Source organism: Bubalus bubalis, chromosome 1, assembly GCF_019923935.1.
Source record: "Bubalus bubalis isolate 160015118507 breed Murrah chromosome 1, NDDB_SH_1, whole genome shotgun sequence".
Lineage (NCBI taxonomy): Eukaryota > Metazoa > Chordata > Mammalia > Artiodactyla > Bovidae > Bubalus > Bubalus bubalis.
In genome coordinates this window covers 83,861,230-84,005,408 of record NC_059157.1, presented here as the reverse complement: position 1 = coordinate 84,005,408, position 144,179 = coordinate 83,861,230, and the positions used below count along the sequence as shown (strand labels likewise).

Below are 144,179 nucleotides of genomic sequence, written 5' to 3'. Positions count from 1 at the left end.
TAACATTTTAAGACCCTTTCTTCAGAAAACTTATTTTTCTCTAATGGTGATTAGTCAAGCGCCACCCTCCAAAAGCATTAGATAAAGTTGCATTCCTACAGAGCAAAGGTGTGGTGGGCTATAACAAGAAAAAGAATTAACTCAAGAGTCCCAGGTTACAAACATTAAAGCTACTACTTACACCAATTATATTAATCAATACACTGCCAGGGACACAGCAGGTAAGGGATATGGAGACTTAGCAGCAAACATTGGCCCAACAAGTGAAAAACCCGTCACCAATACAATTTCTTATCAATCTTTTAACTACTCAAAGGAATCTGTGTTTAGACAGTTTAGAACATCTCCTGCCTCTCACAGTTGGGAGGCTCTGAACAATCACATGTGGCCGGAAAAACCTATTCAGGCAGGCTAGAGGATTTCCAAAGGAGTTTGTAGGTTGAAACACTGTCACACCCAGGAACTTTATTAACTGGAACTGTAAGCTAACTCTTTTTTCAGAGAGAGGTAATGGGGAACAGCCCCCTGTAAAGTCAGAGGTGTAGGTGAGAGCACAAAGCAGAAAGTAGGCAGACTCTGGTTTTGGGGGTAGATGCTCGAGAATTTCCAGGGGGACTCCTGAGGCTCGATCCCGCCTTTGCGTATGCCGAGCCTCCTTCCTCATGACCTTTGCCATGGGCGGAGTTCCTCACGCTGGCTCCCGGCAGTGATAGAATTCCAGTTGAGCTATTCCAGATCCTGAAAGATGATGCTGTGGAAAGTGCTGCACTCAATATGCAATATGCACTCAATATGCCGGCTCCCGGCAGGTGACTTGTTCTCACCTGTTTATATTTTGAAATCCAAAGCAATAGTTTGTGACCTAGTTTTGCTATAAATATTGACTATGAGTTTATTTTTTATTTTCTTTCCAGTTGTCAATATATTCCCAGAATTTCCCAAGCCATAATACTTTTAGATACAGTTATAGTTACAGGTGTAGATACAGATGCAAATAAAGTATAGGAAAAGATACAGTTATAGATATAAATATACACAAATATGTATAGATAAAAATACCTAGCAGAGTAAGCATTGAAATATATATTAGCAGATTGATGATGTAATGGATGACTCTGTTTTGATAACAGTTTCTTTAAGTCATATAATAAAAGGAAAACCAAGACTAGTACTTAGAGGTTTAAGAGAATTATCATCATCTGCTCAAGGATGTATGGGAATGGCCCTATTCAAGTCCCATCAGTATCTAAACCCCAGTCACATCAAATTCAATTACCTTTCTTGCTTAACATTGTTAATTATCAGAGAAATGCAGATTAAAGCCATAATCAAACAAAAATAAAACCACCTCAAACAAGTCAGAAATGACTGTCATCAAAAAGACCACAAATAACAAATGTTGATGAGGATGTGGACAAAAGGGAACCCTGGTAAACTGGCACAGCACTGTGGAAAACACAAAGGTTATTTCTCTAAAAATTAAAAATAGAACTACCTATGACCCGGCAATTCCACTCCTGGGTATATATCTGAGAAAAGTAAAACCACTAATTCAAAAATATTCATGCAACCCAATTTTATAGCAACATTATTTACAATAGCCAAGATATAGAAGCAATCTATGTGTCCATCAACAAATGAATGGATAAAAAAATATGGTATCTATAGAATGGAATACACTCAGCCATAGAAAAGAATGAAATTTTACCAAATGCAGAAGCATGGATGGACTTGGAGGGTATTATGCTAAGTGAAATAAGTCAGACAGAGAAAGATATATACTGTATGATATCACTTACATGTGGAATCTAAAAAAAAAATAAAACAAACTAGTGAATATAACAAAAAAGAAACAAACCACAGTTATACAGAGCAAATTAGTGGTTACCAGGGGGAGAGAGCAGAGGGAGGGACAAGATAGTGGTAGGGGATTAAGAGGTACAACCTACAATGTACAAAATAAGCTACAGGGATATATTATACAACACAGGGAATACAGCCAATATTTTATAAATAACTATAAATGCAGTACAACCTTTAAAAATTGTGAATAACTATGCTATATACCTGAAACTTATATATTGTACATCAACTATATCTCAGTTAAAAAAAAATTTTAATTTAAAAGTAAAAAAAATGTTTACATTATCTTTGTCATTTCAAACACTGTATATTTATGCTCTTTAGGAAATGGCTTACTGTTCATTCTTCCTGGCCTGGCAGTTTTAGATGTGGATTCCATATTTTGAATGCTCTAATCCTCTTGGTATACATTCAAGCCCAACTTCTGCTGTTCTATTACAAACCTCTTTTTGTTGGAATAATGCACAGTTATTGCTTTTCAAACATTCTTCAGCTTTTTGACTATCTCCAACAGAAAATTACAAAAGCCTACTTGGGAACTATAAAGTCAGGAGTTTTAGTCTCTTTACAGGTTCTTTCTTGTTCTTTTTTCCCTAGGGCAACAGCTCTCACATTCACACCTAGTTTAATCATGAATTGACATATACATGCTACTATATATAAAATAGATAACTAATGACCTACTATATAGCACAGGGAACTGTGCTTAATACTGTGTAATTTCTGATATGGGAAAAGAATCTAAAAAAGAATGGATGTATGTATGTGAATAACTGACTCACTTTACTGTACATCTGAAACTAACACACAACATTGCAAGTCAACTATGAAAGTGAAAGTGAAGTTGTTCAGCCGTGTCCAGCTCTTTCCCACCCCAAGAACTCTAGTCTACCAGGCTCCTTCCTTCGTGGGATTTTCCAGCAAGAATATTGGAGTGGGTTGGCACTTCCTTTCCCAGGGGATCTTCCTGATCCAGGGATCAAACCTGGGTCTCCTGCACTGCAGGCAGACACTTTACCTCTGAGCTACCATAGAAGCCCTTTGGAGTCAACTATGCAGAGACATTACTTTGCCAACAAAGGTCCGTCTAGTCAAGGCTATGGTTTTTCCTGTGGTCATGTATGGATGTGAGAGTTGGACTGTGAAGAAGGCTGAGCGCCGAAGAATTGATGCTTTTGAACTGTGGTGTTGGAGAAGACTCTTGAGAGTCCCTTGGACTGCAAGGACATCCAACCAGTCCATTCTGAAGGAGATCAGCCCTGAGATTTCTTTGGAAGGAATGATTCTAAAGCTGAAACTCCAGTACTTTGGCCACCTCATGTGAAGAGTTGACTCATTGGAAAAGACTCTGATGCTGGGAGGGATTGGGGGCAGGAGGAGAAGGGGACGACAGAGGATGAGATGGCTGGATGGCATCACTGACTCGATGGACATGAGTCTGAGTGAACTCCGGGAGTTGGTGATGGACAGGGAGGCCTGGCGTGCTGCGATTCACGGGGTTGCAAAGAGTCGGACACACTGAGCGACTGATCTGATCTGATCTGATGCTCTGATAAAGGAGAAGGCAATGGCACCCCACTCCAGTCCTCTTGCCTGGAAAATCCCATGGATGGAGGAGCCTGCTAGGCTGCAGTCCATGCGGACGCTAAGAGTTCGGCACGACTGAGCGACTTGACTTTCACTTTTCACTTTCATGCATTGGAGAAGGAAATGGCGACCCACTTCAGTGTTCTTGCCTGGAGAATCCCAGGGACGGGGGAGCCTGGTGGGCTGCCGTCTCTGGGGTCGCACAGAGTCAGACACGACTGAAGCGACTTAGCAGCAGCAGCAGCATGCTCTGATAAAAATTTGTTAAAAGACAATGATCAGGAAACCCAGAGCCAGTGCTCTGAGACAACCCAGAGGGATAGAGTAGGGAATGACGTGGGGGCGGGGGGCGGTGGTTCAGGATGGAGGGGACATATGTATACACCTTTGGCTGATTCATGTTGATGTATGGCAAAAGCATCACTTCAGTACTGTGAAGTAATTATCCTCCAACTAAAATAAATTCATTAATTTAAAAAAAGACGATGATCAAGAAGGCAAAACAAAGTGGGGTAATGTTTCATTTTCACTTCTATATACAAGGGATTGTCTTTGGATAGTGACATTACCCTTGTTTATGGGTGTTGCAATGTTGACACTAACATTTTTGTGGGCATTAGTTTACCATTTGGTTACCATCAGACCTCTTCATAATACCTTATGATCCTTATTACGGCATGTTTATACCTACCATCAATTAAACATGGCTATTGCTGGTCCCAAGGAGCAAAGGAGAGAAGAAGCAGTAACTATTGAAATAACCCTTGCATTTAACATTGTTTAAGGATAAACTGAGACATATTAAAAATCAAGTGTTTATTTGAATAAAAATTTATTTGAATCAAGTACCAACTCAGAAAGGATTAAGATCTCTCTACCAACAGGAGGTAGGGGAAAGACTTTTATAGAGAAGAGGAACTAGCTAAAAAAGGAAATTATGGGGCTGACTATAGTTTAAGTGGTTGCTTTATTTGGGAAAGCACAGTTAGCTGTTTGAGATTTATCATCCTTTAGGTTCCAATTTCTAAAACTTAAGGCATTAGAGGCTTAGGATTTGGTTTGCTTATGTAAGCTACTAAGGCCTCAAATCCACCTCAGCCTAATGGCCTCTTTGCTTAAATAATTTAACAAGGTTTCCTCCCTTTCCTGGTATTTCAAAGGGATTTCTAAAGCACAAAGTTTTCTGAAAAAAATGTCCTTTTTCCTCTTTAGGTTCACTACCCGCTCTGTCTTTCCAATAGGTTTCACCATGTGAGATAACTGGTATGCAAGCATCAGATGGGTATTTGTAGGTGGAATTCTCAGCTGGAGAGACAGCAACTGCCTTGATGCCTTCCTCTCAGCAATACTCACCACCAAGTCTCAAGGGCCACTTTATCTCAACTCTTCCAGGAATTGAAATAGTCAAGGGATACTCTATCATGATTTTATCCTGAAATTATGTTCTAATAAGTACAGCTCCTTCTTCATGGTCACCCTTCAGCAAGTTCGGCTTTTGATTAATTTCACTGTTAATGACTGATAATAAAAATCACAGAACATCAAAAGCTATTCCATGTGTACCCTTACCCAGTAGAATGAGGCTTGAAAAAAAATCTAAGATTATAAAGTCGTGTTTTAAATGGTTGCAATGGCTTATAAATAAAATGTATTCCTAAAAATAATTCTGAAGGTTTATAGATGAAGTCAATCTCAATACTGCCAAATGGAATCCTAAAGGTATTACAAAATAAATGTTTATGTGATGTGATTTTAATGTATCCCTTAATTTCTGCCAGTAGGTTTTGAAACAAGACACATCATGGAAGAAAATAAAAATAATTATATAGTCATTCATATATATATATACTGTGCTGTGCTTAGTTGCTCAGTTGTGTCTGACTCTTTGCAACCTCATGGAATGTAGCCCGCCAGGCTCCTCTGTCCATGGGGATTCTCCAGGCAAGAATCCTGGAGTGGGCTGCCATGCCCTCCTTCAGGGAATCTTCCCAACCCAGATATCAAACCCAGGTATCTCACATTGTAGGTGGATTCTTTATCATCTGAGCCTCCAGGGAACCCCATATATATACTTTATTTTAAATTCTATGTTCTGTTTAATAAGTATTTACTGAATTTCTGTCATGTGTCAATCACTAAGCTAGGGTTGGGGGTACAATGAAGTGCTCTTCAATCCAGTAGTAAAGGAGGCATCATCACCACTGTTTAAAATATCAGGAAAGAGTTATCTTTACCAAAATAACTGACAGGTAAATTGATAACACAACTGAAGCTAGGATTCACTCTGTAAGACTATAATTTCATATTATTTCATATCAGCTACTAATACTCCTATTGGATCGTTCACTCTAATAACATGACTATATAATTTTGTCATCCACAGTAAAATTAATAGTAACACTGCAGAAAAATCTAGTTTGACTTGAAACCAAATTTTCATACAGATTTTTCACTGGTATAAAAATACTTTTATATACAATCAAAACAAACACTGATTTCCAATTCTAAGTTGGCTTTTGTCTATGGTATATTTAGGTATTTTAAGGTGAAAGTAGTTGATGGAAGAGAGACTTTATCCCTGAACTGGATTTCTTAATCTAAAACTGTTCTGGTGCTTATTACCTATTCAGTGACTCACTGGCCTATCAGTCTACTGTAGAAATAAAAGCTGCATTTACTTTTCTTTCTTTAATCTCCTCATTCTTAATTGCCATATTGACAAAAAAGAAACAGTTGTTTGCTTTCCAAATTCTCTGGAGCACCAGTCAAATTAATCCTTTTAAGCGGTGTTTCTTCAACTCCAGAAACAAGTAGCATGCAAAGTAGCAAAAGGGTCCCTTAAGAGACAGCAAACACAAGATGCCTAGACATTAACCTTGACTGGCAGAGCCCTGCAGGCATTTGCTTCTTACTTTGGAAATAGCCCTTAGTGTCTAAGGAGAGGGGGAAGTAACTAGGGCTAGATTAAGGCATAGGCCTGCTGGTACTCAACCTAGCTCCCTGGAGTGTCAATCTATAAGGGGAACCTGGCAAACACTTCCTCTTAGGCCACTTTCGCTTCTTTCTTGAAAACAGAATCCCACTGTTGTTTCACAGCAATTTGTCCGGTCTGAGTGATGAATCATGATCAATGTGTACAATTCTTAATATTTCATTCCCTTTGAAAGACACTTTCATTTACAGCCTCCTTTGCAGCTACAGGTGACTGTTTGGTCTTATTCTGGCAAATACTGTAAGATAAATAAAATATTAGGGTAGTAACCCTTCTAGGAATCAGCGAACTAAAATGGACTGGAATGGGTGAATTTAACTCAGATGACCATTATATCTACTACTGCGGGCAGGAATCCCTCAGAAGAAATGGAGTAGCCTTCATGATCAACAAAAGGGTCCGAAATGCAGTGCTTGGATGCAATCTCAAAAACGACAGAATGATCTCTGTTCGTTTCCAAGGCAAACCATTCAATATCACAGTAATCCAAGTCTATGCCCCAACCAGTAACTCTGAAGAAGCTGAAGTTGAACGGTTCTATGAAGACCTATGAGACCTTTTAGAACTAACACCCAAAAAAGATGTCCTTTTCACTATAGGGGACTGGAATGCAAAAGTAGCAAGTCAAGAAACACCTGGAGTAACAGGCAAATTTGGCCTTGGAATACGGACTGAAGCAGGGCAAAGACTAATAGAGTTTTGCCAAGAAAATGCACTGATCATAACAAACACCCTCTTCCAACAACACAAGAGAACACTCTACACATGGACATCACCAGATGGTCAACACCGAAATCAGACTGATTATATTCTTTGCAGCCAAAGATGGAGAAGCTCTATACAGTCAGCAAAAACAAGACCAGGAGCTGACTGTGGCTCAGATCATGAACTCCTTATTACCAAATTCAAACTCAAATTTAAGAAAGTAGGGAAAACCACTAGACCATACAGGTATGACCTAAATCAAATCCCTTATGATTATACAGTGGAAGTGAGAAATAGATTTAAGGGCCTAGGTCTGATAGAGAGAGTGCCTGATGAACTATGGAATGAGATTCATGACATTGTACAGGAGACAGGGATCAAGACCATCCCCATGGAAAAGAAATGCAAAAAAGCAAAATGGTTGTCTGGGGAGGCCTTACAAATAGCTGTGAAAAGAAGAGAAGCGAAAAGCAAAGGAGAAAAGGAAAGATAAAAGCATCTGAATGCAGAGCTTCAAAGAATAGCAAGAAGAGATAAGAAAGCCTTCTTCAGAGATCAATGCAAAGAAATAGAGGAAAACAATAGGATGGGCAAGACTAGAGATCTCTTCAAGAAAATTAGAGATACAAAGGGAACATTTCATGCAAAGATGGGCTCGATAAAGGACAGAAATGGTATGGACCTAACAGAAGCAGAAGATATTAAGAAGAGATGGCAAGAATACACAGAAGAACTGTACAAAAAAGATCTTCACGACCCAGATAATCACGATGGTGTGATCACTGATGTAGAGCCAGACATCCTGGAATGTGAAGTCAAGTGGACCTTAGAAACCATCACTACGAACAAAGCTAGTGGAGGTGAAGGAATTCCAGTTGAGCTATTTCAAATCCTGGAAGATGATGCTGTGAAAGTGCTGCACTCAATATGCCAGCAAATTTGGAAAACTCAGCAGTGGCCACAGGACTGGAAAAGGTCAGTTTTCATTCCAATCCCAAAGAAAAGCAATGCCAAAGAATGTTCAAACTAAAAAAAAATAAAAATAAAAAAATAAAAAAAAAAAAGAATGTTCAACTACTGCACAATTGTACTCATCTCACACGCTAGTAAAGTAACGCTCAAAATTCTCCAAGCCAGGCTTCAGCAATATGTGAACCGTGAACTTCCAGATGTTCAAGCTGGTTTTAGAAAAGGCAGAGGAACCAGAGATCAAATTGCCAAGATCCACTGGATCATGGAAAAAGCAAGAGAATTCCAGAAAAACATCTATTTCTGCTTTATTGACTATGCCAAAGCCTTTGACTGTGTGGATCACAAGAAACTGGAAAATTCTGAAAAGAGATGGGAATACCAGACCACCTGATCTGCCTCTTGAGAAATCTACATGCAGGTCAGGAAGCAACAGTTAGAACTGGACATGGAACAACAGACTGGTTCCAAATAGGAAAAGGAGTTCGTCAATGCTGTATATTGTCACCCTGATTATTTAACTTATATGCAGAGTACATCATGAGAAATGCTGGACTGGAAGAAACACAAGCTGGAATCAAGATTGCTGGGAGAAATATCAATAACCTCAGATATGCAGATGACAGCACCCTTATGGCAGAAAGTGAAGAGGAACTAAAAAGCCTTTTGATGAAAGTGAAAGTGGAGAGTGAAAAAGTTGGCTTAAAGTTCAACATTCAGAAAATGAAGATCATGGCATCTAGTCCCATCACTTCATGGGAAGTAGATGGAGAAACAGTGGAAACAGTGGCTGACTTTATTTTTGGGGGCTCTAAAATCACTGCAGATGGTGACTGCAGCCATGAAATTAAAAGGCGCTTACTCCTTGGAAGGAAAGTTATGACCAACCTAGATAGCATATTCAAAAGCAGAGACATTACTTTGCCAACAAAGGTTCGTCTAGTCAAGGCTATGGTTTTTCCTGTGGTCATGTATGGATGTGAGAGTTGGACTGTGAAGAAGGCTGAGTGTCGAAGAATTGATGCTTTTGAAGTGTGGTGTTGGAGAAGACTCTTGAGAGTCCCTTGGACTGCAAGGAGATCCAACCAGTCCATTCTGAAGGAGATCAGCCCTGGGATTTCTTTGGAAGGAATGATGGCTAAAGCTGAAACTCCAGTACTTTGGCCACCTCATGTGAAGAGTTGACTCATTGGAAAAGACTCTGATGGTGGGAGGGATTGGGGGCAGGAGGAGAAGGGGACCACAGAGGATGAGATGGCTGGATGGCATCACTGACTCAATGGACGTGAGTCTGAGTGAACTCCGGGAGTTGGTAATGGACAGGGAGGCCTGGCGTGCTGTGATTCATGGGGTCACAAAGAGTCGGACACGACTGAGCGAGTGAACTGAACTGAATTGAACTGAACACTTTTTCCTTTTTGTTTGGGGCACTGCTGTGATTCTGTCCCCCAACCAAGAGGTGAGACAGAGGGCATCCAGAGGAGTGTGGACTATTAGTTGCTCAGTCATGTCTGACTCTTTGTGACCCAACAAACTATAGCTCACTAGGCTCAGCTATCCATGGAATTTTCCAGGTAACAATAATGGAATGGTAGCCATTCCCTTCTCCAGGGGATCTTCTTGACCCAGGGATCGAACCTAGATCTCCTGCATTGCAGGCAGGTTCTTTACTGTCTGAGCTACCAGGGAACTGAGACCTAAATATTAGGAATAAATGATCAGAGTAAAGAACAGGGCTCCAAGAAAAAAAGTATAAATGTATAAAAGTCCAGAGACAAGAAACAGCATAGAAACTTTAAAAAACTAAGAAATGTTGAGTGTGACCAAATTATAAAGTATGAAGCTGGGAGAGCTAAGAAATAAATTGGATAAATAGACAATGATCAATCATGAAGGACCTTGTAAACTACACTAGGGAGTTTATATTTTACATGTACACCTATGGTTGATTGATGTTGATGTGTGACAGAAAACAAAATTCTGTAAAGCAATTATCCATCAATTAAAAACTAAATATTTTTTTTTAAAAAGAAAAAAAAAAAGCAGATGAGACCTATTGAAAGCTGTTAATCACAGAAGTGACTGGATTAGATTAAGACCTTAGATGGGGAATGATTGAGACTTTATTAGGGACTAGAATAAAAATTGCTGTTGTAATAATTTTGATAAGCAATAATATGGGGCAAAGTCTGGGTAGTAAAAATGGTACTGGAGAGAACTGGATGAAACATAAAAAATATTTAGGAGCCAGATAAATAGGAGCCCATGAATGAATGAATCTAGAAGAAAAGAACAAAAATTAGGGTTACTCTCCAATTTTTGGTTCTGGCATCTATGTTGATAGGGAAAACACCAGATTCAAGAGAAATTTAATGGCTTGTGCACTTCCAAAAAGAGATAGAACTCAGACTCAGGAATGAAATTAGAATGGATACAAACATGGAGGTCAGAAAAGTTTTACTTCATTTTCAGATAATAGGAAGATTCTTGGTGTGTCTAGGGCAAAAATGTAGAAGGATCCTGAAGCAACTCATCGTTTTAAGCCAGCAAATCTAACTTTACTGTGCATAAGCTGCACGGCAAGAAGCTTGCTGCAAGGTAGATTCTTGGGCTCCATCACTAGAATATTTCTCTTTAGAAGGTCAAGACTAGGATCAAAAATCTGCTTTTTTAAATAGGAATCCTACTATAAATACTATTATGCATGCAGATGAACTAAGGATCATACTTGGAGAAGTGCAAATTTAAGGGGGAAGACAAAGACACAGAAAAACTTGGAGAACTAGGAAAAGAGTAAGGAATGGTGTGGCTGTGAGAAGAGTGAGAGCATCTCAGAAAGAAGAGGCTATCATCAGTACAAAATTAGAAGGAAGAGTTGTGTAGAATTTGACTGCCGTACTTTAGCAAGATTGAAAATACCATCAAATTCACTGAGAGAAGTCACCAAAAACAACAAAGAAAGAAAGTTCCTATTAAATAGCTAACTCTGGTTTTTCAAATGTCCTACATAGAAAGATTCTTTTATATCCTTTTTAAAGTTCTGTTGAAAATACTTCAAAATTATTTTCCCTTAAAACACACACACACACAAAGAATTAAAAATATCAAAATTAAAACAGAATGAAGAATGGCAGAAGATGCCACCAGAAAATATCTCTTGCACATAAGGATTATTTTGAGAAACAGCAGACACCTCTGAAAATACAGTAGAAGTGATCCTTTTGTAAGGAAAAATCATATTTATAAAGGAAGTCTCCATTTATGAGGGTATACCAAGAAGAAGAAGAAAACTCACTAGAAATTCCTTTCAATACAGAAGGTACCAACTTAAATTACACAACAAACCTTTCTCTTATTTTTCATTATCATACTTTTTCTGATCATCTCCCTATAACTGACCTCTTTCACATCCTTTTCCCTTTGTCGTTTGCCAAAAATTAGATTTAAGTCAATTTTAAGCCACATTTGAGAGTTACTCATTTTTTTCCTTGTTATCTCCCATGTATACATGAATTACTCATGTTAGCAAGTGTTTGTTTTCTTTTATTAATTTTTTGTTATAGAGCCTCACAGTTTGTTGTGATACACACAGTCAAAGGTTTTGGCATAGTCAGTAAGGAAAAGTAGATGTTTTTCTGGAACCCTCCTGCTTTTCTGATCATCCAGTGGATGTTGATAATTTGATCTCTGGTTCCTCTGCCTTTTCTAATCCAGCTTGAACATCTGGAAGTTCATGGTTCATGTACTGTTGAAGCCTGGCTTGGAGAATTTTGAGCATTACTTTGCTACTTTTGAGCATTACTTTGCTAGGTAATCCTAAAGAAATTGCCTTTCTTTGGGATTGGAATGAAAACTGACCTTTTCCAGCCCTGTGGCCACTGATGAGTTTTCCAGATTTGCTGGCATATTGAATGCAGCACTTTCACAGCTTCATCTTTTAGGATTTGAAATAGCTCAACTGGAATTCCATAATCTCCACTAGCTTTGTTCTTAGTGATGCTTCCTATGGGAATATCAGACCACCTGACCTGCCTCCTGAGAAACTGTATACAGGTCAAGAAGCAACAGTTAGAACTGGACATGGAAAAATAAACTGGTTCCAAATCGGGAAAGGAATACCTCAATGCTGTACATTGTCACCCTGCTTATTTAATTTATATGCAAAGTACATCATGCAAAATGCCAGGCTGGATGAAGTACAAGCTGGAATCAAAATGGCTGGAAGAAATACCAATAACCTCAGATATGCAGATGATACCACCCTTATGGCAGAAAGCAAAGAACTAAAGAGCCTCTTGATGAAAGTGAAAGAGGAGAGTGAAAAACTTGGCTTAAAACTCAGTCAGAAAACTAAGATCACAGCATCTGGTCCCATCACTTCATGGCAAATAGATGGGGAAACAATTAAAACAGTGACAGGCTTTATTTTTGGTGGATCCAAAATCACTGCAGCCATGAAATTAAAAGATGCTTGCTCCTTAGAAGAAAACCTTTGACCAATCTAGACAGCATGTTAAAAAGCAGAGACATTACTTTGTCAACAAAGATCCATCTAGTCAAAGTTATGGTTTTTCCAGTGGTCATGTATGGATGTGAGAGTTGGGACTGTAAAGAAAGCTGAGCGCCAAGGAACTGATGCTTTTAAACTGTGGTGTTGGAGAAGATTCTTGAGAATCCCTTGGACTGCAAGGAAATCCAACCTGTCAATCCTGAGGGAAATCAGTCCTGAACGTTCATTGGAGGGACAGATGCTAAAGCTGAAACTGCAATACTTCGGCCACCTGATGCAAAAAATTGACTCACTGGAAAAGACCCTGACACTGGGAAAGATTGAAGGTGGGAGGAGAAGGGGACAGTAGAGGATGAGATGGTTGGATGGTATCACCGACTCAATGGACATGAGTTTGAGTAGGTTCCAGGAGTTGGTGATGGACAGGCAAGCCTGGCACGCTGAAGTCCATGGGGTCTCAAAGAGTGAGACGCGACTGAGTGACAGAACTGACGGAATGATAGGGCCCCCAGCTGAAAACTTTAAAAGGTAGGGGGAAAATTATATTCTCCACTTAATAAGCTTGTTATTTTAGGAATAAATAGTATAAAACTATATGTTCCATTATTGAGAAAAGAATATATAATTAACATAAGGGACATACAAAATCATTATTTGATGAGTTTTGATGGAAAGAAAGATGATGTACTTTAAGTCTGGCTTCTGTTTATAAAACAAAAATATTGTTGTTAAGAGAACAAAATCGTAGATCATATAAGTATCACAAAATCAAAATATAGTCTCAATAGACTCCATATTCATGGAGTGAATCCACAAACTAGGGCATTAAGAACAGATGATATATTAAATGAGAAAAACATAGTCACAAGGAAAATTATGAAACGTTCAACTTAGAAATAAACTAAGAAAATTTATAAGAGCAGCAAATTTTTAAGAAACAAAACTTTCTGGTATCTGTCTACTGGCTTCTGAAATAAAAAAATCTGGTTAATGATGCATGAACAAAGCAGCAAAAAATAGCTGTAAAATATAATTATTTTCTTCCATAATTTAATTCATTTAAGTCAAGTATATATAGGTGTTAAATTCATGTGACTGAAACTGAAAGGTAAAAATAACATTATAAGAGCTCCCCTTGTGCAAGTGAGTAAAATAATAATAGGCTCCAGGATTTTCTCACCATAGTCAAGCAAGGAAGGAAGGAAAGAGAAGGAAAGGGAAGGGGAGAGGAAAGAAGAAAAAAAGAAGCAAAGAAGGAAAAGATGTTCTTTTAGACTGTAATCTGGAAATCTGCAGTTGCTTTTATCCAACACAAAAATTCAACTCTTAAGTTCACAAACCAGTTGTTTTTGAAAGACATCTTGTCAATTATCTTTCTATTTCACAGTGTAGCCAAGTCAGTTTGGTGACCACACTGTTCTTCCCCATTATTTTATCATGCTGTATAAACTCTGGTAAGAAACAGATTTTAATGTCATGCTTCTCACATTCTACTTCCAATTAGTGTTATGACTGTTCCTGAGTCTATCTTATAACAAATACTTACACTTTGGGTAATTTTTATTTGAATGGCAACCCACTAGAAACTTGCATTATTTGGCTGAGAAAAAGCAACAGTTTACCATGACCTGACACTCTTTGTATCATGACTCCAACATAATAGGGTCGTTCAGATCAGAATGACATTACAACAATAATTGTCCTGGTCTCTCTCTTGTTATAATCATTATCTTTGGTCGTTTTATTTAAATGCATCATTTAGTTTGACAGCAAATTGTATGACAGGATAAAAGGGACCTTGGTGAGGGGGGGAGGGGGTGAAAATACATCCATAAGTTAAACTGATTTAATATCAAATAACTTCAAGGTTAACTCTGTAAAATGTGTTGCTAGCTTGCCATATCTCCTTTACCAAGAATGCTATCATAGTTAAACGGGGCCTTTTAACCTTGAGGATTCAAGAAACAAAATAGACTGCTGAAGCCTTTTAGGACCAATGGATAGAAAATTCAATAATTATTTTTTAAAAGCTAAGTCACTTGAAAAAAATGTATTTCAAACATTAGAAAGAGTCAAGCAGTGGTTAATTTTTAACTTAAAAAAATCTTTGAAGTTACACAGACTTGAACTTAACTCCTGGTTTTGTCACTTATAGGCTACATAACCTACAGTGGGAAATGATTAAATTTATTAGTACTAATAGCTGGGAAATTGAAATATCTATTCACAGAGTTGTTTCTAGGAATTAAGTAAAATCAAAGAGTCTACTTAAAGGAAGTCAACACTGAATATTCATTGGAAGGACTGTCGCTGATGCTGAAGCTCCAGTACTTTGGCCACCTGATGCGAAGAGCCAACTCATTGGAAAAGGCCCTGATGCTGGGAAAGATTGAAGGCAAAAGGAGAAGAGGGTGGCAGAGGATGAGACAGTTAGATAGCATCACAGATGCAATGAACAGGAATTTGAGCAAAATCCAAGAGATATTGGAGGATAGAGGAGCCTGGAGTGCTGCAGTCTAGCAGGTCACAAAGAATTGGACACAATTTAGCAACTGAACAATGACAGAAGACTATAATAGTATGGTTGTTATGTCACTAATCAGAGAAATGATAACCCCTATCAATAGTAATGTTTATGTTCAATATTGAGTTTAAAAAATAAGTGATGACTTACATATTTCTTTCCACTTGGCTTAAAAATTCAGATGTCTTCAACCAACATCAATTCTTCAGTTCAGTTCAGTCACTCAGTCGTGTCCAACTCTTTGCAACCCCATGGACTGCAGCACGCCAGGTTTCTCTATCCGTCACCAACTCCCGGAGCTTACTCAAACTCATGTCCATCAAGTCAGTGATAACATCCAATCATCTCATTCTCTGTTGTCCCCTTCTCCTCCTGCCTTCAATCTTTCCCAGCATCGGTGTCTTTTCCAATGAGTCAGTTCTTTGCATCAGGTGGTCAAAGTATTGGAGTTTCATTTTCAGCATCAGTGCTTTTAATGAATATTTAGGACTGATTTCCTTTAGGATGGACTGGTTGGATCTCCTTGCAGCCCAAGGGACTCCCGAGAGTCTTCTTCAACACCACAGTTCAAAAGCATCAATTCTTCAGTACTCAGTTTTCTTTATAGTCCAGCTCTCATATCTCAAATCCTGGAAAAACCATAGCCTTGACTAGATGGACCTTTGTTGGCAAAGTAATGTCTCTGCTTTTTAATATGCTGTCTAGATTGGTCATAGCTTTTCTTCCAAGGAGCAAGCATCTTTTAACTTCATGACTGCAGTCACTATCTGCAGTGATTTTGGAGCCCCAAAAAAGTAATATCTGTCACTGTTTCCATTATTTCATTATCTATTTGCCATGAAGTGATGGGCCTGGATGCCATTATCTTAGTTTTCTGAATGTTGAGTTTTAAGCCAACTTTTTCACTCTCCTCTTTCACTTTCATCAAGATGCTCCTTAGTTCTTCACTTTCTGCCATAAGAGTGGTGTCATCTGCATATCTGAGGTTATTGACATTTCTCCTGGAAATCTTGATTTCAGCTTGTGCTTCGTCCAGCCTGGCATTTTGCATGAGATAGTCTGCATATAAGTTAAATTATCAGGGTGACAATGTACAGCCTTTCCTTTCCCGATTTGGAACAAGTCTGTTGTTCCATTTCCAGTTCTAACTGTTGCTTCTTGACCTGCATACAGATTTCTCTATAAGCTTCTTATCCTTATCCTTCAGAGGGCCAACAGAATGAAAACCACAATCACAGAAAACTAATCAAACTGATCACTTGGACTGCAGCCTTGTCTAACTCAATGAAACTAAGCCATGCCATGTGGGGCCACCCAAAATGGGTGGGTCATGGTGGAGAGTTCTGACAAAATGTGGTCCACTGGAGAAGGGAATGGCAAACCATTTCAGTATTCTTGCCTTGAGAACCTCATGAACAGCATGAAAAGGCAAAAAGATAGGACACTGAAAGATGAACTCCCCAGATCAGTAGGTGCCCAGTATGCTACTGGAGATCAGTGGAGAAATAACTCCAGAAAGAATGAAGGGATGGCGCCAAAGCAAAAACAATGACCAGTTGTGGATGTGACTGGTGATGGAAGTAAAGTTCAATGCTGTAAATAATGATACATCAATTCTTACCTCTTCCTATTTTATCTCTTTTAAAATTGCAGTGAATAAAACAAGTTTTTTTTTTTTAAAGAAAACAGCACATATGTACATGGGATTCCTTAAAAAATTGACCTGTTGTGTTAACATGGGCCCACAGCTGAATTCTGAAAGCACATAACCAAATATGATGTTCTTCCATTTGGAATTTATTCCTTTTCAATAATAAACCGTTATTTTCAAAATATCTGGGAGAGATACTCATAACTATCAGACATTTATATTTCAATGTAAACAAATGAGGTATTTCCACTGTCTTGTAGAGAATAGGACATGCAAGAATGACACGAGACATCAATAAAACAGCTTGAGTGAGGTTGATACCTTAGCAAGGAGAGAAATCGGACTCCCTTGGAAGGGGAGGAAAGAGATAAGATTTTTTTTAAAAAGCTGATTCACAGTTTTGCCTAGTGGTTTCATAAGCTTGGGTTCTAATAAAATCTTTGTGTGTTTGGTACTTGCTATAAAGTATCATCACATAAGGTGTGAGTAGGTCAAACAGGATCTACTGATGGTCTAAAGGAAATCTGTACGGAATCTATTCAGTCCATTGAGGGCACCTGTCTCTGATGCACTTCATAACTGAGGTTGCCTATTGAGCCATTTAGAAGCAAGAATTGGCATCACCTGGAATTTCTTGATAATACTAATTTTTTCTAATTAAATTTGTGTGCATGATAAGTCACTAGAGGCATATCCTACTCTTTGTGACCCCATAGCCCACCAGGCTCCTCTGTCCTTGAGATTCTTCAGGTGAAAATACTAAAGTGGGTTGCTGTGCCCTCCTCCAGGGGATCTTCATGACCCAGGGATTGAACGCAAGTCTCTTATGTCTCCTGCATTGGCAGACAGGTTCTTTACCACAAGTGCCAATTAAACTTAGTAGATTAAATAATTAAATTGCCTCTTGGGGGTTAATTCAGTCTTTTTGAGGTTATGGCTTAGTTCTTCAGATTTATCTTTCTTCTTAGTCTATTTTCTAAGATAGCATATTGCAAAGACGAGCAAAATTTTTTTGTAAATAGCTAGACAGTATTATCGGTCATACAGCCTCTACTGCAGCCACTCAACTCTGCCCTTGCAGTAGGAAATCTATATTCCAATCACACTTTAATTATGGATACTTTAAATGAAATTTGATATTCATATAATATTCACATATTATAAAATATTGGTTTATTTTTCAACCACTTAGAAATGTAAAAACCATTCTTAGCTTACAGGACATTCAAAACCAGGCAGCAGGCAGTGTTGGCCTCAGGGCTACAATTTGCTGTCCCCTGATAATTGCATACTGGGTGTGGGCAGGTTAGGCGACTTTCAGCACTGACAGAGGGAGGTTCTCTAAGCTCAAGCTAATCTTGAGGGCAAAAGTGCTAGCTGGTGATCACTTCCCAGGGCTAAACTTTTTGTTCTATGGCTGTACCCTATTATTCTAGATTTCTTAGTTTTGTCTGGTCTCTCAGTCCTCCATTTAAGCAAACTCCGGGAGATGGTGAAGGACAGGGAAACCTGGCGTGCTGCAGTTCATGGGGTTGGAAAGCGACAGAACAATAACAACTTAGCCTGCAAGCTGACATAGCTTCCCCCCTGCCCCCTGATTCTGCAGACCACTGAGTCATTGCCACACCTTTCATCTAATCCTTTGAGCTAGGTTGCTCCTGCCACACTAAGTTCTCTTGTTATGCCTTAAACCTCTATCTATACCCTCTGAAACTTGAGGATGCAGGATGTGTCATTGAGACCCTTCTCTCCACCAAACCAAACTACCCACCCCTTTTGACTATGCTGAACTCCTCTGTCCATGGGGTTCTCCAGGCAAGAATACTGGAGTGGGTTGCCATGCCCTCCTCCAGGGGATCTTCCCAACCCAGGAATCAAACCCACACCTCTTACGTCTCCCGTATTGGCAGGTGGGTTCTTTAGCATTACTGCCACCTGGGAAGCCTGCATGCTGAGCTAGTTATTATTGAATATATGTTAGCTAAAGCAGCCCTGGAGTTTCCTACTGAAGGAGCAAATGCTGAGCAAGGTTATAGCCTTTCTGCTCTTATTTTTTCTGTTTACACATGCAGTGGACTTCACCCCACTCTGGGGCTTTATAGCATTGGAAACAGATTAAAATTCTATCACTTTGCCCCAGTTTCATATACTCTTCCTTTCAGAGAGAGCATTGTCCTTCTCTCCTTCCCTGATGCCAAAACAGTGGACAATTTGCAGACAAAAATCAGTTCACGAATAGGGAAAGTAATGTTAACAAGTATTAAAAGTATTACAACTTTATTTTTTTTTATTACAACTTTAATATGTAGGGTTTCCATGAACAGAAATGAGGAAGTTCCAAATTCTAATAAAAAATCACAACACAAGCAGAGAAGAAAGCAAACAAGATTGTCAACAAAGACACAGATTTTATTTAAAAGTATAATGCTTGTTTTAAGACTTAGTCCAGAAACCATCCTAGGATAAAGAACCAATTTACAGTGAGGCAAAATAACCTTTATGTTAATTACTAGAAGAGTCTTTTCTAGACAGCATTGTAGTCAGAAAGCATATTTACTAGGAGAAAAGTGATATTTCATCAAATGTAAACTAGTTTTACCAAAGCATTTTAATAATGAGTTTTGTAATGACCTAGAGTAAAACCTGCACTGAAAAATGTTGTTACTAAGATGGATTTCTTTCACATGGCCACAAATTAATGAATCTAAAAAAGAATCTGGGAAGAGTTTAGTAAATACCAACTTATTTGCTAAATGATCATTCAACAAATATTCACTGAGTACTTACCATATGCCAAGCACTACTATAGGGCTTGTAAGGAAAGAAAGATTGTCAAGCAAGAGACAGATAATAAACAAAGTAAAATATATGTGCGAATAAATGATGTGTTCTAAGAATAAACTATAATAAAACAGGGAAAGATCCTATGATATAAGGATTATGCTTTGAAATCTTAGAGTGACCAGGGAAGTCATAGTAAAAAAATTACTTTTGAATAAAAATATGAAGCAAGTGAAGGAGCTAACGATGATGAAATAATAGGGAAAAACATTCTCAAATGTGAGAGCAGCAGCACAGAGGACTTGTTTTGAACAAATGTCTAGTATGTTCGAGAAAAGACAAGGCAGCCAGAGTTACTGGGTTCTACGAGGGAGGTGATGAAGGCTGAGAGGTCCTGTGGGGTCAGATCACTTGGAAAGAGTTATAGATAGGATTCAGGGGGTTACTCTGAATTAGCCATGGAAAAATTTGGAGCAGAGAAGTGACCTAGTCTGATTAAAATTTAAAATAATTACTGTGATCACCATGTTAATAATAGGCTGTGGGGGGACAAGGTTAGAAACAGAGGGGCCAGCCAGGAGGCTGTTACAACCATCCAGACAAGAGCAATGGAGGCTTGGACTTGTGTGGCAGCAGTAGGCATGATAAGAATGGTAAGGTTCTAGGTATATTTAAAGATAGAACCAAGAAGATTTCTGTGTGAGCTTGGATGTGAAGTTCGAGAAAAAAAGGAGTAGTCGGGAATGAAACCAGGTTTTTGGATTAGGAAACTGGAAACAGAAGATTGCCATCTACTGAGATGGCAAAAAAACTGTTGGAGGAGTTGGCTTGGGGGAGTATATCAGAAGCTCAGTTTTAGACATGTTAAATTTTAGAAGCCTATTAGACTTCTAGATGCAGAGGCAAGGGGGCAGTTGGAGCTCAGGAGAGAAAAATGAGTCAGATATATAAATGCGTGAATCATCGGCATCCAGATGGAATTTATAATCTGGAATTTGAATAAGATCAATGAAGGAGAAACCAACTCCCCAAAAACTTGAGTAGGAGTGTACAATGATGGCTTCCCAGGTGGCACAGCGGTAAAGAATCCATCTGCCAATGCAGGAAATGCAAGAGATGTGGGATCAGTCTCTGAGTGAGGAAGATCCCCTGGAGTAGGAAGATTTTCTTGGAGTAGGAAATGGCAACCCACTACAGTATTCTTGCCTAGAAAACTCCATGGACCTAGAAGCTTGGCAGGCTACAATTCACAGGGTTGCAAAGAGTCAGACAACTGAAGCCACATCCATGCAAACAGGTACACAAAGATAGGAATAAGGCTAGATGAGTTGAGTCGAGTATATTAGAAACCAAGAGAAGACAGAAGACAGTACTTCAAGAAGTAGAGTGATATCAGATATTGAGACTGGGTACCTATATACTCAAGTTTCTAGGATCTTCTGGTTTGCTGCCCTTTCACAAAGTCTTTGGATTAGCTGATGTTCAACTATAGCTGATTATGTCTGAATACTCATCGAAATGATAAAAGTACCTGAGCATTAGGCTTGATAATAGTGGATGATTGATTGGTTACCCAAGAAAATTTGCTACTAGGAATATTTTTGGATTAAACCATTCAAAACCATTGAGTAAATATAAACTTCCTTTTATTTTTGAGATCCCTGGAAATCAGAAAGATGAAAGAGATGTAAACCACTTTCACTCAGGAACTCACATTCTAATAGAATGTAATAAAGCCGACACATGAATAACTTAAATTTAAAATATAATGGATATAGATCCCATTCCATAAAGTTCAGGTGGGCAAGAAATGTAAATTTGTTTATATTTCTATACTTCAACTTAATTTTGTTTTTTGGGTCTCTATTTGATCAAACAAAAATAATATCTTAAGTTCGGACCATTTCCTTTATTCCTGGAGTTTTGTCATAAATCAAGGGTTCTTAGGTAGTACCTTAGTATTCTAAGTAATGAGGAGATAGTATTAGTCCTTACTCATTCTTGAGCTCTTCCTGTCTACATGCTCTAGGATGAGCATATTTCTATCCAATCTTCACTCACTGACCAGTGCAGGCTGCCTCTGTGTTTTCTCATGCCCTCTTCTGTAGGAATGCTCCAGGTCTCTCTCTCGCTCTGTTACTTACACAGTCTCTCAGAGGCAGAGGAAACAACCAGCTGCCCCCCCTTGCTGCTGTAGATTGTGAGAAATTCTGTGAGGCTGCTCCAGGCTCGCTCATCTTATACATGTCATCCCAGTCTGCCTTTTGCCCCTACAGAGCACTGAGAACAAGGAGAAGGTCTGGATCTTGGGACTTGTTCGGGTACTCACTTGGAAGGAGGGAACAAATCTTACTCTGAGATTTTGGGTCTGTCTATGCCTTTCCAGTTTTCGAGCAAGGGTGGAGGAACAGAACACAGAGGCCAGCCATACATGAACTTCCTTGCTTATCATCTGATTATTCCTTCTCAGTCCAAGGAGATTCTATTGAATTGCTAAGCTCAGAAAATACTGACTCCATCTACCATGTTTTCTTCTAATTCCAATGTCTGATTTAAAAAAAAAAAAAAAAAAAACTTTAAGGTTTGGAAAGTCCAAAGGCCTTTCTCCTAATAAGGAATTTCAAAAGTCTTTTCAAAAGTCCTTTCAAAAGTTTTTCTTCTTTTCTCTCTTCATTTCTCATATTGGTTATATCCATTTCCTGAAATGTTAATGTGGAATATTGTAGCTGCCTGCTCTAGAAAAAAAGGCGATGAACTATAAAGAACTGTGGTTAACATTTCAAAGTATTAACCTGCCACATTTTTCTCACTAAAAATATTTGCATCCCTGAAAAAAAAATTTATTTCAAAGAAGCTGCCATGCTAAGAAGGTAGGGCCTTACTTTAATTTGTTTCCCCAGAATCTTACCTCCTACATGCAAACAGCTAAAAATATTGTCTTCTCCAGGCCCCTTAACATTGGGTAGTTAGATTGGAAGCTCGGTGAAGTTTTTACCTTACTGTAATTGGGTACTTGTGAGGTAATATAAAATATGTATATTTATCAATAATATAAAATATATGTATTCATATCATTCCTAAATGATAAGAACACTGGGAGTATTTCTTGTTCTAATGAGGTAACACTGGGTGGGCTCCTAAAGGCTCCTGGATAGCGGCTGGGCACCAAAAAGACCACGCTGTTTTAGATGTGTGGCATTTTCAGCCCCTATCCCCTCTGCCACAACCCTGTTCTCTAGAGGGGAAAGAAAAAATGAAGTTAATGATCTGTCATTCTTCAGGGAGGAAGCCCCCATGAAAATCCCAATAAATAGCACAAGGTTCAGAGAGCTTCCGAGTTGGCATGTCCACACTGGGAGAGTGATGCAGCCTGACTCGACGTGGACAAAAGATCTGAATCTCAGGACCTTTCCAGACCTCACCCTGTGTATCTCTTTATCTAGATGTTCATCTGTATCCTCTCCCATGTGTGCATGAGTGCTAAGTTGCTTCAGTCATGTCTGATTCTTTGTAACTCCATGGACTGCAGCCCACGAGGCTCTTCTGTACATGAAATTCTCCAGGCAAGAACACTGAAGTAAGTTGTTATGACCTTTTCCAGGAGATCTTTCTGGCCCAGGGATCAAACCCACATCTTGCATCTCCTGCATTGGCAGGCAGGTTCTTTACCACCAGTGACGCCTGGGAAGCCCATCCTCTATCATATGCTTTGTGAAACTGATAAACATAAGTAAGTTTTTCCCTGAGTTCTGTGAGCCACTTGAGCAAATAAGGCAAATCCAAGAGGGAGAAGGTCATGGGAACCCCTAATTTGTAGCCAAGTTGGACAAAAGTTGTAGATAACCTAGAGACTTACTGTTTGCTCTTGTCATCTGAAATGGGGAGCAGTTTCATGAGACTGGGCCCTTGGTCTGTAGAATCAGATGCTATCTCCAGGCAGATAATATCAGAATTGAGTTAAATGGTAAGGCACCCAGCTGGGGTCACAGCATTGTTTGGTGACTGGCAATGATGGGAAATAAAATGCTCTTCATGAGTATGAGGAATGAAGAAGACACACAAGAGGCAAAGGATGGGGTAGTTTTTTCAATAAAGGTCTCTATTCATTGTCTGAGGAGCCTTTCCAGTCTTAAAAATAGTATTAATCCCTTCCACCCAGAGGAGCTGGGCCATGTCTATGTCACTTTTTTTTTTTTTAAACATTCCTGTACCCACAGGTAGCTGAGACTTTCCTCCAAGAAACCTCACTCTGGTGCAAATATGGTTCTCAACTCTCTTTGCCTTAAACCAGCAGTGACATGAACTGCCTCCCTGCCCCAATCTTTATCCATGCCTTCTTCAAATAGAGTTGTGTCCAGTACTAGAGCCTCAGCTGTTGGACACAAGAAAGAAGATGACTTCTGACTCAGTTTTTGCAGGATCATAGCTGTTTCAATGATCCTCCATCTTTGGCTTTCTCCTCAAGTCCATCTTAGCTTCCATACAAGCATTGGGGAGCAGGTTCTCTTTATAGATATAGGTCACATGCAAATTGTTTGATTTTCTTATGGGCAAGACAAAAAGAAGGGCATAGGTCAAGCTTTTAAATACTTTTCTTAGAGTGTTTCCTGTGCAGGACTGAGATTTAATCTCCCATATTTATCGGGGATTAAAGGGTCTCTATGGACTTCCCAGGTTTGATCCCTGGGTCAGGAAAATCCCCTGGAGGAGGGCATGGCAACCCACTCCAGTATTCTTGCCTGCAGAATCCCATGGACAAGAGGAGTCTGACAGGCTAGTCCAAGGGGTTGCAAAGAGTAAGACACGACTGAAGCAACTTTGCACAAAGAGCTTTTATAATTCACTAGCAGAAATTATTTTAAAGGTGAGAAGAAGCTAGTTAAATCTTTACTTCTAGAGTTGACACTCTCAAGTTTTCCATTTCTTAGCTATTTTCCCTTTTACTAAAAATAGAGCACAGCAGCTGAAAATTAAACTGGATTAAAGTGGCTAAAATAATATACTCTGAAAATCTATTTTGTTTATAGAAAATGTCTCCTGAGAAGCTGCACTGATCCTTATTTTACTTTATATGCCTAAAAGTTATTCAGTTCTAAGATTATGGAATTTGAAAATTCTTTGATTTTAATTAATCAGAACATTTTCTTTTACTTAGTCCTGGAAACCCTTAAAAAGTTATTAGCTGTCAGAAGCTTTAATGCCAGTTAATTAGAGGCCCTGACTCTGTGCCTGCTGGTACTTATTTTGAAGGCTGAAAGGTTAACAGGAATGGGCTGCTACCAACCTCCTTGCCAGGTGTTTTTCCCTGCAGTTAATGGACTTGAGCCAATAGAAATTATCACTCTGAACTAGTCACAGACACTCTTAATCTTCACATACAAACATTGGTAGGAAAGTTAGAATTTGTATTGTTTCTTTTCACCATCATCATATTTGGAACAATTAAAAACAAAGTACAGTTAATTTTCTACTTGTAAATTAAGGTGTGACAAATCCAGAAAGGAAGGAAAAAACCTTTTAAAATAATGTGCATGTATAACATGTTCCATTAAAATAATAATGGTCCTTCAGTGAAACAAAGTCTTGTAAAACTTCTTTTTTAAGGCATTGTGGTTAAGGACTACTTAGGTATTAACATGTCTACATTCTTTTAATTGCTGGGTTTATAAATCTGAACAGTTGTAATGAAATAATCAGAATCAACCAGATAGAACTGGAGCCAGCCACAGTGGGTAATTTGAAACTTGCATGCTGTTTGGGGCCACTGAATATGTACTTATCCAATCCAAACTGGAACAGATGGCGAGGCAAACAGGTAAGCACTTGTTTTATCTTCCAGATATTGTGGATCATTAATTATCTCTATTTATTTTGGGAACTTCAGAACATCTGTAAAAATCAGATAAAAGACAAACAGAGGTGACTGAGAAAGATTTGAACGAAGTGTGCAAGTCTAAAGCTTTCATGCTGTCAGATGAAGACAGAGGATTCTCACCCTCTGCCAATTCTTAGGAATCCTGGAGAATTTTAGGTACCAGCATTTGAAATTAAATACTTAGCTGAAGAAAGTACAAAGGAAGAAAATGCTCTAATTGCATATAATCCAAAATTAAACAAGCGGAAACAGAATAATGTACACAACAGTAGTGAAAATTACTCATGCTACCCTAACATCAATGTGCTCATCTAGAGCCAAGATCTTGGTTTCTGAATACCATTCTCCACATAAAGGAACTAGAGTTTCATTGGCACTGCTAAATATTCTTGTAGAGTCAGAAATCTTTTAAAAAGTACTCAGTGATTGATGGAGATCTGAAAAAAATATATACAGGCTAGCTTCAAAGAGCCAACTGGCCAAATCTGGGACAATTGGAGCATTTAAAAAAATAATAATAAACTATAATATATTACATTTAAGAAGAGTCAAATAAATGTATGGGGGGAGGAACGGAGGAAAAACTCTATGTAATAAAAGAATGCTAGCTATTAGATGGAGAAGGAATAATAAAATTAGAAAATCATCATTTTACAAATGACAGTGTAAGAATTGATTTAGGCAAGAATCATCAAATGATGCTAAAAAAGAGAGTAAAAGGATTCCTACACTCTCAAAGTTTCACTGAGTTTGCTTTTTGATTATGAAAAAAAAAAGGTATTTTTATAATAGTGATAGAATCTTAACTAAGGGATTCAAGCAAGCATCATAAATAATGGGCGGGAAAAATTAGCATTTTGTTTCTTCTGATATGATGCACCGGGAAATATAAACTAGTACCTATGACGTATTCTTGTGAAAAATACTTAAACCTGAAACTAGTCATAAGAAAGCAAGCAAGTCCAAATTGTAGAATACTTTACAAAACAACTGGCCTGGATTTGACAAACTTTTCAAGTTCTGAAATACAAAAAAGAAAAGGAAAAGCAAAGGAATGGTTATAGATTAAAAGAGACTGAGGAGACATAACAACTAAATGCAAATTGTAATCCTTGATTAGATAACAATAAATAATAAAATAAATAAATAAAAGCCACATTCACACAACTACAAATGAAATGTGGGACAACTGGAGAAATCTGAATAGAACTGCATCTCAGATATGACTCTAATGATATCCTTATTCTTATATATGAACATGATACTGTGTTCATGTAAAAGGATGTCCTATTGTGAGATACAAGTTGAAGCATTTAGAGTAAAATATCAGTATGTTTGCAACTTAATTTCAAATATTTCAGCAAAAAGGGTATAAATGAAAATGTATATATTGATAGAGCTTTTTAAGCACGTGCAGCAAAATTATAAAAATTAGAACATCTAAGGCAAAGAGTCAGACATGACTGAGTGACTGAACTGAACTGAAGGGGAAGATATGTGTACTTATTAAACTATTCTTTTAATCTTTTCATGATTTAATTTTTTAAAATTTTGAAACAATAATGCTGATCTCTAAGTGACTCAATTCAGTTTTCCAGGAAATACTAAGCACTGAAATACCAAATATGTATAAATTCTGTTTCCTGCCACATCAGCAGATCTTTTGTGATTCCCACTGCTGCACAATGCTACTTGGTCATCAAAGACCACCACCAATGGGCAAAATAGAGCTATATACAGTATGAATGATGTGGCTTCCCTGGTGGCTCAACAGTAAAGAATACTCCTGCCAATGCAGGAGACACAGGAGACTGAGGTTCAATCCTTGGGTTGGAAGATCTCCTGGAGTAGGAAATGGCAACCTACTTCAGTATTCATGCCTGGAGAATTCCATGGACAGAGGGGCCTGATGGGCTACAGTCCATAGGGTCACAAAGAGTTGGACGCAACTGAGCGACTAATGCTTTTAATTTCACACATTGTGAATGATACCAGATCTGAGTTTCATCTCAGTTCAAGTAACATCTGGCTTTCTTTGAGCAGATGACCCAAAAATCCTTATTAGGTGCAAGAAGCTGTATAAAATTTCCTGGGATTAGATGGTAATCAACTGATTGTATATACATGCTAAATCACTTCAGTTGTGTCTGACTCTTTGCTGCTGCTGCTGCTAAGTCGCTTCAGTCGTGTCCGACTCTGTGCGACCCCATAGACGGCAGCCCACCAGGCTCCCCCATCCCTGGGATTCTCCAGGTAAGAACACTGGAGTGGGTTGCCATTTCCTCTCCGATTCATGAAAGTGAAAACTGAAAGTGAAGTCGCTCAATCGTGTCCAACTCTAGCGACCCCATGGACTGCAGCCCACCAGGCTCCTCCGTCCATGGGATTTTCCAGGCAAGAGTACTGGAGTGGGGTGCCATTGCCTTCTCCGGTCTGACTCTTTGCAACCCCATAAACTATAGCCCACCAGGTTCCTCTATCCATGGGATTATCCTGGAAGGACTACTGGAGTGGGTTTCCATTTCCTTCTCCAGGGAATCTTCCCAATCCAGGGATAGAGCCTGTGTCTCTTAACAATCTCTTGCATTGGTTGGAAGACCAATCAATTGACTAAATTTCCCTTATACACAGAGCAATTTCTGAATAAAACAAAATTTTTGTTAAACAAACAAACAAAAAACTTGTTTGCACTGCTAAACCTGCTAAGAACAAATAAATCTATCATATGGCTCTATAGTTTCTTAACAATAAGTTGCCTTTCCACCAACCTGCAAAGGTGAAATTGAGGTTATTTGATGGTTTAGAAAATCATTTATTCAACAATATTGACTGACTACTCTTCTAAGTGCTGCAAGACAGAAATACACAAATATGTAGTATACTCTTGATGCATAAAATAAAAAAGTAAGCAATGTAAAGAAGAAAAGTAAAAAAGAAAAGGGGATAGAAAATGAATGATGGTATTTGGGGTAGAGTGGCCAGAGCAAGCCCTTCTGTAAAGGTGTTCCTTGAGCCAAGACCCAAGAAATGGAGCTGGAGAACCATGTGCACATTTTCATCAAGAGCACTTCAGATGGAAGAGACAAGAGCAAGTACAAAGGCCCTGGTGAGGTAGTTTGCATAGAGTACAGCAGAACCTGCAAGATGGCATGCATGGCTGAAGAGGAACAAGCAAGAGAGGAATGATGGGACCAAGGCCAGCTTTAACCTGTGAAGTATCTTTGTTCATTTTCTTAAAAGGCGTGCCACTAGTGAACATGAACTTGGTGCAAAGATAAAGGTATCTCTTCTCCAAGGAGATGCAGTTTATCCTGGACTTGGTGAAAAAGCGATTGCCCTCAGCTGTCCACCTTTTGTGGTCTTCCCAGATGGTGTGTGGGTGTAAGAGCTAGGCCATAAAGAAGGCTGAGCATCAAAAACTGATGCTTTTGAACTGTGGTATTGGAGTAGACTCGAGAGTCCCCTGGACTGCAAAGAGATCAAATCAGTCAATCCTAAAGGAAATCAGTCCTGAATATTCATTGGAAGGACTGATGCTGAAGCTGAAGCCCCAATACTTTGGCCACCTGATGCAAAGAACTGACTCACTGGAAAAGACCCTGATGCTGGGAAAGATTGAAGGCAGGAGGAGAAGGGGGCATGAGAGGACGAGATGGTTGGATGGCATCACTGACTCGATGGACATAAGTTTGAGCAAGCTCCAGGAAATGGTGAAGGACAGGGAAGCCTGGTATGCTGCAGTCCATGAGATCACAAAGAGTTGGACACAACTGAGCAACTGAACAACAAACAGGTGGCTCTGGTGGTAAAGAACCCATCTGTCAATGCAGGAGACATAAGAGATGTGGTTTTGATCCCTGGACTGGGAAGATTCCCTGGAGGAGGGCATGGCAAGCCACTCCAGTATTCTTTCCTGGAGAATACCATGGACAGAGGAGCCTGGTGGGCTATGGTCCGTAGGGTCACAAAGAGTTGGACATGACTGAAGCGACTTAGCACACATGCAGATGCACCTTTTGTAGTAGAACTTTTGTTGTAGAACTTCAAAATCATATTCAGTGATCCTGGGTAGAACACCAAGGAAGAAGTAGGAAGGAAAGCAGGTCAATTCAAAAGTACACAGGAGATGATTCATTATCCAAAGCTATAGTGGGGAAATAACATAAAAGTATACACAATAAACAGATCATTTATAAGGTTATTTTCAATTGAAACATTCTGCCTACTTAACAGTTCTTAAATTCAGCATTTTTGCCTGACCATTTTTCATTGAGTATTGGTCTGTAATACAAATATAGTATGAAGTATTTTTAAAAGATGTTGAATTTCTAGTATAATAAGCAAAATTTCATGAAGTTAATGAGAGTGACATTGGAGATTTCTTGAATCACAAGAACCATCATTGCCAAATTAGAAAATGGCAAGCCTAGACACTAATCAGTTGAAGAAAGGTCAACAAGGATGGTAACACAATTTGAAATTTAAAGGAAATATTCTGAATATCAAAGGACCTAGAGAGGCTTTGGGAAAACTAATGAATAATTTTGTAAAGTGATACTCTAAATGATGATCTGCAAAAGTTACAAATGAAATAATAATACATGACAGGCTAGTCAGGAAAATCATATTGGGAAAAACATTCCTTAAATAATTCTTTGTTCAGTTTAATAATTGGAATAGATTTGTTATTCAGATATAAATTAAATATAAGAAAAAACATATTTTCATTTCTCAAGATATAATGCCAGTAAGATATTTTAACAATTTATTATAAAAGTTTGATCTCCTTTTAAATTGAGTTGGCTTTAAATGGTCTTTCTTAAATACCAATAATTCTCTGCTAATTGAAGCTCCTATTTTCTGACTCTTGTACATTACATCTAATTCCAGTTTACACAATGCATCAATTTACCACTCCCCAATATACCCTACTTCCAGAAAGATAAGCTATTTTCCAGGCTCTCCAAGAGCTTCAAATGACAAATATAGAAATATCAGCAGCAAAAGTAAAACTTGGTATCTGTTGCAAGAGAATCACCAAGTAATAAGAAATAAAAGAATAAATCAGCTCTATTTTAAGGCATCAGTCAGTACTTCATAAAGGAGCTTGCATCCTAGAAAAATGAGTAGGATTTCCACAGAGATGAAGAATTGAATATATAGTGAATATTCAGGAAATAATTTATAGTCTAATTTAGCCCTAGATAGCATATATATGGAATAAGTTGGATTTATGGCTGACAGTAAATGTTGGGTTGGGGCTTGGAAGCCTTGAGTATCAAGCAGAATTGTGTACAATTTACACGCTGAGGAAGAAGTAAAAGTGGAATGATAAAATCTGTATTGTACTCTTTTTTTTTTTTTGAAGAATTTGATACTATGCACTAAAGTTTTATAAAGTAAATTTCTTTGAACCTCAATGAGAAAGTGACTTAATTTTTTTAACAGCCATTATTTCCATTGATTACCCTAAAGGAAAACATATAAATTTTAGTCAGTTCTCAATTATATGCACAACATGGGAACATCGGCAAGAAAAGTCCAAAATCCATGAGAAGATCACATTGTCGGATTGTGACCATGACCTGATTTCATGAAGCAAGAAAAATTGCTCTGAGGAGCAGTTTCATAAAGCTGTTCTCCTGGACAGCAAACAAATAAAGAAGTCTGTCTCTCCGGGAAATTATTCTGCTGCCATGTGAGTCTTTATATCTGCTCAGTCAGCTCAAAGCTTGGATCGTGTGCTCTTAGCACGTGTCTTGGTCAAGAGGATCAGCATAAAAACTGATAAAAGTGGTACAAAACACATTGGTGGTTTAGTTGCTGTCGTGTCCGACTCTTACGACCCCATGGACCCCACCAGGCTCTTTTGTCCATGGGATTTTCCAGGCAAGAATATTGGCATGGGTTGCCATTTCCTTCTCCAGGGATCTTTCCATCCTAGGAATTGAACCCAGGTCTCCTGCACTGCAGGCAGATTCTTTACCAACTGAGCTATCAGGGAATTCCCTTACATATTTTCAATAGAAAAAATAATGTGGAACACAGATGATCCATGTATAAATGGTCAACAATGCAACACACTGAAATTCTCCTATTTAATACCAGCAAATATCCACTCTTCAAGACTCTGAATATGATTGAAGATAATAAAGAAATAAAATTATTCTAAGTTACTCAGGTATTAGCATTTCCTCTGTATTTTATTACTGATTCATTTATTCATTCATCAGACATTCACTGGAGCACCAGCTATGCAAAAATCATTACTACGAATTGTAAGGAGCAGTGTCCATATTTCCACATGCCCAATAGGAAACTATTATAGTTCAATGTGGTTTTAAATTCAGATAGCTATACAACTGAAATTTCTCTAGCATTGTCTTATATGTTAAGACTCTGGACTCAGATCTAACTTTTCCACTTATAAGCTATGTTCTCTTGGACAAGTACATATCACTCTGGGCATCATTTTCTCACCACAAAATAAAAATAATAAGAGCACAGATTACATAAGGTTGCTGAGAAAATTAAGTGAGAACAGGCTGATGAAATATTTACAAGTCTAGCACTTAGAAATAACTCAATAAATGTTAGTTATGACTATTATTTGCAATTTTATCCTTAGAAACAGTCATGCTATTATTGAATGTATTAATATTAGAAGATCAGAATAAAGTTTTAAATATTTAAATTATTCTGAAAAACACAAAGATTCATTATGTGTTTGTCTTATAGCAAGAATGGAAAAAAATCTGTGTTACAAACTACTATATAATGTCATGTGCTTATAGCTTCAAATTACACAAAGGGATGGTTATTAATCTGAAGAGAACCACAGGGATTTGAAATGCCTAATTATCCTCTCTTTGGGATTAGTGTTGCATGCAGTCACTTTTCCTAATCATTAGAATGGACAAACTCACCCATAAGCATAGATCAAATGGAAAATGAAAGATTCACTGACAGACATCTTGAGAAATAAAATTATTCAGATATTCAGACCAGACATCTGAGGCACGGATTCACTTTATAAGCTCATCACTGTTGTATTGGAAATAAAATCTCACACCTGTTTTTATTTTCTTTTTTTTCCATTGGTGGTTGCTGTCAGATATTGCAGTGTTTAATATCTACAGGGCAAATGTTTTCACTCTGCTCAGTGAACTGTGCTGAAGCATCTCTTTCTGAAACCCTGCATGAGTGCCTTTGAAGGGATTTAGGCCTCTAGAGCATCTTTAAATTAAATATAACTTATATGGGGAAAAATTAGTCCTCATCTTTCCACCCCTGGTGACCATTCTAAACCCCCTGATAAGTATACACTATCATTTATCATTAACAAAGACAATTCTTTATACTTGCCTTTTCCTCATTTCTATAAAGCTGCTTGTTCTAGAATGTTTTAATAAGCAAAGAGAATGCTAAAGCTATTACTCAACTGTGGGGACATATTGGTCTTAGGGTGTTGTGGGTTTTGTTTCATTTTGTTAGAAGCATTTTAAAAGGCTTTAAATAAAGAATATATGGCACTCTAGTCACAAAGGATAGAACAAGTTGCTTCTAGGCAACTTTTTCTATTTAACTGTCTTTTCCAACCCCAAGCTATTCCAGACCATCAGGTAAGATAGATTAGCTATGCCAGACATCCCTGACCTTACATATATTTCCTTTTCTTCTCCTAGAACTTTATCCTAACATTGCTTACAAACAAATGGGGAAGAACTCCACTGTACATTTTCAATACCTACCTGGTTGTTATATTCTGTATACTTCTAGAATCAACATGTTAAGATGGGAAGTTAAACAATACTCTCCTAAATATAGATGATAGCTGGAAATCTGTTTTAGTGCTTGAGAGGAAATTATTTGGATTTAGACCAAAACTAGATACCAACTCCAGCCTCAAAGCTTTAGCTGAATAAACTTGAACAAGCTAGTCAACTTCCCTGACTCCATTTACCAAGCTATAAAATAGGAACAGATATCTCACAGGATTATTGTGAGGAGGGATGTGATCATTTATTTTTAAATGTGTTAGTTTTCATGATGCCTGGCATTTAGTAAGCATTCACTAATTTGTGGCTATTCAGCTGTTTTCATTTTTTCATGCTCTAATTGTAAATACAGACTGTCAAGTCAGTCAAACCGAGGTTCAAAGAATATCATGTATTTTAAGATATTTGCAATAGGTTTCACCTTCCCAAGTCTCAGTTTATTCATCTATTTTCCCAAAGGTGTTTTGAGGATTAAATGAAACAATGACCATGAAGTACCTAACCTACAGCCTAGAATTACTCTGTAAGTGGTAGTTTCTTTTCCCATTTCCATTAATATATCTCCCAGCTAATATATAAGTGTGGTCAACATATATTCATCATAAATCTAAATAATACAATTGACTAGCTAAAATCCATTCTCAACTCTACTGTCCATTGGCTTCCCGCACTGGAAAACCAGCTGGAAATATGATGGCCCTAGTTCTGACAAATAAGATATTAGATGTGCTAGGGTTTTCTTGGAAGGTTTTTGTTTTTCCTAATAAAAGGGATAGAAGAGGCTCACTCCATTCCCTCCCTATTTTTACGTGTTAACACATCTCATGATTTCTGGAGCAGCAGGACCATCTTGAGAACGGGAGAGGACAGCCAATACAACTTACAAAACCCTAACAGGATTATACATAAACCAGTGCCACAAACCGCTTACTCAGCGTTTCTTGTTAATCAATATAACTGTTTTGGAGAGGTAAGCATTGGCTGGGTTTTCTGCTACTTTTAAAGTGTGCATCTCGATAAAGATAGAAAACCTTCTCCTGTCTACAAAAGAACCCCAAGAAACCAAAAACAAAAAGTGTATGTATGTGTACATGTATGTGTATGTAATGCCTTCATTTCTGAAAAATTTTAATTAATTTTTTATTTTGCTATATATACTCCTGGCTGGAGGTTCCTTTATTTTTTATTCTAATATGCCTGAGAATGATATTATAAAATGACACATAGATAGCTGTGTATTTACTCATTCTTCCTAACACACTTAATGAATTTTCTTGTTCTTAAACTGTAGAAAGAGAGAAAGCTAGATACAAATAACATGGATAATATTGACTTGTGGAGCAACTTTATGAGGTAAATTCCATTATTTATTATCACCCCCATTTTGCAGATGAGAACATTAAGGAATTGAGAAGCTTAAATTCCCTTAATTTGTAGCAGGTGAACCCAGACAATATGGTCTCTACACTATACTGTTGGGATTTATGTTTTTCATCAGTAAAAAAAGATGGTTTGGCTAGATGACTTCTAAATTTCATCATGTATCTAATTTTTAGACTCCTTTGAGACTATGAATTGCCAGTATTTCTTAGTTCTGCTTACCTCATCACCATAATTAGACAGAAATATCAAGGGGAATACAGTTTAGCATGGACTATGGATTTAGACATTGTCTAGGTTTCAATTGTCTAGGTTTCAACAGCATTGAACCTGTTTGACCATGAAAATTTTATTTAACTTCTCTAGGCCTAGTTCCCTCATTTGTGAAATTGTATATGATACCACACAGATAGTAATATAACTTGAAGTTTTGATGAGTTCACCTGTATAAAGCTCTTAATACACAGGGCCTAGAACATAATCCTCAACAAATATCAGTCTTAACTTTTGTAACTTTTGTTGTTACTGCTGTTACATTAACCTCTGAAACTCAGTTTCAAGCTGGTGAGGATTTTCCTGTGAATTAAAATCTATTATCATGAGAAAATAATCACTAACATATTTAATAAATTTCATTAATCCTTATTCATATGATCTTAAAAATATATTTCTTGAGATACATATTCATTTTTCAGGAGGATCCTGAAAAATAAACTTGAAATTCACTTTTATTTTACTAGACCTATAGTAAAAGGAAAAAAAAAACTCCACCAATGATTATAGCAACTTTTCCTTAGTTTTCTATACCAGTCATTAACTAGATATGTGGTAAAAAAAAAAAACTGGTCAGATTCATATAAAAGATTATATTAAAAACTGGATTCCATCCAATTATCAGATCCTAACCGACTGGATGGACGTGAGTTTGAGTGATCTCCTGGAGTTGGTGATGGACAGGGAGGCCTGGCGTGCTGCGATTCATGGGGTCGCAAAGAGCCGGACACGACTGAGCGACTGAACTGAACTGAATAACACACATCCCAAGGTACTTAAGGAATTGACTAAAGCTATTACTGAGTCACTAAATATTATTTATGAGTTCTATGAGGATGCAGTGCCTTTGATAGCAATAACTCATCACCTTCCTTTTAAAAAGGGAAAGGACAATTCTAAAAGCAACGAGTCAATCACCTTGACTAGTTGACCAATGGATTTCCAACCATGCCCTTCAGAGCCTATTAAAATCTTCTTAATCTGTCACACATGCTTATCTACATTCCTCTTTTAACTTCAATTGGTGTATACATATATGTAAAATATATATTAATATATAAATGATATATTTATACAACAAAATTTATTATGTTGTATAAATTTAATTTATACAACATAAAATTGACTTTTGAGAAAGGGTTAAAGGTTTAAAAGCAAGCAGCAGGCAGGACTGCTGGTGGTCCAATGGTTAAGAGTCTTCCTTAAGTGCAAGGACAGGGGTTTGATCCCTGATCAGGGAACTGAGGGAGATCCCTGGGAACTGAACTGAGCTCCCACATGCCACTGGAGTAACTAAGCCCGCATGCTCTAACTACTGAGGGCATGTGCTCCAGACCCAGTGTGCCACAACTGGAGAATCCAAGCACTGCAAAAAAAGATCCTGCATGTTGCAACAAAGATCCTATTTGTTGCAACTAAGACCTGACACTGACAAATTAATAATCAATTAACTATTTAAAAAAACAAGCAGCAGGAAAACAGAAGTTTCAATTACTTTGACTAAAAAGACACAAAGAGAAATATCACCAAATTGTTTAAAATCAATAAAAAAAAAACATATTTTTGCTTTATAAGGTTTCTGATTTACAACCTTATGTCAAACAAAGACATAAGGTTGTACTATGTACTACCATATGTAGTAGACATATGTACTACCTGGATTTAGAGATATTGGAAGTGGAGTTTTATTCTCTGTTCTTTAATTGTGTATTCAGAGTACTAATGCTTTGCTATTACTAAAATCCACAAGCCCTAAATTGGGATTTATCTAGTTGATGAGAGTAAGCTAGCCAGCATCCCCCCCATGACCTCCAGCCTATAGCGTACGGCCACCAAAGTTTTTCAAGGACATTAGTGACCCCTCACCAAGGCGCATTGTTTTTTGTTTTTTAATGCCTTTTTGAGAAAGTGTTCCTAGTCCTCCTGATAGGATTATTAGAGGAGCATCTGAGCAGCTTATGCTATTACATGAATTTAGTATTTTCTCTCTCCCTGGGACTTTTAATTCCTTCTGTAACATGCCAAGGAAATTCCAGTATTAACACTTTTTTGATGGTAGGCCACCAATGACCATGGGGGTCAAGAAGAGTCAGACACAACTTGGAAACTGAACAACACAAGTTGATTAAAATCGCTCCCAGGTGCTTAAACCAGTACATTAAACTCTGTAATTTCTGTGGGTATGTATATATCAATCATTTTTGTCCAATTAAATAACACCCATAAAATTCACACTTATATATGCTCCTAATTGTTACTAATACAAATTGATGTTATCCAACAATCCTTTGGATGTATAAGCTACACCTTTCCAAAGTACGTTTTGTATGCCTCCATCTGATCCACATTGGGATCTAACTCTTATTATGGGCAGAGGAAACATGAAGGAGAGGGGCAGTAAGTACCAAGGAGAACTGGCACTTCTTTGTAAGATACCACACCCAGGGGAGCAGCCATTAGTTTCATTCAAGGAGGGCTTCTGGTTCCAGATGGCTGAGTAGCAGGATGTGTGCGCTTTCCTCCTGCAAGGGCACAAAAACTGCAGCTAGCTGTTGAACAACTATTGACCACTGGAACCCACCAAAAAAATATAATGCATGTCCAAAGACAAAGAAAAAGCCACAGCAAGATGGTAGGAGGAGCGCAATCACAAAAAATTCAAATCCCATACCCACCAGGTGAGTGACCCACAGACTGGAGAACGATAATACCAAAGAAGTTCTCGTACTTTTGTGAAGGTTCTGAACCTCATGTCAGGCCTTCCAGCCTGGGGATTCAACAAAGGGACTGGGAATCTCCAGGGAATCTGGTATCAATAGCCAGTGGGATTTGATTATAGGCCACAGGCGACCCACTCCAGTACTCTTGCCTGGAAAATCCTGTGGACAGAGGAGCCTGGTAGGCTGCAGTCCATGGGGTCGCTAAGAGTCGGACACAACTGAGCGACTTCACTTTCACTTTTCACTTTCACGCATTGGAGAAGGAAATGGCACCCCACTCCAGTGTTCTTGCCTGGAGAATCCCAGGGACGGGGGAGCCTGGTGGGCTGCCGTCTATGGGGTCACACAGAGTCGGACACAACTGACACGACTTAGCAGTAGCAGCAGAGGACAAAAGGAAACAGAGATTCCAGTCTTGGAGGGCACAAACTAAAATTTGCATGCACCAAGACTGAGAGCAGAGGGGCAGCGACCCCACAGGAACTGGACCTAAACTACTGGCTAGTTTTGGAGCACCTCATATGGCAGCATGGGACAGCAGGGGCTCACCACAGAGACGGGGCCCTGGAAGGTCCTCTTTGGCATAAACCCTTTTGGAGTTCACCATTAACCCTACCATAGAGCCTGTAGACCCCAGGGCTATGTCACCTCGGTCCAAACAACTAGCAGGGAGAGAGCTCAACCCCACCCATTAGCAGATAATTGGATTAAAGCTTTACTGAGTAAGGCCCTGCCCACCAGAGCAAGACCCAGTTTTTCCCATCACCAGTCCCTCCCATGAAGAACCTTACACAGGCCTCTTAACCTCATGCATCAGAGGGTAGACAGAAGAAGCAAGAAGCAGCACAGTCTCACAGTGGCTAAAACAAAAATCATATTACAGAAATCACTGCCACAGAACAGAATACAGAAAAAAGAATGAAAAAAAATGAAGACAGCCTAAAAGACCTTTCAGTTCAGTTCAGTTCAGTTCAGTCACTCAGTCGTGTCTGACGCTTTGCAACCCCATGGACTGTAGCACACCAGGATTCCCTGTCCATCACCAACTCTCAGAGCTTGCTCAAACTCATGACCATTGAGTCTGTGATGTCATCCAATAATCTCATCCTCTGTCATCCCCTTCTCCTCCTGCCTTCAATCTTTCCCAGCAACAGGGGCTTTTCAAATGAGTCAGTTCTTCGCATCAGGTGACCAAAGTATTGGAGTTTCAGCTTCAACATCACTCCTTCCAATGAATATTCAGGACTGATTTCCTTTAGGATTAACTGGTTGGATCCTCTTGCAGTCCAAGGGACTCTCAAGAGTCTTCTCTAACACCACAGTTCAAAAGCATCAGTTCTTCAGTGCTCAGCTTTCTTTATAGTCCAACTCTCACATCCATACATGACCACTGGACAAACCATAGCTTTGTCTTGATGTACCTTTGTTGGCAAAGCAATGTCTCTGCTTTTTAATATGCTGTCTAGGTTGGTCAAAACTTTTCTTCCAAGGAGCAAGTGCCTTTTAATTTCATGACTGCAGTCACCATCTGGAGTGACTTTGGAGCCCCCCAAAATAAAGTCTCTCACTGTTTCCATTGTTTCCCCATCTATCTGCCATGAAGTGATGGGACCAGATACCATGATCTTAGTTTTCTGAATGTTGAGCTTTAAGCCAACTTTTTCACTCTCCTCTTTCACTCTCATCAAGAGGCTTTTTAGTTCCTCTTCAATTTCTGCCATAAGGGTGGTGTCATCTGTGAATCTGAGGTTAATGATATTTCTCCCACCAATCTTGATTGCAGTTTGTGCTTCATTCAGCCTGACATTTCACATGATGTACTCTGTATATAAGTTAAATAAGCAGTATGACAGTACACAGCCTTGATGTACTCCTTTCCTGTTTTGGAACCAGTCTGTTGTTCCATGTCCAGAGACCTCTGGGATGCCTTAAATGCCGCTACGTTCACATTATAGGGGTACCAGAAGGACAAAAGAGAAAGAAAGGACCTGAGAAAATATTTGAAGACATAATAGCTGAAAACTTCCCTAACATGGGAGAGGAAATAGTCAACCAAGTCCAGGAAGCACAGAGAGTTCCAGGCAGGATAAACCCAAGGAGAAACACACCAGGACACATAGTAATCAAACTAACAATAATTAAAGGCAAAGATAAAATATTAAAAGCAACAGGGGAAAAACAATAAATAACATACAAGGGAGATCCCATCAGGCTATCAGCTCATTTCTTAACAGAAACTCTACAAGCCACAGTTGGAAAGCATGATATATTTAAAGTAATGAAAGAGAAGAACCTACAACCAAGAATACCCTACGCAGCAAGACTCTTCTTCAGATTTGATGGAGAAATCAAAAGCTTTCCAGACAAGCAAAAGTTAAGAGAATTTAACACCACCAAACCAGCTTTACAACAAATGCTAAAGGAACTTCTCTAGGCAGGAAACACAAGAGAAGGAAAAGACCTACAGAAAATAAAAACAAGACAATTAAGGAAAAGGTAATAGAATCATACAGATCAGTAATTACCTTAAATGTAAATGGATTACATGCACCAACCAAAACACGGGTTGGGTGGGTGAAAACATATGCATGTATGCGCTTCCACTTACCACATCACTGTGCTTGAGCCCCCCAAATTCTATGTTTATATTGTCAATCATATTACCATTATGGCTTGCAATTGTAATTATCTTTTAGTTTTTGTCTGGCTATTGATTGGTAAAACTGACAAACATATTTTACTATTGTGATTATGTAACTATTACTCAATATCACTGTATCATGATTGGTCAACAAAAAAATGACAGAATTCTATATCACCAAACTAGGATCTAATAGAAAAACCTGTAATCACTTTTTTAAAATCCAGATGCATATCAGATTTATCTTGAAATTTTCTGAAAAATATAAATGCTCAGGTATTGCTTTTTTTTCTCCAGAGCTCCAGATATATTTCTGATGAGCAATCATGTTTAAAAATAATTGGGCTACATGTTTTACTTTTTCTATTTCATATTCGGTGCTCCCATTTCATTTCAATTGGAGTTTAATAACTCCAATTTCTCCATCTTTCATTTTTTTCAATGTTCTTTCCCAAGTCTTTATCAAATGTAGTAGAAAAGCTTTTGTATACATATATATGTAAATATATTTTAGAAAACTTACAAATTTTTGCCTAACTAAAAAATTATGAAATCTTGATTCCACTTGTTTGACTTAGTATGAATAGAATGCTAGATTTCTAATTAAAAAATAAATATGCAACAAGCAACAAAGGTTTACTGTATAGCATAGGGAACTACAGTCAATATCTTATAATAACTATGATGGAAAATAATTTCAAAAATAATATATTTGCATAACTGAATCACTTTGCTGTACACCTGAAACAATATGAGTCAACTATACTTCAATAATATATTTACACATATTACAAAATGTAAAAAACATTTTTAGAGTTTCATTCAAGGAAAGTCTTATTCCTTCAGATAGGGTAGGGAGTTAAGATTCCATTATTCCAGTTGGACCGAGCCTTGAGTTAGCACTATAGCTCTGCAACCCTTACAATCAGGCCTTGGGCTTGGTACTCAGCCAAATCTGTCTTGTGACTACAGGAAATGAAAGACTTTTCAAAGATGCTGTCAAAGGTTTCTGACTTCCATCTTATACTCTGGGTTGTATTTTTATGACCTTAAACTGGTCCCTTTTACCATGTATGACCTCCAGGACTTCAGAAACAGTCCACTGATCCACAATCTTTATAGAGACTGTTGCTACTCTAAGACCATTTGCTGTAGCACTTGGTCCCCTACCCTCCTTGCTTTCTACATGCAGTTAAGCCTGTGTCAAATGAGTGAAGATTTGAGAATTAATAATGACACAGTAAGATTACCATAGATTACTAGTGTTCTATTCTTCCCTATCAAAAGAATATCTATGAGTTTCTCAAATATATGGAGTTACTCAATCCAAGAATCCATATTTTAGGATACTTCAACTACCATATATCTTATCAGTCATATACCAACAGTCAGAACCATTATTGCTCTGAGCCTGAAGGGGCAGAGAGTGATCAGTGATGATAATATGGAGTAGTTAATTGTCATCTGAACGGAGCTGGTGCAACCAGCTGCAGGGGGATAGTTGAGTGTGTAAATCCCCTGATGTCACTCTGCTCCCATCTAGAAATCTGAATCTGAAGAGGTAAGTAAAAATTATCCATCATACATAACCTTAATGGGGAAAATATTTCAATGGGGATCTTGTAGCTGAAAACTAGGAATCTGGATTTCATTTTAAGTGCCATGCAAAGCCACTTAAAATTTTTAAGATGAGAAATAGCATGGAATTAAGTGAAGATTTAAAAATAATTCTTTGGCTGTTATGTAGAAAATGAATTTGAGAGGAACAAGAGACAAAATGAGAGGATGAATTTGGAGGTTATTTCAGTGGTTCAGGCAAGAGATAATGTTCACTTGTATTAGAAATCTAGAAATAGAGATGGATATAAAGGTGTGGCCTAAAACACATTTTGGAGGTAAAATTATGAGGATTTAGCAGTGAACATAATGTGGAGAATGAGAAAGAGAATGTCAGATATGAATCTCAGTCTTCTGGACCCACTAACAAGCTAGAGCGTGGTGTAATTTACAAAGGTCTATTCAATATGAGCTAGTTGAGAATTACGTTTGGGGAAAAAAAAATCCTTACAGAGAAAAGAAAAAAACTGTTGAGTGTAAAAAGCCGTACAAGCTACACAGTTTTCTAGGAACAAAGCACATTTTATTATAGCCTATTTCAGCATTTTGAAATCTAACCACAAATAGAAAAGTCGGTTTTATGGCTGTCTTCTGTCACTGGCAAATGGGAGCTTTTAGGAATGTCTGCTCACCTCTTTGAAATAAATGGTATTCGTAACTAAAAGCAATAGTTATTTGTGACAAGTGAATAGAATATTGATCTTATTCTATTTTCCTCTGGTAATTTTAAAAGAAATATTCATAAGAGTGTAGGTTCCAGGCCTAAATGCTTGAAAATAATAATGGACTCAATTTATAGTTAACTAACCCATTTTCAGTATTTTCGGCTTCTGTGTTTATTGGGTTATAGTTTATATATCTTCCATTAGTCAAAATGTTAACTCTTTTCATGATTATACACTCCACAGAGATTCTGAGGAGTGAAACAGAATTTAAAGTTTCAATGTCTGCCATGTCCACTTCCCCAAATTTCTCAAATTTTTAACATTAACTTTCCTGATAGACAATTGGTCATACCATCTAATGATAAAATCATAAAAGACCAATGTTTCTTCTCTTTTTCATACTGATTAAAGTCACAAACTTTGGGATAGCAGAGAATGCCAAACTGTCTCAACCCTGATAGTTCAGTTGCAAAGGTGGTTCCTTTTAGTAGCATCAGGTGGGTTGTCAGTGACTTTTTCAGAGATTTTACCAGAGAATCTTGGCAATTATAGTGTCAACTGGGACAAATCTCGGTTCAAGTTCTTATCAATGATGCCCCAATAAAAATGAGTAGAGCTTGTTATAAGAAGCTGCTATAAACCACTTCAGTTAAGAAGACTAGTGCCTAGAATTTCATGGCAAAAATTTCCGGAAATTGCTATGTCCAAAAAATACATCATTTAAATAATTTTATGCTTCCTTAGAGGTTAGAATGCTCTGGAACAGTTTAAGTTTCTATGGTTAAAGTTTCTGAATTAAATAATTTATGATGCTTTGACTGCTAACCCACACCCACCAAAAATGGGGTTTTCTAAAGATGGTTGGCGTGTATGTGTGTATATATATATATATATATATACACACATACACATACATATACACAAAGATGTATATTTATGCTGGAGAAGATTCTTGAAAGTCCTTTGGACAGCAAGGAGATCAAACCAGTCAATCTTAAGGGAAATCAACCCTGAATAATTGTTGGAAGGACTGATGCTGAAACTGAAGCTCCAGTATTTTGGTCATCTGATGTGAACAGCCAACTCATTGGAAAAGTCCCTGGTGCTGGAAAAGATTGAGGGCAGAAGGAGAAGAGGGCATCAGAGGATGAGATGGCTAGTTGGCGTCACTGATGCAATGGACATGAACTTGGGCAAACTCCAGGAGATGATGAGGGACAGTGAGACCTAGCATGCTGCAGTCCATGGGGTCACAGAGAGTCAGACATGACAGGGCAATTGAACTACAACAACAATGCATAAATACATACATATATAAAAATATATACCCCATTCCACCTATTCCACACTGTCTTCTTATCATACGATACTGGCACTCCTCTATCAAGAGGCAGGGCCTATTTCACTTCCTGTTGAAACTGGGTAGATCTTTGTAACTGTCTTAACACCAAGATGGTATGTAGAAGTGGCCCTGCTTAACTTATGAAGCTAAATCATAAAACATAATATGTCTCCTGCCTGAGTCTTACTCTCTTGAAACTTTCACCTTTGGAACCCAACAACCAACCCAGGACACATGGAAAGGCTGTGTGTAAATGTTCCAGCTGAAAGCCCCAGCTAAGGTCCCAGATGACAGCCATCAATAACCAACAGATATATGAGTGAAGGAGTCTTAGATCATGCCATCTCTCAGCTTGAAGTCTTCTGGTTGAGACCTCAGACATCCTAGATCAGAGACAAGTCATCTCTACTGTGCCCTTTCCAAATTCTTAACCCACAGTATCTATGAGATTAAAATAAATCATTGTTTTATACCACTAAGTATTAGGGTTACTTGTTACATGGCATAGTAACCAGAATACTTGATGAATGGTAGTTGTTATATGATACTATTGATATTATGTCAGAACTCCTCAGTTATGATCGGATAACAGTACTATATTTAGCATCATTATCATCATCATCGTCATCATTACTATTTCATAGAGGTCCCATACATTTATGGAAATACAACATCAAGGGGAAAAGCATGTCTCAATTTATTTAAAGACTCCATAAGCTTAACTCTCTTGGAGGACGTATTCCCCTAAATGGAGAGCACCTATAGTGTTTATAATGCGTTCTTGTCACTGAAGGCCTGAGTCAGGAGAAACTTCCAGAAGTGTTTGAAAAGCTGTTTGTGTTTGAGAGCTTTATTTTAATTATAATGAACAATCAGGAGAATTGAAATAGAATGCTGTAAAGACGAGCATTTTTGCAACTTCCCAAATACGATGCATGTTTAATGTGCCTAACTTTTTACACCAGATATAGGAAGGAAAAAATGACCTAGACAAGCTCTTTCAACAGCAGAAAGGTGCTTTTTGATGGTAACTGTCAGAAAGGCAACTTTCTCTTACTTATTTATAGAGAATTAATAGAATTATATTTTAAAAGTAAACCTTTTGCTCTGAGCAGAAAAGTGAGTACAACAGTACTGTTTCATGGGTAGCAGTGCGAAAGGAGTGACAGATGCTAGTAATCTGGTTGGCTGCTGGCTGGTTCTTACTCTTCCTTGGGTTAATGAGCTTTTTATGTTTGCATTTTATCCTTCCACTTTTCACCCTCAATAGTCTTTTATTTTCACCTTCTCATTGAAACTTATAAAGAGAAAGTAAAAAGTGAAAGTCACTTAGTCATGTCTGACTCTTTGTGACCCCGTGGACTATACAGTCCGTGGAATTCTCCAGGCCAGAATACTGGAGTGGGTAGCCGTTCCCTTCTCCAGGGGATCTTCCTAACACAGGGATTGAACCCAGGTCTCCCACATTGCAGGTGGATTCTTTACTCGCTGAGCCACCAGGGAAGGCAAAATGCCTTTTTAAATATGTGAAATAGCCCTATTTTACTGAAGGAAAAGTGCTGGTGTCGAGAAGGAAAGATAAGAACCAAGGTGGAACTAGAAACCTTGAATTATGAAGAATTCAGCATAACATGGTCTCTGGTAAATTATACTTTACATATACTATTAGAGTTTGATATTAAAAGAAATTCTTACTAAATCTCAGTTTATTTATTTTGTAAATGTAAAAGTTCAAATATCATTTTTACTTAAGGTAATCAATGCCTAGACTTGGAAATAAATAGAATATAAAAATTTTAATAAAAAGATGAAAACAAGTAAAAGATAAAAAACAAAAAGTTTTATATTTCAATATGGAAAAATATTTCTCTATTTTTAGATAAAGAGGTTTTTTTTAATGTTTATAACCATAAAGAGATCTTTAAAAAGAGATTAATGGATTTAGTTTCATAAATATTTGAAACTTATGTTAATAAAATATAATTCAAATTAATTTAAAAATTAAATGGGAAAACAATTGCAACATGTGCAACAAATAATTTCATGTACATATGTAAATAGAGAGAGACAGAGAAAACAGAGACCTCTGACAAATCTAACACAGTAATAAAAAAATGTGTCAAATGTAAAGAGACAACACAGAGACAAGCAAATATCCCTGTTTTTTAAATTATATTCAAATACATATATAACAGAACACTCAAATAACAACAAAATCATAGTGAGGTACACTTTTTAATTTATTCATTGTCAGTCATTGAAAGAAAGGAATTAATATTCTCATGTACAACTCTTACATTGCTGTAAGACTAATAGGGATACCACTATTTTAAAGAGCAATTTTGCAGTATATATTAAAATTATGATGTTTTATTCATTCAACCCATCAATTTTACCTAGGGAATTTTATAAAACTGAGACATTCCCACCAGTGAATCAAGATATGTATATTATTTCCACCAGTGACTCAAGATACATATATTGTTGTTGTTTGGTCATGTCCAACTCTTTCCAACCCCATGGAATGCAGCATGCCAGGCTTCCCTGTCCTTCACTATCTCCAGGAGTTTTCTCAGACTCGTATCCTTTGAGTTGGTGATGCCATCTAACCATCTCATCCTCTGTCATCCACTCCTTCTTCTGCCCTAAATCTTTCACAGTATCAATGTCTTTTCCAATGAGTTGGCTCTTTGCATCAGGTGGCCAAAGTATTGGAGCTTCAGTTTCAGCATCAGTCCTTCCAATGAACATTCAGTGTTGATTTCCTTTAGGTTTGACTGGTTTGATCTCCTTGATGTCCAAGAGACTCTCAAGAGTCTTCTCCAGCACTACAGTTTGAAAGCATCAGTTCTTCAGTGCTCAGCCTTCTTTATAGTCCAACTCTCACAAGTGTACATGATTACTGGAAAAACCATAGCCTTGACTATACAGATATTTGTCAGCAAAGTGATGTCTCTGCTTTTGAATATGCTGTCTAGTTTCATCATAGCTGTTCTTCCAAGGAGCAAGAGTCTTTGACTTCATGGCTGCATTCACCGCCCACAGTGACTTTGGACCCCAAGAATAAAATCTGCACTGTTTCCATTATTTCCCATCTATTTGCCATGAAGTTATGGGACAGGATGCCATGATTTTAGTTTTCTGAATGTTGAGTTTTAAGTGCGTTTTTTTTTACTCTTTTTCACCTTCATCAAGAGGCTCTTTAGTTCCTCTTCACTTTCTGCCATTAGAGTGGTATCTGCATGTCTGAGGTTGTTGATAATTTTGCTGGCAATCTTGATTCCAGCTTATGCTTCTTCCAGCCTGACATTTCACATGACGTACTCTGCATAGAAGTTAAATAAACAGGGTGACAATATACAGCCTTGACATACTCCTTTTCCAATTTGGAACTAGTTCCACGTCTAGTTCTAACTGTTGCTTCTTGACCTTCATACAGGCTTTTCAGGAGGCAGGTAAGGTGGTCTGGTATTCCCATCTCTTTAATTTTCCACAGTTTGTTGTGACCTACATAGTCAGAGGCTTTAGCGTAGTCAGTGAAGCAGATGTTTTTCTGGCATTCTCTTGCTTTTTCTATGATCCAACAAATGTTGGCAATTTGACCTCTGGTTCCTCTGCCTTCTCTAAATCCACCTTGAACATCTGAAAGTTCTCAGTTCATGTACTGTTGAAGCCTAGCTTGAAGGATTTTGAGCGTTACCTTGCGCGCATGTGAAATGAGCTCAGTTGTACTGTTGTGTATAAGATATTACTTAGGAAAATGTTTGTAATAGACAAAGATTGAGGAAAAAACATCCAACAGAAGAGAATCAGGTAAACAAAGGTATACAAACACAGCCATCAGAAAGAATAAGGTTGATCTAAACAGCCACATTCAAATAGAATGTAAGTAAAAATGTGAGCTGAAAATAGTATTTATAGCATGATTTTAATTTTTATAAAATAATATTAATAAAAATAATATATAGAAAAAAACTGAAGACTGTGTGTGTGAATCAAATAGTCGATAAGAGTTATCTGTAGGGATAGGTTTATGGGAATTTTTACTTTCTTCAATCCATATCTCTATAATGATCAAAATTGTATATAATGAACATATACTATTATTTCCTAATTAAATAAATTACAATAAAATGAAGTAAAAAAGAAGATTCAAGTTTACTTGCTATGTGCAACCTACAGAAAAAAATCTATTTAAAACTCCAAAGAACTCTTTGGCCCCTTTTGCTTAGTGAATTTCTTTAATTAAGAGCTACAAAAGGAGACGTTAGAAAAAAAGTGGAATATATGGCTACCACCTTTCCTGCCTCCCATTTGGACCACACCAAATAAACAGCTACATAAAGATTAATTCCCTCTGAAATAAATGCAAGAAATAGTTACTGACTCCTACATAGCAGGCAATTGAGAACATATCCACATTTAAATGCATAGGAAAGGTGGAGACGTGTTCACATCATAAATCCCTACCTCAGCTCAGCACCTTATAACCAGTAGGGAATTACTAATGCCCAGCTTCTCCTGTGGAGAAGGCAATGGCACCCCTCTCCAGTACTCTTGCCTGGAAAATCCCATGGATGGAGGAGCCTGGTGGACTGCAGTCCATGGGATTGCTTAGAGTCGGACACGACTGAGCGACTTCACTTTCACTTGTCACTTTCATGCACTGGAGAAGGAAATGGTAACCCACTTCAGTGTTCTTGCCTGGAGAATCCCAGGGACGGGGAGCCTGGTGGGCTGCTGTCTATGGGGTCGCACAGAGTCAGACACGACTGAAGTGACTTAGCAGCAGCAGCTTCTCCCTGAGAAGCAAAGGATTTGAACTACAAATCGTGTCCCAGTTTTTATGGGCAGCACTTGAGAACTGACTTAGAAATCACGCAGCTCTGACAGACAATTAGGGCTCAGCATTAAGTACCCCAGCAGCACAGAAAATGAAGAGTTGGTTTTAAATGGGCTCATGAGCATTTCTCACAGCTGCCCTTCCTCATCCCTCACCTCACCCCCTGGCTCAGAATAGAGGGAGCAGGCAAAAACACCCAGCTCTCTCCTCCTTCCAGGGAAAGGTTTGACTACATACTTTCCCAAATGCTTCTTGAAGGTTGTGCCTCTAATCAGCCTGAATCTGGGACCTCATTGGGTTTCTCTGGGAACCTGAAAGAAAGCTTCCCACACCATATTCCCCAGGCTCATTCTGAAGAAAAAAACAATTCTCCAGCTTTTTCCTAGAAGGATCTAGTTCATGCATCTACTGCCCCAACTTCTTCACCTGCCTACTGATGGACTAGCTCCTAAGTCACCAAATTTGGGAGCTAACAGGACTTGGCATTCACAAGTTTTCCAGACCAAAGAGCACAAAGAAGAAGTTTTTTTATGTCCACAAGCAGACCTAGTGGCTATTGCTACAGGCTTAGCACAAAACAAGTAAACAAAAATGCCCAGCTCCCAGTTTCTCCATGATGGAGTCTAGACCACAAATCTAACATTCTGAGTTTCCCAGCTGCCACCTAAAAGTTGGGCTTCCAATTGGCATGCATCTGGGAGCTGACAGGGCAAACAATTAGTAGTCCTCTGGGAGTCTGAACAGACATGTAGCATTTTCTCCACCTTCTGGACACTGACAGGACTTGACACACTAATCTCCTGGGGACACTAAGAACAGAGGCAGTTTGAGCAAAGAGAAAGGTTTAAGAAGCACCCAGAATCTCAGGCCAGGCTGACTGACAAAGTTTATCTTTTACATGAGGTCAATATTTTAAGACTGGAAAAGGCAGCTATTTCATGTAATGCACAGAAATCAACACAAAGAGTCAAAGAAAATTAAGAAATTGGAGAATGTGCTTCAATCAAAAGAGCAAGATAATCTCTAGAAACCAACCCTATGAACAGGAGATAATTGATTTATCCAAGAAACAAAATCCAAAATAAAAGTCATAAATATATTCACTAAGATCAGGAACCACATGAACAAGGTGAGAATTTCAACAAAGAAACAGAAAATACAAATAGGACCAAATCAAAATCATAAAGCTGGTGAATGCAATAACTGAACTGAAATATTCAATAGAAGGTCTCAAAGCTAGTCTAGATCAAACAGAAGAAAAGATCAACAAACTTGGAGATAATTCAGTGAAAGACATCCACTCAGAGGAACAAAAAGGAAAAAAAGAATGAAATAGAGAAGGTGGCACAAGGGACTTAATGGCATACTACCACTGGAATAACATATGCAATATGGAAGTCCCAGAAGCAGGAGGGAGAGAGAAAGGGACAAAAAAATTATTCATAGAAATAATGGCTAAAAATTTCCAAATCTGAGAAAAGAAATAAACATCCAGATCCACAAAGCCCTAAAAATATCAATAAGATAAATCAAAGAGACCCACACCAAGACACATAATCAAATTGTCAAAGTTTAAAAACAGAAACAGAATTTTGAAAGCAGCCAGAGAAAAGTAGTTTGTTGCATATAAGGGAACCCCCACCATGACTTTCAGCAGAAACTTGCTAGTCAGAATAGATATATCAGGTATATTTAAAATAATGAAAGAAAAAATTTCAACCAAGAATACTTTATCCAGTTATGTTGTCTTTCATATTTGAAAGAGAGATAAAGGTATTTCCAGACAAACAAAGCTGAAGGAGTTTATCACCACTAGACATGCCTTATAAGAAAGGCTAAAGGAGTTCTTCAGCTGAAAAAAGGTATAAAACTCACTGGTAGAGGCAAATATACTGTCTAATTCAAAAAACATTGTAATGCTGCTGTAGTGCAGGGCAAGCTTTGTAATCTCATGGACTATAGCCAGGCTGGCTCCTCTGTCCATGGGATTTTCCAGGTAAGAATACTGAAGTGGATTGCCATTTCCTACTCCAAGGGATCTTCCCAACCCAGGGTACGAACTCGTGTCTCTTATGTCTCCTGCATTGGCAGGCAGATTCTTTACAGATGCACCACCTGGAAATGGCGATATGTAAACTACATTTATCTCTAGTATAAAAGTTAAACACAAACTTATTAAACATACCTATAGCTATAATAATTTGCTAGTGCATACACAATGTAAACAGATATAAATCATGACATCAAAAACAAAAAGTGGGGAGTATGAAAATGTAGAGCTTTTGTATGGATAAAATGTAGTTAAAATATCAGCTTAAAATAGACTTTTATAACTATAAAACATGTAAGCCTCATGGTAACTATAAAGTAAAATATACAAAGTAAATATACAAACGGTAAAGTGAAAGACATTAAAGCATAAAATGATTCAATCACAAAGGGAGTCAGCAATAGCCACGACACAGAAGAAGCCTAAACATTCATTGACAGATGAATGGATAAAGACAATGTGGTGCAAATATATAACGGAATATTACTCAGCCATAAAAAAGAGTTAAATAATGCCATTTGCAGCAACATGGATGGACCTAGAGATTATCATACTAAGTGATATAATAGTCTTTCTTTTCACTCAAAGACAAATGTCATATGATATCACTTGTGTATAGAATCTTAAAAAATGATACAAATAAACTTATTTACAAAACAGAAATAGACTCAGGGGAATAGGAAGGCATGTGTCTATGAAGATGCATTGCTAAGGTCCTTCCCACAAGCATCATTAGCTGCCTGGCAAACCTGCCTCTCCCTCATTTTATGATGAAGGAAGAATAATTTTCCTGTACTTGAGTGCAATAGTACTGTCTCTGAAGAACTAAGAGAGAACTTTTCTTTTCTAACAGATCTTAATTTACCTTCCAGACTTTTTTTCATTAGACTTTTTTTAACCATTTTTTTCTGTGAGTCCCATCCACCCACCACCCCAAGGAGAACACAGTTAAGCTGTTTCTGAGATGGTTACAAGGCAAGCAAACAGCCTTTCAACATATTAACATATCAGGATCTAGAATTTTACTACCTTGTTAAAACACTGTTAGTAAACAGGATGCAAAAATGAAACAGGCATATATTTCTACTTGGTAAGCTATAAATGGTGGTAGTTCATGCACAGAAATTATGCAAAGAATCTGATGCACAAAAGAGAATATAAAGTCTAGAGATTATAAAGACAAGTGGGGCTTCCCAGGTGGTGCTAGTGGCAAACAACTTGCCTGCCAATCCAGGAGACATCTTACCAAGAGACGGGTTGGTAAGGTCCCCTGGAGGAGGGCATGGCAACCCACTCCAGTATTCTTGCCTGGCGGGCTGCAGTCCACAGGGCCACAAAAGTCAAATACGACTGAAGCGACTTAGCACGTACACATGCACAAAGACAAGTGCAAGCCAGACTATTACTTGCAACTTGTCTTCAGACTCTAGTGGCAAAATCATAAAATACAAGAAATACAAAAAACAGAGAATGGAAGCAAATGAGAAAGGATAAGAAAAATTAATACTAGTAAATACTGTTGGGACTGTAACTGCAGTGTGTGCATGCTCAGTCGTGTCTGACTCTTTGCTACCCCATGAACCGTAGTCCACCAGGCTCCTCTGTCCATGGGATTTCCCAGGAAAGAATACTGGAGTGGGTTGCCATTTCCTCCTCCAGGGCATCTTCCTGATCCAGGGATCAAACCCACATCTCCTGTGTCTCCTGCAGTGGCAGGTGGAATCTTTACCACGGAGCAGCCTGGGAATGTAACTGCAGAATCAGCCCCAAACTGATCCTATCCTGTTTCTAATAAGATACTGAATTCGTCCAGAACAAAACTGCAAATCATATACCCAAATCATGTGCAGAGGAGAAAATCTGACCTCAAACAACACCTGAAACCAAAGTTTCTCCCCTCCACAGAACCAAAAGACTGGAACATGACAGACAGGAACCTGAATGCTAAACAAAGGGTCCGCTGTCCAGGAAAATGGGTGCTGAAGTCGCCTTTACCATATCTTACCAAAAATGACCAGGTCCAGGGTTCACGAGGGAGGGAACACAGGTATGCCTATGGCTGATTCACGTTGATGTGCGGCAGAAGTCATCACAATATTATAAAATAATTATCCTCCAATTAATATAATTATTAAAAAAAAAAAAAAGAAGAAATGACCAAGATCCAAAGCCCTCTAACTGAAATCTGCCCCACCAGCACTTCTGCATACCAACCCATCCTCCCCTAACTCAAGAAATTTGACCAAACTCCTGATCAAGGAAACAGAATTGAGCCCTGCCTCCTATCTCCTTACTGATCAACCTCACAATAAAGCTCTTTCTTTCCTCAAAAGCCAGTGCCATAGTATTGGCTTCTGTGTGTGCTGGGCAGTGAGCCCTTTGCTCAGTAACAGTACTTCCATTTAGTACAGATTATGATTACATTTAAGTAAGAGAACCAGCTACAATATATTTTGGATGTCAAAGTTCATTTAAAATGAATTTTGGAACTTCCCTGGTGGTCCAGTGGCTAAGACACCACATTCCCAGTACCGGGGGCCCGGGTTCAATCCCTGGTCAGGGAACTAGGTCCCACACGCAGAAACTAAGAGTGTGTATGCTGCAGCTGCAACTGCAACCGAGAGTCCACACGCGGCGACTCAAAATCCCACACGCCACAACTGAAAAGATTTTTCCTGCAGCAATGGAGATTGAAGACCCAGTGCAGCAAAATAAAGTAAATAAATAAAAATATTTGTTAATGGATGATCTTCATTATATCTTTTAAAAAATGAATTGTTTTCTTAATCCTACATTGTTCTACAGAAAAAGCTCTCAGAAGTCTAGCAACACATTTCCAATTTCTTAGGTATCTCACCTAGCAATCAAGAGTATATGCTCATTAATTTTAAATCATCGACTCCAGACTAACAATGAATCAACACACTGTATGTGCTGGAAGGTTGACAGGGAAAGAGCTTTATTCAATATTTGTTTTTATTATTATCTCCATACCATCTTACTAAATAGACTACTTATGAATATGGTAATGAATAATTTGGACTCATAGTTTGCTTTGTTAAACAAAACATCAGAATCCACCTCAGGGGAATCTCTGATTTGAATCTCAGCTTAAAATATCCCTAGCTTAACATATTCTACTAGTGAATGTGAGACTCCCAGCTCCCCCTAAGCCCTTGAACTGAAACCTCGTTGACGTTTTGTCATTTCCTTGAGAGACAAAAAGTTCGCCTCCTGAGATAACAATTGTAAATGGTTGAGCAAGTAATTGCTGCCTTATAACACAATACCATGCTTCACGATCTCAAGGCTTAGGTCTAGGAGATAACATCTGAACTGATGTATCAGCCAAAATCCATAAATTCTAGAATGGAGCATAGTATGTACCATCTATTTCCTAAAAATAAATAAGTATAAAAATAGAAATAAATATAACCTCCATCACTCTAAATATGCACCTGAGAGCCCAACTGCAGACCCCCAGAACATGCACAGGAGCCATCTTAGGCGATCTGCAGAGAAGGCAATGGCACCCCACTCCAGTACTCTTGCCTGGAAAATCCCATGGACGGAGGAGCCTGGTAGGCTGCAGTCCATGGGGTCGCTAAGAGTCGGACACAACTGAGCGCCTTCACTTTCATGCATTGGAGAAGGAAATGGCAACCCACTCCAGTGTTCTTGCCTGGAGAATCCCAGGGACAGGGGAGCCTGGTGGGCTGCTGTCTATGGGGTCGCACAGAGTCGGACACGACTGAAGTGACTTAGCATAGCATAGGCGATCTGATGCAAACAAACAGAGCCCCCTCTCCTTTGAGCAACCCCACAAGAAGGCTAGTTATCCATTTCAAACCAGAAACCACTGAACATCCCCTCCTGTACCCTTTGCTCTCCTTCTATCCCTGAGAAAAAGAGTATACGTTTTTTAATGTCTGTAAATAATGTGTTGACAATGCATTCCATCGATTTCTGGACTCCATATCAAGGGCAATATAGATTCTATTCTACTTAAGTGGAGCATCAGTTTATAGTTTGGCTCCTCCTAATCAACCTTTGGGAAATCAAGCCTGCTTTGTTTAGCTGTTTTACAGAACAGATTTTCAAGGAAAGGGGTAGGAGGCTCTACTTCCTTTGACTCTCCCTTAAGTACTTGTGACTTCTTATGCTCTATGACCAATATCACAACCTTCATCTATCGTTATTCACACTGGGTTGTATAGGAAGGTAATTCAGTGTGCTGTTTGAGAATGTGACCTCTTCAGTCTGATCTTAGCTCTAGTGCATGGTCACTGTGTAAGATTTGACAAGCTGCATTACTTCCCAGGCCTCTGTCTTCTCATCTATAAATTGGGAATAATAGTAGAACAAAACACAGGCTATGATGTTGGGAGGATCAGATGAGTTAATTTGGGTAAAATACTTAGCACAGTGACTTCCACAGGGTAATGCTCAGGAAATATGAGCTACTGCTATTGCAGAAAGATTCTCTTATAGGAAAACCACATGGCCTATAAAGCTCCTATGCATATTCAAGGTCTCCACCACATGTCCATGTCCTTCTCTAAATTCTCAAAACTGCTTTGATATCCAAAGATATTCAGAAACTAGAATATATTCATAAAAACTTTGGCCCAGATGATTTTATCTATTTATTCTTAGAAAAAAAAGCGATTTTTAATCACATACTACATCCATGCAAAAGTAATTAACCTCCAATTAAAATAAATAAATTTATATTTTAAAAAAAGACACCATAACAAAAGATATAAAAGACTTTGTCTCGAGTCTTCTAACTGAGGTGGGATTGGGGAAGATGGAAGGAGGCAAAGGAAGGTTCCCTAGTGAACTAATAACTACAAATTTTCTGCATTACCCTTCAATGTACAAATGATAATAGTCCAAATTGTTATCCTGCCCTGTGCCCTGTGTCCTAATTTGTTGTTGTTGTTTTGAACATCTCCAGTAGGTTCTAATCCACACCACATTTCATTTCTGACCACCACCAGTCATCTCTCCCTCCAGACTTGCTGCCCTGACTTCTATCATGTGAAGCTCACTCTGAGCCACTTCATTTGCTATGGTCAACTCTCTGATGTGTTTCATCTCCAAGCATGGGTAGAGGTAAAATTTAAGGGTCTAAGAAGGCAGGGACCATATCTGGGGGGTTGTACATTATTATAACCCCAGAACCTAGCAGAGTATCTGTCATGTTGCACTATATACACTATAAATATCTATGGTGCATATCTATAAATATGCAGTATAAATATCTACTTAATGAATGAATGAATATATGAAAGAATTAGTGAATGAATACATACAACAATAAAGAGGACTGATCTTTTTCTCTCTTTTTCCCCTAAGTCTGGACCCCTTAATTCATATATGGAATCAAGAAGAAGCATTTAAAAGACAGTAAGTTAATATCATATTAATTTCTTCAGTGATACCCTCTGCCCATAGGGGGAATAAAAACAAATTTGTTTTATATTATTTTACAGTATTCTAATATCAGACATCTCAACATACCTGAGCTCTCATATCACAGTCCAAATGGCTCTCCAAAGCAGTCCTTCTCAATTTAAAGGTAGCTCTCTCTTATCTCCTCAAAGGATAGGTTTTGACCAAATAATTTTATTGTAAGCCACTGAAATCTGAGGCTGTCCATTTTGAACAAAGCTGGCTAATAAAACTGAAAGATTATAAATTTAGATGTAGTGGAAGAAATATAAAAAGAAGATGCTATGAGCTCTAACAAACATATATGGCCATTAAGGAAGAGAAAGACAAAGCAAATGCATAAAGAAATCAGGGTACATAGGGAAGAAAACTTAATATATTGTTTTTAAAAAGTGAGACTGACCTTGCAGTATTCAAAGGGATGACCTGTCACTTAAAGTCCCAAAATAAGAATGAAAGGAAGAAGAAACAAAAATATAGAGCACACTTAAGCCAGTAAGGAAGATAGAGATGACTACATAGAAGATGGTCATTGCAATTGATTGGGTATATTTTCTACAAATATGACAGATGGGATCCAGGGCCCAAGAAGTGTGAATCAACATGGTTCGTGATAACTGTCTGTCAGCTATGATGCTGAGCCCACTGCTTTAAGTGGGAAAGTCCCATTACATCCTCACAACCTCACAACCATATACCTAAGTATGCCCCTACTACAGATGAGAAAGCTGAGACAAGATCTGAATACTAACAGCGATCTGGCTCCATCATCTGTGCCTCCAAACCCTCAGCAATGTTGTTTGCTTGCTGTAGGAAGGATGAGATTTTTCTTACACTGAATGAGAAAGACCTTAGATTCTGAGTATATACAGGTCATGTTATGAGTGGAGAGGAAGAGGTTAAGAACATTTTACCTGACATCACTGGTCCTCTTTGAAAGGTGAGATAGAAGAATAAGAATATTGTTGGGAATATGGGGTTGTTGATGTGCGGGCGGGGGAGGATAGAGGGAATTACCATGAAAGGATTTTAATACAAAGTTGAAGATATAGCAGTTACACCAATCTGTCCAATAATGTCACAATCTCCAAAAGTGCCTGGAAACCCAGGTATCAGAATTGTGTGTCATTGTGCCCACAACTGATGACAGGCCTGACTGAGAGTGGAGCGTCTACAGGGCAGGTGTAGGGGAAGAATCAGGACATGAAGATCCCTGAGCCTCCAGGCATAAGGGGAAAGAAAGCAGAGCATGGTCCCCAAAAGGAAAAGATATATATATATATATATGTATTCACTGCGCTTTAGACTGGACACAGAACCAACAGATAAAGGGGTCTAGTAAGTCAGTGTCAGTGCCTGGGAGCAGTGAACAGAACACAAGTTTGACTGATGTCTGACTGAGGAAGACAAAGGCTCTGCAGGCAAGATGGGCATCTTTGCGCCTGGCGTACGAAAACATGATAGTGGGGATATATAAAGCAACTCCTGAAAACACCAAGAAATAACCAAAGGCAACATTTGCAGACAGCCAAGGACTTGGGGCTCTGTGTGAGAAAACCCTGAGGAGAACTATTAAAATGGCCACATGTGGATGCACAGGCTGAAGGGAGCTTCTGGAGAAATTTGTAATACTTGAAGTATCGTGGGACATTAAATTTGGGTAATATCTCTCAAAGTAATTTAAGATATTAATGTCTAGAAAACGGGCTGTGAATGAGGTTTCTGATTTTCAAGATCAACAACTTGCCAACACCCGTGAGAGAAAGAGTGATTTCTTGCCTCTTGAGGAAACATGAACTCTGTCTCCATATCCTCTCAGGCGCGGCAACCTCTCCTGGCTGCCCCTGTCAGTCTACTAATAAAGCTGCAGTCGGTAAAGTAAGTTGGTGTCCCCCACAGTGAGGTATTTTCTTCAGTTTCTAATTGGGCCACTTGCTCATCAGCACAGCGCTCACAGGAAGGCGATGGCTGAGACTGCTGCCGTCTTTCCCATTGCGTGACTTGACACCCCACAGCAAGAAAGCCACCCGCACAGACGCCAAACAAATGCTCTCAACCTGAAAGAGACACGGGTGTTTTCGTTGGCCTCTGCAATCAGCTTGTCAAGTGGGAGGAGACAAAGAGTGGGGAAAGACAGAGGAAGATCCTTCCAGGGTAAACCCTTCCACACCTTCTTGTCAGAAGAATTGTAACCACTTTGCTTACTAACAAAGATGTTAAAGCCTTCTTTATGTCTTGGCTTCTACATTGATAATAACAGAGCAAAAAAAAAAAAGTAAAAGAAAAAAAAAACCTGGTATTATTTTTTTCTTCTTTGCCTAACAGAATATCATCAAAGAACCATGATTTATAACTGTGGAAGATGAAGGCACTGTTGACGTGGCTTGAGGAGATTTTGCTCTTGCAAATATTCCTACCTAAGAGGTGTCCTGGGCTTGTCTAGGTGTTACATGGGCCTGTTTTCAAAACACTAGTACAAAATTCTCTTTGTTAAACACAACAGATGTGGGCAGATGAGAGGATCTGGGGCTTCTCTGCTTTTGCAATACATAATAATATTGCTCTAATTTCTCTATATACTTCAACTCTGGACTCCAAACTGATTTAAAACATATTAGAGTCACAGATTCCTATATCCAGTTCTATAATGCACAAATAAGACAGACAAACATGTGTAGGGAGATTATTATTGTTTCCAAGAAATAGGATCATTAGATTTAAACATCATCACCATTATTCCACTGAGCCCTTCAAGAGTCAATGGGTTTCCAGAAACAGAAGATTCAAGTGTCATACAGTAAGTAAGTCCTCTACACACAAACAAGTTCTGTTCCAAGAATGCATTTGTAAATCCAGTTTGTTTGTAAGTCCAACAAAAGGTAGCCTAGACACCCAGATTTTACAAATAATGCTAGACACATGAACTAACTTACATGGTTGGACATGCAAATGTACGTTTGCATCTTTGAAAGCTCACAACTTGAAGGTTCATATGTAGGGGACTTACTGTATAGGATTAGTTCACCTCTACCTGTCCGACGGATAGGTTAAGAATACAGACTCCCAGACTCAGAGTGAATCAGCATTTTAATGAATGGGTTACATTTATTGTTACTTAAACAGTCCCTTGCAAAATTCACATTTAATGAACCAGATGCAATTTGCTATACCTACAGTTGGGACATTTTCAAACACCAAGATTTTATCACTAGTAGCTTCCTTCTGTTTGCTGTTTTGCACTTTTTTAATGAAATACTTACATTTGCAAGAGCTATGTGAGCTGAAAAAGACAACACTCTTGCCTTCTATAAGCTTTACAGTAGATACCTCTAGTCCAAATGATGTGTAGAAAAGCATATCTGCCCACAAACATTGAGCTCCAAGGTACTTGGTAGCCAAAATGAAATTGACAGCTGGTAGTAGAAAAAAATGAACTGTGACCTGACTTTCACTAGTGAGGAAATAATTCCTCCAAGAGGACTTCAGTGTCCTTTCCAAGGTGTTGGGGAAGAATGCTTGATAGGGTTAGCCATACAAAACCTGTGAGATGTAATGGACAAAAGGATAGGAGGCTCATAGAGGAGTCTCAAAGGTGGATGAAGGAAAAACAGCAAAAACAGCAGTTATTCACTGTACAGGGCTCTGAAAGATTCAAGAAAATATCCCACAGTGGAAAGTGATCTGACAAAGGCTCAGAAGGCTCAGATGCCACAGAGATACCAAGGGTGTGTTGAAAGAGTCTTAGTGCTCCTACCCCCAGTTTCTACCACCTCCCAGCTGCCCCAAGTGTTTTTCATAATAATGGCATCCTTCAATATGGACAGTTGACATTTCTCAACTTTAGTCACTTTTACAGTGACTAAATCATCTTTAGAAAACTGCCATTCTTATTGAATTGCAATATAAATCTAATTTTGAAAATATAAGGATTTCTCTGGTGGTCCAGTAATAAGACCTCACCTTCCGATGCAGGGTGTGTGGGTTCAATCCCTGGTCAAGGGCTAATATCTCATATGCCTTGGGACCAAGAAACCAGAACGTAAAACAGAAGCAATACTGTAATGAATTCAATTGTGAACATCAAAAAAATATACATATAATTGCTGGGCACACATGGCTTCAAGACAGACCCCTTCATTCTCTTCCCACTGGATAAGTCCACTCTAAGTGGATATATTGAGTGACCACTGCCCTTATTCTTGTCCTGGCTAAGAAAAATTTCTCCTTCTCTTTGGAACTTTCTTTCCCATTAGAAGCATTCAGGGTTAGTCCATGTGACTTTTGTGGTCATTTAGCTAAAATATTATACTTTTATTCTTTTCACGCTATAAAAATATTAGCACTCTGTTATGACCAAACCAAAACCGCGAATCATCTTGTTCTGTGCTCTTTAATTTGCCTTGAGACTCTGCTTGTTCTGATTTGATATCTTGATAGTGGCTAATCTTCTGAAGGAGGGAAAAAAATTAATTCCATAAATGGCCAGCTGGTGATCAGGGGCTCTGAAATGCTAAGCTTTATTTGTTAGTAACTCCACCCTCAGCACAAGTTGATTTTTCTCTTTGCACATACCACAAATTCCATCTGTGTTCCCATGCCAGCTCCTGGCAAACACCCACACCACCTTCACTCACTATGATCAAGTTAAAATGTGTATCAAAATAAACCCTAAACATTGTAAAGCCTAATAGAAAATTTACTCCATGTCTATTTTTATGAGTTTGCTAATGCTGTAAATTTTGTTTTCAACCAGTGGATGCCATCCTGTGGGGAAGCTTGGTAATACTGAGCTCTTGCTAACTTGCTTCTGGTCAGCTCTGATGAAGTTAGCAATAGATAAACATACATTTTACACTCCACTAGCATTGGGATTGAGCTAGAATAAACTCAGGATAGTCCCTACCAAAAACTTTGAGTCCCATTGGCAACAGCAGCCTGAATCATTTATTGAAAGGCTGCCAGCCAACTCAACAAGGGAACTGGTTTTGTTCACAGATGATTATATTTTGTACTGCAAATATAAAGCCTCATGTCTTCACAGTGTTTCCTGCAAAGTCTGCACAGAGATTTCTTTCCTTCAAAAATGAGAAAGAAAAAGAATGTGTGGCATTGTACATCTCAGTGAGGTAAGAAGTCAGTTCGGCTTTATGACTGAGCTCACTGCCCACCTCACCGAATGAATCAACCTGATTAGCTGTCGAGTACAAACTGCTGAGAGCCCGTCACAGCGCGGTCACCTTTACACTTAACAGCACAGGAAAATTACAATTTCAGAAAAAACATTTAGTCACTTACTCTAAAATAGCAAATACAGTCATTGTCATGAGTGTTGCTTAACACAATTTCATGCCCTCTCAGCCTTGCTGAGCTGCGTTTTCTCCTTGCTGTCTTTGCACAGGAGAAGGTGAATGATTAAAGCTGACATCCTTACCCCAGGCGGCTGTCGATCAACCCCCAAGGCACACAAGAAGCCTGCCACCAGAGGAAAGTGACAAGCGGGAAGTGACCCTTTAGAGCAGGCATATTTGTCCAACAGCATTTATCCCAGGAGTAGGTAAATTATAAATTATGCCTGGATTCTCTTTCATGTGTACCCAAATAGTATTCTGGTGATGCCACTATTAAATATGACAGGTATTCCCTTGTACTAGGGGCTTCCCTGATGGCTCAGCAGTAAAGAATCCGCCTGCAATGCAGGAACTGCAGGAGACATGGATTCAATCCCTGGGTTGGGAAGATCCCCTGGAGAAGGAATGGCAACCCCTCTAGTATTCTTGCCTAGAGAATCCCATGGCCAGAGAAGCCTAGTGGGCAACAGTCCATATGGGGTTGCAAAGAGTTGGACATCACTGAAACGAGTTGGCACGCATGCATGCTCTTGTACTAAAGTAATTTAAATGTTTTGTCCATTTCTACTATTAGATTGAGAGCTTCTGGAATGCAGGAAAAATTGTACACAACTTTGACTCTTTCAAAAAACAAAAAATGAGTAATGCCTTTATGACTTACTGCAAAAAAAAAGAGGAAGAAAAGCAGCGAAGGAGAGTGCAGTCATCTCTTGGTTACAGAATATTTCTTTGAATTGTCTAATTGCATCATAGAAAAAACTGTCAATTTTCAAAGTTATCAATTTCTCCCAATAACAGAGAAAAATATCAAAAGCTTAATCAAGAAGCTCTGTAATAACAGTAAACACCCAGCTCATTCAACATACACAGAGAGACAGGAAATAAAGACTGGGCAAGAGTGAAAAAGGATCAACAGCTAGACTATCAGTTTCAGTTGTACCTAAAATGGTTAGAAGAGAATTTTTCAAACTCAGCATCACTAACATTGTAGACTGGATAATTCTTTGCTGTGGGGCAGACTTGTGCACTATAGGACGCTTAACAGCATCCCCAGCCTCAACCCACTGGTTGCCAGTAACACCTTTTCCACAACTGTGACAATCAACAAGGGCTCCACATGTTGCCAAATGTTCCCTAGAAGACAAAATCATCTTGGCTGAGAATGACTGGCCTAGCGTTAACTTGTACTTCAAGGTGAGATCTTCAAAAGGAATAAATAGATTTTTACATCATGGTCATATCCTATTCAGTGAACATCTTTCCGCGTTTCACTGTTTTTTGAAATCAGATTAAGAATGGAAAGCAGAGGGTAGGTATACTGGGTTCTCAACATCACAAACTCTTAAAATCATTGAACATTCCTGAATTGGAGACAGCTGTTCTCAGCTCAGACCTCTGACTCATTGGAAACCTTGGACCGGACAGACCACCCTGCAGTGGGTGACAAACATCAGAGTAAGTCAGAGCCACTCAACAGCTAAGAGAGGCCTTTGTCACTTCAAGATTTTGAGGATCTATGGACGTTAAAAATTAAAGAAATTCCACATCAAGCTTACAGAAAAAGGTTAAGACATCTTATATAACCAATAACAGAAAATCTAATTCAACCTCCCCTTTCAAAACTGGGGATAATTGTTCATTACAAAGAAAAAATTTCCTCAGATATATCTGGCCTCTGGATTGACATGTCTATGACTGGATAAAAGAGGGAACCTGTTCTCTTTTCCCTCTCCACTCACCTGTCTACACAGTGGATCCAGCTTCTTTGTCTATCCTCTCTGCCTTCTTAAGGTGCATTGTTCTCATGGTACAAGGTACATGTTTCCTTTTTTAAATCTATTTGGAGAAGGAATCTAAAAGCTCTTTCAAAAAGAGTTCTGGAACTCAATCAGGAAGGACCACTGAAGTCGTACCCATTCCTGAGCCAGTCACTGCAGCTACAAGAATGAAACATGCTGGCTGGTTCGAGCCATCCAGGGCCATTCCTGGTTGAAGACAGAGTGAGCTGATGAGTGAGAGGTCTGGGTGATATTTGGAATGGGGGAGGGAGGAAATGAATTCCAGAAATGTTATTAATACTATTCCTTACTACAGGTAAATTTATCAGTGTTACATTAAGAAATAACACTTTTAAAACAAAAATTACAATGCAACATATTTGCTATTTGAAAGATAATTGTAGGATTAGTGTTTTGAAATAAATATCACTTCATAGTATGCTACACTGATGTTGTTTGGTAACAAACACAAGTTTGAAATATAGGATGATCATCTTTTGATCCTTTATTTTATGTATGAAACTATATTATTTCCTCATTTTGAGATTATAGCAAAAGTTGTAAATTTGGGACCCTTTCTGAATGTAAAGTGAAAGTCATTCAGTCATGTCTGACTCTTTGTGACGCCCATGGACTGTGGCCCACCAGGCTATTCTGCCCATGGAATTCTTTAGGCAAGAATACTGGAGTGGGTAGGCATTCCCTTCCCCAGGTGATCGTCCCAACGCAGAAATCAAACCCAGGTTTCCTGCACTGCAGGCAGATTCTTTACTGTCTGAGCTACCAGGGAAGCCCTTTCTGAATGTAAGGCTCTGGCCAAATGGCAGGAGGGCGAAAGGCCACCCTCACCACCACCACCAGCACCATAGGCATGGTGTCTATTCCTTTCCATTGTTTTTAGTTTTATTAGTAAACCTTTATTTTTTAATTTATTTATTTATTTTAATTGGAGGCTAATTACTTTACAATATTGTAGTGGCTTTTGCCATACATTGATATGAATAAATATTAGTAAATTTTTAAAGAGAGGCACAAAGTTAAAAATAGGTTCATATTTAAATGATGAAATACAAACATCCCTGCCTAGAGGGTATTTGGAAAAGTAAACTCCCAGTTAGGGAGAATTACTTAATGATTTCCATAAAGGTGAGTGCGCGCTGGTAAAGAGCTTTAGAGATTGAGAAAAGGCTGAAGTTAAGCTATTCTCCCTGGAGGATTGTAGAAGCAGTTTATTTTAAATATGCTAAAATGTTAGGGTATAATCTTTCTAATAAGATGAGATCAAAGAGGAATCAACAAAAAGAACTAAGAAAATAGATGCTGTTTCAGAGTTCAAAAGTTCAGTAATATGTGTCTCCCGGCTTCCTGCAGACTTCTGCTAGGGTTTCTCAGAATGTTCAAGATTTTCCAGAGCTTGGAGAGCAGCTAATAAGGATTTCTTTGATATTTCTAAACATAAAAGCACCCTCTAGCTTCCACATGGACTATGTTCTAAGAGTTCAGGTTGCTGAGTATTTATTTAGGATTCCGTTTGCATTTTCCCTAGAGACAATCAGATAGCTAGAGAGCCGAAGCAAAGTTCTGTCCTGAGAATTATCTGAAAACTAAATGCCATGCTGTGATGTATCTGTTAAAAAGCTCATTCAAGATCTCAACTTGGAATGGGAGGGATACGTTTCCTATCAGAGTAAAAGTACTTCAGTTTCAAGTCCCGGGCCAGGGGCCTGAGCTCCAAAAGGCAGAAAAGGATAAAATATGGGAATGATAGGAAGTCTAAAGGTGAAAATCTTGAGAACCAGGGAGCAGGAAATGTTCCTCTCTCCTCACACTTCACCCTTTACTTCCATAACCCTGGGTCCTTCTCCCTCTGGAGTTTGAAAGGTTTGCTGTCCTAACTAAAGCACTGTAATAAAATGCCCAACCATCCTCCCTACTTTTCTTTTATCCTGAAATAAATTCATCACCATTTTGAGATTTTGTAAAGATTTATATTTTAGGCAAAAGTACAGAGCAGCTATTAAAAAGAATATTTCCTCTTTTGCTTTTTTTTCTTTACTTTGCCTCATGTGTAGATATGTAAAATTGCCATGAATTCAAAAACTATCAGCTGGCTGTAAGAAGCATCTATCAGATTTACAGACGTGACACAGTTAAGAAATTTTCCAAAGTTGCCAAGCCTCGAAAAAGTAGTTTAAATCACAGAAGAATGTAGATTAAGAATGCATTACCTATTTCTATACTGGGTTTTTTAACCATTTACGGTTAACATTCATTTCATGTTATATAATTCAGAGCTGAAATGAAATTTTAAAACTGGATATTTGATTTAACTGCAAAGAGATATAATCAAGCAAATCCATACCCGGTTATGGCATACCTGCTACGGCATAAGAGATATTTTGCCAATGCATTAGGAAGAAACAACCAAATAAAACAAGAAATAACCCTCAGGTTAAGGAAAAAAACTGAAGAACAGATATTGCAGAGAGAAAAAGAAAAAAAATGACTAAGGATAACAATTGTTTTACAGAAAGAGGAAAAAAAGTGGCTGAAAGTAGAGTGATTCCTTTCTGTTCTCAAAACAGATGGGTAATTTGCAAGTAATGTATAGATTTCAGAAGTGTCACAACAATGAGAACAAAGCAAATGATTTAACTTGGCTCCCACCCTTGGATTAGGAGCAGGCACATTAAGGATGACGCCCGCATCACCAGCCAGCCACCCTGGGAAGTGTTTTGGTCACTCTCAAAACCCAGAGTTTGCTGCCTTAAGGGACGCAGTGGTTATATACCAACCACTGAATAGCTGTGTTTCACACTAATACGCATTAATGTTATTTTCTTGGGAAAGTATTAAGATACCTGCTTTGTATTAAAGAAATTCTCAGGAATGCTACCAAAAGGATACATGCAAGGACAGATAATCCGTGAAACTAATCTGGAAAAATCACACAAGACAGGACACTAATGCACATGATACTTATCTAATAATGTAAAGACATTTTTTTCCTCTTCCATAATCTAAAAGCATTCCCCCACATTAAGTGCACATAATTATTTTTTTTTAATTTTTAATTGGAGGATAATTGCTTTACAGTGTTGTGTTGGTTTCTGCCATACAACAACATGAATCAGCCATAAGTATACATACATCCCCTCCCTCCTGAACCTCCCTCCCACGCCCCCTACCCAATGCCACCCCTCTAGGTTGTTACAGAGCACCAGGTTAAGCTCCCTGAGTTACATAATTATTTTAAGTCTGGAAAAAAATCTTGGGGAATCTTTTCACTATAAAACAGTCATCTACTCTCTGAAATTTTCCATAACATAGAGAACTTTTTATCAAGAACACATGATCAAAGCTGGCTTTCTATAGTCAACAAGAAGCTAAAGTGAGATGGGAAAGGATTTATATGGTCCCCACTTTATTATTTGATGGAAACCACCAGATGGCACTGTGTTGGACTTTATCCTGGTAATTTTCATTATGCAGTAATGTGCTTGTGGTTGGTCCTCAGGGAAATGTAAGATCGCACTTTGGTGTAGAATCTTATAGGAAATATTTAAACATGCCAGTAAAGCTTGTTCTATTGCTCAGTTTGTGACTATGATCATTTCTTTGCTCTTTGCTACCCACAGTGAAGAAATTCTACAACCACAACACTCTGTGCTCCTAACTGCTTAACCAGAGAAGGAAAGAACCACTTTAGGTAGATGGGAGGGGAGTGTCTTGTGGTTTTTGGATTTCTGCGCTGTGGTCAGCTGATAGCGAGAAATGATCTCAGTCACAAACACAACAGTGATATGGGCATCTTGTAGTTTATCTAAATAATGTTTAGTGTTTTACACTGGGTACTTTACAGTCATTATTTCATTGATCTCCATGACATAAGGTGTAGAGATGTTGACTCTATCTATTTTAGAGAACTTTTTTACCAAGCAACAATATTTTAAGAAATCAAGTACTGACAAAACATAGATTAGAAATATAATTCTGATATTTAATTATCTGGATTATGACTTAGTGAATATTTGTAATGCAGAGCCTCTAAATGAAATTTTAAATCTTCACAATGTGATGATGTGTACAGAATCACCAAAATATTTTGACACTTTTACATAAAGGCCTGACAGATGAGTAGCTTTGTGACCTTCGGAAGGTCAAAGAACCTCTGGGCCTAAATGATTTCATCATGAAATTAAGCAGGGTTGAACTTGATCTCCATCATATCTGCAGTACAGTGAAGTTTGCAAGTACAGACTTTGAAGTCACAAACTCTCCAGTTTGAATTCCTGCTCTGCCATTCAGTTGCTGAATTTTATTACTGTTTAACTTTTCGAGCCTCAGCTTCTCTACTTCTAAGGGTAATAATAATACCTATCTAAATTTTCTTGTTTGAGAAAATTATGTGCAATAAATGTAAAATGTTCAGCATAGCTCCTGGTCTATACTAAGCATTCAATAAATATTAGTAAATATAATTCTAGGCTCAAGCTATTAAAGAGTTTATTAGACTTGACTTACTGAGTCAAGGCAATAGGTTCTGTACAGTTGATCCAGGTTCTGCCAATAGATCATGTAGCACTACTTAATTTTTAAATAAATTTAGTAAGTAATAGCTTACTTTGTTGGCCCTCCCTGTCTATCCAGTTTTGAAAAGGGGGTGAGCAGATCTAGCCAGAAAGTTCAGGCAGACATCCAGGACTCAAAGAAGAGTGACTTAATCAAAGTCACAGCTGGTATGAATATCAGAGCTTTATCTACTGTTCCAAAAGTTTTGGCTTGCAGTAATGTCCTTGGTCCAGGCTGCATCATGCCAACCCAAGTAATATTTCAAAGTTTGATTTAGGTTTGGCTGCTCAAAGCATAGATCACAATTCCAGTCTTCATGACATTTCCAGTCCAGGGCCAGATTCTACCATCCTTAAATGTTATAGCCATAAACAAAGCAGGGGTACACAGCTAAATTAAAATGAAGAAGGAAGTTTTATCCACAGGGAAGTATATTTTAGTTATTTCACCAAATTCAGATTAACCCAGGTTAATTTGGTGGTATTTCCTGATAAATCTTGGTTTATGCATGAGGGAAAAGATTCAAAATTCACCCACTATGGTCTAAGTAAGCTCTGATGAAGAGTGTAATATACAATTTCTCTAATAGTCCCACTAAAATACCTATGAGGATTCAGAAGGGAACAAATGATAAGAGTAAAGACTCAGAGCCAAAATTCAATCCAGAAGCTAACAAAAATTTTCACTTAGAGTCAGAGTAGGGGGTAGAAATAAAAATCACAATTAGCCAAAAAAAAAAAAAAGTGCAGCAAATATGTTCCAAAGATGATCATACTAATATTTTCCATCCCATGTATTCTTACAATATAACATTGATTGTCCATCAGAAGGTGGACTCTATTTCGCTGTCCCTTGAATTTAGATCTCCTTAGTATGTGCTTTTCGGAGAAGGCAATGGTACCCCACTCCAGTACTCTTGCCTGGAAAATCCCATGGATGGAGGGGCCTGGTGGGCTGCAGTCCATGGGGTCGCTAAGAGTCGGACACGATTGAGCGGCTTCACTTTCACTTTTCACTTTCATGCATTGGAGAGGGAAATGGCAACCCACTCCAGTGTTCTTGCCTGGAGAATCCCAGGGACGGGGGAGCCTGGTAAGCTGCCATCTCTGGGGTCGCACAGAGTCGGACACGACTGAAGCAACTTAGCAGCAGCAGCAGCAGTATGTGCTTTTAGCAGATAGAATATGGAGGAAGATATACTGCATGACTTCTGTTGATCAGTTAGAAAAACAATGCTGTTTCCACCTGGCTCTCTGTCTCTCTGTATCTCACCCTTTGAATTCAGCCACCATTTGTGAGGAAGCCCAGGCCACATGAAGAGGCCGCCAGTTGGTGTTCTAGCCAACAGCATCAGCTAAGGTCTAACCAACAGCCAGGATAATCAACCACTAAATACACAAATGAGTGAAACTTTTAATGATTCTGGCCCTCAGACTTCGCAATGCCCCAGCTGATACAGCATGGAGCAGAGATGAGGCACCCTAGTAGGCCTTGCCCAAATACCAAATTTCTAAGCAAACTAAATGTTACTGTTTTAGGTCACTGCATTTTGGGGTGGTTTATTCCACACCAAGAAGATAACCAAAAGACCCTGACACAGACACATAAAAGAGAGGGATCCTTCTGTTCTTATATTGGAATCAGAGATCCTGTGCTCTTCTCCCACTGGTCCTAGTGTTCAGAGAACCAGGTTCAACTGGAAAATTGGACTGCTGTTCCTCCATGAGCATAGTTACTATCTTTACAGTTCAGTAAAATACTATGATAAAGCAATTTCATGGCATTCACTAATATTTACTGAGTGATATGATGAGGCACCATGCTAATGATTTTGCCTGAAATTTCTCATTTAACACCCTCAACAATACCATGAAGCATGTAAGAGAAGTTCAGAAAATTAAAAAACTCACCCAAAATTCCCCAGCTCTAAGCAGAAGAGCAGTATATAAAACCAGTATAACCAGTATGCTGAATCACATGTTAAAAAAAAAAAAAATCCCAAACTCTTTATCAGTGAGGAAATAAAAATTTAACTGGGTGCCCTTTGGAAAATAATAACAAAGAGAATATATTAAAATAAAATAATATATCAACATTTATGGGGCGTGGCCAAAGTTGTACCCAGAAAACCAGGGTAAATTGTACTACTTAGAATAAAATTAAGGGATTTTAATGCTTTCACTTTAAACAAAGAATAAAAATAAATAAACCAAGTATTCAATTCAGTAACTTATGAAATCAATCTAAAGAAACAGAATGGATTATCATATTGGTTAAAGCATAGATTAAACAAAATAGAAATGCTCAAGGTATAAAGAAAAAATACAGAATAAATCCAAAAGCAGTATATAAAAAGACCAGAAGTTGTAACCATTGTGTGTACTAGTCAGGAAAGGCTAACTTCTAGGAAAAAAATATAAAGTTTCAGTCATTTAATAAAAGTTTATCGAATGTTTATGCCATAATCTTATGAAATGGTGATGGGAGCAGGCAGGACTTGGCTTCACAAACTTGACTCCTTTCATTTTATCTGGAGAAGGAAATGACAACCCACTCCAGTATTCTTGCCTGGAGAATCCCATGGACAGAGGAGCCTAGCAGGCTACAGTCCATGGGGTCGCAAAAAGTCAGACATGACTGAGTGACTTCACTTCACTTCATTTTATGATGTCATCATCTTAAAAAATAAACTCCAAGGAGGCCCTAAAAAAGGAAGAGAGTTATTGTTCATTGGTGATTTTATGGTCCAGATTTAAAAGCTGTATAATAATTCTGCCACATTCCTTCCATCAGAATGAGTCATATAGCTTTATCTATATAAACAGTCCAATAAGAGGAAAAACAAAGGGGTTTGTTGAACACATACCACTGTCTCTGCCACAATCCTTTTTTGTAGTCAATAGAAAATCCATTTTGCTTTCATCCCACATGTAGAACACACTCATCCACTCTCAAGGAAAATTTAACGTCCTAAGCATTCATTTTAGTCAGTTGAAAGTTCAGGAACTTCTGGTGACGCAAAGTTCTTCTTAACTTGTTGATGTTACTTCTCATGGTCTTATGACTAGTGAACCAAAAATAGAAATTATCTGCCTCCCTCTGACACTGAATAATGATGGAACCAGGAAAGTATAACTGCAGTAAATATTTATATTCAGAAAAGAATAGAAATCACAAAGCAATTATTGGTGCAAAGCAATTCTGAAGTCTACAGATAAATATTACAAATCTGATTCTGTTCTTTAGAAAGAAAATCTTCATTCCTTTTACTTTTGATCTTGCCTTCTGTGTTAGGGTAATGTGGTTTTTTCCAAGTCAAAATCTTCATGCTGCTGCTGCTGCTGCTGCTAAGTCACTTCAGTCGTATCCGACTCTGTGTGACCCCATAGTTGGCAGCCCACCAGGCTCCCCCGTCCCTGGGATTCTCCAGGCAAGAACACTGGAGTGGGTTGCCATTTCCTTCTCCAATGCATGAAAGTGAAAAGTGAAAGTGAAGTCGCTCAGTCATGTCCGCCCTCAGCGACCCCATGGACTGCAGCCCACCAGGCTCCTCCATCCATGGGATTTTCCAGGCAAGAGTTCTGGAGTGGGGTGCCATTGCCTTCTCCGCAAAATCTTCATAGCCATATTTAAATAGAGTTTGGATATTCTGCCCACTCTGGAGACAGAAAAGTTTTGGGAACTCACATTCTGCTCATGGCAGGCTTAAGTTCCAAGAGTTGAGTTTTAGCTAAACTTTAGTTTGAGTTAAAATTTAGTAAGAGAATTTCAGTCCTGGCTTATTGTTTATTTGGGTTTCTTAATTAGTCTCCAAACAGCATGATGCACAGCAAACATACCCAAGTTCTTTCACAGACATAGTTCCCAAATCTGGTGTACTTATTTGTTTGTTTGTTTTTTGCTAACAGGTCACTCCAACCATAAGGGCCACTTCCTTGAGACTATCAGGCTTGATTAGAAAGTTTATTTTCAATAGGTTTCTTTGCTCATGAGCTTTCTTGGCCATTTTGGCACCAAGTTTTTTCTCCATTATTTCAGAGCCACAGTCAAATTTTACAACTCTTCAAGCATCTTTATACTGGACTTTCTCTATTTCTCTTCATTTATGATTACTGGTTGGTCAATTTTCTCCTGAGGTCACCTTTATCTTTCAGTTCAGTTTAGTTCAGTTCAGTCACTCAGTCATGTCCGACCCTTTGTGACTCCATGAACCACAGCACACCAGGCCTCCCTGTCCATCACCAACTCCCAGAGTTCACCCAAACCCATGTCCATTGTATTGCTGATGCCATCCAACCATCTCATCCTCTCATCCCCTTCTCCTCCTGCCTTCAATCTTTCCCAGCATCAGGGTCTTTTCAAATGAGTCAGCTCTTCACATCAGGTGGCCAAAATACTGGTGTGTCAGCTTCAACATCAGGCCTTCCAATGAACACCCAGGACTGATCTCCTTTACAATGCACTGGTTGGATCTCCTTGCAGTACAAGGGACTCTCAAGAGTCTTCTCCAACACCACAGTTCAGAAGCATCAATTCTTTGGTGCTCAGCTTTCTTTATAGTCCAACTCTCACGTTCATACATGACCACTGGAAAAACCATAGCCTTGACTAGATGGACCTTTGTTGACAAAGTAATGTCTCTGCTTTTTAATATGCTGTCTACGTTGGTCATAACTTTCCTTCCAAGGAGTAAGCATCTTTTAATTTCATGGCTGCAATCACCATCTGCAGTGATTTTGGAGCCTCATAAAATAAAGTCTGACACTGTTTCCACTGTTTCCCCATCTATTTGCCATGAAGGGATGGGAGCAGATGCCATGATCTTAGTTGTCTGAATGCTGAGCTTTAAGCCAACTTTTTCACTCTCCTCTTTCACTTTCATCAAGAGGCTCTTTAGTTCTTCTTCACTTCTGCCATAAGGGTAATGTCATCTGCATATCTGAGGTTATTGATATTTCTCCTGGCAATCTTGATTCCAGCTTGTGTTTCCTCCAGCCCAGTGTTTCTCATGATGTATTCTTCATAGAAGTTAAATAAACAGGGTGACAATATACAGCCTTGACATACTCCTTTTCCTATTTGGAACCAGTCTGTTGTTCCATGTCCAGTTCTAACTGTTGCTTCCTGCCCTTTATCTTTGGCAACCATACTTACTATTAGCCAACATACTCTAATAGTTTTATTATTTCAATGCACCTTCCCTAGGACTGCAAGCTGATAAGGCATTTGGTCTGCCCCACAATATGGTAAGTTATAGTCTTACCACATGTGTTGTCAGTACATAATATGAACTGCCATATTTTCAGCCTTCAGTATCCATTTCCCTGAATTCTGTTACCAAATTATTGCCATGACCATGTACTTTCAATTTTTATGATGGCCACAGACCATTTATGAATAATTTAAAATAGGTTTGTTTCTCAAAAAGAAAGCCAAAGTCTCTGTGGCTTATCATATTCCAATGCAGATTTATAGCAGGGATTCTGCTGTATGCAGTCATTCAGCAAAGGAAACTCGTTTTAGTTCCACTCTCTTCAATATATGTTTTCACAATCAGTATAGCATCCATGAGTCAGGCATGTGCATCTGCATATACATACTTGAGCCAGAGAGAGAGAGAGAGAGAAGGAGATAGAAATAGAGAGAGATAGAGATAGAGAATGCACATCTGCTGTTAATTGGTTCAAACTGAAACTGGCATCTGACTTTTGCTTAAGTTTTATTAAGTGAACTAGTCTCAACCAAACATGAAGATCTACAAAGAACAATTTAGTTGTGGACTCCAGCAGAAGAAATGGATTGGGTAAACTCACCAAGATTTTCTAGCTGGAAAGAGCACATACATTTGTTGCTCTGAGAAAGTCTACAGCCTAGACAGCAATGATAAGGCAAGGAAAGGAAAATGCTGTATTTAGAATAGGGTGGGACTCATTACCAGTAACAAGTATCTGTGGAATAGATATTTATGACCATGATCTGGACAATGGGAAGGACTGGATTCAAGGCCTTGATACCTAGTGATAAAAACCAAAGAGAAGATGGCTCCCTCCAGAAGAATGAAAACTAGGAAACAGAACTCAAGTTCTAGAAGCCTGGATCACCATAGTCAGAGTAAAACCACAATAATCTTGTTTCAGTTTGAGGCATCTAAATTTTTAATTTTTAAGTAGGATTATTTATTACTGCTTTTCACCACATTCTTATATATGTCCTAAGATAAAGATTGGTTCTAAAGTATGAACAGCTGAATCTATCTAGGGTTAGCCTGCCATTTTTGGAAGGATGTAGAGACAGAAGCCAAAGCACCACACTAGCAGGCCAAAAAAAAAAAAAAAAAAAAAAAAAAAAACAGAGAGAATCTGAGACAGAAAGGAAGATCCATGGACAATGGGAACAGATACTCAAATTTTTCCAGTCCCTGTTTTTGAGAATTTACTGATGCTAAAGATCCAGGTGTGACCAAGAAACAGGATACTCACTTTAGAGAATAGCTTACTCTCAGTTGCAAGGCCAAGACTAATTGAGAGGGTATCATTCAACCCAGTGGGGTCAACGCATTTCATCGTCACCCTACTGGTGTTCTCCTATAAACATTTTATTCAAATCAGAGTCTAAAGTTTTGATGAGAAAACAATCTAAGAGAATTAGACAGTGTCACATTTTGAAGAACACTAACTTATTTGAGGGGAGTTTGTACTAAATATAAAACAATTTTTAATGCTTTGAATTCCTAGTTCAGCTCTGTAGAAGGAATACTTTTCTCTGCCTGGGCATCCCAGCTTTTTGCCATTAACATTTGTTTTACTAATTAAAAAAAAGAATGTGAATCAAAACTAACAATTTGCAATAAATAGGTCTATTTTATTCTGTATTTTTATGAATGATATTACATCCTCATGTGCTGTGACTTGCAATAATCATGTAATCTCTTCTGCATCAGTAAATAGTGATTTATTCTTCTGAAGCTTTAATATGATTCATTTAGCAAGTAGCTTAAGTACCCATTAGTTAATGCTTTGCTGCTGCTGACCTCGGTAGATTTTTTGATAAAGCTTTATATAGCATTTATAGGTCACAAAAATGCCAACAATGTTCATTATGGTCATTTTCCAAACTGCCTGATAGCAAAATGTTTTCCCCCAACTCATTTGTATGTATATCCCTTAATTAATTCTTCACCTCACGTCAAATTGTAGTGAAATTCCTGTCACTTTACATGCAGCATGACATTTACACAAATATCTCCTAAATTTATCATGAGCAGTGCACACAGAATTTGTATCCTGTGACTTGAAGGCAGATAAACCATAAACCTGAACCCCAATACGTGCAGACTGAAAAGCATTAGGGAAATTAGAAAAGTGAGAATCTTTGCAATAATTGAAAATGTTCCTTCTTTGCCATCCTCAAAGGCATCATGACAACTAATTGCTGTCAACAAACAAATGAAATGATAGCATTTGACTGTTCAGGACATAAGCATGCACTGAAAACATGAAAGAATTCATTGAACAGAATTCAAAATGTTTAGATCCAAACTAATTTCTAGGTTAGGAACAACAAAGTGATTAAATCAATCATTAAATTGGTTTACATGAGATGCATCTAATACAGGAATGTTATAATAGCTCCGCTTAAGTTACTAAAACAGCAAGCACATACAGTGTATGGTTTAGGCAGAGACTTTTGGACTTAGGCCATTTAGGCTTGCATCTTGGCCCTTCCAACTCACTGTGTTACTTTGGGCAACTTCTTTGTTACTTAAATGTCCTCATTTAGGAAGTGGCAGAAGCCTTATAATAATATCAAGTCTTATGAAGTTTAAACGAGTTAATATTTACATGTAAAACAGTTCTGAACAATGCCTGGCACAGAGTAACCATTCATTAAAAGTTAGCTATTACTAGTGTTTCTAACTGGCAATGAGATAAATCAGAGATGTGAAGTGACTTCCAAGGTGGACAGCTGTTTAGTGGCCAACCCTGTCCTCTGATTCCAGATCCCATTTCCTTGTCAGCCTTCTCCTGAAACTTCTCACACAAATTGAAATAAAAACAGCATGGGTTTCAGCAAGATGGTTAATTTTCAATTTTGTTCCTATTTAAATGATCACTGGATAGTCCTTTCACGTGAGTAAATTGCAGTAATTTCCTAGCCCCCAATTTTTTCCTAGCCTTTCCTTCCCTCACCACAAAATGCCTGAAAACCTTTTTAAATTGAAATACAATCAATTAGAACTCAGACAAGATCGCATTTTCCCTAGACCTTGCCAGGAATCAACACTTAGTCAGAGAAGGGCTAACCCTCAAAAGGCCCCAGTTACATGAGCTACATTTTTTTGTCACCCATTCTTAAATCACTGGATGACATGTTAGGGATTCAATCTCCAAACTCTACAACTTTCCATTGCAACCAAATGAAACCAGGACAAGATGTTAACAGACCATTTGTCCTGAAAATATCTTACCCCAAAATGTCTGACCATAAAGAAACCATACAGTGAAAAGTGGCGCAGTGTAAAATTATGCAAAAATGACAGATCTGGCTTCCACCCTTGGCTCTCCCTTCAACCAATTTACTGTCAAGTAAATGAGTTGGAGTAAGTGATACTTCGTGATATTCAAATTTAAGACTTTAATACTATTGTGAATTGTATTTTGTTTTTCTTTTGGGGGTTCTACCTGGTGATCTCTCATATCTTCCTGGACTATTTTATACACAATGGTTTTCTCTATGAAAGGAAAAAATATATGGCTCTCCAAGTACGAATTAACTTGAAAATAATCATCTTATAAAACAAACCATTTTGTAGACTACTCATTAGCTGAGGTTTTCACACAGAAATCATTAAAATGCCTACTTAGATAAAAGAGAAAATTTAATTTTGTGGATAAAGTTAGATCAATTCATCAGTTACCTATGCAATGGATATATTTCATATATGAGGGAATATCAGATAAATGATCTTAAAGAATTTCCTTTTTGAAACAGGAAGTTCTGCTCAATTTCCTTGGGAGGGGAAGGCAAGGCAGTTTTAAGATGCTTTAAAATATATTGTCTTTATAACATCAATGAAATATTTGCCATTAATCAAAATTATGATGATGAAGTCATTAACTTTCTGACAGTTTAGCACTATTCTTTTTTATGTTTTCAAAACTGATGGATGCCCTTTAGAAATGGATTTTCCCTTTGGTGGCCAGAACACATCGTGTTATGATAATTAAACAATTGTGTTTAAAACACACTCAGATGCTCCTAGAATGGTCTTTGTTGCTGACTCTGGACACATCTTTTCTGCAATGGTGCATTATTATGAGGGTAAGTCCACTGAAACCACACTCAAGAGGAAATGAGGAAAAATGAGCAGATAGTAAAATTACGCATTTTCATAGTCAAAGAATTTACATAACATACATGTATTTATAGAAGAGATCCTGCTAGAACTCAGGCAATGATGGCAAAAAATGAACAAATCCACATTGACATAAGCCTTCTGACTCACTTCAGGTAAGGGAGAAAAAGAGAGATTATGAAGAACAAAAAAAGAGAAAAAGCTAAATTCTCCATAAATATATGTTATTACAGATTAAAGGAAAATGATTAAGCCTGGGGGAGCTTGAGAGCCAGACAAGATTAAAATGTTCCAAATAAATGGTATGGAAATGCTTCTAAATATTTATAGCATGTATGCTAACAAAAATTAAACATTTGTACTGCTAAGCCCCAAGATCCATTTACATGCTAATATTTTATAAACCTGGAATAAACTTGGGAGTTAAGTATCCATTTGAGGAACTGCTCTGATATCTTAACCTGAGATACAAAGAGGACTTACCTATGTTTATACTGTTTAATTTATTCTTAAATACTTCTTAAAGGATTCAGAATGGTTATGGGCTCAGTTGCTAATGATTAACAGTATTTATGATGTGTCGGAAAAAGAGTGCATGCAGAAATATTAAGGTTTTTGTCATCCCTGCTTGGTAGACATTGAGCAGGGGATAGTTATGATGAATGATACAGAGTCACTCTTCAACATCAGCATTTAGTTATTTTCTGAGCCAAATTTTAGAATTATATCTTTTTCCTTTTTGATTTGTTACAAATTTATTTTTATCTTTAGCATTTGAACTTGCACCTTTGCTCCAGCACTTTTAAAGTAAGTTATTTCATCTTTGGCAGCCTCTGCCAGCTTTACATTGAATCCCCATTAAGTTCTTTTAAAAAAAAAATCTATTAATTCCACTAAACCATGTTGTGTTTGGTATTGCATATGACTCTTTTACTGCTATTTCTTTTTCATAATCAACAATGCCAAGTTTTGTTTTTGTTTTACAAAGTTATTGAGATGACAATAACTGATCATAGCAAACATCCTCTTCCAACAACACAAGAGAATCTACACATGGACATCACCAGATGGTCAACACCGAAATCAGATGGATTATATTCTTTGCAGCAAAAGATGGAGAAGCTATATACAGTCAGCAAAAACAAGACCAGGAACTGACTGTGGCTCAGACCATGAACTCCTTATTGCCAAATTCAGACTTAAATTGAAGAAAGTGGGGAAAACCACTAGACCATTCAGGTATGACCTAAATCAAATCCCTTATGATTATACAGTGGAAGTGAGAAATAGATTGAAGGGGCTAGATCTGATAGACAGAGTGCCTGATGAACTATGGACAGAGGTTTTTGACATCGTACAGGAGACAGGAATCAAGACCATCCCCATGGAAAAGAAAAGCAAAAAGCAAAATTGCTGTCTGAGGAGGCCTTACAAATAGCTGTGAAAAGAAGAGAAGCAAAAAGCAAAGGAGAAAAGGAAAGATATACCCATTTGAATGCAGAGTTCCAAAGCATAGCAAGGAGAGAAAAGAAAGCCTTCCTCAGTGATCAATGCAAAGAAATAGAGCAAAACAATAGAACAGGAAAGACTAGAGATCTCTTCAAGAAAATTAGAGATACCGAGGGAACATTTCATGCAAAGATGGGCTTGATAAAGGACAGAAATGGTATGGACCTAACAGAAGCAGAAAATATTAAGAAGAGGTGGCAAGAATACACAGAACTATACAAAAAAGATCTTCATGACACAGATAATCATGACAGTGTGATCACTCACCTAGAGCCAGACATCCTGAAACATGAGGTCAAGTGGGCCTTAGGAAGCATCACTATGAACAAAGCTAGTGGAGGTGATGGAATTCCAGTTGAGCTATTTCAAATCCTAAAAGATGATGCTGTGAAAGTGCTGCACTCAATATGCCAGCAAATTTGGAAAACTCAGCAGTGGCCACAGGACTGGAAAAGGTCAGTTTTCATTCCAATCCCAAAGAAAGGCAATGCCAAAGAATGCTCAAACTACCACACAATTGCACTCATCTCACCCGCTAGTAAAGTAATGCTCAAAATTCTCTAAGACATGCTTCAACAATACCTGAACCATGAGCTTCCAGATGTTCAAGCTGGTTTTACAAAAGGCAAAGGAACCAGAGATGAAATTGCCAACATTCGCTGGGTCATAAAAAGACCAAGAGAGTTCCAGAAAAACATCTATATCTGCTATATTTACTATGCCAAAGCCTTTGACTGTGTGGATCACAATAATGTGGAAAATTCTTCAAGAGATGGGAATACCAGACCACCTGTCCTGCCTCTTGAGAAATCTGTATGCAGGTCAGGAAGCAACAGTTAGAATGGGACATGGAACTACAGACTGGTTCCAAATAGGAAAAGGAGTACGTCAAGGCTGTATATTGTCACTCTGCTTATTTAACTTACATGCAGAGTACATCATGAGAAACACTGGGCTGGATGAAGCACAAGCTGGAATCAAAATTGCTGGGAGAAATGTCAATAACCTCAGATATGCAGATGACACCACTCTTATGGCAGAAAGTGAAGAAGAACTAAAGAGCCTTCTGATGAAAGTAAAAAAAGAAGAGTGAAAAATTTGGCTTAAAACTCAACATTCAGAAAACTAAGATCATGGCATCCAGTCCCATCCCTTCATGGCAAATAGATGGGGAAACAATGGAAACAGTGTCAGACTTTATTTTGGGGGGCTCCAAAATCACTGCAGATGGTGATTGCAGCCATGAAATTAAAAGACGCTTACTCCTTGGAAGGAAAGTTATGAGCAACCTAGACAGCATATTAAACAGCAGAGACATTACTTTGCCAACAAAGGTCTGTCTAGTCAAGGCTATGGTTTTTCCAGTAGTCATGTATGGATGTGAGAGTTGGACTATAAAGAAAGCTGAGCTCTGAAGAACTGATGCTTTTGAACTGTGGTGTTGGAGAAGATTCTTGAGAGTCCCTTGGACTGCAAGGAGATCCAACCAGTCCATCCTAAAGGAAATCAGGCCTGGGTGTTCATGGGAAGGACTGATGTTGAAGCTGAAACTCCAATATTTTGGCCACTTGATTTGAAGAACTGACTCATTTGAAAAGACCCTGATGTTGGGAAAGATTGAGGGCAGGAGGAGAAGGGGATGACAGAGGATGAGATGGTTAGATGGCATCATCAATTCAATGGACATGAGTTTAGGTATACTCCAGGAGTTGGTGATGGACAGGGAGGCCTGGTGTGCTACAGTTCATGCGGTAGCAAAGAGTTGGACACGACTGAGTGAGTGAACTGAACTGAACTGAGATGACAATGTCCATATTCGGCTAACTTTTTATGCACAAACTGTGATCTGATAATCCTGAAACACTTGATAGGAAAGAAAGGTCAGCAGCTTCTTCTTCTTTTTTTTTTTTTTTTTTATTTTTTCTTATAAATAAAACTGCACGTTCTACCTTATATTTTTTAATTTATTTTTTTAATTTTTTTAATTTAAATTTATTTAATTGGAGGTTAATTACTTTACAGTATTGTATTGGTTTTGCCATATATCAACATGAATCCACCACAGGTGTACACGTGCTCCCCATCCTGAACCCCCCTCCCACCTCCCTCCCTGTACCATCCTTATATTTTAAATGGAAAAAAGAAAATATACAAGCCCACATAGATACCATATTTCTATTAAGAGCAACAACAGTTCATATATTCCTGTTTGCTACTATCACAATTCAACACATGAATGCAGAATCAGCTCCATACCATGAATACTGGTGGAAGGGATGGATCAAAATTAATGAACTTTTTTTTTTAACAATAACAAAGAAATGCAACTTTCATTCAGATTCAGTATCAGTTTTCCAGGGCTCCCATAACACTGTATCACAGACTGAATGACTTAACAATAAACACTTGTTTTTTTATACTTCTGGAGACTGGGAGTTTAGAGCAAGGTGTAAGCAGACTTGCTTTCTCCTAAGGCCTCTCTCCTTGGCATGCAGATGGTGTCTTCTTGCTATGTTCTCACATGGCCTTTCCTTTGTTAGCATGCAACCTTAGGGTCTTTGTCTCTTCCATAAGGACACCAGGCATATTGTATTAGGGCCCATATGACTTCATTTAGTCTTATTTACCTCTTTAAATGCTCTATCACCAAAGACAGTCATAATCTGAGGTGTATGGAGGGTTAGAGCATCAGTATATAAATTTGGGGAAAAATATTTCAGTTCATAACAGAATCTATACTTCTATAATCACTATTTTCCTCGCTTAACCCATGTCTTCTCAAAGATGTTCAGAGAACTGAACACCCCTTTATAATGAAATTTGCTAGGGAGAGAACCAATATTCTACCCAGAAACAACAGCATGAAGGTTCATCGACTCAATGTCCCTTTGTCTTATGGGTGGTGTGTAACAGTTTTGCTTGCTCTTAAGAAAATTAAGGACTTTAAATTTCCTACTTACTTGTGATAAATTAAGTCTATCCCTAATACTAAAGCACTTGAGTTAGGCAAAGACCAGAAATAGGAAGACTGGTTAGAATACAGACAGTAGCTGAAGAAAAGGAAAAGAAAGGATAAATTCAAAAGCTATTAATAAATGTCTTGTTGGACCTGCTGAGTGCCTGCAGGTGCAGGGAAAGAAGAAGGTGGATGCCTTGGTGAGGAGCGTATAGGACTAGCCCTCCCATTTAAGGAAGACCAGATCTCAGTTTTTTTGCAGAGGGCTCCAGTGTAAGAATGAAATGTTTAAAGGAAATATTTATTAGTCAAAATAGAAATGATTCTGGACACATTCACTGGCTTTAAAATGATGTTTAATAAAGCCCTGTGGTTCCACAGAGAAAAACAAAGGGAGAAGACAATGGCACCATTCATTTCCAAGGTAGCTCTGTTCTAGTCTTCTCTAGGAATTTATGTGAAAATAGGATTTGTTCCTACTTTCCTCCCCAAGTTTTGAAAACCAGTAGACTATACAGTGTTAAAATTCTCCTTAAAAAATTTCTGAAATTGAGTCTGAAAATATATTTGAAGATCTAAACCAGAAATTTCAATGAGCTGTGTGATAGCCCTGTTCAATAAAATCCCTGTTAGTTGAATATCTATTTCAAATTGGTCAAATTTTAAATGATCATCTTTATATTCATATGGAAAATGGAAATTTAGAAAATAAATATATTTACCTAAGAGGCAGCACTATAAATAATACATTTTTTCTTATAATTATCCAATTAAGTAAAAATAATCATTGATTAACATCTTACATAGCTAAAGTTAAGTTTAGAAGAACTTGAATTTACCTGCAGGAGGAGGTGTCAGTATTGTAAAGGTAAGGGGTAGTCCAACCTCTATAATGACTGTGGAGGTTTGAAGTGGGGGTGAATACTAGAAGATAACAAGCCTTTGTGAATCAGGAGGTGTGTGTGGCTCGGAAGGGGGAAGAGAAAGCAGGTGAAGGTCTGGAAGGTTCCTCTGGAGTTGGGAAGAGGGGCTCTGTGGGGCAGATTAACGTGCTCAACAGTTGCCTCCCCAAGCTACTGCCAGACAGACAGATTCCATTTGCCCACAGCAACCCTGGACTCAGATCAATTCTTCTGGCTCACTATATGCCAAAAATCCTGAATCTCTCTCACAGGTAACAAAGAATATAACTTTTTCCTTCCTTTAACTTCCATGAAAAAAAAAGAAAAAGTTTTTAAAAGCATGGTTGTAAATGTTGGTCTCAGGTGAAATGCTCAGAACAAAAGGAAGAGAGAAGAAATGAGATATGTTACCAAAATGTTAAATAAGACCTCTTGATAGTCACACACACATACACTCACACTTTCTAAACATTAGAAACCTGGAGTACATTTCTGCCTGAGCCCTCAAGTCTAGCCACCTCCACCGAGAAAAAAATGAAAGAAAGAAAGAGAGGAAGGAGGGAGGCAGAGAGGGCGGGGGAGAGGAGAAGAAGGAGAGATGAAGGAAGGAAGAAAAACAGATTTAATAACATTTAAAAGACAAGCAGCAGCAGCAAAAGACAAGCAAGTGAAAATCCACTGTCAGGTACTGCGTGATTTCCACTTGAAAGTGGGTGTCAGAATGCTGCAAACCTAGTCCTAAAACGCTGACACTCCAAAACTGACATTTCACTGCTAATTGAGCTATCAAGACAATAGAAGATTTTTAGAGCCTAATTTCTGTTTTATGCACTTATTTTTCCCCCGGTATTTTTAACATGTCGAGATAGGGTGAAGTTAATGAGGTCAACAATACCAGCGTCTGTGATCAAACCACTGGCCAATTAGTGTTTGAACTAGAGAATGAATGTTTAAACTACATTTTCTATGTTCTCCTGACTACCAGAAACTGTCAGCCTGCGAGCAAATTTCTGTTGCCATTAGATTTTATGCCAGCTACTAATTTATCTATGAAGACTGCTAGCATGTTTTGAAGTTTATATAATTAACCCTGCACTAGGATGATACTTAGCAATATGGATCTTGAATTTATTTTGATAAATTACCGTTTAGCAGGAGAAGGGAAGATTACACTCAGCCTTGTTGAGTATGTTACTGCATTGATGAGGTTCTAGTCACAAATTGAGCCAGGTTGTCCCATTACATAAATCCATACAATTTTCTACAGTAAGCTAGGACCCTGAGGATAACTCCACTGGTAATTCTTCTCACATATAACTTTCTGAGCATTCTATCAGCTTATTTGCAAACATCGCTAAAATCTTGTGAACCTCATGTACACTTTTTTCCTGACCTCTCCCCTCTTTCTCTCACCCACATTCCTTCTGTTCAAACGGTTCTCTTAGGATAAAGAAGTCTCACAATTATAGTTAAAGGGATAGAGAAAAGCACAATACTCTGCCTCAGTGATGACAATGGGAAACTACAGGAGTCAATGTTTATCAGCCTCAGTCAGAGGCTCTTCCAGAATTTCTACATAGAACCAGTTTAGGAAAGCAGTCTGGTGGGGAAAAGGCGATGGGAAAGGAACTGGACAACTTATATTAAGGCAGTATTTGCAGTGAATACGTACTTATTTGCCCAGGCTCAGGGCCAACGCCAATGGAGATTTCAGGATCCCCTTGCTCCCACATCCACTGCCATAGTCAGCACTGTCTCCTGTGGCCAAGAACCACATGCCAGTGGGAACCCGCGGCAGACATTGCCAAATGACGGAGGAAAAGCACAGTGAAGTTAATTGTCTGTGTTAGGTGGCAACAAATGAGCAAAGCAGGAAATTGAATCAAGAATCAGAACAATCACAACTGTAAATAACTGGTACTTCCATAGAAAATCCCAGTATATACAGCAAGTATGCAGGAAGACCTAACCTAAGCTAGGAACTCAGGGTAGAATAGTCCAAGGAAGTCAAAGCTTAAGCAGTTTTTATTCATCTCTCTTTATATATAGTAAGTATACAGGAAGACCTAACCTAAGCTAGGAACTCAGGGTAGAACAGTCCAAAGAAGTTAAAGCTTAAGCAGTTTTTATTCATCTCTCTATTCCACATGCTAACCAAATGTAAAGGAGGTCATTACTGATTCAACAAAAATTTTCTTGAACCTCTACTACACGCCAGGGACTCTTCCAAGTGATAGGGATACAGCTATAAATAAGACACACAGAAAACCCTGCCTCCATGCAATTTATATTCTGAAAAAAATCGGATGAAAAATTAATCAATGAGATGTGAGGTTTGGTGGCCATCATTAAGGAGATAAGAAACTAGGAGGGAGCAGATGTATTCTATAGAATATTTTGTAACAGAAGCAATAAACCTTGCTTATTGAAACATAGATTTCTTAAAACACAGCATGGAGTATAACGAGAAAGATATAAAATGAACTCCAAAACATGATACTATAAAAGCAAATTAAGAAATACCTCTCACACATAACAACACTATCTATACGACAAGGATGTATACACATCCACCTCAAACCTTTCAGAGTGGGTGACCACAGGGGAGAGGAGAGGAAAAGAGAATCAGAAATGGAGAGGGAAGCAATAATAAAATCAAACAAAAGGCAGATTTTACAAAAACTGATGGTAAGAGTGTGCCGAAAACTTCAGAATATGCTTACCTTAATTCTTTGAATTTAAGATTCCAAGAACAAAAGAGAAAAGAGAAAATAGGCATCACTTCCCATTACATATCACATCTTCATTTCAGTTACTTTATAATAACTGTACTTTAAAAGTATACAATGTGACCACATATTTTCAGTTTGTCTTTTCGAAAAAAGTGAGAAACTGGGCAAAAATGAAATTCAAAACTACAATTGCAAAAACCAAGACTTAAACGTTCCATGCAGACAAAATAGAGGAATGCAAAATGAGTCTATTTCTTGGGGGTGGACATTACCTATTTCCACAATTAAGCTTGTTTATTGTGCAGAAATCATGTTTCAAAGTGTCCCAGGTACTTCCAAGGAGGACAGAGGCCTATCATCTACATTATTCAAAAAATGGAAGCTCATAGTCTTAATTACCTCTGTGATTCATGAAAACTGAATTTTGCGGGTCTTTCTAAATCAAAATAAACCATGCAATCAATCTTACGATGGTTGTTCAGTGTGGGTTTATCTTTTTATTGTGAACAAGAGTACAACTCAGGATATGGTTTCTGTACTGTTAGGGAAAACTAGATGTGCACACACATATTCAGCAGTGGCATCAGAAAAGGGGTTATTTTGAGTAATGTTTCCTGGCCACCATTGTTTTTCTGAGGGCTCACAGACCTACCCAAAAGGTCCTTTACTAATTTGCCAGGTTTGTACAGCTCTTAATTTGAGGTAGGAGAATTATTCTGCCCTGATTGGTTGGATGACTGGGACTCCTATTGCCTTCCTGTAAACGGGCATAAATATCTATTGCCTATTTAGCTAGTTCCTCATCCTATTTTACAGCTGATTAAAGATTCAAAAGATTAACATTGGAAAAGGCTGGTTCTGCCACCGAAAAATTCCATTTCCTCTCATTTGGTTTTAGATCTAAAAGTCTTTGAATAGCATAAAATACTCTAACAAGATTTTCCCCTCCTTTTCCTAGGGGATCTAAGTCTATGAGTTCTGAAATAAGGGAAGGGAAGCCGGCAGAAATGAAAACAAAAGGTCCTGAGCAATCTCATCTTGTCCAATATTCCAACCAGTTTTAGAAGCAGCTGTCCCAAATTAACAGTTCTCAAATCTGTTGGTCTCAGAGTCATTTCACATTCCTAAAATCATTACTGAATACGCCAAAGAGCTTTCATTTATGTAGGATATAGCTATCAGAAACTAAAGCTGATAAATTTTTAAAGCACAAGAATACAGAAGCACACATTCTATTAAGCTGATCATCAGATCAATGATGCTACCACTCATCAGTTAGCCTCTGGGAAGCTTTACTGTGCACCTATAAATATGAGGGGCAAATAATTTTCTAGCATTGTTGGGAAGATAGTTTTGACCTCAAAAATCCCAAACAGGCTTTAGGGACCTGCAGGAGTTCACAGTATTAAGATTTTAAGATTGATCCTTCTAAATGAATTAAGGCTGAGATATGTTATTATAGAAATTATACAGCTTTGCATATAGGTATGTGTTGAACATCTTTTTTTCCCCCAAAGTGATAAAGTGGGACCAGGTAGAAGCCAAAGGTGAAATCTGCTGGAGGCACAGAGAAATAAGAGAAAATATATTGATCTCTGTCCCTCGTTTCTGGTACAGAGCTCCTCAAACTCTTATAATTCTTCTCGGTAATAAGATCACTAATAACATGTTTTGCTTTGATATTTGGTCTTTTCACCCTGGTTGGATGGCATCACCGATTCAATGGACATGGGTTTGGGTGGACTCCGGGAGTTGATGATGGACAGGGAGGCCTGGCGTGCTGCGGTTCATGGGGTCGCAAAGAGTCAGACACGACTGAGCGACTGAACTGAACTGAACTGAACCCTGGTTCCTGATTCCTAACACAGAGCTCCTAAATCACTTAGAATTTCTTGAGTGATAGGAGTGTATTTTGTTCCAATGAGAAAATTTTTGGTGGGCACCTGAATAGCATCAGGATGAGGCCTGGTCACCAGAAAGACCAAGCCATGATTAGAAGCTTCGAATTTTTTCTCCTCCATCTCCCATCCCTCCAGGAAGGGAAGAAAGGATTTAGACTGAATCGCATTGGAGAAGGAAATGGCAACCCACTCCAGCGTTCTTGCCTGGAGAATCCCAGGGACGGGGGAGCCTGGTGGGCTGCCGTCTATGGGGTCGCACAGTCGGACATGACTGAAGCAACTTAGCAGCAGCAGCAGCAGCAATGACATATCATGCCTGTATAGTGATTCCATAAAAATCCCCAAAGTATGGAATTCTCAGAGCTTCAAGATTGGTGAACAAATCCAGGTGCCATGAAGGTGGTGCACCCTAACTCCATGAGCACAGAAGTCACCTGTGTGTCTGTATCTGGCTATTTATCTGTTAACTTCATCACTTCCCCGATGGCTTCCCTGGTAACTCAGATGGTAAAGAATCTGCCTGTAATGCAGGAGACCTAGGTTCAATTCCTGGGTTGGGAAGACCCCCTGGAGAAGGAAATGACAACCCACTCCAGTATTCTTGCCTGGAGAATTCCATAGACAGAGGAGTTTGGTGGGCTACATCCATAGGGTCATAAAGAGTTGAACATGACTGAGCAACTAACAAACTTTATCACATCCCTTGTTATATCATAAATTAGTCACATTTCAATGTACCTTCCTTTTCCCTATCCCCTCCCAGATCCCACCTAAAGTAATATGAGATGCCTTAAAATGCTCACTGATAGGTGGGAATAACATATATTTGCACTTTTAACTGAGAGCTGTAAACAAACAAATGAAATGACTTCAAGCTAAAGAAGCAAAATTCTATTGATAATAATTTCTAGTGCCTTATCAGAGCAGGCAATGTATCAGTCTTATATTGATAGAAATTTCTGAGGCCAGAGGTTAGCACAAATTTTCACCTGGCATGAACTTTATCTGGCCAAAAAAGACCCCAAAGTCAGGCCAATGGTAACCACTTTTTTCCAAGATATAAGAACAATCCTGACTTGAAAGATGCTTTGATGTTTTCAAATATCTGCAAATCCAGCTCAGTTCTTGGCACAAAGCAAGTCATTACTAACATTAAAGTGAATTCCACTGAACTGATCATCATTCTCTTGGTGTAAAACAGAAATATCTGAAGGCTGGTGGAATTCCTTCAAGCTATTAAGATGCAATCTATAGTATTTTCTATGTACAAAAATGCCCTTCTGGTGCATTTGCAAAGTTAAGGTAGTTTCCAAAGGTCCCAAATTTAAGAATTTAGATAAATGAACTGATTGCTTTCATTCCATTCTTCCTTCTTACTATTCTTTCTTCTATCTTTCATTTATTTTTTCAATGAATAGTTATTAGGCACTGTCCTAGTTTGGGCTACTGTAACTAAAATAACCATGGGCTGAGTGGCTCAAATAACAAACATTTCTTCCCTACAGCTTTCAAGTCTGACAGTTCAAGATCAAGGTGCCAACATATTCGGTGTCTGGTGAGAGCCCACTTCCTGGTTCATCGACAACCATATTATCATTGTGTCTTCATGTGGTAAAAAGAAGGGCCAAGCCCTCAGGGGCTTCTTCTTAAGGGCATTAATCCCCTTCATGAGAGCTCTACTTTCTTGAATTAATCACTTCCCAGAGGCCTCATCTCCTATCACAATGATGCTTAAGATGTCAACATATGAATTCTGGGGAGACACATTCAGTCTATAACAGGTACCGACTATGTACCAGTCACTGTTCTTGCTGTTTCAGACCCAGGGCTAAATAACAGATCCCTCTGCCTTGGAGGCACTTACTTTCAATGACACTGTAGCTAGCAAACATATTAAAGATGTAAATGACATGATATCAAAGTTGTTTTGTGCTGTGTTAACTTGTTGAAGCTGGAATTTTGTTGAAACTGAAATCACTTGCCATGTATAATGTTGCTTAGAGTTTTCCCAAAGCCGAATTTGTGGGAGATTAGGAAATAGATAGATAGATGTATTATAGGAAATCACTCACAGATTATGGAGGCAAAGAGGTCCCACAATCTACTGTCTCTAAAATGGAGAATTGGGAAAGCCAATAGTGTGATTCAGAGTACAAAAGGCCTGAAAATTTGAGGCTCTCAGTCCCAGTCTGAATCTGAAAGTCCCAGAACCAAGAGAGCCAATGTTTCAGGGCAAGTGAAGATGGATGTCCCAGTTCAAGTAAAGAGCATATTTGCCTTTCCTCCATCTCTTCATTCTATTCAGGCTCTCAACAGATTGGATGAGGCTAACCCACAATGGTGAGCTCAATCTTCTTTACTCAGTCTACTGATTAGAATGCGAATCTCTTCCAGAAACAACTTTGAGGCACACTGAGAAGTAATATTTGACCAGCTCTCTGGCATCCCTTAACCCAGTCAAGTAGAAAAAATTAACCATCACAACAGAAGTAAAATAGCAGCCATTACTTTCTGAGGGTCCTTCTCATTGGATGAAGTGAGAGGCAGAAATCAAGGTACTGGTGGTTCCAGCTTGTCCTCCCTGCAAACATCTAATTCACTTTCCCTTCAGGGGCTCTGCTGGCCAATAGCAACCCTGGATCTACCACCAGACACAGAGGTAACAGCCTTCCACAGATTTCTACACCAACTCCCCTTGGCAATCTCAGAGTTGTCTCTCCATTTCACAGTGAGCTTAAGCTCACATTGAACCTGCACAGGGAAGGCTAGTTGGTGACTTTGAGGTTGGCCTAGGCTAGACATAGAAATGTGAGAATCATTAACATGCAGATGATAAAGACTTTGTAAATCACTTTACTTTTGACAAAATCATTATTATTTAATTTAAACCATACACCTGTAAAGTATGCAGGACAAGTATCATGATCCCTATTTTCCAGATAAGAAAATTAAGTTTCAGAGGTCATACCAGTTTTAAAAGGTAGAACTGATACTCAACCTTCCTGCTAACTTCCAATACTCCATTTTTCAGGGCATATCTTAAGAACGAGCTGGAGAACCAAAAACTGATATTTCGAGATTATCCCTTTCTCTTGACAAGACTACTTTTAATAAGCTTATAACCAAATGAGGGCTACACCTACGGAAGTTCTCCGCTCTGCAAGCACCAATGAGCTATGTATATTTTACCACTGTTTTTGTGATGGGAAACTGGAGATTCACCAGGCAAACATCATCTCATATAATTCTATAATTCTCATTAATCTTGTGCTCTATTCCACAAAACTCCCTGGTTTTTCCACCAGTTCTTCCTCTTTCAACACCAACCCCTTACCTATCCCACCTCCTGAATCTGTACTCCAGTTTAAAAGTGTTTTCCCAAGGCTTGCTACACTCCACTTTGTTCTCCAGAGCAACTTCACATCATCCCTTCTCCTGTTATCCTGTTCCATCACACCCTTCAACTGGTGCTTCTTCAGTTCTGTGAAAAGCCAGCAGGCAAGTTTCCTCAATACCAAGACATAGAACGACCCTCTTTAGATAGTCTAGGAAATCATAAAAACATTTTCCAGCTGCAAATGTTTCCCCTGTTCTAAAGGCATCTGATTTAGAGAGAGAATGCAACATATTGTAATGAGCACAACACATAGGGGGTCAAAAACCCTGGATTCTAGTCGTGTCTCTACCACGTAATAACATTACCTTAGTTCAGGGTTTCTCACCTGGGCAATATTGACATGTTGGTCTGGGTAATTAATTGTTCTGGGGGCTGTCCTGTGCATTGTAGAAGGTTTAGCAGCATCCTCGACCTCTATCCACCAGATGCTGTTAGCACCCATCTCCCAGTTATGACAACTAGATATGTCTCCAGACATTGCCACGTGTCCCCGGGGTTGGGGGTTTGAGGTGGGGGGGGGGGTATACACTGCCCCCAATTGATAACCACTGTGTTGGTGAGATAGGTCTGCTTCCTCTTTTGTAAACTGAAGAGATCACACTATATGTCACAGTATTGTTCAGAAAACTGAGGTTATTTTAAATTGCTCTACAGATATTTATTAGTATTGACAAAATAATCATTTTTCCCTCGATTGACCCACTTGCTTAGGGGTTTTCTAACTTATCTAACCATAGACACTAATTAAACATTTCATCCAATATGTATAGTCATAATTTCATCTTTTTATTCAGGAAGTAAGGTAAATAATCTTGGTCTCTGCTCCTCTACAAGGAACAGATCACATTTGCCATTCAATTCAACAGTTACTCCTCTGGCTACAATGCAATATTTAATTCAAAAATTCATACTCTGTTTTAGAAACACTCACAGGGTAGACACCGCCACTACATTTGACAGGCCCTTTTAAATTTGAGCACCTCTTTCCCCTAATCTGCATCACAATTCAGGGAAGGATGATCTACCATAGCGAGAAATGGTCTGGACAAGTTTCTGATTAGCAGGAGGTTCCAAACAACAGTGTCTCTGCCAGACAGATGTCAGCAGTATCCAACCTCCCAGCCTTGTTGCAGCCGTGCATGGGAGCTGCCTAACCATGCTGCTTTGACATGCCCCTCATTAGTTAAGATTTCATACAAAGACTGTTCGACAATAAATCCATTTTTTTAGAGGTCAGTATGTATTGGCCCTTCCAAAACCACCCTGGCATCAATCCCAGGACATAATTTATTGCCTAATAAGCAAGCAAGCTTTTCAATTATTTCCTCTCCCCCAAATCTTACTCTCTGTGATTTGACTGTCTTGCTGCCAAATCCTAGGCACCCAAATCTAGGTGGGAGAGGGAGGGGGATTCTTAAAGAGACAGTCAATGCTACACAAAACTTTGGAAACAATGAGGAACCTCTACCTGACTTGGCTGAGCTCACTGACTGATCAGCACCATGTCATTGCAACCCCTCTTTCTAGAAGTCCGAATCTGTGTGAGAAGTTTCCTACCAACAACTGCCCTCTTATTCTTAGTCTCTATTTGCATTTCACCCAGAAAGCCCCTATTTAACTCCACCCACAGACACAAGTCTAACAACCTTGGAGAAGTTCCTGATTTAAATAGGGAGTTTCAGCTTTTCCTGACAAAGGGAAAAGGGCAGCACAGAACAAAAGTCAGTTTTGACCCCTGCATTAGGTCTCTCATCTGCTTGCTTTTCCTTCCTTCCCTCTTCATAGGTCTCCCATAAGCCTGCCTTCCAGCTCTGCAATCCTTGTTGCAGCATTAGTATCTAACTACAGCCTGCTCACCCCCAACCCTTTTCCTTCAAATGCATCCTGACAACCTGGTTCTCACCCTATGTACTCTGATTCCAGATTCAAGTTATCATCCTTGGCTTACGTCCTTTATCTAATGGCCACTTACTATCTGGCATCACAACCCCTGAGGTGGCAGGTCATGTTGAAATAGACTATATTTGACAAGATAACATAGCTTTTGAACTTTTGGACAATTATTGGCCAAAAGAATTGCATATAAGGAGAAAACATAGCTTTTATATTGATATAACTTATCTTTTCAAAAGTTAGCAGCTTTCATTATTTACAATAGTCAGGACATAGGAGCAACTTAGGTGTCTGTCAACAGATGAATGAAGAAAGAAAAATGAAATATTACTCAGCCATAAAAAAATGAAATATTGCCATTTGCAGCAACATGAATGGGCCTAGAGAATATTACACTAAGTGAAGTATGTCAGAGAGAGAAGAACAAACATATGATCGATTATATGTGGGTTCTAAAAAATAATACAAATGAATCTATTTACAAAACAGAAACAGACTCATAGGCATAGAAAACAAACTCATGGTTACCAAAGGGAAAGAAGTGGGGAGGGTGAGATGTATTTGGAGTATGGGATTAACAGATACACACTACTACATATAAAATAGATAAGCAGCAAGGGTTTAGTGTATAACACAAAGAACGATATTCAATATCTTGTAATAACTCAGAAAACAATCTGGAAAAAATTATATATAATTTTTTCCAGATTGTTTTCTGAGTTGAAATTCCAGTACTTTGGCCACCTCATGCGAAGAGTTGACTCATTGGAAAAGACCCTGATGCTGGGAGGGATTGGGGGCAGGAGGAAAAGGGGACAACAGAGGATGAGATGGCTGGATGGCATCACCGACTCAATGGATGTGAGTCTGAGTGAACTCCGGGAGTTGGTGATGGACAGGGAGGCCTGGTGTGCTGCGATTCATGGGGTCGCAAAGAGTCAGACACGACTGAGCGACTGAACTGAACTGAACTGATATACATATATATATATATATATATATATATATATATATCTGTCTTCTGGATACCAAAGAAAAACCACTGTCCATGGTAACCTCTGAGGTGGGAATATGAGACATTCCAGGTATAGAAATTCAAAAAGAAAAAGAGAATGACCAGAAGGAAAAAGAAGAGTGACCAGAAGCAAAATGATGAGAGATTGCCTCTGCACTGCCTAGGAGATAATGTAGGCTGTCTAAGAGCCTTCACCAAGTGTCACTTGGTAGCTTTGTGGGATAAACTCCCCCCCAGGCTCTGGCCCTCAGCCAGGTCTCTTATTTTGTCATTCACCAAGAGCAGATCCATCTCTTAGAGTTAGATTCTTATTAACACATTTATGAAGAGGATACACAAAACCAGAAGGCCAGTGTGTTATTATTCTGTGTGGAACAGGTTTGAACCACAGCAATTTAGCTAAGCTAGAACTATATTTCCCATGATTCTCTTCCCTTGTCTGCCAGAAAAATGCTTTCTGCAGCTTTACAGAGACTGTTTAACCATCTCCCACAATAGTATAAGGTATAATATCTATTTTTTTTTAAATTGTAGTTGTTCTGTTTCTTTGACCCTACCCTGATTTATATTTTTTAAAAAAACAACTAAAACATGTCCTGCATTCTTTCTTCAAGCCTATATGGTCAGCACATTTCTTCTCTGTAGACAAACCTAACTGGGAATGAAATAAGAATCAGAAGCTTACTCAGACAGCTGGCCTTGCCAAAATGTGCCTCTGTGAATGTTCTTTTCAAATACTTGCAGGAGCAACCAATCTTTGAGAGACATTTTTCCTTATATGTATTAATCATTCAATCATGGTTGCGTTAGTCGCTAAGTCGTGTCCAATTCTTGTGACTCCATGGACTGAGGCCACCAGGCTCCTCTGTTTATGGGATTCTCCGGGCAAGAATACTGGAGTGGGTTGCCATTTCCTTCTACAGGGGATCTTCCCGACTCATGAAATGAACCCAGGTCTCCTGCATTGCAGGTAGATTCTTTACCACTGAGCTACAGAAGAAAGCCAATCATTTGATCATAGTTCAATCTATTTTTTTCTGATCAGCATAAGGCAAGTTCACAAATCTTTTTTCTAATCTATTATGGTCCAAATACTGGAAAAAAAATTTTTTTTTAATCCAAGACTCTTCTCCACAATTGAAATTCTTTGCTTCATTTTCTAGGTTCTGCAAATTATAGATAAATTTAGCATCTCAAGAAACCATTTTTATGAAGCAAATACCCCCATGGAGGCCAGCAGACTTTCTCATCTTAGTGTGAATTAACTCCATCTGTTTGTTTTCCTCTTGCTGTGGTCAGCTGTGTTGAAAGAATTGGATTTTAGCACAGAGTTAGAAAGGAATAAAATTGTTCCAGAATACAGGGATCTTTGAGGGAAGAGGAATACAGTTGAGTCATCACAAGAGAGCCCAGCAGACACAGGGAGTACAATTGTTCAGGGCTTCTGAGGAGAGGAAGGGAAGGAACACTCTCCAGATATTTTTTCTGATTCCAAATTCTGCAGTCACAAGTACTTCAGTAGCCAATTTAGACTCAGCGATGGACTCTTCCCAAATCCCAGACCCTGATTGAGAAAATCAGATAGTGTGTTCGAGTTTAAATGCTCAGTATATGAACAGCTCTTTCCCCAGACACCACTGCCATCTCCATAAATGGTTCTCATTAGGTGTCATTTGAAGGGCTCTGGCACAAACATGTGACTGGCTGAAGAGATCTTACAAAGCTCAAAATCAAACTGCAAGCAGCAATTATTGACAAGATACAAGAATCACTGCATTTCTGTTGATGTTGTTAACCTGAATATAACCTCCAAATGACAGGCCAAATGGAAGTTTTTCTCACTGACAGAATTCCAAATATTGAAATTTACCTGATTCTTAAAAATAGTGTTTTCAGCCTTGAAAAGAGCCTGGGATTATTGGAATAAAAATGAAAGAGAGGAGATAACCATATTTTATAAAATTCTACTTTCAAGCAAACTTTATGAAGCATTTTATTTTATATAGAAACTTTGAAATAGCCTAAAGGCTTTCTTTGACCAGCTGTATAGTCTGTCTGTTAAATGTCCTCAGAGTGAAAAGATTCCCTTAGCAGAGGCACCTGCAGGATGTGCAACGATTCATTTTTACTCTGAATATCGGGTCTGTGGAAGCATCAGCACTACTGGCTCATCATTTACATTCACAATGGACATCTGGAGCCAGCAAAAGGCAACATTAGACTTGTTTGTGTTATCAAATTAAAAAGGAAAAAGAGAATGGTTGAAAGTTCTGAGAGTCTCTGCAACATTTAATTATGCTTTCGACTGCAATCCAATCAAAAATATGCTTTTGCAGGAAAATTGGCACTAAGAAAAAACATGCTTTGCTATTCAGATTGTCACTAGGTCAAACTCTCAATCCATAGGCTTAGAGAAGTGCAGCCATGACACGATTATCAGGTCTTTCTGCAGAAGCCAAAGAGCTTCACTGCTCTTCCCAACATGACTTAATTTCCTCTGCATCCCCAGCAGATGTTATTATCCCTCCTCTCTTAATTGAGGAAATAGAAACTGTGCAGCCAACTAAGTATAAGAACTTAACTATATCTGCAAGACTGTGGTGTCAGTAAGCCTACTATCTCTTTGGATAAACCCAAATCCAGTATGTATGTGTGTGCTCAGTCACTCAGTCAAGTCCTTGCAACTCCCAGGACTATAGCCCACCAGGATCCTCTGTCCATGGGATTTTCCAGGCAAGAATACTGGAATGGGTAGCCATTTCCTCCTCCAGTCAGTATATATGGCTGGATACACATTTGATAATGTAATGCTATACAGCTCCAAGTATAATATTTTGATACCATTTTCATGGAAAGTTGATTTTATTTTGGAAGGTTTTAAGATGAGAATTTTAGTAATTTTCAAAATCACTTCTCTGAAAGAAAGGGGCCTTGCTACACAAAAATAGGGTGAGACAGTGATAACCTCTGGCTGTTTCTGAATGACCTTTGTACTGACTATTCCTAGTGAAATTGCTTTGAATATTAGGTTATTTCTACCCTAACCCCAAATTAACTCAATCATCTGTCTGCTGAGGGACTGACAAAAAGGACTTCAATAGACAGATGATGGTATTAGTGAAAAGTGTTTTTCTAGCTTATCTAGTGTTTGCATAAACACTTGGTGAGCCTTTATTGTGTTTATTATGCCATATTAAATAAAATGAGAAATTCAAAATGGAGCTTACAACCCAGATGAAAGAAAAAGCATAATAAAGAGAATGAGAGAATGATTTTTTAAAAACATATCTCATAAGGAAGTTTTATACAAGGTAAATTTTATTTAATGATATCCCTACCTCAACCCATGCCCTTACACACACAAACATAAACACACACACATACAAACACACACATACACATAAACACACACACACACACCCCATCATTTTTTGATTCAATGGAACCATGCAAAAAAGTGTTCCTCTGGAAAAAACTCCATTTTAAGATGAAAGTAAACCTTTTAAAACTCAGTTTTTTAAAGAAAAATTGAAACACATTAATAACCAAGGGCTTCTGTTCTCCTAGAGTATATATATAGTAACAATCAGCTTACTGTTACTTATTACTTATTGTTACTTATTACTGTTACTTACTGTTGTTACTATACTACAGCTTCACTGGTGGCTCAGATGGTAAAGAATCTGCCTGCAATGCAGGAGACCCAGGTTCAATCCCTGGGTTGGGAAGATCTCCTGGAGAAGGGAATGGCTACCCACTGTAGCATTTTTGCCTCGAAAATTCCATGGACAGAGGAGCCTGGTAGGCTACAGAATAGTATAGTAACGTATAATATAGTAAATAACAACTAGGAGGTTACATAGCCTGGTTGTTACTCTACTGTAATCAGCTATAAGAAAACATATCACATCACCATGCAAAAGTTTGTACTACTATGGCTATTTGTCTCATGTTGTAAAAGCATTCTTAAAAATACTAGTGCTTTTGAATAAAATTTTCATTGTTCTAAGTGGCTGTACTTCCTAATTTACATTTGATTCTAAATTCTTTTAATATTATACTAGAACTCCAGGAGTTGGTGATGGACAGGGAGGCCTGGTGTGCTGCGATTCATGGGGTCGCAAAGAGTCGGACACGAATGAGCGACTGAACTGAACTGAAGACCTCATTTTTAAGGGCTTGGAATTCTTCCGTTTTCACATTTCTACAGCTATTATAATTCATGTCACCTGGTAATACCTCTGTGAGGCAACATGTATTTTTATTTAACAAATGACATAGGGTTGGCACAATGTTTGGGCTCAAAAATCTGTTCATCGCTTATTTGTATTTTTTTTTACATACTTACTGACAGGTATAACAGCTAGTCCTTACTTTCCTTAATCCAAGAAAGTGTTTAGATTCTATTCTTAAATTTGTTTTTTACTTAAGTTTTGCTCCATATACAATATGGATATATTAACATAACAGAAAGTCTTTGACAAACTAGGATATTGCCTGTGGTTATCCTCCTCATGCCTAAATGTTACACATCAGTTAAAGGAACCCTCATGGGATCGGTGGCTTCCCAGGTAGCTCAGCAGTAAAGAATCTGCTGGTCAATGCAGGAGCCACGAGAGACACGGGTTTGATCCCTGAGTTGGGAAGATCCCTTGGAGGAGGAAATGGCAACCCATTCCAGTATTCTTGCCTGGAAAGTTCCATGGACAGAAGAGCCTGATGGGCTACAGTGCATAGGGTCACAAAAGAGTGGGACACACCTGCGTGACTCAGCATGCATGAGTTGGATTTAGCAGTTATGGGGAGGCTTCCCCTTGACTCTGTGGCCAAGTGTCAGCATAACTTTGCAGCCTGCCCAGCTGATTCACCCCAACCAGGATCTTTGCTGCCCACAAAATTCAGGCAGACATCCTGGCAGGAAAAAAGGTATGTCAGCCAACATTTATCATGAAAAATCTTTGACTCATTTCCTCATATAATCCCCAATGGCTACGTTGTGAAGCGTAGACTGTATTTCTCCACCCTTTTGCTATATTGTTTTATTAGCAGGCTGTAAGAAGCCCCTGTAAAGCTGGAGCTGCCTCGTTTCTCTAGCTCAGTGGTTCTCAAACTTTAGTGCACATCAGAGTCACCGAGAGGGCTGGCTAGGCCCTACTCCTACCTGATATGGGAGGTCTGGAGTAGAGACTGAGTGTTTATATTCTAATGTGTTTCTAGGTGCTGCTGCTGCTCCAAAAATGAGGCTTCAGACGTCTGTTGCAGGTCCTATGACTTTTATGCTTATGCTAAGATAGCACACATTACTACAGTCAGTTTAAGTCGAAAACCCAGTTTCATTGGCTACCAGAGACTGGGGTGAGGGCAGTGTGTAGACAAAATTGGTGAAGGTGATCAAACAAGCAATGTACAGCATGGGGACTATAGTTAATAATACTATATTATATATTTGAAAGTTGCTAAGAAAGTAGATCTTAAAAGTTCTCATCACAGGAAAAAAAGAACAATAACTATGTAAGGTGATGGATATGGAAGTTACCTAGTCTTATTGTGGTCATCATTTTACTATATATACAAAAAAAAATCATCTCAGTATAGATATTAAAAGTATCCAAGCCAATAAAGACAAATATAAGACTTGAAACCATAAAACTAGAAGAGAATATAGGCAAAACACTTCCTGACATAAATCATACAAATGTGTTCATAGGTCAGTCTCCCAAGGCAATAGAAATAAAAGCAAAAATAAACAAACGGGACCTAATCAAACTTATAAGCTTTTGTACAGCAAAAGAAACCATAAACAAAATGAAACGACAATCTATGAACTAGGAGAAAATAATTGCAAACAATGCTATCAATAAGGGGTTAATGTTCAAAATATGCAAACAGTTCATTACAATTCAACAACAACAACAAAAAAACTCAATCAAAAAATGGGTAAAAACCCTAAATAAACATTTCTCCAAAGACATATAGATGTGTCACAGGCTCATAAAAAGATGTTCAACATCATGAATTATTTGTTGCTATTTAGTCACTAAGTCATGTCTGACTCTTTTAGAGAAATGCAAATCAAAACTATAATGAGGTCCCACCTCACACTGGTCAGAATGACCATCATTAAAATATCTACATATAACAAATGCTGGAGAGAGTGTAAAGAAAAGGGAATCCTCTACTGTGTTGGTGAGAATGTAAATTGCTGCAGCCGCTATGGAAGACAATATGGAGATTCCTCACAAAACTAGAATTGACATATAATCCAGCAACCCCATTTCCAGACATGGTGGTGGTGGTTTAGTCACTAAGGCATGTCCGACTCTTGCGACCCCATGGATTGCAGTCCACCAGACTCCTCTGTAAATGAGATTTTCCAGGTAAGAATAGTGGAGGGGGTTGCCATTTCCTTCTCCAACTCCTGGGCACATATATGAACAAAGCTATAATTTAAAAAGATACATGCACCCCTGTATTCACGGCAGCATTATTCACAATAGCCAAGGCATGGAAGCAAGTGACATGTTCATCAACAGATGAATGGATAAAGGAGATGTTATATATATATATATCAGATCAGTCGCTCAGTCATGTCCGACTCTTTGCGACCCCATGAATCGCAGCATGCCAGGCCTCCCTGTCCATCACCAACTCCCAGAGTTCACTCAGACTCATGTCCATCGAGTCAGTGATGCCATCCAGCCATCTCATCCTCTGTCGTCCCCTTCACCTCCTGTCCTCAATCCCTCCCAGCATCAGAGTCTTTTCCAATGAGTCAACTCTTCGCATGAGGTGGCCAAAGTACTGGAGTTTCAGCTTTAGCATCATTCCTTCCAAAGAAATCCCAGGGCTCATCTCCTTCAGAACGGACCGGTTGGATCTCCTTGCAGTCCAAGGGACTCTCAAGAGTCTTCTCCAACACCACAGTTCAAAAGCATCAATTCTTCAGCGCTCAGCCTTCTTCACAGTCCAACTCTTACATCCATACATGACCACTGGAAAAACCATAGCCTTGACTAGATGAACCTTTGTTGGCAAAGTAATGTCTCTGCTTTTGAACATGCTATCTAGGTTGGTCATAACTTTTCTTCCAAGGAGTAAGCGTCTTTTAATTTCATGGCTGCAGTCACCATCTGCAGTGATTTTGGAGCCCCCCAAAATAAAGTCTGACACTGTTTCCACTGTTTCCCCATCTATTTCCCATGAAGTGGTGGGACCGGATGCCATGATCTTGGTTTTCTGAATGTTGAGCTTTAAGCCAACTTTTTCACTCTCCACTTTCACTTTCATCAAGAGGCTTTTGAGTTCCTCTTCACTTTCTGCCATAAGGGTGGTGTCATCGCATATCTGAGGTTATTGAGATTTCTCCTGGCAATCTTGATTCCAGTTTGTGTTTCTTCCAGTCCAGCATTTCTCATGATGTACTCTGTATATAAGTTAAATAAGCAGGGTGACAATATACAGCCTTGACGTACTCCTTTTCCTATTTGGAACCAGTCTGTTGTTCCATGTCCAGTTCTAACTGTTGCTTCCTGACCTGCATACAAATTTCTCAAGAGGCAGATCAGGTGGTCTGGTATTTCCATCTCTTTCAGAATTTTCCACAGTTTATTGTGATCCACACAGTCAAAGGCTTATATATATATATATATATATATATATATATAATATGTATGTATATATACATATATATACATACAATGGAATACTACTCAGATATAAAAAGAATGAAATAATGCCATTTTTAGCAACATGGATGAACTTAGTGATTATTATACTAAGTGAAGTATGTCAGAAAAAGAAAGACAAATACCATATGATATTACTCACATGTGGATAACTCACAATGAACTTTTTTATGAAATAGAAACAGACTCACAAACATAGAAAACAGACTAGTGATTGCCAATAGGAAGGGGAGCATGGGAGGGATGGACTGGGAGTTTGTGATTAGCAGATGCAAACTGCTGTGCATAGGATGGATAAGAACAGAGTCCTAAAATTAAAAAAAAAAAAAAAAAAAGAACAGAGTCCTACTGTACACTACAGGGAACTGTATTCAATATGCTGTGATAAGCCACAATGGCAAAGAATGTATATACATGTATAACTGAATCACTTTGTTGTTACAGCATAAATTAACACAATATTAAAAATCAAACATATTCCAATAAAATAAACTTTTCAAAAAAGTATCCAAACCAAGATATTAATGCCAATTCAAGATAAGAGCCCTCCAGTGTTCCTTATTCAAATCTGGTACAGCAGTGGGCTGTCTGCCTCTTGGAAAGGGAGTATTGTCAACCCCTGCATTCTGTCTCCTGTCATCGCCTCCTCACTTGCAAGCTGTCGGCATACACCCTGCTAGCTGGAGGAAGGATATGAGCAGGAAACAGTTAAGAAAAGTAAGATTCAGATCAGATCAGATCAGTCACTCAGTCGTGTCCAATTCTTTGCGACCCCATGAATCCCAGCATGCCAGGCCTCCCTGTCCATCACCAACTCCCGGAGTTCACTCAGACTCACGTCCATCGAGTCAGTGATGCCATCCAGCCATATCATGCTCTATCGTCCCCTTCTCCTCTTGCCCCCAATCCCTCCCAGCATCAGAGTCCTTTCCAATGAGTCAACTCTTCGCATGAGGTGGCCAAAGTACTGGAGTTTCAGCTTTAGCATCATTCCTTCCAAAGAAATCCCAGGGCTCATCTCCTTCAGAATGGACTGGTTGGATCTCCTTGCAGTCCAAGGGACTCTCAAGAGTCTTCTCCAACACCACAGTTCAAAAGCATCAATTCTTCGGCACTCAGCCTTCTTCACAGTCCAACTCTCACATCCATACATGACCACAGGAAAAACCATAGCCTTGACTAGAAGAACCTTTGTTGGCAAAGTAATGTCTCTGCTTTTGAATATGCTATCTAGGTTGGTCATAACTTTTCTTCCAAGGAGTAAGCGTCTTTTAATTTCATGGCTGCAGTCACCATCTGCAGTGATTTTGGAGCCCCTAAAAATAAAGTCTGACACTGTTTCCACTGTTTCCCCATCTATTTCTCATGAAGTGATGGGACTGGATACCATGATCTTCATTTTCTGAATGTTGAGCTTTAAGCCAACTTTTTCACTCTCCACTTTCACTTTCATCAAGAGGCTTTTTAGTTCCTCTTCACTTTCTGCCATAAGGGTGGTGTCATCTGCATATCTGAGGTTATTGATATTTCTCCCGGCAATCTTGATTCTAGCTTGTGTTTCTTCCAGTTCAGCGTTTCTCGTGATGTACTCTGCATAGAAGTTAAATAAACAGGGTGACAACATACAGCCTTGACGAACTCCTTTTCCTATTTGGAATTAGAAAGTTCTTAATAGGCTATTGTTGCTGTGCCAAGTTGGCTTCATGCACCCTAGGTAGGTCTGGCAGATGTGGAAAGCTGACTCTGTTTCCTGGGCATGTTTGAGGGCCCTTTGGAGCCTCCTACCCTGAACCTGTCCTACCAAAGCTCCTTTGAGCAGGGTGACACTGTTCTTTGACTAGTGGCTGTGCTCTGAGTCCTGTTTCTCTGGCGATTCAGTCCACTCAACTCATAGATTTTTGGGTGGTAACTGCTCACCTCCCCAGGGGGTTCCCTTGGGAAACCTTTAAAACAGTTCCAGGCCAACTCTTTCTCTCCAGATTTGAGCCATGAAAAACACTCACACATTTCTTGCCCCAGTACCAGCCAACGAGGTGTGTTATAACTTCCCAAATGCAGCTCTCTGTGAGCACTATCTCTCTACTCTGCCACAGGCCAAGCTGCTTTCTCAGGTATCCATGCAAGGTGTACGCAAATAGGAGAGAACACATCAGGCTCTCTGATTGGTCCCATTGAGGGCCTTCCTCACCAGGCCTTGAAGTGAAGTGACAGCCACCATCCCCTTTCCCCTTAGGAGTAATGGGACAACTTCCTCAAAGGACAACTTCCTCCTAAAAGGTCCTCTCCACAAAAAGGATCTGTTCAATGTCCTTGTCCTGTTTCTTTATTCCACTTTATCCTTTCACTTTCTTATAATAAGTTTAAAGTGTCCCTACTTATTATCGGGCTTTCCTGGTGGCTCAGACAGTAAAGAATCTGCTTGCAATGCAGAAGACCCAGGTTTGATCTCTGGGTCTGGAAGATCCCCTGGATCAGGAAATGGCAACCCATTCCTGTATTCTTGCCTGGAGAATCCCATGGACAGAAAGACTGGCAGGTTACAGTCCATGGGGTCACAAAGAGTCACACACTACTGAGCAAGTAACAGTAACTAACTACTTATTACCATTTTCTTTGAATTTTTGCATTTTGGTCTGGCATGTTACTAAGGATTTCCTACCTCTTGTCTCTCTGGATGTCTCAGTTGAAATTTTCAACTTTAACATCTGGTAAACATGAGAATTTTGTCTCCTCTTGAGCCAATCATGGGTTCCATACCCAGAATCAAGACTTATGTTCTCCAGACTATTCAGTTATGCAAATATCTTAGTGAACATTATAGATTTGTTGAAGATGTCGCAGGGACAGATGATGGCCATATATCAGATATACCACTGGGTATCATATGCTGTTTAGCCATTTCCCTTCCCCAAAGGCTCTGTCAAGTGCAAGCCTCATCTTTTATCATCCCTCTATACCACTGGATTCAACTTTTCTCTCACCTCCCTCAGTCCTCTGGATTCCTCCATGGGAATGTCAAATCCCTCATTCCTTTTTTCTGTATATATATATTTTTTTTCTTCTTTTTCCTCAGACAAGCTGCATCTTGAAGTTTCACCTAGCGGTGTCTGGTCCCATCACTTCATGACAAATAGATGGGGAAACAATGACAGACTTTATTTTGGGAGGCTCCAAAATCATTGCTGATGGTGACTACAGCCATGAAATTAAAAGACACTTTCTCCTTGGAAGAAAAGCTATGACCAACCTAGACAGCATATTAAAAGCAGAGACATTACTTTACCAATAAAAGTCCATCTAGTCAAAGCTATGGTTTTTCCAGTAGTCATGTATGGATGTGAGAGTTGGACTATAAAGAAAGCTGAGTGCCAAAGAATTGATGCTTCTGAACTATGGTGTTGGAGAAGACTCTTGACAATACCTTGGACTGCAAGGAGATCCAACTAGTCCATCCAAAAGGAAATCAGTCCTGAATATTCATTGGAAGGACTGATGCTGAAGCTGAAACTCCAATACTTTGGCCACCTGATGCGAAGAACTGACTCATTGGAAAAGACCCTGATGCTTGGAAAGATTGAAGGCAGGAGGAGAAGGGGACGACAGAGAACAAGATGGTTGGATGGCATCACTGGCTCAATGGACATGAGTTTGAGTAAACTCCGCAGCTGGTGATGGACAGGGAGGCCTGGTGTGCTGCAGTCCATGGGGTCGTAAAGAGTCAGAGACAATTGAGCGACTGAACTGAACTGAACTGAAGTTTCACCTTCTTCCTAGGAATCATCTCTCAGTAACCTTGAGTGGGAGGCTCTACAAGCATCTTATTTTTACCCCTTATTGCTGTGATTACATTATCTCATTTAGCCTTCAGGAAAAACACTGCGAGTGAAATATTAGAAGAGTTAATATTACAGACGAAGTAACTGGGATGCAGAGATTATTAAGCTACTCTCCTATCCTCACAAAGTAGAGAAACGGCTCAATTTACTTTTCATGTATCAGAGGTACATTCCACTATACAAAAGTGCTAGTTGCCATGTAAGTATGCCTTAGCCATAGGTTTCCTTCCTGGTTTACTCAGGTATTGGGTCAGTCGAAGACCTCAGTGAACATTTTGGCCAACCCAATACACCCCGACAGGCTGGTATCAGAAAAAGAAACAGAAAGCTGATAATCTGGCTCGGGAACAATAAAGGCTTTGTATCAACCTACCAGAGTCAGCACTTCAGGGGCTTCCCAGGTGGCACTAGTGGTAAAGAACCTGCCTGCCAATGCAGGCAGACTTAAGACATGAGTTCATCCCTGGGTTGGGAAGATCTCCTGGAGAAGGGCATGGCAATCCACTCCAGTATTCTTGCCTGGAAAATCCCCTGGACAGAGGAGCCTGGTGGGCTGCAGTCCGTGGGATCATAAAAAGTCAGACATGACTGAGCGACTAAGCACAGCACACAGCACCAGAGTCAGCACTTGAAGAAATGTCATTTCCTTCTATTCGGTGACTTGCTATCATCAACAATCATATTGGCCACTGTTTTAAAATATTAATTTCAAATTGCATGTACTTCCAAGTTCTCACCAATTAGCTTTGACTGACACAGGTTTATAGCATATTGAAACAAGAGAGGGCAACTATCCTCTCTTATGGAGGAACAAGGGATTTGCTTCTGAAGCTGCTATTAGCATTAATGGGAGTTGTGCATTTACCTTGTCTCATTTCAGGGAGAGGAGAGAGCTAGCTGGATGATGAATGAAGATAAGATTATTCTATTCAAAGGATTGCTCAAAATTTCTAGTAGTACCCATGGTTCATCTCCTTGTATGTCTTTATGAACCAAACTTTGCTCCAAAATCATAATGCTTTAGATTATCAGCCAAATCAGGTAATGTCACCAGTGATAAGTGCCTGCTGTTAAAATAAATGTTAGGTTTGGTTTTGCATCTCAACTTGTTTTTAATGCAGACTCCTAGGGGTTTGTGCAACAGTGGGGATTCATTTATCAGCACAAAACAGCCTTTTGTTTACACATGATCACTTGGTAATCATGCAGCCTCTGTACAAGGAGTCAAGGAAAATAATAAGTGTAGCTCAATCTACAAGGCTGGAATGAGGGGGCTGTCTTTTGACAATCAAGCACTACTTATAAGGATTAATGTGGCTTTTGATAAACTGCCAAACCACTATGGAAGCCAGATTTAGAACAAGGCCCACTGAAGACCTTTCAGGCTCTTCATTTTCATGAGGACTCTTCACAGGGCATGCTGAGCAATTGCTTAATAATTGGAAGTCAAATGTATTAAAAGAAAGCATAGCTAAGTATTCTCCTAACAAAACCAAATAATCTCATTTATCCTCTTTTTCACACCAAAGCAATCACATTCTTCAATCATAAAAGGTAAAAGATGTTGTCTCCTTTTTATAATAAACACCAGTGTCCCCAAAGCACATGTATAGTTTTTCTGTACTTGAATTTATGCTCCTAGTATAGCGCTTCTCTGGTGGCTCAGATGCTATAGAATCTACCTGCAATGCAGGAGACCCGAGTTCGATCCCTGGCTCAGAAAGATCCCCTGGAGAAGGGAATTGCTACCCACCACAGAATTCTTGCCTGGTGAATTCCATAGACAGCAGAGCCTGATAGCTACAGTCCTTGGGGTCACAAAGAGTTGGATACTGCTGAGCAACTAACATTCCTGGTATAAGCATAGCTCCACAAAGGAAACAATTGTATATGTGACATAACTTCAGAAATACTACAAAACCCTGCCAACTCCAGAATTTCCTGTTCAACTTCTCAGCTGGTTGAAATGGGATTAAAGTAATATCTTCAAGCTAGGTGTTGGGTGACAGTCCTTCATGTAGTTCTCCTGCTTCTACACATCTCACTAGGTATGCCAGGAGGAAAGGCCATAACTACCCTTCACACGGTGCCTTTTATCAGGAATGTCTTTGCACTGAGCTATCTTGAGGGATGAGGTAACACTCCTCCTCAGACAAAGAAAAGGTTTGCTTACTGCTTGCTGTAAGAATAATGAATTACCCAAAGTTAGTGTGGGTAAATGAACTGCATATGAGGCATTCTTCTGCCCCATACCACATGGGACTTGGGGCAAGGGAAATTGATGCAAACATACTGATGCATGCTTGAAGTCACTCTACCCCTGAATATTTCATAAGCAGATTAATTCTATTTTTAAGCCAGGCCATTTTGAGTTGTGTTTGTGTTACTTAAAACCAAGAACTCTAATATTACTGGGATTAAATTTGGGTAATACAGCATACTATACTACAGAGTTCTAGTACAGATTAACATATAAAGTCACAAGAAGTCTGGTTGTAAAAAAAAAAATTGTTTAATTTTGTTTAACTTGGGACTTCTTTATTTTCCATGAACCATTCCACTTCTTTGAGTAACATTTATCAATTTCTTATAAGACTGATATTCCATGAACCTTACTTGGAGAATATTGGAATATTCTTTTCACTGCAAACTTGTTATAAAATCATAAATCAAAAAATCAAATGGAATAAACAGAATATGTATGTGCACATGAAAGCTTTCATTGATACAGTCGTGTATTTATTCCACCGGTATTTAAGGAAAACCCACTGTGTGTCAGACACAGTGGAAAACACTGAATATATAAACTCAGAAGGGAAATCAGAGCAGAGTATTACACAAAAACCAATTTCTTCCTATTGACCATAGAGACATTATAAATGTCTAAAAATATTGGAGTGTTTCTTTTCCATTAAGGAAGTTTGATATCAAACGTTATCACACTAAGACCATATTACAGCACTGAAAAGTCAATCTCTTTTCTTGATGTTTTTTGGGAATTACAAAGAAAATTTCTCAGATTCCATAGAGTTACGATCTTTCAGAAGACAACTAGAAATAGTTAAAATATCTAACCTATTTAGAACATGAGGGTAATGTAATTTTGTAATGGAAAATCTAATAACATCAGATTTACAACCCAATTTATAGTCCAAAGGGTTCCAATTTGGTCAGGAAATAAAACCAAAGTCAATAAACTCTTGTGTTAAATATTCTAGACAATGAATGCAAACTGTTTTGCAATGTCATAAGATGGAAGAACACATTAAAGAAAATATCTGTGGAGCATAATGTAATCTTGAAGCCAGACTCCCAGGAAATGAGTTATGTGAATCAATTCAGCTCAACACAATTCTTTTTCAGTTCCTACCATTTGCCTCATCCTGTGCTAGGCACCTGAGGGATATTTTAAAACACACTAATAATACAGCATTCTACAGTCTTCTTATTTGGTTTGAGTAATCAGCATGGAAAGCACATATCATTTCTAACTTGCCTTCTAAGTGCCCGCGAAAAATCAGAAAATAGAAATACAGCCATACAGATGCAAGCTCCAAACACATGAGGGTGAAGAAGGGAGAGATAAATTAGGTCAGAGTAGCTCAGGAGAATTTCAGTGAGAATCTCAAGGGGGAAAAAGATTATATCAGCAGAGTCATGGAAAGTTTAGTTTAGTTTTGGTTTTAGTTTATTTGTTTTTAAACTGAAAACTGTGCATAGTATCACTGCTTTGACTGGGACAAAGGAAAACATTGATAGGTAGATAGCATTAAGTTTGGGCAGAAAGGAGATCAATGATAGACAATAGGACGAAAGAGGAAATGTCTTATTGATTTAACAAGCATTTCTTGAGTAATTGCTATGGGAAAACCATTTGGGAAGCCTTTGAAAGTATTTAAAAACTAATAATTTCTAGAATTGTCATAAAGAAGTATCAATAAATCAGATATGGAAAATAGTACACTTAAGGAACCCTGCAGCAGGGATCATATGATTGAAACAATTATATGCTATTGGAGATTCGAAAGGGGTAGATTCCATATGACTGAAAGTTAGGGGAAAAGCTGGAGATACTGTGAATCAAGGAATGGAAGATTTTGACAGGTGTAAAAGCAAATGAGAGAGAATGGATAGAACTTGATTATTTATTGCAGAGAATGTAGAAGACACTCTCAAATGAGACAATGTATTAATATCTGAAATCACCTTAAAATGGTCAAGCACAATATAACTGTAAAGAAGTATGCAGTAGCCTGGGTAATATATCTGAGCTTTGGTTTTTTTAACCACAAAATGGGAACAGTCGTGATTCCTCTGCCTTTTTCACATGACTGTTGTAGAGGCTTTAATAAGAAAATGACCAGGGGATCTTGCCATTTGCCACAACATGGATGGACCTTGTGGGCACTGCGCTAAGTGGGGTAAGTCAGACAGAGGAAGACAAATGGAATCCTAAAAAAAAAAAAAAAAAAAAAAAAAAAACATTTAACACCAAACTCATAGATACAGAGAAAGGTTTGGTGGTTGCCAGAGGTGGTGGTGGGAGGCGGGTAAAATGGGTAAAAGTGACCAAAAGGTACAAACATCTAGTTACAAAATAAATAAGTCCTGAGGATGCAATGTAGAGCATGGTGATTATGATTAATACCACTATATTTAATTAATATGTATTAATACCACTCTATTTGAAACTTGATGAGAGAGTCGATCTTAAAACTTCTCATCACATGGGACAGTGGGTTGGAGAATGGATACATGTGTGTATATGGGTGAGTCTCTTCACTGTTCACCTGAAACTATCACATTGTTAATCAGCTATACCCCAATACAAAATAAAAAGCTTACAAAAAAATTCTCAACACAAGGAAAAATGGTTTTAAGTATATTTGATGAGAGGTGTTAACTAGACTTATTTGAGGTGATCCTTTGATAATTAACACAAATATCTAATCAGTATGTTGTACATTGGAAACTAATATAATGTTATATATAATTATAGCACAATAAAAAACATATCAACATATTTTAATTTCTTCACCATACATACTTCTTTTTAAAAACAGTTTTATTGAGGCATAGCTAATGTGAAAAAAAGCCTGTACACATTTAAAACCTACAACTTAATCTGTATGCAGGTCAGGAAGCAACAGTTAGAACTGGGCATGGAACAACACACTGGTTCCAAATAGGAAAAGGAGTACGTCAAGGCTGTATATTATCATCCTGCTTATTTAATTTATATGCAGAGTACATCATGAGAAACACTGGACTGGAAGAAACACAAGCTAGAATCAAGATTGCCGGGAGAAATATCAATAACCTCAGATATGCAGATGACACCACCCTTATGGCAGAAAGTGAAGAGGAACTCAAAAGCCTCTTGATGAAAGTGAAAGTGGAGAGTGAAAAAGTTGGCTTAAAGCTCAACATTCAGAAAACAAAGATCATGGCAACCAGTCCCATCACTTCATGGGAAATAGATGGGGAAACAGTGGAAACAGTGTCAGACTTTATTTTGGGGGGCTTCAAAATCACTGCAGATGGTGACTGCAGCCATGAAATTAAAAGGCGCTTACTCCTTGGAAGGAAAGTTATGACCAACCTGGATAGCATATTCAAAAGCAGAGACATTACTTTGCCAACAAAGGTTCATCTAGTCAAGGCTATGGTTTTTCCTGTGGTCATGTATGGATGTAAGAGTTGGACTGTGAAGAAGGCTGAGTGTCGAAGAATTGATGCTTTTGAACTGTGGTGTTGGAGAAGACTCTTGAGAGTCCCTTGGACTGCAAGGAGATTCAACCAGTCCATTCTGAAGGAGATCAGCCCTGGGATTTCTTTGGAGGGAATGATGCTAAAGCTGAAACTCCAGTACTTTGGCCACCTCATGTGAAGAGTTGACTCATTGAAAAAGACTCTGATGGTGGGAGGGATTGGGGGCAGGAGAAGGGGATGACAGAGCATGAGATGGCTGGATGGCATCACTGACTTGATGGACGTGAGTCTGAGTGAACTCCGGGAGTTTGTGATGGACAGGGAGGCCTGGCGTGCTACGATTCATGGGGTCGCAAAGAGTCAGACATGACTGAGCAACTGAACTGAACTGAATGAGTTGGATATATAGACCTGCAAACCATCACCACAATCAAGATAATAAACATATCCATCATGTCCAAAAGTTTCCTCATGCCTCTCTTTTACTGTTTTTTGGGTGTTTTTTTTTTTAATTTTGTGTAAGAAACTTAATTTTAATATGAGATCTATCCTCTTTACAAATTCTACAAAATTTTTAGCTGCAGGCACCATGTTGGACAGCAGATCCCTACAACTTATTCATCTCACATAACCAAAACTTAATGCCTATACAACTCCCCTTTTTTCTCCCTCCACACTGCCCCAGACAACTACCATGCCACTCTCTGCTTCTACCAGTTTAATTATTTTAGATACCCCATGAAAGTGAAAGTAAAAGTTGTTCAGTTGTGTCTGACTATTTGTGACCCCATGGACTATACAATCTATGGAATTCTCCAGGCCAGAATACTGGAGTAGGTAGCCTTTCCCTTCTCCAGGAGATCTTTTCTTCCCTACCCAGGGATCGAACCCAGGTCTCCTGCATTATAGGCGGATTCTTTACCAACTGCGCTATCAGGGAAGCCCAGATACCCCATATCAGTGTAATAATATAGTATTTATCTAACCAACATATTTTTCAAATCATTAATCACTTTAAAGTTTATTTATGACTCCCAAACCAGTACTTGGACATTTAGATAAGTCAGTTTACTTTAAACAAAGTCAAAATAAAAACAGAAGTACTATTTCCCAGAAAAATCAGCAAGGCCAAAGCAAAAATCTTCTCACTAAAAATACAAATAGGAAAATCTAAAAGGTAGTCTTAAAGGAGCAAAAATAAAGTCAAATCTACCTATCTGACAGTCTGCTCACAATACACGTTTCTGCCTTAGCCTCAGAGAAATTCTACTGTGTTTTGACATATTTATCTGCACAGGACTCTGCCATTGCATTAGCATTTTTCAAATTATTTTTACATTCAAATTGATTTCAATTACACAGACACTTCAAAACATTAATATTCATTTGAGATATCGCTGATATCTTCTCAGTGTGCTAAACTTTTTTAGGCACTGGTTCATAATTAACTCACTCCACATGTAACTGCTAGAGAACAAGCCTATGAAATTCTGATTAGTTTAAGAGCCTTTTTGCATATGCTCAAAGTTCCTAAATTATAAACATTCCATTGCCAAAGTGTTCACACATCCAAACTATTTCACCAAGATTTCACTTTCAGATTTCTTTTTCCCATTGTTTAAGAATAAGTAACTTGAGTGAGAAAGCTCAAGCAACAAACACATTCATTTGTTTGTTATGAGAGAGAAAGGAGGAAGGAATTTGATTGGTTCTTAAGGAAGAAAATTAAAAAAAAAAAAAGTCTGGAGGGAAAAAGAAAAATGACAACTTGACCCTTACCTGTGGATTCCCTGAGAGACTTTGTGTGAATGAAATGGATGTCCTATTGGTTTTTTCAGAAAAACTAAGCTGATTTGTACAAATAGACAATTTCAGGAGCCATAGGCAGAGAGAAATGTGAATATTTAACACAGATAAGGCAATGGCACCCCACTCCAGTACTCTTGCCTGGAAAATCCCATGGATGGAGGAGCCTGGTAGGCTGCAGTCCATGGGGTCGCTAAGAGTCGGACACAACTGAGCGACTTCACTTTCACTTTTCACTTTCGTGCATTGGAGAAGGAAATGGCAACCCACTCCAGTGTTCTTGCCTGGAGAATCCCAGGGACAGGGGAGCCTGGTGGGCTGCCGTCTCTGGGGTCACACAGAGTTGGACACGACTGAAGCGACGCAGCAGCAGCAGCAGCAACACAGACAAATTAATAGAACTTGTGGGGGGGGACCATGGAATTGTTAGTATTTGAAGCAGTACCATTTAAATCTTATTGGCAGAGAAACTCACAAATATAATTTGAGGTACATGAGAATTGAATGAAATAATACATAAAATCTGTAACATTTAGAGGGCTCCCCAGGTGGCGCTAGTGGTAAAGAATCTGCCTGCCTTTAGAGGAGACAGGGGTTCAACCCGTGGGTTGGGAAGATCCCCTAGATGGCAACCCACTCCAGTATTCTTGCCTGGGGAATTTGATGAACAGAGGAGCCTGGCAGGCTACAGACCATGGGGTTGCAAAAGACACTACTGAGCGACTAACACTTTCACTTTCAAAGAAACAATCATTGCAACTACTTATTATCTCATTTAGGCTTCACAGTGTATCTAAACTTGCTTTCAACACAAACCTTTGTAGCTGCATTCCCCAAGAGTGTTCCAATGGAATGTAAGATTAGGAGACAATGCCCTCTGGTGGTCTCTTTGGCTCTGGGATGGGAAACCTCATTAGCAGACATAACAGATGTAAGGCTGTGTTACTGTGTTTCTTTGGGATCCTGTGACCAGCAGGAGAAAAGTTTGAACTTGTGTCCCAACTGGGATGTAATCTTGTATAAAGGCCTGGAAGTTTCCCCAAAGATGAATTAGACTAGAGAGAATCTCTGGGAATTCAGAGAAGAACCCAGTGTGAGTGACGAGTGGTCCAGATGGAAGAGCCAGGTAGGGATTACAGAGGAACCAGAGGTTCCAGATGAAGGTCTGAACAGGCTTGACCATCCCTTCATCTAGCCTGCCAAAAGTCCTGTCCCCTGGGCAACACAAAGTTGCAACATCAAGAGGAACTGGCCATCACTAGCGATGTAACAGCTTTCAAGTTGAAAATCACAAGTGAAGGCAATTTCCTGGCTAGTGGAAGGGAAGATGAATAAGAGTCAGGGAGGTAAAGGAGGTTGGCAGCAGCATACACAGGTTGTGTGAGTGACATGGAGGTCAGCATGTGAGAGGAGCTCAGCGCCAGAGGCTGGTGCAACTGGTCCAGGTTATGTAGCAAAAGTAGAAGAGAAATCGCTGGTCTACAGGTGGCACTTTTTAGAGCTGCCCTGTTCTTCCCAAACCAGGGATCCCAGAGGAAATGCAAAGGAGAGCTGAGGAGGAAGGAATCTTCCAGTAAGGCAGTGTCACGGAATATAATCACTGGCTAGGTTACTCACACTTTATATCCATTTCACAGATGTAGATAGTGAGATTCCAAAGTTTGGTTAAATTCATACAATCAAGTTTTTTTTTCCAGTAGAAAGATTAGGACATAGATCTATGTTTTATTAATTTCTTTTACTTATACCAACCTACCTCCCTTTAAAAAAAAAAAAAAATTTGGATACCCTGGAACATTTATTATTTATCCCTCTGCTCCTTTCAATTTTAAAGTTTTCTTATTTTATTTTATATTTAATTACATGAGCTTCTCCCAGTCTTTTCTGGAGTAAGTAGGATATAAATATCACATAAACAAAAAAAAATTTATTTCCATGGGTAAATGTTTTACAAGTTGGAAACATGTAACTTGCATGAGGTTTTTACTACAGTCTTTTCATGATTTCTGCTTTACTGACTATGCCAAAACCTTTGACTGTGTTGATCACAATAAACTGTGGAAAATTCTGAGAGAGATGGGAATACCAGACCACCTGACCTGCCTGTTGAGAAAGCTGCATGCAGGTCAGGAAGCAACAGTTAGAACTGGACATGGAACAACAAACTGGTTCCAAATAGGAAAAGGAGTACAAGGCTGTATATTGTCACCCTGCTTATTTAACTTATATGCAGAGTACATCATGAGAAACGCCGGGCTGGAAGAAGCACAAGCTGGAATCAAGATTGCCAGGAGAAACATCAATAACCTCAGATATGCAATGACAGCACCCTTATGGCAGAAAGTGAAAAGGAACTCAAAAGCCTCTTGATGAAAGTGAAAGAGGAGAGTGAAAAGGTTGGCTTAAAGCTCAACATTCAGAAAATGAAGATCATGGCATCCAGTCCCATCACTGCATGGGAAATAGATGGGGAAACAGTGGAAACAGTGTCAGACTTTATTTTTCTGGGCTCCAAAATCACTGCAGATGGTGACTGCAGCCATGAAATTAAAAGACACTTATTCCTTGGAAGGAAAGTTATGACCAACCTGGATAGCATATTCAAAGGCAGAGACATTACTTTGCCAATAAAGGTCCAACTAGTCAAGGCTATGGTTTTTCCAGTGGTCATGTATGGATGTGAGAGTTCGACTGTGAAGAAAGCTGAGTGCCAAAGAATTGATGCTTTTAAACTATGGTGTTGGAGAAGACTCTTGAGAGTCCCTTGGACTGCTAGGAGATCCAACCAGTCCATTCTAAAGGAGATGAGCCCTGGGATTTCTTTGGAAGGAATGATGCTAAAGCTGAAACTCCAGTACTTTGGCCACCTCATGCGAAGAGTTGACTCACTGGAAAAGACCCTGATGCTGGGAGGGATTGGGGGCAGGAGGAGAAAGGAATGACAGAGGATGAGATGGCTGGATGGTATCACCGACTCGATGGACATTAGTTTGGGTAAACTCCGGGAGTTGGTGATGGACAGGGAGGCCTGGCATGCTGCGATTCATGGGGTCACAAACAGTCGGACACGACTGAGTAACTGAACTGAACTTTCATGATTTGGGATCAGAATATATTTGGATCAATCAGAAGATCCTTTTATAATCTACCTACGGGCATATATGCTAAGTCACTCAGTCGTGTCCAACTCTGTGCAACCTTATGGACTGCAGCCTGCCAGGCTCCTCTATCAATGGGATTCTCCAGGCAAGAATATTGTAGTGGGCTCCCGTGCCCTCCTCCAGGGGATCTTCCCAACCCAGGGATTGAACCTGCATCTCTTAAGTCTACCTGCATTGGCAGGCAGATTCTTTACTACTAGTGCCAGCTGGGAAACCCATAACCTATCTACAGTTGCCATTAAAATGATAAGAGATAAATAATATTCTGTATATTTAAACTATTTTGAAAAGACCATTCTAAAAGTTTCAATTACCTGACCTTAATGGATTCTTCCAATATAAAATGACTTTATAAATTTATACATAAACCTGATATAACAAGGTTATACTCTTAGAATTCGGAGAAGGCAATGGCACCCCATTCCAGTACTCTTGCCTGGAGAATCCCATGGACGGGGGAGCCTGGTAGGCTGCAGTCCATGGGGTCACTATGAGTCGGACACAACTGAGCGACTTCACTTTCACTTTTCACTTTCATGCATTGGAGAAGGAAATGGCAACCCACTCCAGTGTTCTTGCCTGGAGAATCCCAGGGATGGGGGAGCCTGGTGGGCTGCCGTCTCTGGGGTCGCACAGAGTTGGACACGATTGAAGCGACTTAGCAGCAGCAGCAGCAGCAACTCTTAGAATTATGTATTCTCTTTCTTCAGGCATTTTTTTTGGACTATACCTCCAGTGAAGCAGAAGTAATGGATTTGAAAATAATAAGTCACTAAGAAATTAATTATTATATTTAATGTAAAAGAGACTCCATAATGAATAGAGAAATCCAATAATCAAAGCTCTTTAGGAAAAAGAAGCCAAAAAATGTTTTATAATTTTTCCACAGGATGACAGTATGGACAATAATAAGTTTAAATTAGATAGGCTGGGATTCACTGAATTATAGCTCTGGTTGCTATACCATTTGTATAGTGCCTACCAATGTAACTTTGATTTCTGGAGAAAATATTAAAACTTTTCACTTATTTACCTAAAGAAATTGATTTTTTTCCCTCTAAACATATTTCATGGCCCCGTTGGAGAATTAAGGCAGTCCTCAAATAATTTACAAGTGATTCTTGGATTTCCCCCACACTTTTGTGTGGAGCAGGGTCCCTACTTAGTTCAGTGGAAATTAACTCACAACCCACACACGGTTCCCCCAACGAGAATTTCCATTTGAAAGTTACCATGTTCTTCTCGGTGTAATAAGAAGCCCTCAAAGCCCTGAGAAAAGTGCCGCGAGAGAAGATGGTACAACAGGAGTCATAAGCAGGCCACCTGTGTGTTTTAAGCACAAAGAGAATTAATATAAGAAGTTATGTGCTTACCAAACTGTTGGACATGCTGGAGAAATAGAGGTCAGGAAACTGGACCACTAGCATTCAGAGTTTGAAAGTTTGCAGAATCCACGGGAAAACGCTGACAGTAATCAGAGCTGCCTCTAGCACTGAGCTGAGGCACTCACAGGACAATACTGGAGGCCCCTGCAAAATCTCACTTCAGCTGAGACCCACATACCTGAACTGCCAAGAGGAGTAATAATGGATTTCTGGTTCTCTCTTACCCTCCAAATTTCATACAAGTGCTGCCAATCAGAAAAATCTGTGCTTTCTCCTATATCTAGGGCTAAAAGTTATCAAGCAGTGTCCAGACTTCCAGTTTCTAGAATGACTCTTGGCCAAAAAGGTCCCTGGGGTGCTTTAAGAAGCACTTATTATTATGGACAAGGAATCTGAATTGGGTCCCCAGGCTTATTCAGTGAGGCTTCGTTCTAGGTCAGCTGTAGCTGAAGTTGGATGTTCATTTTAGCCAATATGTACCACATTCTGAAAACACCACCTGAGCACGTGAGTATGAACTAAAAGGATGCAACTCGGAGAGAAACTATAGACCGCTCTTGGCTGAAGGAGTGAGGCTAACCTCCATCAGAAAATCTGTGCAGGAATCTAGACCACCAGAAAGCAGAGCATAAATGCAGCCATGAGCTGTGCCAAACCGATTTACAAGAGCAATACTGTACACCAGCTATGAATACAATGGAAGCCAAAAAAAAAAAAAAGACTCCCACCAGAAAATCAGTCATTCCCCAGTTCTCTCTTGGTGAGGCAACTATAGGCAAGATCTGCCCCTGGGAGTAATCTTCTGAGATCATTGAACAATTCAGAAGAGAGGAGCAACAATACTGGATGTCCTGCTATTTGGGAAATTATAAAATTGAGTGGGTTTTAATTTAAATTTTTTTTAATGTTTCCAGATGAAGATGACAAATTAATGCACTTATAGACCTTTGCTATCTTCTAAAAGCCCAACATGCTGTAATTTTTAATAAAGGCATGAACTCACATAGACAAAGAATATTTGGAAAGGGGACAAAAATGATACCGTTTTGCAAGCTAGGAAGCAGCTGGATGAGTGTAAATTACTTGGCAAATCTGAGAAAGCTGAATTCTGAGCCAGCAGTAGCAAGGGCTCAAAAGCAATCTGATATATGCAACAGAGTTCCCCAAAGACCCAAGATTCAGTGAACCAGGTATCTCTGGGAGAGTTGTGGGTAACAGTGATGATACAAACAGCAGAGTTGTTTCAAAGTCCTCTTTGAGAAACCATTGGTCTTCCTGGACCCTCACTTTGTGGAGGCTGGACAGCAACTCTTCTCTCACTCTGGCAGACTAGACGTTTACTCTGCAGTTGGAGTGAAATTGAGGGTGTCTCTGCTACACCTGCAGGCAGAGGTGCCATAAAAAAAACAGGGGAATTAAATAAAAGTCCCCATACTAAATACTGAGACTCCCATCATTCTATGGCTCACCCAACCCCTCTCTCTCACACTGTCTCTCTGAATAATGGCTGTGAAGACTATACCCTCCAGGGAGGATGTCAAAACACCTTTTCTGGGCAACCCAGGGATTTCTAGGCAGTATGCTCTCACAAAGAATTTCCCAAGGAAACATACTGTCAAATCACTCTAGTCTGAAGCCCACAGTCCAGACACCCCACACATGCACACAACTTCCAAACAGGGTTTTGTGTGTGTGTGTGTGTGTGTGTGTGTGTGTGTGTGCCTTCTTCTTAAATATGAATGGCCACTAAGGATATTTGAGGCAAGTCCCCAAGTGACAGACAGTGACCAACACCCAGAAAAGCAACATGAGGGAAAACAAGACTACACTAGAATAAGAAAAGTGAATTTTAAAAATACCATCAATAGTTTAAGAGAAAAGAAGATATTACATCAATCAATCCAAAATGACACATTAATGAAAGTATACTAAGTGCCACAATAGAAACGCCTTACCATCTCAAAGGCTTGACATCATAGTTATTTACTTCTCACCTATGCAAAGTTCAATTAGAAATAGGATGGAGGGAAGGGCTCTGTTCCACATAGTAATTTGGCTTCCCCATCCCTTTGGTCCTTAGAGTCTATCTATTCATCTGACCAATGAAGAAAGAAAGGAAAAAGGAAAAATACCTAGTTCTTAAATCTTTAGCCTAGAAAAACATGTTACTTTTGTTCACTTTCTATTAACAAGATGCAAGAGGAGCTTGGAAATGTGGTCCCTGACTGAGCAGTCACTTTCTATCAGCAGCTCTATTTTAAGGAAAGAGATACAAATCTATATTGGATAGCTAACTGCACCACACAATTGGGAAAAAAAAAAAAAAAAGGAAGAGATAAAAAGACCGTTCAGAAAACAAAACACAAGAAAACAGCTCTTAGAAAATAAAAGTGTAATGAAAGTGAAGTGAAAGTGTTAGTCATTCAGTCATGTCCAACTCTTTGTGACCTCACGGACTGTAGCCCACCAGGCTCTTTGGCCATGGAATTCTCCAGGCAAGAATACTGGAGTGGGAAGCCATTCTACAATAGCAATCATTAAATAATCAATGTAAAAGTCGGAAGATAGACCTTAGAAAGTATAGCAAACAGTCAAAGGAATAGAAAATAGAAGAGAAAAATTAAAAAAAAAAACAGAATTAAATTCATAAAATCTAACACTGAAATAATAGGTTCTAGAAAGAAAAATACGAGAAAAAGAGAGGAAGGAAAAACAATAAACAACTCAGTACAAGTTCACAAAATGAAAAAATTGAATCACTAGATTGAAAATGTTCACCAAAGTTCTGACATATATATAAAATAGACTTATACTAAGATGTATGATATTTCATATCACCGGGGACAACCAAAAGATTGTAGAAGCTTTAAGAATAAAAAATAAATAAAATCACAGTTCATACAATGATCAAGAAATACAATGGCATTGGATCTCTCAATACTAAAACGTCAGCTTCAAGAAGATGGAGCATGATGATCACAAAATACAAAGGGACATTAATTTCAACCTAGAATTCTAAACCCAAACAAGCAATTAAGAGTGATGGCATTAAAAAAAAAAAAAAAAAAGACATCTTCAAGCACGCAAGTTCTGAAAACGTTTACCTTCCATGCAAACTCTTTCAGGATAATAGAAACGAGTTCCATCATAATGAGGAAAGAAAGACCAGGGAAGAGAATTAGAAGAATAAGATCCAGCATGAAAGAGAAATAGAGAGAATCCTCAGGGTAATGAAGAACAGAAACGTCTAGACAGTAACTGTGCACCAGGCCTCTATAGAGACCAACCAGTTCATATAGGAACAGGCAGAGGGGTCGTTAAAAGGGTGAAATCGGTAGCACGCCTGTAACACTGACACTATGTTGAGATGATAAATAGCTGGGGAAGTTGGAGATAAAGCCGAGCAGTAGTAGCGGTGCTGGTAATAGCTGTAATGGTAACAGCAGCGGCAGTAGGAGGGATCACGTTACAGAGAGCGATTCAACTTAAACCCAGCGGAAAGAAAGCAAACTGCGAAGGAAAAGAACAAACGAAAGAACATAAGAGCGCGTAGGAAATGCTAGTAGTATATAATGAGGTAGTCAGGCAAAATTACAGATTTTGTAAAAAGTCCAGTTCTGTCTTAAAACATATAAGTTGACTGTTTTAATTTTACCACCTGGCATTTTGTTGCACTTTTCAAGAACACATCCCCTGTGAAGCAGAAAATCCACTGGAGATATTTTCTTTCAAGGTGTGGCTAGAATTCAGTTTCTTATAACTTTTGCTTCTAATATGCAGCATTGAACTGGAATAATTTCACAGCTTCTATAAAAATATTGGCAACATTTTCAAACTTTCATTAAAATGTTCATCTTTTAAAGTTTTTAAATTATGTCCTATGAGAAAAGGTATTGGCAATTCTCTGTGAATGTTCTGCAAAATAAAATTAATCTTTAATAATTAAACATAGAAAAGCCAACTTGGAACTGGAAGTCTGTGAAAATAGGAGACTTACCTATCCATCTGGTTCAATTTGTGCCAGCCATACCAATTAGTACAAATTTAATACTTGTAAGAAATTTTCTATAGTAAGCAAAAACTAAGCTATATTCCCCTAACTTACTAAATTTCAGATATCATCTCTGATATTCATATCACAGCAGGGCTCATATGAGAGGAAAACATAACCCCATATAATTGTCATCCGCCACCTCATTGCAAGTTTGGGTCAGATAGCACGGTACAAGGCATTGGATAGGAGGAAAGGCTTAGCAGGATTTCTCAAAGTCAACTTGTGAATCACATACCTAAGAACTGCCTGGAGTATATGGTACAATGCAAATTCCTGGACCCTGCTGGAGAACAGCTGATTCAAAATCTCTATGGTATATCTGAAAATGAACTTTTTAATTTACAAATATACCATGTGATTCTCATTCACCTGAAATTTGAAGACATACTGATTTCAGGTGTGATATCTGAAGGTCAGAGCACTGCAGGAGTCTTAGTGCCACAAAATTCAAGCAAAGACAACAACTCTCATTCTCCGAGGCAGAAGCATGAAAATGTTACTGTGGAAGCCACAGACTGAAATTGGAGAACAGGAAGGCAAGCCTTGGAAATACAAGTTTACAGGGGCTAGAATGGAGGAGTTCAGATTCTTTCTAATCTTCTGCAGAGGTTGAGGCTTGTGATTGTGCATGGACATTCTTGGACCTGCAATAATATTTTATTACTTTTATAATTCAAATTTTATATTTTTTCTTTTAAATAAAGCATTGAGATAAAGTGATGGAGGGTAGAATTATATTTTGCTGTCTGTTAGAATTGAGTATAACTTCCTATATAAGAAAAATAAAATAAGCGAGATGGTAATTTTATTTTCCTCTAATATAAAAGCTGATAAAGCAGCTCCACAGCTTGTTCAGGAGCCCCTGCTTCATCAAGGTCTCTGCTATACTATCCTAATAGTTTGGCTAGATCCATATGCTTACATCATGGTTGCTGGAGCTCCAGGCATCATATCCTGTTCCAGTAGGAAGGACCAATACAAGAATGTACATATCAGCCAAGTCAGTCCTCTGTCTCAGGCACTTTGCCAGAAGCCCTATAAAACCATTTCCAGCTACATTTCATCAGCCATTTAGTTTCTCTCAACTGTGCAAAGGAGACTGTGAAATGTAGCTTTGGCTGGGCACGCTGAAATCTTCAGCAAAATTGGGGTTTCGATGCTCAGAAAGAAGAGAAGAATGGATATTGAGAAGGCACCTGGATGTCCAAATTCTGTCATATACTTAATAGTTTGCTTAAGAAGTTCACCTACCTTACTTAGGCCTAAGTTTCTGTGTAAAAGAGGAACTGACACTTTTCAGGACTGTTATAACATTTGGAAGCATAGGTAACATACGTAAAAGTCTTGACATACAGAAGATAATCACTGAAATGATAACAAAAAGAGATGTAACTTATAAAATGTATTTTTGTATGCTTATTAAATGTTGGTGTAGAAAAGTTAATTATCTGATTATGTATAATACCAACAAATACTAGAACTATATCACACTGACTTGCCAGGGTAGCTCACTACTTCATTCTGTCTCATTCCATTCTCACCGTCCTACCTTCTGCAGAAGATTAAGAGTTAACAGGCTGTTACAAGGTTAGTCAACTGCTAAAGAAAACTAAATATCTAGGAATAACGGAAAAGACTAATAATGAAGCGATCCACATAGCATACACGATGGATAATCCAAATCCACGTACCCCTTTACTCTCCACCAAAACACTAGCCTCCTTAGCCCAATAGACATTTTGTGTTAAAGACATATCACTTTTCTTCCTTAAAAATAGCAAGTCCAGGCATCTCCAGTAATGTTTCTACAAGGAGACTGCAGGAACTAGATTGCAGTGCCTATTCTACGATGATTCATTTAAGTCCTCTCATCTCAGGATGCATGTCAATTTGCAATGTGATTTACCACTCTTTCCATCAAGAGATGAAGTCTATTTCCTCACCTCTTGAATCCGGTTTGGACTTCCTTTCATCAGTAGAAGGTAGCAGAAGTGACATGATGTAACTTATAAGACTAGATAGGCCTCAGAGGCTTTATGGCTCTGTCTTCACCATTTGAAGCACTGTTCTGAGACCACCAGGTGAGAAACAGGGCCAGCCTGCATGGAGGCAGATACAGTTATGCCCGAGTACAGTCAGCACCAGCTGCCAGACGTGGGAGTTGGGTCATTTCAGACCTTCTAGTCCAGGAGAGCCTCCTGCTAAATATAACTACACGAAAGAGGGAGCTGAGGAGAAACCAGCAGAGGACCCACTCACCTGAAAAAACAACGATTAGTAATAAATCCTTGTTATTGCAAGCCATTAAGCTTTGACGGTATTTAATACATTGCAATATAAATACCTATTATTACTTAGTAAAGAAGTTGAAGTTTTTATTTACCTTACAGTGGTCTTGGACCCTGTGGAAAGAGACCTGACAGTCCTAGCCCACAGTGGAGTCTCATTAATTGTTCTTTGAATGAATGAATGAATGAGACATGGTGAACCTTTTTTAATTCTATAAAAATCCACAGTTTATAGCATTAAATCTTCACCAGAATTAAGATCAGAGCGCCATCTATTGGTCAGTCAGATAATTTTGAGGCTGCAAACAGGGATGAGTTCACACTTTTTTTTAATGTGAAACTGAATTCAGTTAACACTTCTAAGTAAGCGTATGTTTGCTTTAGGAAAAAAAAATCTTTATATAGATACACTGACTTTTTTTGCCCCTTCTCTCTCTTTTATAATTGAAGCAGCTTTAGCATACAACACTTTTCACTATTTTATTGCTATTTTAAAAGCTACCCCAAAACAAAATTCACCTTTTATGGACTCGGACTCTCCAATATCAAATGAGATTTCAAACTCTTCTTATATAAAAAAAATAAAATTTTTCAGTTATATATTTTATATCTGGTTTTATAGGGCTCATGAGTAGATGTTTTACAGATATCTTTTTGAGAATTGTTTTTAATTGTGGCAGCAGAATATTTGTAAACTACCCTTTGAAATCTTTCCAGATTCAAACCACAGTGTCTAAGTTCTATAATGTAGAACTTTAGTGCATCAATCACCCATTTGAGTGTTGGAATAATCCCAAATGTTCTTGCTAGGAAAACCTTGGCCTCATGTACAGAATCTCATTAGGCATCTATTCATCCAAGGTCATGTGGACTTCAAATCAGATATATGTGCTGTGTGGAAAAGAAGATTTTCACTTTACTGCTAACCTTTATGCAGCAAATAGAAATGAGAGGAGCGCCCAGCAGTAAGTACCTCACCTCCACAAGCCACTTGGTCCCTTTTAATTGGCATTTTATAAACCTGTTGCCAGCTTGAGCAAGCAGTCAGAGATCCCCTCCTCTACGGTGAAGGATCTCCTTCTCTAAAAATTGTTTTTCCTTTCTCTGTGGCCATTGGCTTCTCATAACAAGGGAATCGGTGTTGTGTAGGAGGTTCTTTGTAAATGAGGGAAGATAGAGATTAGAGTGCCTTGCAAGATAGTAGTGCTCTGGATAGAGATATCTTGTTACAAAGGGGCTGTGAGCCAGAGGTGATATAAAGCCGCCTTCAGACCCTCTTGAAAGGATAGAGATAATGTGGTCCTCATTAATGCTTAAGTGATATGACAGATATCAACTGATTGTTAAAGCACATACAGAACTTGGGAGTTTAAAATTATTATCAAAAATGTAATCTCAAATCAAAAGCTATGTGTAAGTTTCTGTGTGTGTGTGTGCATGCATACATAATGCAAGAGAGAGAGAGAAACAAGGAGATTGAGAAGAGAGAATAACACACTTGGAAGATTGCCCGAAGACTATGTGATGCTTCCATTCCTCTAAATATTCTAAAATGTATCCCCAGATCGAGCTAAACCATAAGAGAAAAAAGGACATGTTTATTTCATCATTTTAACCACGACATAATTTCTTGTCTTTGGGCAACCACCATGCTTTGTCAGGATTTCCAGCAGTCTTCTTAACCAGAGTCCCAGGTCTGTTTTCATATCCTCTAATGCACTCTTTACACACCAATCAGACTGTTCTTGGAAAAATGTAAATCCTGTCTTGACACATATCTGCCTGAAACTTTCTGTGAATTTCTAATGGAATTAAAGACAAATCGCTAACATTACCCAGGAGACCAGGCATGATCTTGCCTCTCTACCTACCTCTTCACTTCCTTTCCTGGTCACTCGGTCCTCTTCAAAACCTGAGAGATTTACAACAGAGGAAGTCTAGTAGACAATGCTCCTCTACTCCATACGAGTTCTAAACCAACAATTAAGGCAGAAGAGCAAGGTAAACAAGAGACATTTTTAAAAATCTCTATCACATATTACATTGGTTTGAAAGAATATAGCCTCTAAATAAACTTCTGAGCTTTTAATAAATAAATTCTTAAAAGCTCAACCTGAGAGTTAGGTTCACCCACCCATACAGGAGGGCTTTCCAGGTAGCTCAGCAGTAAAGAATTTGCCTGCAAATCCAAGAGCCGCAGGAGACATGGATTCGATCCATGAGTCAAGAAGATCCCCTGGAGGAGGGCATGGAAACCCACTCCAGTATTCTTGCCTGGAGAATCCCATGGACAGAGGAGCCTGGTGGGCTACAGTCCATAGTATACAGTCCATAGTCATACAGTCAGACATGACCAAACGACTTATCACACATGCCCCATACAGGCTGCGCTGAATGACTCCTCACACCCGTGAACAAAGCCTCGGCTACTAAGTTTAACTCCTGACTATAGGTCAGAAGAGCCCAGATTGTCCTGCAACACCAAATGACCCCCAAATCTGTGTGACTTGAAGCCACAAAGGCATATTTCTTGCTCATTTAATGTATCCATCACAGGTCAGATGAGACTCTGCTCTATGTTCTAGTCTTCTCTCTGGAATCAAAACTAAAGGAGCAACAGCATCTCAGACTTTGCTGCCTATTATGGTAGAAAGATAAGACAGGGTTCTGAAAAGCCTCTCAGTTTTTCTGGTAATCACATCCTCTGCTCCAAAAATGAATACCACTGTCAATCCTGAGCCAGTGGCCAAACCTAATAAATATGACCCCACCAGTAAATTCTGCCTTCCACATGTCCAGAGAAGAGCACTGGATGTTGGTGAGCAGAAACAATGAACCCCTCTATGGTCAACTGTGGGCAAGAGCTCTGTGTCGGCATGTGCCTCCTAAGAGTCATGAAAATGGAAGTGTTAGGCTATTCATTGGAGAAGGAAAGAAATACCAAAAGCTGCTACTCAGAGCTTCATGTAGATAAATTACGCTATTTTAAGTAAAATCCTTCTTCGTAGAAACCAAGTGGATGGGGAAGAAGTATTCTTTCTGACATGATCCACTGGAAAATCTGAGATTTGAATTAAACAAAGATTAAAAATTAAGCATGGATTGAAGTTAGGTATTCTTCTGAGAATATGGGCAGCCTGACACAGAGAAACACATTGCACAGAGCTTGCCGAGTATGTAGGAGGCTCCCAACAAATGGTAAAACCAAAGTGGATTCTAGAAATTATGGGGCAGGATCATCAATCCTCAAGGAATAAAGAGAAAACTCAGTTTTTATAAGGCTTTTCCTAAAGTTCCCCCAAAGAGAGGCCCAGGATAACTAATCATACAGGATGTTTATACAATGACATTTTCTTAGATAAGCTTTTTATTGGAATATTATGTACATACACAAAGTATACAAACCATAAATGTATAGCCTAATGTATTTTCACAAAAATGGGTATCTCTGGGTTACCAGACACCCAGATTAAGAATCAGAAAACAATTATCCTTCGGAGGCCCTTTGGGTTTCCTTTTGGTCACTAACACCACCTCCCAAACTCTCCTATAGATAGCAATTACACTGTTGGAAAGGAGAATGGGAGTGGAAGTGTGTCTAAAGAGGAAATTTCACATCTTGCCGTGAGTTATCTGAATTTTGCACAAAGAATGTAACTATATATTACCTTTAAATTTTTTTTTAATTAAGGTTAAAACCACTTTAAGACGTCCTATCTTGAACCAGTAATTCCTTTTGATAACCTTGTATTATCAGGCTCCATTCAGGTACACAGCTGTGGCTATGCCACAGCCTCTGGAGTAACACAGAAATGACTGGAAGTCATGGCTTAGCAATCAGGAGCAGCTTCTGGGCCTTGTCAAGTTACTCAAACTCTCAAAGCTTAAGTCTCATCATCTATAAAATTATGATAATGACTAATTCATAAAGGATTAAATGAGATAGTGTTTATAAAGTACCTAATATATTACCTGAAACATACTAAGGGCTCTATAAATTGTATTTATTTTTATTTATTACTATGTGCAATAAAAATGTCAGGTAACTGGGCTTCATCCATATTTAAATAACTGAATTAAAACATAGTTATCTTTTTACTTTGAACAGCTGAAGACAACGAGTAGTATTTATCATTTACAATGTCTGAAAAACAGGGAACTCATTAACAGTATCTTAGAAATCCTCAGATTAATTCATATATTCATTTGTTTACACAAACTAAAATCAAGACAGTCAGTGATTTATTTACACTCACACCACTGGATAGCAAAAACATCAAGGAACAGATTTCAGTTTCTCTGACTTCCAGTCCAGTGCTTTCCCCACTATACTATGATCCATTCACTCAGGCATACCCTAAGAGAGTTAACAGTTATTGAGTGTCTTACAAGTACACACCAGCAAAATTCAGACCAAAATGCCTATCCTAGGAAAAGGTGGAAAAACACTTTCCATTAGACTCAGACTTCCATTTATTCATCAACAGCATCTGTGCTTACCGGAAGGAACTTCAAGGAGATTACCTCTGTATTAGATGACTGCTAATATGTGGTATTAAAAATTAATTCCATTTCAGAATATATTGAACAAGAGGGGAACTTATCAACCATCTGCTACTGGGTCCTCTGTTGTCCTGGTTGCTTATATTTATGCTAATGAAAAATCAGACCTCAGGGCTCCAGAAGTCTCTCATTCTTCTCTCTCCCTCATACACACCCTAGCTGGAGAACGGACTGAGATTGAAATTAGAGAACTGTGAATTCAACTTCAATGGACGAGTGTAAGGCAACAAACAGGGGCCTTAGGGAGGAAAGAAGGGAGCAGTGCCAGAGAAGAATTTCCTTAAGTACTGATGGCTTTGGTTTGGGACTAAGAACTTGTGATTTAGTAGAAAAGAGCTTTGAACTTGTGTTTGAATCTTGACTTCTTGGTTTTGAATCCCACTGTTAATGCTGTAGGCTTGTGTTAGTCTCTTCTTTTGTTTAGCATTCATTTCCTCATCCCTAGAGTATAGCACCTCCTATGAAACTGTAGTATGATTTTCAGCAGCTAAAGATGAAAAGATTTCAAACCATTTAAAACATAAAGAAAACTCTAATGTTTTAGCCATTCAACATACTACACCACTAAATCAGTCTCATAATTATTACTTCTATTGTTCGTTTAAATCTTATTGACAAAGTGAGGAAAACTGCCTCTCCCTTAAAAATATTTAAGATTGAAAAGAGTATATCTCCTGTATATTTTAATAAACAGAAAGAAATACTGCAATGAGCAAAGAGGATATACTAGAGATGCATACATTGGCAGATCAAGGAAATATTAATATTTAATACATAGGAATGAACATAAGGGAGTTGAAAAATGAAAATTTTCTTAACCACAACATGCTTTTTATCAAATGACCATATATTCTATGTTCTTTCAAAAGCATAACACACAGAGATAACATAAATAATTCCAAATACCTACCTTGTTAATGGACCATTTTTTCCTTAAAAGTAGATCAATCACGGGCAATTATGCTGATATTTTCTTGAAAATGGGCAATATCACCACTGCCTTCTGTAAAGCACATTCATCTTATGTGTACATTTACAGTGCTTACTCTCAGAAGTCAAACACTATGAAAAACACACAAGAATCATTCTCAAAACAAACTCTGATTTCCATCTCAATCCTATTAATCTTTCAAATTTATAAGAGTAGCATTTCAAGGAATCTTATTCAACAAAGCTTTAAAAACTGTGTGGTTAATGACTGTAAAGGTTTACTTAGTCTTTAATATAAAGTTTCCTTTTTTCCTTGTTTACATTTTTCACAGTGAGCAAATATGTTGGGTTATCGCTTCCAAAGAATAATAAATTAAGGAATTCTTTCTAATTTTTAACAACTCTTATTGTGAAATACCACTCTCACAAAAAGTACATTAGACACAAATACACAGAATGGTGAATAAATATAAAGCAAGCACCCATGTATCTACCATCTATGTGAGGACATGGGGTGCTAATGGCCCTATAAATGTTCCCTGTGAGTTTCTTCTGCAATTTACTCTCTTTATCCATTGCTGATCACCACTACCATGACTTTTATTATATTTCCTGTTTCTTTATACTACTAATACCAATGAATCTGTGTCTAAAAATACAGTTTACTTGTGTCTGTTGTGATCAGACATATTATTCTGTGATATTTAGTTTTTTCCAGTTTGGGGATATCAAAAGCAATTCTGCCCTGAATAGTCTTACAATGTACCCTGGTACAAGTGTGTAAAGTTTTTCTAGGTATCAAGAAGTATAAAGGGTCTGACATTATACCCTGCCTGCAAACCAACAAGTTAGCCTACCAAAATTTCATGAGTGCTGGTAGAAGACATGGGATTCCTGGGTCAAAGGCAAAGGGCAAGTTATTACTCACAGCAATTGAGTAGCCAGACAGCCAACATTCATGCTGGTTCCCTGAGCCTCCATTCCCACAGAGTGACACAGAGGGAGCAGGACACAGGCACACAAATACAGCGGGCTACATTACTGAAGAAGAATCCTAAACTTGGGAATCCAGGTTTTTTCTTTCTTTCTTTTTTTATAATGGACAATAAGCCTGACCAGCTTTTGCTCCAGCAGTGACACTATTTCTATTTTCCAAGTATATTTTCTGCATAAATATTCCAGAAAACATTTTGTGAAAGGCAGTAACTGTCTAAAAGATGTACAGAAAGGTAAGAAACCCATGGAGAATTGTCTCCAAATATTAAAGAGCATTTTTATCAGAAAATTAACGTTTCTATCCATTTATCTTCTTCAATTCTTTTTTAAAAGATATCTATGGAAAAAAAAAAAGATATCTATGGGAAGTACTTATGAGCTTGTAAGGATATCAAGATTTCCACTTACAAGTATCTTTAAAAAAACATGAAATGAATTACTAGAGGCAAAATTATTTAAAATTTTATTTTAAGAACTCTAAATATCTGTCACGGCTAAAAGATACTTCAGAATAAAATGTTTGGTTTACTTTCTTACTTTATAGCTGCTAAAAGTAAAATTCTTCACAAACTGTTCTTTACTTCCTAAAATTCTTAATGAAAATTTTATTTCATTCTTTCACTCATTGATCTGTATTAGGTAATATTTTATCAAGGTAATATTTCATCACCATCACTGGAACTGGAACTGCTCTAGTGGTTTGCAAGGAGATAAACGTAAGTCATCATCAGTTCACTTCATTGCTCAGTCGTGTCCGACCCTTTGCGACCCCATGAACCACAGCGTGCCAGGCCTCCCTGTCCATCACAAACTCCCGGAGTTTACCCAAACTCGTATTCATTGAGTTGTTGATGCCATTCAACCATCTCATCCTCTGTCATCCCCTTCTCCTGCCTTCAATCTTTCCCAGAATCAGGGTCTTTTCCAGTGAGTCAGCTCTTTGCATTAGGTGGCCAAAGTACTGGAGTTTCAGCCTCAGCACCAGTCCTTCCAATGAACACCCAGGACTGGTCTCCTTTAGGATAGACTGGTTGGATCTCCCTGCAGTCCAAGGGACTCTCAAGAGTCTTCTCCAACACCACAGTTCAAAAGCATCAATTCTTCAGCACACAGCTTTCTTTATAGTCCAACTCTCACATCCATACATGACCACAGGAAAAACCATAGCCTTGACTAGATGGACCTTTGTTGGCAAAGTAATGTCTCTGCTTTTCAATATGCTGTCTAGGTTGTCATAATTTTCCTTCCAAGGAGTAAGCATCTTTTAATTTTATGGCTGCAATCACCATCTGCAACAATGTGGGAGCCCCAAAAAATAAAGTCAGCCACTCTTTCCACTATTTCGCCATCTATTTGCCATGAAATGATGGGACTGGATGCCATGATCTTCGTTTTCTGAATGTTGAGCTTTAAGCCAACTTTTTCACTCTCCTCTTTCACTTTCATCAAGAGACTCTTTAGTTCTTCTTCGCTTTCTGCCATAAGGGTGGTGTCATCTGCATATCTGAGGTTATTGATATTTCTCCTGGCAGTCTTGATTCCAGCTTGTGCTTCTTCCAGCCCAGCATTTCTTATGATGTACTCTGCATATAAGTTAAATAAGCAGGGTGACAATACACAGCCTTGACGTACTCCTTTTCCTATTTGGAACCAGTCTGTTGTTCCATGTCCAGTTCTAACTGTTGCTTCCTGACCTGCATACAGGTTTCTCAATAAGCAGGTCAGGTGGTCTGGTATTCCCATATCTTTCAGAATTTTCCACAGTTTATTGTGACCCACAAAGTCAAAGGTTTTGGCATAGTCAATAAAGCAGAAATAGATGTTTTTCTGGAACTCTCTTGCTTTTTCCATGATCCAGCAGATGTTGGCAATTTGATCTCTGGTTCCTCTGCCTTTTCTAAAACCAGCTTGAACATCTGGAAGTTCACAGTTCATGTATTGCTGAAGCCTGGCTTGGAGAATTTTAAGCGTCACTTTACTAGCGTGTGAGATGAGTGCAATTGTGTGGTAGTTCGAGCATTCTTTGGCATTGCCTTTCTTTGGGATTGGAATGAAAACTGACCTTTTCCAGTCCTGTGGCCACTGCTGAGTTTTCCAAATTTGCCTGCATACTGAGTGCAGCACTTTCACAGCTTCATCTTTTAGGATTTGCAATAGCTCAACTGGAATTCCATCACCTCCATTAGCTTTGTAAGTAGTGATGTTTCCTAAGGCCCACTTGACTTCACATTCAAGGATGTCTGGCTCTAGGTGAGTGATCAGACCATTGTGATTATCTTGGTCATGAAAATCTTTTTTGTACAGTTCTTCTGTGTATTCTTGCCGCCTCTTTTTCATATCTTCTGCTTCTGTTAGGTCCATACCATTTCTGTCCTTTATCGAGCCCATCTTTGCATGAAACATTCCCTTGATATCTCTAATTTTCTTGAAGAGATCTCTAGTCTTTCCCATTCTATTGTTTCCTCTATTTGTTTGCACTGATCACTGAGAAAGGCTTTCTTATCTCTCCTTGCTATTCTTTGGAACTCTGCATTCAGATGCTTATATCTTTCCTTTTCTCCTTTGCTTTTCACTTCTCTTCTTTTCACAGCTATTTGTAAGGCCTCCTCAGACAGCCATTTGCTTTTTTGCATTTCTTTTCCATGGGGATGGTCTTGATCCCTGTCTCCTGTACAATGTCACGAACCTCATTCCATAGTTCATCAGGCACTCTATCTATCAGATCTAGTCCCTTAAACCTATTTCTCACTTCCACTGTATAATCATAAGGGATTTTATTTAGGTCATACCTGAATGGTCTAGTGGTTTTCCCCACTTTCTTCAATTTAAGTCTGAATTTGCCAATAAGGAGTTCATAATCTGAGCCACAATCAGCTCCTAGTCTTGTTTTTGCTGACTGTATAGAGCTTCTCCATCTTTGGATGCAAAGAATATAATCAATCTGATTTGTAATTCATCATACATAGGGAAGAAGTCCTAAACTTTGATGATGACTGAAATCCACTCCCAACACCAAGGTGAGCCTCTGGTGATTACAGTGGAATATTATCATGACTCCCTACCTATCATCTTAACTCTAATTTCTCCTTTACCGAAGGCCTCCTACATAGCCATGTCAGAGAAGTTGTCCTTAAAAATGGATTTTCTTATGTCATAGCATTGCTCAAGTTCCAGCGGAATTCAGCAAGTGCTACAAATCTGATTGTGTTTTGTGGGTGGTGTTTTTACAAGAGACATTTTTAAAAATATTTACCAGCTGTATTAAGCATGTTTTTTTTATTCTCATGCTTTAACATCTTGTGACTTTGCTGACACTGGATGAGACTGCCCCTCCCACCATTAGTTAAATCCTAAAGATAGCCAACAACTCACTTGAGAGTGTACTTTGAAAACCAAACAATCCCAAACCCACATCTCACAATCACCTCCTCTATCTTGCTCTTATACTCAAGGCCACTGTCCATCTACCCTGGCTCACCCATTCACTACCTCAAAAACTATAATAAAGGCTCTTACCCACATTGCATTCCTTTCCCTCTGCCTCCTAATCAGCTCTGTTATTTTGCCAGGTGGCTCTATATAGTGTGCATGGGAGAGTGTTTTGTCACTCGGTCATGTCTGACTCTTTGCAACCCCATGGACTGTAGTCCACCAGGCTCTTCTGTTCATGGGATTCTCTAGGCAAGAATATTGCAATGGGTAGCCATTCCCTTTCTCAGAGGATATTCCCAACCCAGGGATTGAATATGGGTCTCCTGCATTGCAGGTGAATTCTTTACCATCTGAGCCACCTGGGACACCCTTTACATAGAGTCCCATACTTTATTTTTCTAGGAATTTGTGAGTATAAACACTTCTTCCTTCATAAAAGTCATTTCTGTGTCTGTGTGTCTTCCTTACCTGATTAAAACAAGTCTCAGGGACATTTTAAAACACCAGCACAACTCTTACCATCAATAACTCTAACTACACTCTACCCATAAAAGCATATTTTTATAGTCATCAAGAAGTCCCACTGTTTCTATTTATTTTCTCATGTTGGTTTAGAAATAATGAAGAAAAATGGAAAGCATGGCTTTTTCCAAAGTTTAAATCTTATTGTAATTAATTTCTCATGGATTTTGAAAATGTTGTCTAGGGAAGAGTTCTTGAGAGATGATTGAACCAGAAATATCGTATTTTGCCACAGGCCAAGTAAGCATGTCAGGTTTCATACTGAAACTGAGCAGAACCCTGTGGGGCTCCTGGGGCACAGAAGCCTTTCTGTGTCCCCCATTTCCTGTTGTAGAGAACAGACTCTAGCCTCATTACCTTCTATGAATTCCAAAGGGCAGATTCAAAGAGCTGCTAATCGGGGAAGAGAATGGATGCAGAGACAAGGGAGATCCAGATGCAAAGAAACAACAGTGCAGCCTCTGGGGCAGGGTCCTGGTTCCGCCTCAAGGAAAACACATAACAGTATCTTCTGAGCTCTTTATAGAACTAAGTGCATGCCTGCTCAATCATGTTCAACTCTTTGCAGCCCCGGAGCCTGCCAGGCTCCTCTGTCCAAGGAATTTCCTAGGAAAGAATATTGGAGTAGGTTACCATTTCCTCCCCCAGGGAATCTTCCCAACCCAGGCATCAAAGCTGAGTCTCTTGTGTCTCCAGCATTGGCAGGCAAATTTTTATCACTGTGCCACCTGTGAAGCCCTGTAGAACTAAATTCCCTCAAATGGAAGATGTCAGCATTCTTCATTCTTGAGAAGACCACCTGAGGTCAAGTTAAAAGGAACTAGAGAAGCCCATCGGGAGATTACCTGAGACCAGATTAAAGGAGTGCAGGCCCTGCACACACCCTAGTCCTTATCAGCAATCCCACCCTTGAACTACTGCCATAAAATCCCTTACCAAATCCTCCTGGGTTGGTACAAACAGTTTTCAAGGGAAGGAGACTGTTGTGTCCCCACTTTGAAACAAGGGAGAAGAAGGCAAGGCACAGTGTTTGAAAGAATGACACAGCCTGACATAAACAACATAAACTGCTTAGAATCAAATGGGTCCAAGATGGCAGACAAGTCAACTTTGATGAGACCTTGATCCTCAGTAGTAACACATGAACAAGCTAAATGACACACTCAGAGGCACCATGACAGTTCCAAGGCCACCCAACAAAGACCAAAATGTGATTAGTGACCCAATTCCTAGAAATCTCTATCCCATCCCCAAAATGGTCAGAATAATCCTCACACTCTTTAGCCTAAGAAATTACTCAGCCCATAAAAGTTAACCCCACCATATTTTGAGGCCACATTCACCCTCTGTGATGCCCCACACTCTATCTGTGGAGTGTGTTTCTCTCTGAATAAATCCACTTCTTGCTTATCACTTTGTCTCTCAGTGAATTATTTTTGAGATGAGATATCAAGAAGCTGAGCTTCATTAGTTCCTGAAACCAGGTCTGTAATCCCTGTTGGAGGACCATGGGTTTTGGCTGGGTTTGAGTCCCAGCACATGGGTTCAAGTCTCAATCCAAGCTAAACAGTTTCACCTTTGCCTGGCAAAGCAATAAAACTATTCTTTGTATTTTACCCAAAACTCTATCTCCAAGATTCAATCCAGCACCAATGCAGAGAGACTGGGTTTTCAGCATCATTACCTGAGAAAATACATCCCAACACTTAATTTCTATAAAGCTAAGACCTGAGAGCCTCACTGAAACAAAAAGAGCCTTCCACATCTAGCATGCAGGTGAAACTCCTGTTTTGAAGAATCTTAAGAGAGCGTTAAAACTTGAATGGACTTAGCTCTTATTATAAAATTTCTTTAAGGAGATATTGACTCAGATTCATTATAGAACCAGATTCAATATTGAGAACTCGGGAGGAAATCCAACCAGAAGCTGATAAATAATTATCGTGCCCCGCCCCAGCAAAAAAAATGTACAAGAGGAAAGCTGAGGCCTGGGAAAGAGTGCTGTCCATGGTTATGGTTGGGTGACTGTGTAAATTAAAATGTACCAGAAAAAAAAAAAGACAGAAATGCTGCAGAATGAGGAGAAGGACAGAAAGTTTTCACTGTACTCTCCTCCCAGTCTCTCAGAGTGCTAGTAAGAAAAGCAACCCACTGATCAGAAAAGATTGCACGCAGCCAAACAGGTCAAGAAGGAAAGAGGTAAGAGGTCACTGAATAAGCAAGTCATCTGGGAAGTACCCAGACAAAAAGGCAACCCCTTCCAGTTCAGTGAATGCACTCTTATGTTGGCTCCAGAGAAGAACAATTTAACGAAATCCTGTCACTATAAATTAAACGAGGACATTACTTTACCCAACAAGGTGCCAGAAGCAGAGAAAGAACTACCTCAGAACACTTACTACCTTTAACCAAATCTGAGGGTGAACGTGGGAATCCTGTCTAGGAGCAAAACAAGACACATAGGAGAAGAGCAGAAGGGCAATCAGACACTTGCTGAATCACAGGGGAAAATGACTTTAAAGCATTGTAGAGACAATGAGTGTCTCTCTAGTGTGAGATCACAGACTCCAAGGTAATAAATTGAGTTTGGAAAAAAGAAAGGACAATAACTGGTTCAAAAACAACAGTCTCAAGCCTGCAGGACAGTCTCCCAGTCAAAGGCTTCAGTGCTTTCTGTCAAAGGCCCCAATGTTTTCAGTTGCCAGACACCATCAAAAGATCGAGGAGCAAGGAGAGGAAAATGAATGCTATGAGTAGCTAGGAGCTAACATGCATAACAAAATAAAGATGTAAACACTGCCTTTAATTTGACTTTCCTTGTCAGCAAGGCAACTGTTTCTTCTGGATAAAGTATGTCATGGCCTTGAAGCCCTAAGATTTGTACAAATGATGTTGAGAGTTGATGGGATTAAAACTCAGTAGTATTCAGAAATTTACAGCCTCAGCAAAGAGTCACCAAATGTATCATGTTCAATTTCTGCCTAAGCACATTGACTTGCTGTTTTTTTCTTCTCTTGACTATATCTGTGCATCTGCTGCCCTCCAAAATCAACCTTCAAGTTTCCACTTCCACTTCTTTGAAGCTGTTTCCAGTTATTTCACTTTTATGGATACCTTATAATTTTTATATTCTATCAATTAGTGCTGTAGAGATTATTACCTAATTACCAACTAATCTTCTAATTGTTCTACATGTACATGCATGGTAAGTCGCTTCAGTTATGTCTGACCCTGTGTGACCCTATGGACTGTAGCCCACCAGGCTCCTCTGTCCATGAGATTCTCCAGGCAAAAATACTGAAGTGGGTTGCTGTGTTCAGGTAGCAGAAATGCTAACTGCCATTTCTCAAGCAGCTTATTATAAAGTCTTTGATGAAAAGTATCACACCTTCTCCTACCCGCTTTTAATTTGCAGACCATCTGGATTAGCACTGAGACACAAAGTAAGACCTCCATTAAAAAATGGTTTTTAGAGCTTCCTAAGTGATGCTTTTGTTGTTCAGTCATCCAGTCATGTCCAATTCTTTGTAACCCCATGAACTGCAGCACGTCAGGCCTCTCTGTCCCTCACCATCTTCCGAAGTTTGTCCAAGTTCATGTCCATTGCATCAGTGATGCCATCCAGCCATCTCATCCTCTGATGCCCCTTCTCCTTCTGCCCTCAATCTTTCCCAGTATCAGCGACTTTTCCAAAGAGTCAGCTGTTCTCATCAGATGACCAAAATACTGGAATTTCAGCTGCAGCATTAGTCCTTCCAACAAGTATTCAGGGTTGATTTCCCTTAAGATTGACTGGTTTGATCTTGCTGTCCAGGAGACTCTCATGAGTCTTCTCCAGCCCCACAGTTCAAAGGCATCAGTTCTTTGGCACTTTGCTTTCTTTATGGTCCAGTTCTCACAACCATACATGACCAATGGGAAGATGATAGCCTTGACTATATGGACCTTTGTCAGCAAAGTAAAGTCTCTGCTTTTCAACACACTTTCTAGGTTTGTCATCGCTTTCCTGCCAAGAAGCAATTGTCTTCTGATTTCATGGCTACAGTCACCATTTGCAGTAATTTTAGAGCCCAAGAAGAGGGAATCTGTCACTGCTTCCACTTTTCCCCCTCTATTTGCCATGAAGTGATGACTTAAACAACTATATATATATATATATATATATTTAATTATACAATTATTTAACTTAATTATGTAATTATATAATTAATTGTTTAATTATATAATTATATTTAATATATATTAAATATATATATATTTAATCTTAAAATGGGACAGTAGAGTAGGTTGAAAATAAAACTTCACTAATCAAAAGAAGTATTATTAAGAGACTAGTTTGAAAAATTTAGCTTAATATTCAGAATATTCCTGACTTGGTATGGGCAAACACTGAAAATATAGTACAATTCCACCAGTTCTATAATGGTAGAGTTGTTCTTGTGTGGAATTTACAGAACAAGTGTTGTTCTTGCATAGAATTAAGGTATAAAGTGGTTAAGATGAGAATTCGAGAGTCAGAATGGCTGAGAGCCATCCCATTACTAATAAGCTGGTGCTGTTGAGTACAGTCACCTAACTATAACAGAGCCAGTTTCCTCATTCATAAAATGAGCGTATTAATTGTACTAACCTCAGAAAGATTATATCAAGATTAAATTAGAAAGTATATGTAAAAAGCACAGTGTGTGGCACAGAGTACATGCTCAATACATGTTAGCTAGTTAGTAGCTTTATTCACCTACATGACTTCCAAATTATATCTGAGACACTTACAAATTCTAACAAACATCAAAGATATTGGTTCAGTATTAAAATTCCCTATCAAGCTACCAACAGCATTCTTCACAGAGCTAGAACAAATAATTTCACAATTTGTATGGAAATACAAAAAACCTCGAATAGCCAAAGCGATCTTGAGAAAGAAGAATGGAACTGGAGGAATCAACCTACCTGACTTCAGGCTCTACTACAAAGCCACAGTTATCAAGACAGTATGGTACTGGCACAAAGACAGAAATATAGATCAATGGAACAAAATAGAAAGCCCAGAGATAAATCCACGCACATATGGACACCTTATCTTTGACAAAGGAGGAAAGAATATACAATGGATTAAAGACAATCTCTTTAACAAGTGGTGCTGGGAACTCTGGTCAACCACTTGTAAAAGAATGAAACTAGAACACTTTCTAACACCATACACAAAAATAAACTCAAAATGGATTAAAGATCTAAATGTAAGACCAGAAACTATAAAACTCCTAGAGGAGAACATAGGCAAAACACTCTCTGACATACATCACAGCAGGATCCTCTATGACCCACCTCCCAGAATATTGGAAATAAAAGCAAAAATAAACAAATGGGACCTAATTAACCTTAAAAGCTTCTGCACATCAAAGGAAACTATTAGCAAGGTGAAAAGACAGTCTTCAGAATGGGAGAAGATAATAGCAAATGAAGCAACTGACAAACAACTAATCTCGAGGATATACAAGCAACTCCTACAGCTCAACTCCAGAAAAATAAATGACCCAATCAAAAAATGGGCCAAAGAACTAAATAGACATTTCTCCAAAGAAGACATACAGATGGCTAACAAACACATGAAAAGATGCTCAACATCACTCATTATCAGAGAAATGCAAATCAAAACCACTATGAGGTACCATTTCACACCAGTCAGAATGGCTGCGATCCAAAAGTCTACAAGTAATAAATGCTGGAGAGGGTGTGGAGAAAAGGGAACCCTCTTACACTGTTGGTGGGAATGCAAACTAGTACAGCCACTATGGAGAACAGTGTGGAGATTCCTTAAAAAACTGGAAATAGACATGCCTTATGATCCAGCAATCCCACTGCTGGGCATACACACTGAGAAAACCAGAAGGGAAAGAGACACGAGTACCCCAATGTTCATCGCAGCACTGTTTATAATAGCCAGGACATGGAAGCAACCTAGATGTCCATCAGCAGATGAATGGATAAGAAAGCTGTGGTACATATACACAATGGAGTATTATTCAGCCATTAAAAAGAATACATTTGAATCAGTTCTAATGAGGTGGATGAAACTGGAGCCTATTATACAGAGTGAAGTAAGCCAGAAAGAAAAACACCAATACAGTATACTAATGCATATATATGGAATTTAGAAAGATGGTAACAATAACCCTGTGTACGAGACAGCAAAAGAGACACTGATGTATAGAACAGTCTTATGGACTCTGTGGGAGAGGGAGAGGGTGGGAAGATTTGGGAGAATGGCATTGAAACATGTAAAATATCATGTATGAAATGAGTTGCCAGTCCAGGTTCGATGCACGATACTGGATGCTTGGGGCTGGTGCACTGGGACGACCCAGAGGGATGGAATGGGGAGGGAGAAGGGAGGAGGGTTCAGGATGGGGAACACATGTATACCTGTGGCGGATTCATTTTGATATTTGGCAAATCTAATACAGTTATGTAAAGTTTGAAAATAAAATAAAATTTAAAAAAAATAAATAAATAAAATAAAATAAAATTACATTATTAGATAAAATTACACCTTCGGTTGGTCTATATTAGGAATAAAATGTAGAAAAAAGCCACTTTAATATGGCTCTTTATCATCATGTAAAAGTCTGTATTTGCTTACCATTCACCATGAGAATTCAGAGGTGATTCAGTTTTGGATACATACAAGTGAGACATCACACTAGCACTGAATGAATAGAAAGAAAAAATTAGTAATATATAATTTCTAAATTTGTAAAAGGCAATAATCTTCAAAGCCAGAGAAGCCTAGAAGAGCTGTGTACTAATGCTTCCATCTTCACTTAGTAAGTACCTTTCTTCATACTGAGAAAGATACACAGGAAAATACGGGACCTGGCTAATGAACTGCAGAAGACTATCAGGTTGGAAAGTCAAGCTATAAATTAAATTATTTTTCAAAGTATTTATTTTAATACATAAAGAAGGATTCAACTGAGAGATACAAAAAGTAAGTCAGTGGGAACAAACAAAGATTTAGAAGTAGTAGCAGTGATGTGCTGGTTTAAAACTGGTTCTGGTTGGGGAGTGGTACCTGATTTTTACTATTTGTTAGTTACTTAATGTGTAAACATTTCCACCACGGATGGTTTAAAATTGTTAATGAAATATCACTGAACATAGAGCTGAGAGGAGATGCAAACACTCAATTCATACTCCAGCACCCCAGTGTCAAAATTCGAGGGGAAGTTTGAAAGACTGACTAAACTGAAAAAAAAAAAAAAAAAAATAGAGTGCACAGGAATAGCTGGAATAAAACCTTCAAGTATGAGTGAAACACAAAGTATTAAGGGAGATGGTGTAAGGTCAGTGTGATTAGAGTATATATAGTGAGTTTGGAAAGTGGATCAGACATTTGGCAATTTCAGGTAGAGTGTACTAAAGGGTCTAAGTTCAATTCAGTAGCAAGTGAGGATTCACCAAAGACTGATGAAGAGAGAGATCTGACCTCATGATAGTAATTCTGCAATAGGAGTGATGGTCTGTTGAATTCTCAGAAAAGGGAATGACTGGAGACTTGGAGACCGGGTACAAGACCAGAGTAGCAAGACTACAGTGCAGTACTGGCAGCAAAGAGGCAGAAAGAATTGAAAGCGATGTGGAGGGAAAAAATTTGATAGCACTGGAAGTCTTCTTGATATGGAGTATAAAGAAGAGTGAAACGAGAACAATGACTAAAGCCTTCACTTCTGGGTTCAGGGTAGAATTATTATCTCATTGAACAACTTAGAAACAATGGAGCAGAAGCTAGTATATGGGGACAGCCAATAACTTCAGCCTTAGACATACCCACTTTAGATCCCAGTAATGTACTGTATTCCTTGCCCTTCAGAATTCCATGGGCCACAGAGATGGATGGCCCCCACCCCACTAATGTGTCCTGTTGTTCTCAAAACCCAAACCCAGTGCTGGAATTATCTCCAATTATATGACATAGCAGCGATCTTATATTCTTTTTCTTGTTAGAATCATCTAATCCCTTCCCTTCCCTGTTATCTTTTTTCATCCCTGCCCTCTCCACCTTCTTACTCTCTTTTCATCCAATTCTGAGATCCTTCCTTTTATAGTAAATATTCTCATTTAAAAATTCATTTTTATAATAATACATTCCTTTACTAAAATTCTGTTATAGTATAATACTTTGTATTCTGATTATCTCACACTAGGTATACTGGTATATTTATTATTCTATCCAGTCTCCTAAAAAATCCTATGGGATAAGTGAGGGTAGCTATAATTAACCTCATTCAGTAAATGGAGAACCAAGGTAGAAGAGATAATTAATATAATCAAGTAACTGATTCAGAGGCAATTACTGATTTAGAATTTCCCTCTCAATATAGTACCTAATAAATAAATTGTTGCTTCCAACCTTTCAATTTCTTTAAAAGAAAGATGTTAAATTTTTTTGCTGCATTTAGTAATTTTATCTCAAAACAATATAAGATAAAATCTAAACTAGAATTAAAAATACATGCCTCCTAATCAAAATTCCATTGCCTTTTTCCAAACTTGACTTGTTTTCTAGGATTATCTACAACTACCAGAGATGAAGACTAGTAAACAAAATTCTAAAAGAAGATAATACTCATGCTTTTTTTATCTTGTGTGGCATAATTTACTACTCAAATAAGACCAATGAAAAACAAAACATTTTGCTTTCATTATGATTTCTAGCCTAGATGTAAAAGTCTTATAATTTTTAGTGTATCTCTATAAGCAATAGAGTGTATTTAAATACAAATAATAGGGTATAAAGATGGAAACTATGCAAGGCACTTTCAGGTCCAAAAGCACTCTGTAAGTGTCTCAAACTGCAGTCTCCTCACGTCTCAGATCCTTAGCAAAAGGCATGCAATCAAGCCTCCATTCTGAGCTGAATGCTTCTAACTTATTAATTCTAACAGACAAGATAAGGGGAAAGAAAACCTCTGAAGCATGTAAATTCCATTGTTTTAATGTATAAGTAGCTTTAACCCTGAAGGGTAGCTCACCAATTGCTGAGGAGCTCTTGAATGCTGAGTGATGTTCTTCAGCTCTTCATTTTGAGTTCAACATAATTATTCTGTGTATGAGCAACTGTTCCTGAAGACCCTGGCTTTGAAACTTAGGCCAGTTGTTCTCAATCTTGGCAGATAGACCTTTGAGAAGCAATAAGGTTATACGGTCTGAAGCAATAGAGATATAAGCACATTAAATGCAGTCTGAGTGAATAATATTCTGTGTTTATAGAATGAGGTTAATTAGAGCTACCCTCACTTCTATTATTTTTAGGATAATGGATGAGATAACAAATATTCCAACATAACTAATAGTAAATTTTCTATTTATGTATTTTAAAATCAACAGGCCAAAAAGTGCAATTTCTATCTTTTTGGTGTCTTCAAAATATTTCACTACTACACTAAGTTTTTTTAGACTAAAAAATAGTTCATATACATTATTTTAAATCTTAGAGTGAGCAGAGTATTGCACTTCCAATGGGATTATTATTAGTTAATATTTTGTGATATTCTTATTTTATCTATTATGGAAAGTATTTTTTAATCAGTAAATATGAGAGCCATGTAAAATATAGAGTAGAGGAGGAAGTTTTATTATCAGGGTCCCTCAGATTTGACTCTTACTGTAAACTCTCTCTAGACTACATTCTACCTGAACAAGGAGAATATAGTTACTTTACAATTGCTTTATTCATGAAAATATTTTTCAACATTTTTATTCTTTATATTAATACTGAAACCATATCTATAAAGTGCTTTGAACTCCTTGGAGAAAAGAGCAATGTAAATGCAAAGCATCACTATTATTACTGTGCAATAAATCCCAGCTAACATAGTAGGTAATTAAAGGCAAGAGCTGGGGAGTAATTAAAAGTAATTGATATCTCACTGTCCTTGTGAGGTGCTGTTTTTGCTGTTCCTCAATACCTTCAAAGTGGTGTCAAGTACAAAAAAGAAATAAATAATTCTTAAATGAAATCAGAAATCTGTCAGGTTCCCTTTTTCCAATCAGGACATTCTAAGACAGAGTATCACCAATCTGAGAGGGGTTCTCATTAACTCAAACCCTGTTATTAACAAAAAATAAGATGCTTTAAGTCCAGTGTGCTCTAGGGTCTTTCTGCTTCTCACATAAGGAGTGATCATTAAAGCACTGGCTGGAAATTGTCTGATCACTTCATTGTTTT

The 144,179-nt window shown here is 38.6% G+C and overlaps 1 long non-coding RNA gene across 1 annotated transcript; it reads right to left on the bottom strand.

Moving 5' to 3' along the window:
• Positions 1–24,966: 24,966 nt before the first annotated feature.
• LOC123333107 lies at positions 24,967–123,475 on the bottom strand. Its single transcript, XR_006550259.2, has 2 exons — positions 123,164–123,475; positions 24,967–25,471 (listed from the first exon to the last, which is right to left on the bottom strand). It is a non-coding gene; the product is annotated as an uncharacterized LOC123333107 (long non-coding RNA).
• Between the last annotated feature and the right edge of the window lie 20,704 nt (positions 123,476–144,179).